At 37.7% G+C, this 144,179-nt stretch overlaps 3 protein-coding genes across 3 annotated transcripts; 2 read left to right on the forward strand and 1 right to left on the reverse strand.

Annotated features, from left to right (window-relative positions):
* Positions 1-12,958: 12,958 nt before the first annotated feature.
* On the forward strand, positions 12,959-72,678 carry DMBT1 (deleted in malignant brain tumors 1). Its single transcript, XM_072624731.1, has 27 exons — positions 12,959-13,066; positions 20,162-20,209; positions 22,971-22,997; positions 26,968-26,994; positions 28,003-28,065; positions 33,715-34,032; positions 35,445-35,474; positions 36,517-36,573; positions 38,759-39,076; positions 40,498-40,527; positions 41,546-41,602; positions 43,789-44,106; positions 45,719-45,748; positions 46,766-46,822; positions 47,430-47,459; positions 49,711-49,864; positions 51,514-51,713; positions 53,740-54,051; positions 55,576-55,605; positions 56,623-56,679; positions 57,278-57,307; positions 60,118-60,271; positions 62,015-62,223; positions 64,126-64,298; positions 67,076-67,473; positions 69,573-69,843; positions 72,075-72,678. Exons 1-26 carry the CDS (start codon positions 13,009-13,011, stop codon positions 69,820-69,822), a joined length of 3,435 nt encoding a protein of 1,144 aa, XP_072480832.1. The 5' UTR covers positions 12,959-13,008; the 3' UTR covers positions 69,823-69,843; positions 72,075-72,678.
* A 13,065-nt stretch (positions 72,679-85,743) lies between these two features.
* LOC140514417 (scavenger receptor cysteine-rich domain-containing protein DMBT1-like) lies at positions 85,744-118,252 on the forward strand. The gene is made up of 11 exons (XM_072624745.1): positions 85,744-86,003; positions 90,499-90,537; positions 91,942-92,089; positions 97,412-97,599; positions 101,300-101,326; positions 103,751-103,901; positions 106,970-107,187; positions 109,256-109,428; positions 111,817-112,205; positions 114,398-114,669; positions 117,933-118,252. Exons 1-11 carry the CDS (start codon positions 85,853-85,855, stop codon positions 118,025-118,027), a joined length of 1,851 nt encoding a protein of 616 aa, XP_072480846.1. The 5' UTR covers positions 85,744-85,852; the 3' UTR covers positions 118,028-118,252.
* Positions 118,253-120,561: 2,309 nt separating this feature from the next.
* Positions 120,562-122,438, reverse strand: C1H10orf120 (chromosome 1 C10orf120 homolog). The gene is made up of 3 exons (XM_072624770.1): positions 122,178-122,438; positions 121,826-121,901; positions 120,562-121,283 (listed from the first exon to the last, which is right to left on the reverse strand). Exons 1-3 carry the CDS (start codon positions 122,279-122,281, stop codon positions 120,585-120,587), a joined length of 879 nt encoding a protein of 292 aa, XP_072480871.1. The 5' UTR covers positions 122,282-122,438; the 3' UTR covers positions 120,562-120,584.
* Positions 122,439-144,179: the final 21,741 nt, after the last annotated feature.

Consider the following 144,179-nt stretch of genomic DNA (forward strand, 5'->3'; position numbering starts at 1 on the left):
AAGTCTTTCTAGGTTTTTCTGACATCATTCTATTTATCATTTCTTAAAGAGCAATAATATTTCATTGCAGTCATATACCAATTTGTTTATCCATTCCCCAATTGATGGGTGTCCCTTTGATTTCCATTTCTTAGCCACTACAAAAATAACTGCTATAAATATTTTTGTACAAATAGGTCCTTTTCCCTTTTTGGGGAGGTGGGAGTGGGAAAGTCGCATATAGACGTAACAATGATATTTAATGGTGGGTCAAAAGGCATGAACAGTTTTATAGCCCTTTGAACATAGTTCAAATTGTTCTCCAGAAAAGTTGGATCAGTTCACAATGCTACCAACAGTGTATTAGTGTTCCAGTTTTCCCACATCCCCTCCAACATCCAACATTTTTTACTTTTTGTCATATTACCACTTCTGATAAGTGTGAGGTGGTACCTTAGAGTTGCTTTAATTTGCATTTCAATATACTTAGAGTTCAAAATCATTTTGCTCATCTTCACCTTCTCCCTTATTATTTAAGAATTATTGAGTCTCTGCTTTGTGTCTGGCACAGTATTTTATACATGTTCAGTCAGTCAAAAAACATTTTAAGTGCCTGATATATGCCAGGCATTGTACTAAGCTCTAGGAATACAAAGAAGGTAAAAGGTACCTGTGGGTGACAGAATGAGGACAAATGTTCAACTCAGGGTTCAACTCAATTAAGCAATTCATAAGATCATATTACCTTCCCATACCTTTGCTTATGCTTTTTATCACACCTAAAGTCTTATTCCCATTCTTTCCCTCTCTGAATCCTATTCCCCTCTCAAAGCCCAACTCACATCCTGTCTCCACAGCATTCTCACATAATGCTCCATAATGACCTCTTCCTCCTCAGAGCTTCAACAACACTTACAGCCAGTACCACAGAAGTGTTTAATCAATGCTTTATTCATTCATTTTTGCACACTGACTCTTAAAATACCATTTCTGATGGCTGGATGCTAGGTTCTGGGTATTGGCTACAGAGATGTACTCAGGCATATTATTTCCCGCCTTCATTCTTTTCATGCTTCTCTTGATTCTCGTGTTTGAAAGTCAAATTTTCTATACAATTCTGGTCTTTTCATCAATATTAATGCTTCAAAGTCCTCTATGTTATTGAATGACCATTTATTCCCTTGAAGTATTATGCTCAGTTTTGCTGGGTAGGTGATTCTTGGTTGTAATCCCAGTTCCTTTGACTTCTGGAATATCCTATTCCAAGACTTCCAATCTTTTAATGTTGAAGCTGTCAGATCCTGTGTTATCAAGATTGTATTTCCACAATACTTGAATTGTTTCTTTCTAGCTGCTTGCAATATTTTCTCCTTGATCTGGGAACTCTGAAATTTGGCCACAATATTCCTAGGAGTTTCTCTCTTCTGATCTCTTTCAGGAGGTGATTGGTGGATTCTTTCATCTATTTTGCCCTCTGGTTCTAGAATATCAGGACAGTTTTCCTTGATAATTTCATGGAAGATAATGTCTAGGCTCCTTTTTTTGATCATGGCTTTCAGGTAGTCCCATAATTTTTAAATTGTTTCTCCTGGATCTATTTTCCAGGTCAGTTGTTTTTCCAATGAGATATTTCACATTATCTTCTATTTTTTCAAACTTTTGGTTTTGTTTTTTAACTGTTTGGTTTATCTCATAGTCATTCATTTCCCTGAACTCAATTCTCTCGTTCAGAGAACTATTTGTTCAGGGAGCTTTTGAACCTTCTTCTCCATTTGGCTAATTCTGCTTTTTAAAGCCTGATTCTCCTCATTGGCTTTTTGGACCTCTTTTTCCAATTTAGTTAGCCTCTTTTTAAAGGTGTTATTTTCCTCAGCATTTTTTTTTGGTTCTCCTTTAGCAAGCTGCTAAAGCCTTTCAAGCTCTTTTATTGCCTGAGCCCAATTTAAGTTCCCTTCAGAGGTCCTGGAGGCAGGAGCCTTGACTTCCTCTGACAATATGCCTTGTTATTCCTCATCTGAAAGGATGGGAGGAGACACCTGTTCACCAAGAAAGTAACCTTCTATGGTCTTATTTTTTTTCCCTTTTTGAGCATTTTCCCAGCCAGTTACTTGACTTCTGAGTTTCCTCTCCACAACCACTTTGCCTCCAGTTCCTCCAAGCCAGCACTGGGGGCCAAAATTTAGATGAACTGCTCCAATCCTTCAGGGGCTTTAGGTCGGGCAGGGCAGCTATTCAGTGTGAGATAAATATCAGCTGCTCAGATGGAGGCAGGGCTGCCACACAGGGCTCAGTTCCCTCAGGGGCTTTAAGATGAGGCATTCAACAATGGATGAGGGTTACTGCCTGCCTTGGGATCCCAGTCTTCTACTGCCTCCATTGCTGCTACCTGATGAGGTCCTAGTCATGGGGATACCCTGCTCTCTTCTTGGTCAGCTGAAACAACTGTCTCACTAACCTTTAGTGCCTGTAGATTGAGGGATCTGTGCTGCCAGTGGAGATTCTGTCCCTGATGCCTGCTTGGTCCTGCTCCTCCAGGTGCCTTGCAGCCAAGGCTGGGCTCTGCTCCATGTCTGGTACGACAAACCTTTCCCGTCGATCTTTCAGGTCACTCTGGGCTAGAAATCTCGTCCACTCTGTTGTTCTATGGCTCCTGCTGCTCTAGAATTTGTTGAGAGTCCTTCTTTACAGGCATTTTGTGAGCTATGGGGGAAGAGCTAGTGTATGTGCATCTTTCTACTCCACCATCGTGGCTCCCCTGAACTAGTTCAATAAATCCATAAATGTTTATGGAAGACCTACTGTGTATTCAGCACTGTTTGCCTAGCACTGTGCTTATTTGAGTCTCACAACAACCCTATGAGGTAGACTTTATTATTATGCCCATTTTACAATTGGGGAAACTAAATCAGACATCAAGTGACTTGTCTAAAGTCACACAGCTAGTAAGGTGTGGGCAAGTTAGAACTCAGACCCTTCTGACTCCAGGCCCAGCACTCTATCTACTGCATCATTTAGTTTCAACTAAAAGGATGCAATTATGCAGGCAATGTGGAAAGAGTGCTGAAATTGGAGTCATACAACCTGGGTTTGAATTCTCATTCTTCTGCTTACCTTTGGAAGATCACTTAATCTCTCAGGACCTCATTTCTGTCATCTTTGAAATGGGGATAATTTTTATACTGCCTATTGTAGAGGATTATTGTAAGGGCTAAAATAAATGAGCATATATGAAGAATATTTCAAAAATATAAATGCCTTATTATCATAGTAATAGTAGGGAAAGTATCTATCACATAGGGAAAACAGCTCTTTTGGGAGAACAGAGTTATCACTTATGTTCCTTCAAAATGCACATGAAAGGATTAAATAAATTCCCAGCTAAACACCTTGCTATCTAGAAAGAATTTTGATTTTGGCATCAACCCAAGAGTTACAGAAAAGGTTCACAAAAGAGGCCAAGGTAAGTATCAAACTGTGTTATGACTTGGGTGAGTTCCCAGGTGTGGCAATATCCCACCACTCCCTAATTTAATCACTGCAATGTGGGTTATCTCCCATATATCCTTGGACCAATGCCTGATTTCTGGTGCAGACGTAACTGGTGTTCCATTAATTGCAGATGGTTATATCTGAGGACATCCACCAGTGAAGGGTCCATTGAAGGAGGTCCTAAGGAGACATTTCAGGTCAAATCAATTGGGTACCTTATGTGGGTATAGGTGCAGAGTTGCATACATAGGTAGATTACTTGCCCTGAAATCTTTTTTGTTTTGTGTCAGGAATCAGGAAGAGGAAAGCATAGGACAATATATGTTTTACTCAAGAAACTGGTTTGAGTATTTGTACTCTGAACTTGTGGTTTCCCATCTATTTTGGTTTAATTCTTCACTGGTTGAATATAAGAGCTTCTTTGTAGTTAGACTAAGGATATTATTTAGGTTGCTCTTTAGCTTAGGCAGTTTTGAGTGGTTTTTTTATTTTCTTGCATTTACATTTTGGCTGGATGTGAAATGCCTCTATTGATCTGTGTGTATTCAAAAACCATCATTTGTTCCATTTCCTTAGAATCTTGGTATTTGTTGTGATTTGCAACACAAGTCAAACCTGAGACAAAGACACAGTTGGCTGGTCTAACTGTGGGATGAATGGCCTGATTTGGATGAAAGGATCAACTGGCCCGAATGCTTCCCTTAAACTCACCATGACCCAAGATTTCAGGCTACAGGGTGATTCCTTGTTCACCACATTACACCTGACTTCTGCCACCTATTCTGCTCTATAGCAAGGATTTGCTTAAAAGGATTCCAACTTTTGTAACAAGCTTCCTTTTGGGTAGACTATTTTATTTGCACTGTTAACTATTCTGTTCCCCCAAAATAACTTTTCATTATGGCTTGTTTGTGCCTCGAGTTCCATTATTGCACTTCTTTTACTTTTTTCTTCCTAGCTGAAACAAAAATACTCCTTTATAATTTTTTATATTGTCTTCACTGTCAGAATTAATCCAATTGAACAAAATATATTGTGTCTTGTAATGAAAAAAATGAAAAGAAAAGACAAGGGCAAGATGGTGACTGTGGGTTGACCTTGGATGAAAATCTTAGGAGAAACTGAGTTGGTCCAGGCCTAGAATTTTGACAAAACAGTCTTGAGACATTATTGAGATTCCTGCTCAGTATTTGGTCTATTGCTTGAGAATCTCTTGACAGTTTTCTTCTGTCATCATTTTTGATAGAATTTCAAACATTTCTAAGATTTTAATTCATAGATGCTTATAGGGGTTGGATGAATTCAATTTAAGGCATCAATGTGATATAGCTATCCAAAAGAAATCTACTTGACTCTTAAAATGATGTAATAGAAATATGGAGAATAAACCAGAGTAAGCATAGTTTGACCATGCTCTTTCATAGTTAGACCAGTTCCGAGTACTTCATTGTGAACATGATGCAAAGCATTGAGAGGAGGGTGACGATGATCACAGTTGTGTCCTGAGTTGTCTTAGAAGGACAAATGCTTTACCTCTTTTGCTGCTTTATGTTTGTTTTGTGGTGATGTTCTGTCTGGTTGTGAAGGAAATTTCAAAAGCCTGAAATTGTCTGATCTACACTGCCATCTTCTCAGAATTCCAGATCTATGTCATATGTGGATCAATTGAGAGAATGGAGCATACGTAGCCTGGCGAATTGAAGACTTATGGAGGAATTAAGAGGACTGTCATGTGAAAGAAGGATCAGGCTTATTTTATGTGCCTCCACAGGGCAGAATGAGAGCCAGTGGATCAAAATTACAGGGAATTTTTCATTTTATTGCAAGGAGGGGCTTTCCAGTAACTAACTAGAATTGTCCAACAACAGAATGTCCAAAGAAATAGTGAGTTCCTTGTCACTCAATGTTCTCCAACAAAGGAAGGGTGATGTCATAACAGAAGTGTTATAGATCGGATTCTTGCTTTGGATAGGGAATTGGAATAGATTACCTTCAAGGTCTCTTTCTAAGTAAGTTTCTAAGACTCTAGTATATGATTCTGGATATGGCTTCTTGCACAGATGGAGTAGGTTGCTGTCCATGTGGTAGATTCTTTGAGGGACTGAGAAGACCCTAGTATTGTCTCAGAATAGCTCTCCAATGGTTTGATTGTGCCTAAGATTCCATCAATGAAGTTTGATTCTTTTGCTTGGGTATTCTGTGCTCACTCCCACACTGGTTAAATACAACTATACACCATGTGTAAGTAACTCCAGGCCCAATACCAAGATTTTAGGCTTACATAGATCTGTTTTAATCTTGGAGGTGTTCTTTTTGACTCATGATCCCACCTAAGGTTTCTGCTGGGAACATCAGAATCTGACATTTCCTTCCACTCAGAGTTTTCCCTGACAATCAAAATATAGGTTACATCTTTCTCTACAGAAAGAGTAAAAGAAAGGGGCCCCTCTGCTCTCATGGAAGCACTCAGGTTAACAGGACATTGAATACAGAGGAAGCTTTATTTAACCCAATAAAGATTACAATAATAATTATAATTAACATTTATATAGCACTCTAAGGTCTGAAAAGTTCCTTAAAATATTACTGACTTGTTTGATTTTCACAACAGCTTTGTGAGGTAAGTGCTGGTGTCCACTCCATTTTGCAGATGAGGTAACTGGAACTGAGAGAGACGTTAAGCAATTTATTTAGAGTCACAGTTAGTAAATGTCTGAGGTAGAATATGAAACCTGTTTTTTCTGATTCCATTGCAGATAACCTACGTAAAATGCTTTCCAAACCTTATAGAGTTACATAAATGCTAGTTCTTATCCTTATACCATGCTACCTTTAAAATATGAAGTCCTTAACACAGGAAGGACTTGTACTCAAGCCCACAATATGAAAACAAGGTTCCTTCTCTTTCTAGTGGCCTCTACTCTCCCCAAGGACCTATATATATACTAGCAGAGCAGAGCACTGCTCTAGAATTAAAAGTTCCTTATGTGAAAAAATTGCTTGGGAATATGAGTGTTGACTTCTTTCCCCTAGATGTAGATGGTGTCTATAACTTGCAGCAGCTATAGAAAGCAAGACCCAGATCGGTTCTTCCATGTTTTGAATGCGGCAATGGCTGTTCCTTTGAGCTCTTGATTGGTCCTGAAACTCTACTACTTGGTTCAGGAGGTGTGTTCTCAGAATTTCCTTGCTTGTCTAGCAGCTCCTTACTAGCTCCATCCCTTCTTCTAGTCATGGTCAGCACTGGAGACATGTAGTCTCTTCCTCTCCTGGGGTTACAGAGCTTGCTGGAAGGGCTTTGGAGATGTCCAGAAACCACTCTTCTTCAGTGGGTATAGCCTTTCTCCTTCCTGCCTTGTCTATTGGCTCTGGTCCTCTCCTTGGTGCTCTTTGTCTGTCTGTCTTTATGTCTCTGTTTCTGTCTCTCTATGTGTCTGACTCTGTCTCTCTCTCTTTGTCCTTCTTAGTCTCTGTTTCTGCCTCTCTTTTTGTGTTTGTCTCTCAGTCTCTTCCTTAGCTTTCTATGTCTTCTATTTCTGTCTCTCAGACTCTGTCTCTTTTTGTCTCTGTCTCTATTTTTCTCTGCATCTATCTGTCTCCTCCTCTCTGCCATTTTCTCTATCTCTGTCTGTATCTTTTCCTTTCTAAAAGCCAAGCTCAGGTCTGTGACTAGCCTTGACTCTTACAATCATCAGCAAAAGTAGTCTTAACTGGACAATTTACATCTATTGTATGGATATGTTCAATGCCAGAATCAATGCCTCAAGTATGGGTGACAATGAAGACTGTTACACTTTGTTTTGTCCTTGATGGTGTCCTTATTAGTGGGTGGTAGCAAACTCCCAAGATAATGGTTGAGCACATTTTCCTATTTTTGAGAACTAAATGGTTAAAACTCCTCATTCATTTATGACACAATGTGTCAATGAGTTTGTTTGCTTCTTTCTTCAGAAATTGTTTTGACAGAAAAGAGAACTGAGAGAGAACATGAAGGTACTGGACTGCTGAGGTTGGGGGCAAGGGATTACAAAAAAGCAAAAACGGTGAGATTGATATCATTAAAGGCAAACCATCTATTTTACAATTTTGCTGTGAGATAGTCCTGGAATAGACACATATTTAGAAGTCATAGAATAGTTACCTTCCTGAGATCATGGGAAATGAGAATTGGATGTTGAACGAATAGAGCAAGAGTAGATTGGAGAAGAGAAAACTTATGGGAGAACATGAGAGTTGTGTATTTGAAATGTCTTCTGGTAGGCGGGGGTAGACTTGTTCTGCTTGGCCCCAGGAAGCAAAAGAAGAAGCCAGGTAGAAATGGCAGGGAGACAAATTTTGGTTTGATTGAAGAAAAAAATGATCAATAATCAAAGATCTCCCAAGGTAGTATGGACTACCATGGAAAGTAGGAGATTCCTCCTAATTGGAGTTCTTTAAGCAAAGGCCAGATAGCTACTTATTAGGTTTGCTCTCTCTCTCTCTCTCCCTCTCCCTCTCCCTCTCCCTCACCTTCTCCCTCTCTCCCTCTCCTTCTCCCTTTCTCCCTCTCTGCCTCTCCCTCTCTCTCTCTCTCCCTCTCTCCCTCTTCTTCTCCCTCTCCCCCCTCCCCTCCCTCTCTCTCTCTCTTTCTTTCTCTCTCTGTGTCTTTCTCTGTTTGTCTGTCTCTTGTTCTGTTTCTGTAATTTTTTGTCAGATATGTTTGAACTCTTTGGTTCCTGAGAGCTTTTTTAACCCTGAAATACTGAGATTCTATAAGCTGCAGCTATTACTCAGGTGAATAAGAGCTAATAGAAAATGTGTCATTTTAGGAAGCCTGGGGAAGGGTCTAGTCTACAATCTATTTCATGCATTTTGATGGTCTTTTTGCATCCTGGACCATTTTAAAAGTCATCAGCATCTTCATAATTATCATCATCCATTGCTGATCATTCTCTTACTCCCATGACTGTGTGACATTGGACAAGCAATTGCCCTTCTTGAGGCCTCAATTTCTCCTCCATCAAATAAAGGAATATAACTAATTGATCACAAATATCCCTTTCAACTCTAGTGTTTTATCATTCTATTGTTTTCTACTAAGAGCTTCCAAGGCACTATTTTAATTAATGAGACTATGTGGAGGTATTAGACACCATGATTAGCTTTGAGGGACTTATTGACTAGTGGGGAAATAGAACAGGGGGCATAAAAAACAAGATCTAGAAATAAGTGGTGTCAATGGCTAAATGGATGGTGCAAACATTAATGTGAAAAAATGAAGAAGATGGAGAAAGTTGAGTATGAATTAGCCTAAAAGAAGAGATTTTCTAGGGAAAAAAAGATTTGGTAGAAGGAACTTGAAGAAGTAATTGTACTTGATTTCTTGCTCTTGCTTACCATTGTCCAAATCCAGATAAAGCTTTCTATTTCTATCAAAATCCAGCTAATAATTGTCTCCCCTCTCCCATCCTATATCCCTGGTGATCTCTAGGGTCCTTATCTTCAGAAGTTCAAATGACTCCAAGTACTCAGAGCTTACGTACATGTATTTGCTCCCCCACAGGGCTCCAGATCAAAGTTCATCAGTTCAGAGACTTCTCACAACCTTCACCTAAAAGTTCTTGCCTATGGGTGTGATCCAAGGAATGGATAACTAGCCATAATGAAGTACACCATTCTTTCCCTTCAAATCCTTTATCTCTAAAAGTGAATTCTTGGTTAATTGAGCACAAACCTTCATAAGCCAAAAAAGGGGGGTTAGGAGGAGAAGTATGTTAAACAATGGTCACTGATCTATTTATTCCATTCTTGGTTCTGTGGCTAAGCAGTTCTATGTGATCCCGGATAAATTACTTTGTCTCTTTTAGCCTCAGTTTCTTCATATGTAAAATGAAGGGAGTAGTATACTGCTATTATGTCATTTGGGGACTGTCTCTTGCTCCATCAAGGACTGACTATTGGCCATTGACCTCCTTTGTGTAAGGTCCTATCTCTGCAGTCTGAGGATCATATACAATTGATAGTGATTTTTTCCCCATGATGTTATTCCCATTTTCTATTAGTTTTTTATTGGTAACTTGAACATTTGAAACACTGAGAATGCAAAAAAAGGAAAAATCACACAATTCTTACTCTTAAAGAACTTAACAATATAGTAGAGGATAGCATTTTAATACATCAATGAATTTATTATCTCATGGATGCTCATACATCCTACAGGGCAAGGGACTGCACACCATACACTACTTCTCACTCTGTGAGACTCTTGTCTATGTACTTCTATTAATTTTACACAGGGAGTCCCCCCAATATTTTGGGAACTTTAGGTCTTTAAGCATTGAATAGCTATGAATGTGGCATGTGGGCTGCCCATCCCTGTTATTTTTTTTTTTTAAAAAACTATTAATATTTTATTTTTCTTAATTGCATATAAAAACAATTTTAACATTCCTTTTTCCTCATATTTTGAGTTCCAAATTCTCTCCTTCCCTCTCTTTCCCCCTTTTTTGATAAGACAATCAATTTGACATAGCTTATACATGTATCACTTGTTATTTCTATGAGAGCAAACAGCCTCCCTTTCTCATCTTACATCTCCCGGTGGTGATCACAAATCATTGTTGACAATGCTATGCATCGATTTTCACCCATCATTTCTCCAATGCCCTTTGGGAGATCTTCAATAAGATTGCAGCGTTCCCTGACTTGGAGGCAGATAGCATCACCAGAGGAATATGGATATTCAAAAGTTGGGTTTTTATTTCAAATTATATAACTATGATACAAGTTAGAAGGAAGTAACTATGTAGAAGAAGTCAAACACAAGGGGGTGGATGATTTCAGCACAGGATTGTTGTTAGTTGGGGAAAATCAAGGAAGAATTCATAGAGGAATTGGAACTTTATCAATACCTTTAATAAGTTGAGATGTAGGAGGGAACCTGTTTCCAGTATGGAGGATGAATTAGGCAAATGCTGTCCACATAGGCAGGAGAGAGCAGGTAGGGGGCTATGCAAGGTCTTTGGCAAGGGGAGTAAAGTGGTTGGATCTGTGCTTTAGGACTCACTGTGAAGGATAGATTGGAATGAGGAAAGCTTGACTGGTCAGAAGAGGATGGATGTCTCTGAATTATGAGGAAGTTTCAGTGTTTCTTCATTTAATGAGATGTGACTCACAATTTCCAAGCCCCATGTCTAGGTGATTTATGAGATAAAGAAGAGTATTCACTATTGTATTTTCTACTCCATAATGTGCTATGCTTGCCATACTTGTTCTCTAATAAATCCGAGAGATCTATTGGGGCACGTTTTAGAGTGACCATGGGAGGATGGGAGAAAAAAAATAATACTTAAAAAAAGCAGGAAATAGGTCTTTGCTCTTGCAAATAGTTATAGGAATTAGGGACCAACAGTAAATGATGTCGGTGGGGGAAAATAAGCTCCAGGATTGAAGATGATGATGTACAAATTTCTGTTTTTTATAAAGAACCAAGATGACACAGTGGATAGAGTGTTGGACTTGACAGCAGAAAGATGAGTTTAAATCTTGCCTCAGACAATTATTAGATTGTGACCCTGGGCAAGTCACCCAACTTCTGTCTTCCTTAATTTCCTCATCTATGAAATAAAGTTATTTGCACCTATCTCCTAGGATTGTTGTGAGGATAAAATGACATATTTGTAAAGTACTTTGTAGACCCTTAAGTTCTGGGTATTATTATTATCAACAGCATCATCACTATTATTGTGTAAACCCAACCAGTCTGTCTCTTATAACTAATGGGTAATATATTTCTGGAGGGCAGTGTATAATTCTCCTGTCTTGACAGAATACTGAAGTAGAAAGAGAATTGCAAATATTCACCAAGGAAATAAAAATATCCTTCACTAGTGGACTACCAAGCATAGTGGAAAGAGCCAGGGATCTGGAATCAAAGGACTTGAATATTACAGCTCTATTGTTTCTTAGCTGTGAGACTGGGCAAATCACTTAAATTATCTGAGCTTCCATTTCTTTATATAAAACAGCAATGGTTTGAACTAGATTAAGTTTTCACGTAGTTAAAAAGATTGATCTTATGGTTCCAAGTCCTTACCGTGTCACTCAGTAACTATGTGTTTTGTCTCTAAGCCTCAGTTTCCTTATCCACAAAATGGAGCTATCTGCCTTGCCTGCCTCACGGCGTTGTGAAAAGCAAATAAGATGTTGAATTTGGAAGTCCCTGGCTAATTGTAAAGTCTTGCATAAATATAGGTGTGTGTGTGTGTGTGTGTGTGTGTGTGTGGACTAGTACCTTGGTGAATCCATGATCTCTATGATGTGAGAACTGCCTCCAATGAAAGCCATTCATATTTTCTCAGGCTCCATGATTTTTGTTCTTGTTCTCCTATAAATCATTTATCCATAGGCAATCCAAGCAATGTGCTGGAGACCTTTCTTTATCTTCAATCACATCTAATAGATGTACATTTATTGTCTACTACCAGCAAGGAATTGATATGGACAACCAGAACAACAATTCAGTGACAATTTTGAGAATGTGGAGAGGTTGGAAGCTTTCCCAAATCAGCGATCACTAGGAGTAGAGATGCTATTCAGTTTTGATAAATATCTCTTACCATTGTCTAAAAATAAAACCCTGAACAAGAGTCATAGGTCACCACAAATGGTCTCCCATTGGATTTGACAATGAGTAGTTGATACTTTTCATAGAAGTTGCCATCTTTTTGGTTGCTTGTAGCATTTTATGCTCATCCAGAAGGTGCGAGCTGGTGGTACTAAAAGGAATGCCAACATCTCCATGGCAAATAGAAAGAATGAAGAAGGAGAAATGCCAGGAGCACTTCTCTAAGCACCGTGAAATACCAGTGGCTACAACATAAGAGGAATTCAGTTGGGAAGGACTCAGAGGCTGAATGATTTGAGATCAAAACCTTTGTGATTTGGAATTAGGAACAGCACAAGGACTCTTGTTTGTATTTAAAACAAGGACTGTTTGGGGTTCACAATGAAGTAGTACATGTCAACCTTTCCTCTGTGTCATTACGTTAACTACCTCATAGGACAGCACCATGTCCTATCCTCCAGGTCAGCAGGAGGTATTCACGAAGCTATGAAGGGAGTATTCCTTAGGGCAAACCATCCCTGAGATATTCTTTTCCCCTTGGCTCACTCTTCACTATTTGCAGAGTAGCCCACATCCTGCTTTGCCTGGATTGTCTTAGAGTGTAGATTCCATTGGTAGATGTGGGCTCCTCTATGTCCCAGGAGCACTTAGAAGTCTTCTTGTTGGACGACAGAGAAGGAAGTGGCAAATTATATTATTGATTTCAAAGAAGTTTTGCAATTGGAATAATGCCAGATCTTTCAGGGGGCAATCAATCTGACACACCTCTTCTGTTCCCATAGATTAGTGAACTGCCTGTGAGTTAATTTACTTACTTCCTTTTAATAGATTTATTGCAGCAATAGCAAGAAACTGCACCCAAGATCACGCCTCCTCATACCTCGGCGCATATAAATTTCGAAGTGTCTTTATCAGATTGACAGGGACCCAGCAAAATGGGCATCACCAAATTCCTGGGGATATGGCTGTTATGGTGTCAACTTCTATATGCAGGTACTGTGTTACTAATTGTGATATTTGTGTATTTTCCTCCAAAGTCCTACCTAAGTAGGTAGACTTTTAATGTCTTACACCCTAATTATAGACTCTTCATTTCAGGAAGAATTTTGCTACAGATAAAAGCAGCTAGTAGACCTTGGTAATGATTATTTACAAAGTGTCTTCCACACAGCAATTTTTGAACAAGTTGGGGTTTTTTGTTGTTAAATCAGATGAAAGATACTTTTTTCCTCCTTGGAGAACTATAAGCACTTGGAACAAGAGCAGACTAATTGCAGTGTCACTGGATTCATTAAATCATTGTCAAACGATTGTTTGGTCTTGAAAACAACACAGCTGTTAGAAACTTAGGAGGTTGAGGGATATAATATTTTATCTAATGCTTTTTGCATTTGTGACTCAAATGGAAAGGGTCCAGAATTTTTGATCTGATTTAATCTCCATCATACAAGGATGGACAGGACAAATGCCCTTGCTAATTTAATGTTTCTTAAAGACTTGTAACTTGAATTCTGCCTGCAGATATGTCTGTCTTAAAAGTGCTTCATAATTAGAGTACGCATACATAGTTAAGCAGTTTAATGGTTGGAAAGGGAATTGGGAACTCACCCTTGTATCTGCTACACACTTTGCCAGATGGCCCAGAGCTACATTCTCACCTAAATCTGAGTGTCAGATGGAGTAGATGGCTACATTCCTGCAGAGCCAGAGGCAAGCCTGGAGAGTATTGCATTCTATGATTCTTTCCAAAGACAATTTTCACTGGGCTCGCTAACTGAACAAGTACTCAGTCATGTTCTCATTAAATGGGCATATTTTTTTTTGTCAGATTAAAATGTTTCACAAACTTGTATGTTTATAAAGTAAATAATCATTCTTAGTTATCTTCATCTTGAGAGAAAAGATTGTAGGAGGCCTTGGGGGTCATGTTTTACCTGGCAAATTAATTCCATTAAGATGCTAGAAGCAAACAACTTTCCCCACCTCCCACTCCCTAAAGACCAAGTGATAGTCAGTGTGTAACTCATGTGAATAGATAGTGATGCAGTTAAAAAAGGCAGGTATGGTGGATTGAGGCTTGAGAGACAGGTGAAAGTGTGGTTTTCAATATTTGTCATTTCTTCATTGTTGCTCTCCCTGACACATAAAAATCTTCAGCATCAGAAGGCAGCATAGGACCAAGATGCTTTGAGCTCAGGTGATTTGCAGACTCTGCTTTAGTGGTTCTTCACTAGAAGGCACTAGAGGGTCCTTTGCTGTGAATGGAAAACCCAGCAAAGACCAGTCCCTTAGAGAGAGAACTTTCACATGAAACTCTGAAATGAATTTAAGGCCCCAATATTCTTAGACTTGCCATCTAGGGACATTGGTGGTAGGTTGGATAGGCTGAGTATAGGGGAAGTGAAATAGTAAATTCTGAACTCTCCTAATTCTAGAAATTGTTAAACCATCAAAACTATTTGATAATTCATGAAAGCATGAATTCAGGCTTTCCATGATCAAAATAAATTAATTTAGGTATTTATTGATATGAAAGATTTTATGGGAACTCTGTCTATTATTAGCCAGGAGCGAAGTGGGAGTTCATGCCTCTAAGCCCTGTCCATCATCAACTGAACATAGCAGGACAGATTGATTCCTCATTCTTGGATTCAAGATCCTTCTGACTCTTCCAGGCAGCTTAACAATGTAGATTTTTTTTCTTCTTCTTCTTTTTTTTTTGACTACTTGAGTGATGCTGATTAAAGAGAATCTACTGCCTGATGTGTGTTTTTTTTAATCACAATTTTAGAGGCAGAATGACATTTTGGATAGATTACTAGCCTTAGCATTAAGAAAAAGGATTGCATATTGAATCTTCCCCTTAATAACTATATGACCTTGGAAAGGTTCATTTCCTTTTCCAGGTAACATAGAGTCATAAGTAAGATGGAAAGGATTTTAAAGAATATCGCTTTAAAAAAAACCCCAATAAAAATTAACCACACATTTGTCTATTTTTAAGATAAGGAAACTGAGACTTAAATAACAGGTGGCAGACAACAGAATCAAGTCCAGACCTTTTGGCTTCCAGCAAAATACCCTTTTTCACTGTGATACACTACTTTGTAACTTATCAGAAGATTATATTAGAGTTATAGATAATAGAGATGAACTAATGCGACAATCTCACTTAACTTTTTATAGTGACTCTAAACTTCCTAGTAAACCCTTAATAAACTTTAGTTGCTTTGAGTCGAATTTTATAGTTGAGGAAACTGAGGCCCAGAAAAGTAACTTGTCCAAGGTTATCATGATGTAATGGCAGAGGTAGGACTATAATATCGATCTTTTGGCTTCTAGGTCAGTGTCTTTTCTGCTGTCTCTCAATGATCTTGAAAATCCATTCCCATTCAGAGTTTGGAGATTTCTGGGATGAACCATATTCTTCCTTGATTATTTGTGTAGCTCTCTCTACCTCCTAAACCTCTGAAAAATCTTGTACCCCCAAATTTACAGTTTATTAGGGGACTGCACGATGAATGCACATAAGCATAATATAAGGTAAATATAGGCATAATGGATTCTTATGGGGGACAAAGTTAGTAGGGAAATGAGGGAAGACTTTACAACGGAGTTGGAACCTCAGGTAATCCCTGATGGAAGTCAGGTACTCTGAAAGATTGAGAGAGATGAGGAGGGAGAAGATATTCTGAGCAGAAGGGATAGCTCCTGACAGTGCACATGAGGATATCAGATATAATGTCAAGTTCAGAGATACAATAAAAGATCAGATAAAGATCACATATATACTTTTACATTATAACTTCTTAAATACAATCATCTCATGTTGGAAAGACTTTCCATAGCCAGTCTACATGTATAATGAGGGTCACTTCTGAATGTAGAATTTCTGAAACTCAGGGCCTCACATTTATTGTTTCATTGCCAAAAAAAATAGAAGCCCTGTGGCTGATCATCTACTCTGAGGGGGGGAGGTCTATATTTGTTTAATCAAAAGTAACAGTATTTACCATTTTTTGTAGGATATTGAAGGAAGAGAGAGGAGAACATGGATGACAATTTTGCTGTGTTCAAGTTATGTTTAGAGATGTGAATCAGTGGTACTCTCTGTATGTCCAATTAACTCAATGAGCAATTGAGTCAAAGCCATTCTCTTTAGTTCAGAAATCCTGATTTGAGAGGTTGGACCTTCAACAACCTCTAATCAATACAGGCAATTTTAGCTCTTAATAGCTTAATAAATTAACATTAAGACTTTTGGAATACCCTCTGTTTATTTATTTTTCTCCTTAGATAGAGCAAACCATCATCAAGTGCTTGCATCACAATTAGACTGCTGGACTTGAACTCAGGAAGACTCTGAGTTGGAATCTTTTCTTTCTTTTAAAAATTTATTTATTTACATTTAGTTTTCAACATTCATTTCCATAAGATTTTGAGATCCAAATTTTCTCCCCATCTCTCCCCTTTGCCCACGCCAAGATACCATGCATTCTGATTACCCCTTCCCTCAATCTGCCCTTTCTTCTATCACACCCTTCCTTTCTCTTATTCCCATCTTCTATCTTTTCTTGTAGGGCAAGATAGATTTCTCCACCTCATTACTTATATTTCTTATTTCCCAGTTGCATGCAAAAACAATTTTCAACATTCATTCCTAAATCTTTGAGTTCCAACTTCTTTCCTTTCCTCCCTCCCCACACATCCCCATTGTGAAGGCAAGCAATTCAATTAGGCTATACATGTGTAGTTATGCAAAAGACTTCCATAATAGTCATGTTGTGAAAGACTAATTATATTTCCCTCCATCTTATCCTGTCCCTCATTTATTCTATTGTCTCTATTGTCCTTGTCTTTCCCCAAAAGTGTTTACTTCTAATTACTCCCTCCTCCCATTTGCCCTCCCTTCTATCAACCCTCCTATAGCCCACTTATCCCCTTCTCATCTACTTTCCTGTAGTTTAAGATGGATTTTCATACCAAATTGAGTGTGTATGCTATTCCCTCCTTAAGCCAAATGTGAAGAGAGCAAGCTTCACTTTTCCCCTTTCACTTCTCCCTTTTCCCCCTCCATTGAAAAAACTTTTTCTTGCCTCTTTTATGAGACATAATTTGTCTCATTCCACTTTTCTCTTTCTCCTCTTAATATATTCTTCTCTCACCCTTAATTTTATTTTTCTAGATATCATCCTTTCCTATTCAACTCACTCTCTGCCCTCTGTTTATATGTATATAATCCCTCCAACTGCTCAAATACTGAGAAAAGTTTCAAGAGTTACAAATATGATCTTGTAGGAATGTAAACAGTTCAACTTTAGTAAGTACCTTATGATTTCTCTTTCCTACTTACCTTTTCATACTTCTCTTGATTCTTGTGTTTGAGAGTCAAATTTTCTATTCAGCTCTTGACTTTTCATCAACAATGCTTGAAAGTCCTCTATTTCATTGAATGACCACATTTTCCCCTGAAGTATTATACTAAGTTTTGCTGGATAAGTGATTTTTTGTTTTAATCCTAGTTCCTTTGACTTCTGGAATATCACATTCCAAGCCCTTCAATCCCTTAATGTAGAAGCTGCTAGATCTTGTGTTATCCTGATTGTGTTTCCACAATACTCAGATTGTTTCTTTCTGGCTGCTTACATGTTTTCTCCTTGACCTGGGAATGCTGGAATTTGGCTACAATATTCCTAGGAGTTTTTCTTTTCAGATCTCTTTCAGGAGGTGATCAGTGGATTCTTTCAATATTTATTTTACCCTCAGATTCTAGAATAACAGGGCAGTTTTCCTTGATAATTTCATGAAAGATGGTGCCTAGGCTCTTTTTTTCATCATGGCTTTCAGGTAGCCCCATAATTCTCAATTGTCTCTTCTGGATCTATTTTTCAGGTCAGTTATTTTTCCAATTATATAATTCACATTGTCTTCTATTTTTTCATTCTTTTGGTTTTCTTTGTAATTTCTTGGTTTCTCATGAAAGCACTAACTTCCATCTGTTCCATTCTAATTTTTAAAGAACTATTTTCTTCATTGAGCTTTTCCATTTGGAAAATTCTGCTTTTTAAAGCACTTTATCCTCATTGGCTTTTTGGACATCTTCTGCCATTTGGGTTACTCTATTTTTAAAGGTGTTATTTTCTTCAGAATTTTTGGGACTGCTTTAGCAAGCTGTTGACTCACTTTTCATGATTTTCTTACATCCCTCTCATTTCTCTTCTCAATTTTTCCTCCACATCTCTTACTTGATTTTTAAAATATCTTTTGAACTCTTCCATGGCCTGAGATCATTGCAAATTTATTTTGGAGATTTTGGATGAAGAAGCCTTAACTTTGATGTCTTCCTCTAATGGCATGCCTTGTTCTTCTTCATTCGAAAGGATAAAGGAAAACACCTGTTCTCCAAGAAAGTAACTTTCTATAGTCTTATTTTCCCCCCTTTTTGGACATTTTCCCAGTTAGTTACTTGACTTTTGAGTCCTTTGTCAAGTGGAGAGTATACTCTAGGGACCTGTAAGTTCTCAGTTCCTCCAAGGTGGCACAATCAAGGGAGAGAGGTTTACTCCTCTCCTGGCCTGCATTCCAATCTGGGAACAACCACAAACTTTTCTGCCCAGGATCTGCAAGTAGGGTTACCTCTCCACATCCACCTTAAGCTCCACCAAGGCACTATGTTCCTTTTCACCCCAGTGCTTCTACTCAGGGTTGAGATTCAGGTCAGTTGCTTGATTCCACCAGGGTCTTTATGCCGAAGGCTCCAAAAACTGGACACTGTAGTCACTAACCTTTGAAGCTGTATCTGATGTTTGTGGGTTGAGGAATCTGGGAACCACAGCTGCTACCTGGGATTCCGGACCCTGAAATCTGCTCTAGTCCTTTTGCTGCCATGCCTGGGCTGAGCACCATAGGCTGTGCTTCACTCTGAGTCTGGTGCCATGGACCTTTCCTGTCATTCTTCCAGGCTGCAAATCTCTTTCACTCTGTTGTTTTGTGGCTTCTGCTGTTCTAGAATTTGTTTAGTGTAATTTTTACAGGTATTTTATGGGCTTTGGCGGGGAGAGCTACAGCAGGTCCATCCTTCTACTCTGCCATCTTCTGGAATCCTTTCTTAGGCACTTATAGGCTATATGGGACCCAGATGAGGTCACTTGACTTTCTTAATCTCAGTTTTTTTATTTCTTCAGTGGAGATAATAAGATCATCAATCTGAAAGGGTTAAGTGAGTATCAAATGTGACATTCTATGCAAAACACTTTAAAAACTTTAAATTATTATATCACTAAGTATGTAACTATATCACACAAATTAATAATTCCCATTATTACACAAGGCCTCCTAAGGCTGTCACAGTAAGATCTGGACTGTTTTGTAAAAAGGAACCTGGCATTTGTTTCTGACAAGATAATTCCTACTTTAACGTGCTGAAAAATTGGCCTTGATTACCCCAAGGAGGAAAGATAAGAGTAAGGATGATAGTCCATAAACATCACAATTTTTTTCCTTCCTGGAATGGAGATCGCCAGAAAATCTGTCTTTTTGCCCTATGAGTAGGTTTAGAAAATGATATTAGAATGTAGGAGATTCACATGGATCTCAAGATGTTTAATACAATGTTATTTACATGGTCCAATATGCCCCATATCTCAGCTAAAACAGTAGAAGCTTTTGGGTCCAGAAAGCAGCCATTGGGATATCTACAAATTACTGCTTGTTCCAATACTTCAGTGTGCTGTGCTGTCTCAGAACTTGTTATCCATGTGACTGAGTTTGAACCATCTTAAAAAGATATCCCTGACCAAGCAGAAAGAGTAGGGAACAAGTTATTCCTATTCAATTTTCATACTTTCTAAATCCTCATTACTCTTAGAAGAAGTTTATTTCCAGTTAATTTGCAAGTTGTCCAATCCTCTCATTTTAAAGACAAACAGATCCACAGAAGAAAACAAAATGATGGTCACCAAAAAGACTGCGTAAGGAAGTGTTTATCATGCTTGTATTTGGGGGAAGTAGCGAGAAAAATGAGTAGTTACTTTGAGAAAATACCCTGTAATCCTAAGATGAGATTGAATTTAATATTTTCACTTCTAGAAACAAGGACCTTTGCAATTACCACAACCACAGCAACATATGGAACAGGTAATACTTCTTATCTTGCCTTTCCGTTTTTGTGAATCTCTGATGAGTTTTAGTCAAGGAAGAGTTAATATGAAGATGTGAGCATCTTTAAATAGCAATTCCATTTATTCCACACTCTATTATTAAGTGCATCAAATGTTCAAGGTATGTGTTGGCACTGTGGATAGATATATGAAAACAGATACACTCCTGTCTCCCCACATTTGCAGTTTGCTAGGATAGAGATAAGCATCAAATACGGCAAGTGGAGACACAGAACATTAAAGCTGAGGGGATGAGGGAAGATGTGAAGATAGAAATGGTATTTGGGGCAAGCCATGGTGAAAGTCAAGCATTGTAAAAGGAAGAGAAAGATGAAGAGGGAGTGCATTCCATGACAAAGGGACAAGTTACGTGAATGCATGAAGGTATGATATTAAAGTCTTGAGTTTAAGGTCTCGTATCCTTCCATCTACTCTTTTATCTAAGTTTTGAGATATGCTCTCTATATCCTCAATGATATCTGTGGAAAAATCAGGTTGTGAAGAAATTCATCCTCAATATCTCCTTAATTCATTGGGTTCATCTTGAAATCAAGACTTTTCACTTCTGAGTACCCTGATAAGGAGAGGGACCTTCAGTCACTACTACTTATAAACAGTGAAATATATTTACTTTTGCATTTATGTAACGTGCAGCCAGAGTTAGATCTCATACTTGGCATTATGGTGTATTTTGGAGAATATTTTGAGAGAGTCTTAGATTCCAAATTAAACCTTTTCCTCTACTCCAACCCATAGTATCCTTCATTTGTTGAAACTGGTGCTTCTGGATCCTGATATGGGAAGAACCCAGGGGATAAACCATGAGAGATTGAGGGTAGTCATATCAGAGGATTCACTGCCACCTCCTATCTCCCAGTAGGGACAGGTCTGTCTTGGGAAGGTCCTTGTTACATGAGGTCTTTATGCTCATATAGAATATGGGATGAGGGTGCAGAGTAGACTCTGTTGCCTGATGCTATGTGCTGCGGCAAGCACAATCCAGCAGGTCCAGGGTGGTTACAGGGCTCACAGAGCAAGGATGAAAAGACAGGTGGGACACAGCAGTCTGAACAAGGTGAGTTTGTTCTAGACACACTGAGCCAACAAATTAGGGGTTCGTGGTGCTTAAATAGTAAAAAACCATAGGGGTAGCAATTGAGGCATGAAACAGAAGAGATTGTGATAAGTAGAAAGGGAGGCCTCAAGGCCTCTTTATCAGAATGTTATCCTGTATAGCAGGGGCCCTGATTCCTGCCTGGAACTTCAACACCCGAATTCAAGGACATGCACCTGAGAACAATATAGCACTTAACTTCTCAAGTCAACTACTCTCCTTTGGAGGAGGGGAATTCTTGATAAGGGGCTCTTTCAAACGCCTCAAGGTTCTCTACAACTATATGCATAGATGTAGGAATGAATTCCCATGTATGAATGTGGGAGATATAATGGAAGGTGAAGATTCTTTTTTTTAAAACTAATTTATTTAACTTTTAACATTCATTTTCACAAAATTTTGGGTTCCAAATTTTCTCCCCATTTCTCCCCTCCCCCACCCCAAAACACCGAGCATTCTCATTGCCCCTATCACCAATCTGCCCTCTCTTCTATCATCCCTCCCTTCCCTTGTCCCCATCTTCTCTATTGTCCTGTAGGGCCAGATAACTTTCTATACCCCTTTACCTGTATTCCTTATTTCCTAGTAGCAAGAACAGTACTCGACAGTTGTTCCTAAAACTTTGAGTTCCAACTTCTCCTCATCCCTCCCTCCCCACCCATTCCCCATGGAAGGCAAACAATTCAATATAGGGCATATCTGTGTAGCTTTGCAAATGACTTCCATAATAGTCATGTTGTGTAAGGCTAACTATATTTCCCTCCATCCTATCCTGCCCCCCATTGCTTCTATTCTCTCTTTTGATCCTGTCCCTCCCCATGAGTGTTGACTTCAAATTGCTCCCTCTTCCCACTGCCCTCCCCTCCATCATCCCCCCACCCCTCCTCTCCCCTCCTCCCCCACTTTCCTGTATTGTAAGATAGGTTTTCATACCAAAATGAGTGTGCATTTTATTCCTTCCTTTAGCGGAATGTGATGAGAGTAAACTTCATGTTTTTCTCTCACCTCCCTTCTTTTTCCCTCCACTAAAAAAGTCTTTTGCTTACCTCTTTTATGAGAGATAATTTGCCCCATTCCATTTCTCCCTTTCTCCTCCCAATATATTTCTCTCACAGATTGTTTTCATTTTTTTAAGATATGATCCCATCCTGTTCAATTCACTCTGTGCTCTCTGTCTCTCTGTTTGGAAATCAAAATTCTGGTATTGTTGCCATAATGTTAAGTAGGATAAAGAAGTGAATTTTAAGATTGGCATTTCTACAGTCTATTGAGCTTCTGACTAGGAAAAGTAAATGGGAGTTCCAAGTAACTAAGGAAGGAGTAGTATCTTTTGTACATGGTAGAGTCATTATTATATCAGAAAAAATATATATATGTATATACACCTATATACATATATATACATATATAAGTGAAAATATCCTTATTTTTCTGTTCTTTTGCACTGAGCTATAACTAAAAGACAGTCCCTTCTCACCAATCTCAGTTCCTTCTGAGCTTTATGATTTATGCTATGTCTATCCCTCATCCCTTGGTGTCCTGGGAGAATTGAGTTCTTCTTCCTTCCTCTGACATGTGTCTATAAAATGGGACCACGTCTGATTTGATGTTTTCTGTTTTATAGAGGGATTTACAAGTCAATTCAACACTGGTAAGTCTCAGTTCTTTTTTTATCAATATCCCGGATTTCTATGTGAAAAATGTATTTTTTAGTGCTGTAGAGAGACGGGCCTTTTTTCTTCTGTAGTGCCATGTACGAGATGAACAGAGATACCATTAAGAAACTTTATTTTAATTTTATTCTCCAAATACTTTTTCCATCAGACTGACCCTTCCTGGGTGCTGTGATAGATCTGAGATTTTGTCCTATGGGTCAAGTTCCTTTATGGCTCCAATTATTCTGAATTAGCATTTACTCTTTTGATTTTTTTAACTTTAAAAGTAGTACCAAAGAAAGTGCTGCATATAAAAAGTGATCATGTCTGCTCTTTATTTTGAAACTGTCATGCCATAGCTAGATTGTTTTTTCTAGCCAATTATCTGAGACAAGATTAATCTCTCCTCTGCAGTTTACAATCCTAACCTCTATTGCCTTTGTCTCTTCTCATCTTCTGTTATCTCTTCCTCTCTTTTCTCCTCCCACTTCCTTCCTTTCTTTTGAATTTAAGAAATCTTGCATTACTTCCACTGTTTTGTTTTTTAAGCTATCATATTAATCTAATTGAATAGTCACAGTGGTTTCTGCCTGTTGTTCAAAATTTCTTACATGAATACATGCGTTTTTCAGGTACAGTCTTCTGTTTAAGGTTTCATATTCTTTCATCTATCCTTTTATCTCAGTTTTGAGATGTCTTCTCTATGTCCACAATGATGTTTGCGGATGAATCATCTTGCAAAGAGATTCTTCCTCAATATCTCCTTAATTCATAGGGTTTATTGTGAAATCCAGGATTTTCACTTCTGATAAGATGTTCACTAATGAATAGTGAGATATATTTACTTGTTGCATTTATGTAATATGTGGTCACCATTAAGCCTCATACTTAGCATGACAGGATATTTTGGAAACTATTTTGAGAGATTCTCAGTTTCCAAATTATCCTTTCCTCTATTCCAACCCAAGTTTTCCTTCATTTGTTGAAATTGGTGCTTCTGAACCCTGATGTGGGAAGAACCTAGGGGATAAAACATTAGAGATCTGAGGGCTCACTGTCATCTCCTATCTCTCAGTAGCCATGGTTCTCTTGAGAAGTTCCTTGTTGGGTCTTTCAGCTTATATAGTATATGTGATGATGGTGCAGAGAAGATTCTATTCCCTGATGCTATATGTGTGGATGTAGGTATGGATTCTCATATGAGAATGTGGGAGATGTAATGGAAGCTGAAGATTCTTCAACATAAAATCAACTACATCACACAAGAGTCCCCATGTTTCCTTACCTGCTGATGGGGCTTTTTTTCACTCCACAAAATCATCACTGGAACAACCACACACTGCCCCTTGTTCCATTTTCCCCAGTATCAGCCAATGTGTTATGTTCTAGAACCTGTTGTAGGACTGAATTTGGATCATTGTGCTAGTCTGAGCTTGGCCAAAAGGGCAAAATATGAACCAAAGAATCCTTTTGTACTTTTTCTACACTGAAAATTTCATAGTCCCTTGAGGTGGTAGATGAATTCTGTTATGAAACTAAGGTTGGGAATTATTCTGAATGTGGACAGGTCATAGCTATTGTATGCCAAAGAAACAGGAGGTCTAAACAATGTCCAAATTTTAAGCATCTTTCCAGAGAAAGCTGTTTCATTATTTTCAGGAGGACAGTAGTACTTTCTGCTTGCTCCTTCCTTCCTTTTTCTTTTTGCATTCGTTCCTTTCTGCCATCTTCCACTTATCTCTCTTTCCTTTGTTCCCTTTTATCCTTCCCTTCCTCCTGTTTTACACTCTTTTCTCCTTTCCCCTTTCCATTACTTTGCTTTGATATCTTCTCCATTCCTTTGTCCAAGAACATATTATTGAACCTTGCATGAGCTTAACTTTTTAAAGAAATACCTTTAATTCCAATTTATCTCCAACTTGTCCAATTCTCTCATTTTAAAAACAAACAGACCCACGGGAGGTGACAAAATGATGCTCCCCTAAAAGACTGTTTAAGAACACCTTCCTCATGCCCATATTTGTATTGTTTAGTGAGAATGTGCACAGGTGAAAGGCAAAGAAAGATGAAAATGGAGTAAATTCCATGAGAAAGGGACAACTCACATCAATGCATGCAGGTTTGAGATAAAATCTTGAGTTTTAGGTCTCATATTCTTTCATCTATCTTTTTACCTCAATTTGGAGATATGTTCTCTATGTTCACAATGATATCTCTGGATAAATCATGTTGTGAAGAAATTCTTCTGCAATATCTCCTTAATTCATAGAGTTTATCTTGAAACCAAGGCTTTTCACTTCTATGTACCCTGATAAGAGAGGCACCTTCAGTAAGTAATACTAATGAATAGTGAAATATATTTACTTTTTGCCTTTAAGCAATGTGCCATCACAGTTATATCTAGTACTTGGCATGATGGTATATTTTGGAGAATACTTTGAGAGACTCTCATTTTCCAAATTAAATCCTTTGCTCTACTCCAACCCAAACTTTCCTTCTTTTGCGAAACTGGTGCTTCTGCACCCTGATGTGGGAAGAGCCTAGGGAATAAAGCATTAGAGATCAGAGGCTTCACTGCCACCTCACATCTCTCAGTAGCTATGGCTGTCTTGACAAGGTCCTTATTATATGGGGTCTTTGAATTCATATAGAATAGGGGATGAGGGTACAGAGTAGCATCTGTTCCTTAATGCTATGTGTGTAGATCTAAGTATGAATTCTCATGTGTGAATGTGGCAGATGTAATGGAAGCTGAAGATTCTTCAACGCAATGTCAACTGCATGGCTCAAGATTTCCCATGTTTCCTTATCTGCTGATGAGACTTTTTTGACTCCAGAAAGGCATTGCTGGAATAATCACAAATTGCCCCTTGTTCCACTTTCCCTGGTATCAGCCATTGTATAATGTTCTAGAGCCTGTTGTAGGACTGAGTTTGCACCATGTTGTTAGTATGACCTTGGCCAAGGAGTCAGAGTGTGGACCAAGGAATCCTTTTGTATTTTTTCTACACTACAAATTTCATTGTCCCTGGATGTGGTGGATGAATTCTTTTATCATAGTAAGATTAAGAATTCTTCTGAATGTGGACAGGTCATTTCCATTTTATGCCAAAGAAACAAGAGGTCTAAATTACCTCCAAATGTTATGCATCTTTCAAGAGACAGCTATTTCATCATTTTCAGGAGGAAAATAGTACTTTCTACTTGCTCCTTCCTTCCCTTTTCTTTTTGCTTTCTTTCCTTTCTGCCATATTCCACTCCTCTCTCCTTCCTTTCTTCCCTTTTATCCTTCCCTTCCTCCTTTTTTACACTCTTTTTCCTTTTCCCCATTTTCCATTCTTCATATAGCTTCTTTACAGGCTAACCAGATAAATTCTTTAAAAAAGATTTGGTCATATCCATAAGTTGCAGTGCTGACAGCCCAAAGACATAACCCTGAACAAATGATCATTTTAGTAGTTGATTTTGTTATAGAAAAGAAATTCTTCTCATTACAGTGCTACAGGAGGCAGAGATGTGCAGAGAATGTTTGGCAATCAAAATTCTGGTATTGTCGCCATAATGTTAAGTAGGATAAAGAAGTGAATTTTAAGATTGGCATTTCTACAGTCTATTGAGCTTCTGACTAGGAAAAGTAAATGGGAGTTCCAAGTAACTAAGGAAGGAGTAGTATCTTTTGTACATGGTAGAGTCATTATTATATCAGAAAAAATATATATATGTATATACACATATATACATATATATATACAAGTGAAAATATCCTTATTTTTCTGTTCTTTTGCACTGAGCTATAACTAAAAGACAGTCCCTTCTCACCAATCTCATTTCCTTCTGAGCTTTATGATTTATGCTATGTCTATCCCTCATCCCTTGGTGTCCTGGGAGAATTGAGTTCTTCCTCCTACCTCTGACATGTGTCTATAAAATGGGACCACGTCTGATTTGATGTTTTCTCTTTTGTAGAGGGATTTACAAGTCAATTCAACACTGGTAAGTCTCAGTTCTTTTTTTATCAATATCCCGGATTTCTATGTGAAAAATGTATTTTTTAGTGCTGTAGAGAGACGGGCCTTTTTTCTTCTGTAGTGCCATGTACGAGATGAACAGAGATACCATTAAGAAACTTTATTTTAGTTTTATTCTCCAAATACTTTTTCCATCAGACTGACCCTTCCTGGGTGCTGTGATAGATCTGAGATTTTGTCCTATGGGTCAAGTTCCTTTATGGCTCCAATTGTTCTGAATTAGCATTTACTCTTTTGATTTTTTTAACTTTAAAAGTAGTACCAAAGAAAGTGCTGCATATAAAAAGTGATCATGTCTGCTCTTTATTTTGAAACTGTCATGCCATAGCTAGATTGTTTTTTCTAGCCAATTATCTGAGACAAGATTAATCTCTCCTCTGCAGTTTACAATCCTAACCTCTATTGCCTTTGTCTCTTCTCATCTTCTGTTATCTCTTCCTCTCTTTTCTCCTCCCACTTCCTTCCTTTCTTTTGAATTTAAGAAATCTTGCATTACTTCCACTGTTTTGTTTTTTAAGCTATCATATTAATCTGATTGAATAGTCACAGTGATTTCTGCCTGTTGTTCAAAATTTCTTATCTCATAATTTACAATAACAGATTCTTTTTAATTTCTTTCCTTTCCCTTGCCTTGTTCCTTTTTTTCCTTCCCTTCCTTTACCCCATTATTTCTTCCCTTTTCCCCTTCTTATTATTTTACTTTGTTATCTCTTCCATTCCTTTCCCTAAGAACATGTTACTGAACCTTGGTCTTAACTTATTAAATGCCTGAAATTCCAGTTTGTCTCCAGCTTGTCCAATCCTCTCATTTTAAAAACAGATGCACAGAAGGTGACAAAATGATGCTCTTCTAAAAGACTGTGTAAGGAAGTTTTCCTCATGCCCATATTTGTGTTATTTAGTGAAAAAATACACAAGTACTTTCAGGGAATATCGCCTAATCCAGAGATGTGATTGAGTTTGATCTTTTCAGCTCCAGGCACAACAGCCTTTGAAACCACTGAAGCACCTGGAACCACAGCAGCATTTGGGACAGGTAATGCTTCTTATCTTGCCTTTCCTTTTTTTTGAATCTCTGATGAGTGTTATTCGGATAAGAGTTGATATGAAGATGTGAGCATCTTTAAATAACAATTTCATTTTTTTCACTATTATTTTTTTAAAAAGTGTTCATTACACAAGTTGCTAGTGGGTAGGGTGAACAAATATAATAAAAATGACAATTCTACCTAAAATAATTTGCTTCTTTAGTGACATACCAATAAAACTACCAGAGAATTATTTTCCAGAGGTGAAAAAATAATATCAAAATTCATCTGGAAGATCCAAATGTCTAGAATATCAAAGGAACTAATGAAAAGAAATTCAAGGAAAGATGGCCTAGATCTACCATATCTGAAATTGTATTAAAAAGCAGCAATCATCAAAACTACTTGGTATTGACTAAAAAACAGAAGGGTAAAACAGTGAAATATGTGGGGTACTCAAAACACAATAGTTAAAGAATATAGCAATCTACTGTTTGATAAACCCAAGGACCCCAACTCGTGGGATAAGAAATCATTGTTTGAGAAAAACTGCTGGGAAAATTGGATAACAATGTGATGGAAACTGAGCACAGATCAATGTTGAACACTGTACACAGGAATAAAATCCAAATAGATACAAGATCTAGGTATAAAGAGTGATACTATCAACAAATTAGAAGAGCAAGGAGTAGCGTATTTGTCAGTTTTATGGAGAATTAGGAAAGTTATGACCAAACAAGAGATAGTGTACATTATGAAGTGTAAAATGAGTAATTTTGATTATGTTAAATTGACAAGTTTTTGATTAAACAAACCCCAGTGCAGCCAAGATTAGGACAGAAGCAGAAAACTGGGAAGGAATTTTTGCAATTAGTGTCAGTGATAAAGGTCTCATTTCTAAAATACACAAAAGACTTATTCAAATGTAGAATAATACAAGTCATTCCCCAATTGATAAGTGGTCAAAAAATATGAAAAGGGAGTTTTCAGAGGAAGAAATCAAAGTTATCTATAATCATATGAAAAAATATTCTAAGTCACTATTGATTAGAGAAATGCAAATCAAAACAGCTCTGAGGTACCACATCGCACCTATCAGATTGGCTAACTTGACAAAACAGAAAGATGATAAATGTTGGAGAAGATGTGGGAGAGTTGGAACCCTAATTCATTGTTGGTGGAACTGTGAACTGATCCAGCCATTCTGGAGGGCAATTTGGAACTATTCCCAAAGGGCTATAAAAATGTGCATACTCTTTTACCCAGCAATATCGCTTCTGGGACTGTATCCCAAGGAGATCATAGAAATGGGAAAGGGTCCCACATGAGTAAAAATATTTATAGGAGCTCTCTTTGTGGTGGCCAAAAACTGGACATCAAGGAGATGCCCATCAATTGGGGAATGGCTGAACAAGTTGTGGTATATGAATATAATTAATGGAACACTACTGTGTTATAAGAAACGATGAACAGGAAGACTTCAGAGAGACCTGGATTGACTTATATGAACTGATACTGAGTGAAAGGGGCAGAACCAGGAGAACTTTGTACACAGCAATAACCAAAGTGTGTGAGGAATTTTTTCTGGTAGACTCAATATTCCATTATAATGCATGGACTTAAAATATTTCCAGTGGACTCTTGAGGCAAAATACTTTCCACATACAGAGAGAAAACTATGGAATTGGATTGCAGATAGAAACAGACTGTTTTCTTTTGTATTATGTTTCTTTTTGTTTTACGGGTTGTCCCACTCATTTTACTTCTTCTATGCAACATGCATTTAATAGGAATGTACATGTAGAGCCTACACAATTGTACATCATCTCAGGGAGGAATTGGGGAGGGAACGTGAAGTGGGGAGGGAAGGTGGAGTGAGGGGGAGTTGAACACTGAAAACAAATAAAATAATTTAATTAAAGAAAAGAACTTGATTGCCAATAATAAAAAAAGAAGTCAAGTGACTTGCTGAGGGTCACACAGCTGGTAAATGTCTGAAGCCCAATTTGTACTTGGGTCTTCCTAACTCCAGACCTAAAGTTCTATCCATGTTACCACTGAGTTACCTCACAGAGGCATAAAGAATTAAAAGATAGCTTTCACTCTGAGTGAAGGAACAGAAAAGTAATTTTAAAAGTCTTGGATATGATCAACTAAAATAACTTAATCCAAAAGTTGTTTTACATGCATTTTAAAATGAATTGTATTGTGTTACACTTTGAATTTCAAAAAATAAAATGGCATTTTTTTTGTCAAAAAGAAATTTGTTTTCACTTTTCTACAATCACTTCCGTAAGTCTTAGTTCTTCTCTCCTTCTCTCCTTCCTCCTTCCCTGAGACAGAAAGCAGTCTTATATGGTTTTTATACATGTGTTCTTAGCAAGCACGTTTTCATATTAGTCATGTTGCATAGAGAAATTAAAATGAATGGAGGAAAGCATGAGAAAAAAGAAACTAAAACAAAACATAATACAAGAAAAAATATTTTGCTTCATTCTACATTCCAATTCCATAGTTTTTTGTCTGGATGTGGATGCCATTTTGCCTCAAGAGTACCTTGGGAATGTTTTATGTCCTTTCATTTCTGTGAAGGGCTAAGCGTAACAGAAAAATTTCTCACACACTGTGGTTGTTTTTGTGTACAATATTCTCCCGGTTCTGCTCATTTCACTAGAATCATTTCATATAAGTCTTTCCAGGCCTTCCTTTAGTCTTCCTGTTCATAATTTCTTAAAGAAAATAGTATTCCATTACATTCACATACCACAATCTGTTCAGCCATTTCCCAATTTATGGGCACCCCCTCAATTTCCAGTTCTTGGTCAACAAAAAGAGAACTCTATAAATATTTTTTTGCTCACGATACCCTTTCCCATTTTTATGATCTTTTTGGGATACAGTTGTAGAAGTGATATTGCTGGGTCAAAGTGTATGCACATTTTTGTAGTCCTTTGGGCATAGTTCCAAATTGCTCTTCACAATGGTTGGATTAGCTCACAGCTCCACCAACAATGAATTAGTGTTCCAACTCTCCCACATCTTCTCCAACATTTATCATCTCCCTGTTTTGTCATGCTAGCCAGTCTGATAGGTATGATGCGGTATCCACACTCAAAGTGCATCAAATATTCAAGGCATGTGCTAGTCACTGTGGATACACATATAAAAATGGATACATTCCTGCTTCCCCAAATTTGCAGTTTGCTAGAGTGCTGCATGATTTATGGAGATAAGCATCAAATAAATTAAGTAGAGGCACAGAGGATGAAAGCTGAGGGAATGAGGGAAGATGTCTTGATGAAGGTGGCCCTTGGAGCAAACCTTGGTGGAAGTCAGGCATTGTAAAAGGCAGAGAGACATAAAGGAGTACCTTCAATGAGAAAGATACAAGTTACATGAGTTCATGGAGTTATGAGATAGTCTTGAGTTTGAAGACTCATATTCTTTCATCTATCCTTTTGTCTCAGTTTTGAGATACACTCTTCATGTCCACAACAATATTTATGAACAAATCAGCTCCTCAAATAATTCATCCTGAACACCTCCTAAATTGATAGGCTTTGTCTTGAACCCAAGACTTTTCCCTTCTGTGTACCCTGATAAGAGGAGATGGACCTTCAGTCATCAACACTAAGGAACAGCCAAATATATTTAGCTTTTGCATTTATGTAGTGTACTGTCACCTTTTGTAATAGCCAGCACCCTAGTATAATCAGGATCGTCTGTTAATATAGGTTCTTTAATCTGCTTTTAAAGAAAATCAGCTTTAAAGGAGTGAAAAATCTTCATTAATTACATTCATGAGTTCAGGGAAAAAGTCAGCCTTGAATGGCAGAAAAAATAAAAGCAGACAAAATTGAAATAGAGAAAATATAAGCAGAGAAATGAGCATAAAGACAAACAGACAAGGCTCTTAACTGCCTGATCAAAGCTGTATTGCTATACACTTTACATGCTTCATTGGACTGAGAGCCTTTACATCTGAGTAATCGGGGGTGGGGGGGTGCAGGGAAGTGGGGTCTGAACACACAGCTACTCAGAGTCTCGACCAGGTAATCAAAAGATTCTTCTCATAAGTGAACCCCCAAAGCAAAACCTCACCTCGATGTATATATGCACTTGTCAGAGCAAGAAGGCATCACAACCCTCATGACACAACTCACCTTTTCAACTTAGTAACAAAAGGTGAGAAAGCTCCCTAAAATCAAATCTCTAGTAGGCAAGATTCCCTTTGTGGGATCCAAGTGAGGTCTATTAATGGGTGGGGAAGATCTTCTGATCCCATTAATATTATGCCATTATTTCTTGTATTTGATGGTATTATTTGAAGAATATTTTGAGAGTTGCTGGTTCTATACTAAATTCTTTCCTCTATTCCAACTGAATCTCTCCTTCATTGGTTGAAACTAGTGCTTCTGGACCCTGATGTGGGAAGGTCTTTGCCTATAAAGTGATGGCCCCACAACCTCTTTTAATCTTTCCTTTCATAAAGAGCCCAGGGGATGAACCATGAGGAATTTAGGGCAGTCAGATCGGTGGGTTCACTATCACATCATATTTCTCCATTGCCATGGCTCTCATGGGAAGGTCCTGATTGCAGAGGGTCTTTGTGCTCATATAGAATATGGAAGGAGATTTCAGAGTGGGCTCTGTTCTCTGATGCTACATGTGTGGATGAAGGTACAGATTCCAGTATGGGGATATGGGAGATCTAATGGAATTTGAAGATTCCTGAACATAGTGTTGGCTACATGACCCAAGATTCCCCATATTTCCTTGCCAGCCGATCAGGCTTTTTTGACTCTAGACAATCATCACCAGAACAACTACGTATTGCTCCTTGTTCCATGTTCCCAGGTGTCAGTCATTGTACTATGTCACAGAGGTCCTTGTAGGACCTAGTTTCAACCACAGTGGTAGTATGACCCTGGTTAAGGAGGAAGAGTGTGGACCAAGAAATTCTTGTATATATTTTCCTATGTTCAAATATTCATTGTCCCTTGATTTGGTAGATGCTTTCTGTCCTGAAACTAAGATTAGGAATTATTCTGAATGTGGATAAGTCATTGTCATGTTATACCAAAGTTACGGGAGGTTTAAATTAGCTCTCAGATTTTATGTGTTTTTCAAAAAAAAGGATTCCATCATGTTGAGGACAATAGTACTTCCTACTTGCTCCTCCAATCTTTTTTTTTTGTTTTCTCCCCTTTCTATCACTTTCCATTCTTTATCCTTCACTGCATTTTTCCTTCTCTTTGTCCTTTTTTTACCTACTTTTTCTCTTTCCCCCTTCCTCCTTCTTCAAATAACTTCTTCACAGGCTAACCAGGTGTTTTGGAAATACAAATTCCAGTGAGGTGTCCATAATGCAATGGAGGATAATTCAGGGAACTTGAAACTTGGTATGTGAACAGTCTGCTGAGATACTAACTCAAGAGGAAAAAAGGAAGGAGCCATATCTTTTGTGGACCATATAGCAATTTGGTATCCTTACGATTACGTTATTTTTGCCCTAAGACATGATTAAGGGGAGTTCCCACCTCAGCAATCTCAGTCCCTTCTGAACTTTGAGGGAAGTCCCTAACGTCTTGAGGTTTCTTTCCTGAGGAAGGGCACTGAAATGGAATTGTTTTCTCGCCCTCTCTGCTTTGGATTAGATTCTGGTCTAGACTTGACACTGGTGAATGGAGGAGACAGATGCCAGGGTCGAGTTGAGGTGCTGTACCAAGGATCCTGGGGCACCGTTTGTGATGATAACTGGGATTTCAATGATGCCAACGTGGTCTGCAGGCAGCTGGGTTGTGGATATGCTGTGTCAGCTCCAGCATATGCCTACTTTGGCCAGGGCACTGGCAAAATTGTCCTGGACGACGTGCGGTGTACTGGATCTGAATCCTATCTGTGGTCCTGTCCTCACAATGGGTGGCTGCTTCACAACTGTGGACACAGTGAGGATGCCAGTGTCATCTGTTCAGGTATTGTCTCTCTGGGAAACACCTGTTGCTTCTTTTCTGGAGTGAATTTTGTCAGGGGAACATTTTCTTCCTGGTTGAGACTCTTCTTGTCCTGAGCTTGTTGAGAGTTTCTTCCTGCTCAGAATTGTTGACAAGTTTCTCATAGACAGAGATTATTATACATGGTCACTCAGGATCAGAGACTGCTGGATGTAGCTTTCCATTTTCAAGAACAACTCACTGTCTTTTATTCCAGGGATTGTGATAGCACTTCAAAGTATGGATAGTTCAGAGAAAGGGCAAGACTGGAGTAACAGTGCGAGTTTGGGAGTCAGAGAGTTGGATTAAAAGTTTGACTCTTTCTTTCCTCAATTCTATGACTTTTGCAAGTTACTTATTCACTTTGGGGCTCAGTTTCCTTAGTGGAAGAGACCAGACTGCATATCGTCACATATCTCTTCTGACTCTAAATTTATATTCTTATCGTTCTGCTACTCATCCCATTTTATAACTCCAAGGAGTTTCAAAGGGATCAAAGGTGCCAAGTTTTCCTCGAAATGTTATGAATCCAATTCCCTTTTCCTCCAATAAGAGAATATGCTATTCACTTTGAGGAAGGTGAAGCCCTGTGGACAAAAAAAAGCATTCAGGTTGTGGTGACTTTTTACATGTTCTTTGTAGGGAGCAAGGACTAGTCTTTCAGGAAACATCTTCCATATACTTTAAGTTGAACGATTAGTTATGGTCCTTTCCCCCAGTGACACAGTTATTAAGCATGATATTGTTCTGATCACTCAGATGAGGAAAAACCTACTTTATTGTTGCCACTTAGTTTCTTGAGCAATCCTTCCCAATGTAAGCTTGTAAAACAAGAGGAAACTGAATCTGAGAGATGTTATTTGATTGGCCAAAAATCAGCTAGCTTGTAAGTGATAAAAGTGCTGAGACTCGAATTCAGCTTTCTCAAGTTTTTGGTCCAATCATCTTAGTTCTTAGTTCTTGAGCCTTAACGGAGTCTTATTGGACTTAACTCTGTGATGGCTCTCTCATGCAGGTTAGGAGTCAGTGGCAATACAGTTGATGGTTATATGAGTCATACTGGTCCAATTTCTTTGGCCCCATGGTCAGCCAGCATAGCTCAATGCCCTCCCTTGCACTCCCATACTGGAGTTCTTCAAGAACAGAGTGCATAACCACTAGCCAGGAGTGCTATAATGGAGATTCCTTTCAACATCTTATGGTCTAGCTTGCTGTTAGGATTCCACTGAAACTGAAAATTCTGTGGCTGTATGAATTTGTCCGTCATCTTTGTGATTTCTGCTATGTGCATCCCTCATTCCTTGGTGGGTTGGAAGTATTGCCTTTCTGTTCCTACCTGGGACATCTGTGTCTAAAGTGAGTCCATATTTGATTTGACTTTCTCTGTCTTGTAGAAGCCACTTCAGCATATCCCCCCTACTTTGGTAAGTCTGAGTTCTTTCTTATTCAACATCATGTGTTCCTATATTAGAAAACCCTGATTTATTATCTAGTACTTTAGAGAGTTTGTGCTTCTCTTCTCTGTAGAGTTAGGTGTGGCTTAGACAGAGATAACGTTAAGAAAGTTGATTTTAGTTTAAGTCCCCCAAAGACTTTTCCCATCAGACTGACTGTTCCTGGGTTCTGCAATGTGTTTTGTACTTTGGACTATTGGTCAAGTGCCTTTATAGCTCCAATTGTTCTTACTATTTGCTTTTTTGGTTCTTTTAGTTTTACAAATACTACCAAACAAAGTTTCCCATAGAGAAAGTAATACTGTCTACTCTTTCTTTTAAATTTTCATTTTTCTCCAGTTATATGAATGATTTTTAATCTCTCCTCTGCCGTTAATAAACCTTACTTCAACTGCTTTTGTCTATTCCCATTATCGGTTGTCTCTTCCCTCTTTTCACCTTTCCCTCTAATTTCTTTTTCTCTTCCCCCTTCCCTTTCTCTTCTTTTAGATTTGAATTAATTAATCATTTCATTATTTCCACTGTTTATTTCTTCAGGGTAATATTTTCAGATTATTGAATAGTCACTGGGTTTTATCTGCTCTCCACCATTTCTTATGTCTTATGTTTACAATAACAGATTCGTTTTCATTTATTTCCTGTCCCTTGTCCTCCTTTCTCTTTACTTCCCTTCCCCCATTATTTTTTCCTCCTTTCCCTTTCCATTGCTGTGCTTTGTTATTTCCTCCAATCCTAACTGCAAGAACATATTACTGAACTGTCCATGGTATTAACTTTTTAAAGAAATTCCTTTATTTCCAGTCTATTTGCAACTTGTCTAATCTTCTCATTTTAAACACAAATAAACCCATGGAAGGTGACAGTATGATATTTTTGTAAAAAAACAAAAACCCTTAGGAAGTGTTTCCCATGCCCTTATTTGTGGTAGTTAGTGAGAACTGAGGGGTCTTTTTCAGGGAATATTCTCCAACCTCGAGATGACATTTAAATGGATCTTTTCTCTTCTGTATAGAAACTACAGTTTATCCCACTACTGAGTCACCTTTATACACAACAACATTTGGAACAGGTAATCCTTCTTATTTTTGCCTTTCCATTATTTGCAATCTGTAATGAGTTTTAGAGGAGATGGTATAAGCTGCGTGCATCTTTAAATGGTCATTCAATTTGTTCCACCCTCTTTTATTAAGTGCATCAGATGCTCAAGGTATGTGCTAATCACTGTGGATACACATATGAAAGTGGATAAATTCTTGTGTTCCCAAGTTTTCTGATTTCTTGCAAACTATATGATCAAACTATATGATTTATTGAGCTAATCATAAAATAAGGTAAGTGGAGAAGAGGATTAAAGCTGAGGGGATGAGGAAAGATGTGACAAAGATGGCACCTGAGGGAAACCTTGGTGGAAGTCAGGTGTTGTAAAAGGCAGAGAGAGTGGGAAGGAGTGTATTCCATGAGAAAGGGACAACTTAGACGAATGCATGCAGGTGTGGGACAGTCTTGAGTTTGAGGTCTCCTATCATTTCCTTTAACATTATCTCAGTTTTGAGATATATTCTCTTTTATATCTGTGGATAAACCAGATTATGAATAAGTTCTTCTTCAGTATCTCCTTAATTCATAGGGCTTATCTTGAAGCCAACACTTTTACCTTCTGTGTGCCCTTACAAGAGGTGATAGACCTTCAGTTCCTACTACTAATGAAGAGCAAAATATATTTCCTCTTTGCATTATGTGGTTTGTGGTCACCATTAGATCTCATACTTGGCATGATCATGTATTTTGGAGCATATTTTGAGAGAGTTTCAGGTTCCAAACTAAATCCTTTCTTCCACTGCAACTCAAACTTTTCTTCCTTGGCTGAAACTGGTGCTTCTGGACCCTGATGTGAGAAGGTCGTTGCCTCTAAGGTGATGGTCCTGTGACCTTGTTTAATATATTTTTTCATGAACAGCCCAGGGCATACACCATGAGGCATTGAGTGCACTCAGATCAGAGGGTTTACTGGCATCACATATCTGTATGTAGCCACAGCTCTCTTGGAAACTTGCTCAGTGCTTGGGGTCTTTGTGCTAATTTGAAATGTGGGATGAGGGTCCAACATGGGCTTTGTTCCCTGATGCTGTATGTATAGGGGTAGGTACAGAATCTCATGCGGGAATGTGGGAGACTTAATGTGAGCTGAAGATTCTTGAATATAGTGTCAACTGCATGGACCAAGATTCCTCATGTTTCCTTACCAGATGATTTCACTCCAGAAAGTCATCACTGGAGCAAGTCTATATTGTGCTTTGTTCCATATTGACTACTGTCAACCATTGTACTATGAGATAGAACTTCTGGTAGGACTGAATTTGGCCCATTTTGCTAGTATGACCTTGGCCAGTGAGTCAGAGTATGGACCAAGGAATCCTTGTATGATTTTCCTACATTGCAATGTTCTTTGTCCCTTGAGTTGGTAAATGCTTTCTGTTCTGAAACTAAGGTTAGTGATTACTCTGAATATGGACAAGTCGTTGCCATTTTATGCCAAACAACCAAGAGGTCTAAATCAGCTCTGAGATTTTATGCCTCTTACCAGAGAAAAATGTTTCATCATTTTCAGGAGGAAAATAGTACTTCCTATTTGCTCCTCCAATCTTTTTTTTCCTTTCTTTCCTATCTGCCACCTTGTACTCTTCATCCTTCATTTCTTTTTTTCCTTTCCTTTGTCCTTTTCCAACCCTCTTTTTCCCTTCTTTCTCCTTCCAATAATTTCTTCAGAGGGTAGCCAGATGAATTTTTTTTTAAAGTTTTGGTCATATGCATATATTGGAGAGCACAAAGGCACCACCACAAAGCAGTGATAATCTCAATACCTGATTGGGTTATAGACAGGAAGTTCTGCCCATTAAGATGCTCCAGGAGTCATAGATGCACTTAGGAAATTTAGAAATACAAATTCTAGTGAGGTCTCCATAATGCTATGGAGGATAATTCAGGAAACTTTAAACTTGGTATGTGAACAGTCTGCTGAGATACTAACTCGAGAGGAAAAAAACAAGGAGCCATATCTTTTGTGGACCATATAGCAATTTGGTATCCTTACGATTACGTTATTTTTGCCCTAAGACATGATTAAGGGGAGTTCCCACCTCAGCAATCTCAGTCCCTTCTGAGCTTTGAGGGAAGTCCCTAACGTCTTGAGGTTTCTTTCCTGAGGAAGGGCACTGAAATGGAATTGTTTTCTCGCCCTCTCTGCCTTGGATTAGATTCTGGTCTAGACTTGACACTGGTGAATGGAGGAGACAGATGCCAGGGTCGAGTTGAGGTGCTGTACCAAGGATCCTGGGGCACCGTTTGTGATGATAACTGGGATCTGAATGATGCCAACGTGGTCTGCAGGCAACTGGGTTGTGGATATGCTGTGTCAGCTCCAGCATATGCCTACTTTGGCCAGGGCACTGGCAAAATTGTCCTGGACGACGTGTGGTGTTCTGGATCTGAATCCTATCTGTGGTCCTGTCGTCACAGTGGTTGGCTGGTCCACAACTGTGGACACAGTGAGGATGCCAGTGTCATCTGCTCAGGTATTGTCTCTCTGGTAAACACCTGCTACTTTTTTCTGGAGTGGATCCTGTCAGGGGAACATTTTCTTCTTGCCTCAGATTCCTCTTCTCCTGACCTCACTGAGTGTTTCTTTCTCCTTATAACTGTCCTCAGTTTCTCATAGTTAGAGATGATTATATGTGGTCACTCAGGATCAGTGACTGCTGGATTTACAGAGAGACCTTGCTTTCCATTTTCAAGAACAACTCATTGTCTTTTGTTACACGGATTGTGGTAGCACTTCAAAGTAGATAGTTCAGAGAAAGGGCAGAACTGGGGGAACAGTGCCAGTTTGTGAGTCAGAGACTTGGATTAAAAGTTTGACTCTTTCTTTTCTTCATATCTATGACTTTTGCAAGTTTCTTCCTCACTCTGGGCCTCAGTTTCCTTAGAGGAAGAGACCAGACTGTATGCCATCATATATCTCTTCCGGCTCTAAATTTATATTCTTGTCGTTCTGCTACTCATCCCATTTTGTAACTCCCAGACATTTCAAAGGATTCAAATGTGCCAGATTTTCCTCAGAACATTATGAATCCAATTCCTTTTTCCTCCAATAAGAGAATACTCTATTCAGTTTGAGGAAGGTGAAGCCCTGTGGACAAAACAAAACCTTTACGTGGTAGAGACTATTTGCATATACTTTGTAGGGAGCAAGGATTAGTCTTTCAGGAAACATCTTCCGTATACTTTAAGCTGAACGATTAGTTATGGTCCTTTCCCCCAGTGGCACAGTTATCAAGCATGATATTGTTCTGGTCACTCAGATGAGGAAAAACCTACTTTATTGTTGCCACTTAGTTTCTTGAGCAATCATTCCCAACGTAAGGTTGTAAAAGATGAGGAAACTGAATCTGAGAGATGTGATTGGATTGGCCAAAAATCATCTAAGTAGTAAGTAATAATAGTGCTGAGACTCAAACCCAGTTTTCTCACTTTTTTGGTCCAATGACCTTAACTCGTAGCTCTTGAGCCTTAATGGAGTCTCATTGGATTTGACTCTGTGATGGCTCTGTCATATTGGTTAGGAGTCAGTGGTAATACTGTTGATTGTTATATGACTAATACTGGCTCATTTTCTCTGGCCCCATAGTCACCCAGCGTAGCTCAGTGTCCTCCCTTGCATTCCCATCCTGGAATTCTTCAAGAACAGAGTGTACAAACTCTAGTCAGGAGTGCTATAATGGAGATTCCTTTCAGCATATTATGGCCTAGCTTGCTGTTAGGATTCCTGTGAAATTGAAAATTCTGCAGCTGTATGAGTTTGTTGTTGATCTTTGTGATTTCTGCTATGTGCATCCCTCATTCCTTAGTGGGTTTTAAGTATTGCCTTCCTGTTCATACCTGGGACATATGTTTCTAAAGTGAGTCCATATTTGATTTGACTTTCTCTGTCTTGTAGAAGCCACTTCAGCATATCCCCCCTACTTTGGTAAGTCTGAGTTCTTTCTTATTCAACATCATGTGTTCCTATATTAGAAAACCCTGATTTATTTTCTAGTACTTTAGAGAGTTTGTGCTTCTCTCCTCTGTAGAGATAGGTGTGGCTTAGACAGAGATAATGTTAAGAAAGTTTATTTTAGTTTGAGTCCCCCAAAGACTTTTCCCATCAGACTTACTGTTCCTGGGTGCTGCGATGTGTTTTGTATTTTGTCCTATTGGTCAAGTGCCTTTGTGGCTCCAATTATTCTTAGTTAGTATTTGCTTTTTGGTTCTTTTAGTTTTATGAATACTACCAAAGAAAGTTTCCCATAGAGAAAGTAATACTGTCTACTCTTTCTTTTAAATTTTCATTTTTCTCCAGTTATATGAATGATTTTTAATCTCTCCTCTGCCGTTAATAAACCTTACTTCAACTGCTTTTGTCTATTCCCATTATCGGTTGTCTCTTCCCTCTTTTCACCTTTCCCTCTAATCCTTTTTGTCTTCCCCCTTCCCTTTCTCTTCTTTTAGATTTGAATTAATTAATCATTTCATTATTTCCACTGTTTATTTCTTCAGGGTAATATTTTCAGATTATTGAATAGTCACTATGGGTTTTATCTGCTCTCCACCATTTCTTATGTCTTATGTTTACAATAACAGATTCATTTTCATTTATTTCCTGTCCCTTGCCCTCCTTTCTCTTTACTTCCCTTCCCATTGCTGTGCTTTATTATTTCCTCCAATCCTAACTGCAAGAACATATTACTGAACTGTCCATGGTATTAACTTTTTAAAGAAATTCCTTTATTTCCAGTCTATTTGCAACTTGTCTAATCTTCTCATTTTAAACACAAATAAACCCATGGAAGGTGACAGTATGATATTTTTGTAAAAAAACAAAAACCCTTAGGAAGTGTTTCCCATGCCCTTATTTGTGGTAGTTAGTGAGAACTGAGGGGTCTTTTTCAGGGAATATTCTCCAACCTCGAGATGACATTTAAATGGATCTTTTCTCTTCTGTATAGAAACTACAGTTTATCCCACTACTGAGTCACCTTTATACACAACAACATTTGGAACAGGTAATCCTTCTTATTTTTGCCTTTCCATTATTTGCAATCTGTAATGAGTTTTAGAGGAGATGGTATAAGCTGCGTGCATCTTTAAATGGTCATTCAATTTGTTCCACCCTCTTTTATTAAGTGCATCAGATGCTCAAGGTATGTGCTAATCACTGTGGATACACATATGAAAGTGGATAAATTCTTGTGTTCCCAAGTTTTCTGATTTCTTGCAAACTATATGATCAAACTATATGATTTATTGAGCTAATCATAAAATAAGGTAAGTGGAGAAGAGGATTAAAGCTGAGGGGATGAGGAAAGATGTGACAAAGATGGCACCTGAGGGAAACCTTGGTGGAAGTCAGGTGTTGTAAAAGGCAGAGAGAGTGGGAAGGAGTGTATTCCATGAGAAAGGGACAACTTAGACGAATGCATGCAGGTGTGGGACAGTCTTGAGTTTGAGGTCTCCTATCATTTCCTTTAACATTATCTCAGTTTTGAGACATATTCTCTTTTATATCTGTGGACAAACCAGATTATGAATAAGTTCTTCTTCAGTATCTCCTTAATTCATAGGGCTTATCTTGAAGCCAACACTTTTACCTTCTGTGTGCCCTTACAAGAGGTGATAGACCTTCAGTTCCTACTACTAATGAAGAGCAAAATATATTTCCTCTTTGCATTATGTGGTTTGTGGTCACCATTAGATCTCATACTTGGCATGATCATGTATTTTGGAGCATATTTTGAGAGAGTTTCAGGTTCCAAACTAAATCCTTTCTTCCACTGCAACTCAAACTTTTCTTCCTTGGCTGAAACTGGTGCTTCTGGACCCTGATGTGAGAAGGTCATTGCCTCTAAGGTGATGGTCCTGTGACCTTGTTTAATATATTTTTTCATGAACAGCCCAGGGCATACACCATGAGGCATTGAGTGCACTCAGATCAGAGGGTTTACTGGCATCACATATCTGTATGTAGCCACAGCTCTCTTGGAAACTTGCTCAGTGCTTGGGGTCTTTGTGCTAATTTGAAATGTGGGATGAGGGTCCAACATGGGCTTTGTTCCCTGATGCTGTATGTATAGGGGTAGGTACAGAATCTCATGCGGGAATGTGGGAGACTTAATGTGAGCTGAAGATTCTTGAATATAGTGTCAACTGCATGGACCAAGATCCCTCATGTTTCCTTACCAGATGATTTCACTCCAGAAAGTCATCACTGGAGCAAGTCTATATTGTGCTTTGTTCCATATTGACTACTGTCAACCATTGTACTATGAGATAGAACTTCTGGTAGGACTGAATTTGGCCCATTTTGCTAGTATGACCTTGGCCAGTGAGTCAGAGTATGGACCAAGGAATCCTTGTATGATTTTCCTACATTGCAATGTTCTTTGTCCCTTGAGTTGGTAAATGCTTTCTGTTCTGAAACTAAGGTTAGTAATTACTCTGAATATGGACAAGTCATTGCCATTTTATGCCAAACAACCAAGAGGTCTAAATCAGCTCTGAGATTTTATGCCTCTTACCAGAGAAAAATGTTTCATCATTTTCAGGAGGAAAATAGTACTTCCTATTTGCTCCTCCAATCTTTTTTTTTTCTTTCTTTCCTATCTGCCACCTTCTACTCTTCATCCTTCATTTCTTTTTTTCCTTTCCTTTGTCCTTTTCCAACCCTCTTTTTCCCTTCTTTCTCCTTCCAATAATTTCTTCAGAGGGTAGCCAGATGAATTTTTTTTAAAGTTTTGATCATATGCATATATTGGAGAGCACAAAGGCACCACCACAAAGCAGTGATAATCTCAATACCTGATTGGGTTATAGACAGGAAGTTCTGCCCATTAAGATGCTCCAGGAGTCATAGATGCACTTAGGAAATTTGGAAATACAAATTCTAGTGAGGTCTCCATAATGCTATGGAGGATAATTCAGGAAACTTTAAACTTGGTATGTGAACAGTCTGCTGAGATACTAACTCGAGAGGAAAAAAACAAGGAGCCATATCTTTTGTGGACCATATAGCAATTTGGTATCCTTACGATTACGTTATTTTTGCCCTAAGACATGATTAAGGGGAGTTCCCACCTCAGCAATCTCAGTCCCTTCTGAGCTTTGAGGGAAGTCCCTAACATCTTGAGGTTTCTTTTCCTGAGGAAGGGCACTGAAATGGAATTGTTTTCTCGCTCTCTCTGCCTTGGATTAGATTCTGGTCTAGACTTGACACTGGTGAATGGAGGAGACAGATGCCAGGGTCGAGTTGAGGTGCTGTACCAAGGATCCTGGGGCACCGTTTGTGATGATAACTGGGATCTGAATGATGCCAACGTGGTCTGCAGGCAACTGGGTTGTGGATATGCTGTGTCAGCTCCAGCATACGCCTACTTTGGCCAGGGCACTGGCAAAATTGTCCTGGACGACGTGTGGTGTTCTGGATCTGAATCCTATCTGTGGTCCTGTCGTCACAGTGGTTGGCTGGTCCACAACTGTGGACACAGTGAAGATGCCAGTGTCATCTGCTCAGGTATTGTCTCTCTGGGAAACACCTGCTGCTTTTTTTCTGGAGTGGACCCTGTCAGGGGAACATTTTCTTCCTGACTGAGATTCTTCTTGTCCTGAGCTTGTTGAAAGTTTCTTCCTGCTAAGAAATGTACAGTTTTCTCCGAGTTGCAGGTTACTGAGGATCAGTGACTGCTGGATATATACAAATACGTGTACATATATATATATACATATATATATATATGTACATATATATATATAGACACACACACACACGCACACATATATACACACATATATATACACACATGTATACACAAAGAGAGATAGACAGACAGACAGAGAGAGACAGAGAGAGACAGTGAGAGAGAGAGAGAGAGAGAGAGAGAGAGAGAGAGAGAGAGAGACAGAGAGAACTTGCTTTACTCATTTCAAGAAGAACTCACTGTCCTTTACTCCCGGGATGGTAATAGCACTTGAAAGTAGGATTGTTCAGGGAAAGGGCAGTGCTTGGGGAAGAGTGCTAGTTCGAGAGTTAGAAATTTCAATTAAGAGATTAACTTTTCCTCTTCTTATTTCTATGATCTTTGCAAGTTACTTAATCAATCTCGGCCTCAGTTTTCTTACAGGAAGAGGGCAGACTGAATATCTTCACCCATCTCTTTTGGCTCTAAATTTATTATCTTGTCATTCTGTTACTCATCCAGTTTTGTAATTTCCCAACATTTGAAAGGAATCATAGGTGTCAAGTTTTCCTCCAAATATTATGAATCGAATTCCTTTTTCCTCAAATAAGAGCATATTATGTTCAGTTTGAGGAAGATGAAACCCTGTGGATGAGACAAAATCTTTATCTAGTGGAGACTATTTGCATGTACTCTGTAGAGAGCAAGGACTAGTCTTTCTCCCTACACTTTAAGTTGAAACAGTCATTTATGGTCCTTTTCCCCAGTGGCGCATTCATCAAGCATGATGTTTTTCTCATCACTCGGATGAAGAATACACGCTTTAGTGATGGCACTTACTTTCTTGATGCTCCTCAAGGAAGGCTAGAGCTTGAGCAATCAAAGTTGTGAAAGATGAGAAAACTGAACCTAAGCTCTGTTAAGGGATTGGCCAACAATCATCTAGCTAGTGACAAACTTGTACCTAGATTTCTCCCTTTTTTGTCCAATGACCTTGGCTGTTACTTTTTACCCTTAATCGAATCTCATTGGGCTTGGCTCTGTGATGGCTATGTCATACTGTTTAGGAGCCAGCAGTAGTACTGTTACATGGCTAATTGTGACCTATTTTCTTTGACTCTGAGATCAGCTAGCATAGCTCAGTGCCCTCACTTAAAATGAGTTCCTTTTGTAGTATTCTGTGGAAGTCTTCAAGGAAAAAGTGCACAACCATCAGCCAGGAGCGCTGTAAGAAGGATGCCTTTTATCATATGTTGGCTTAGGTTGCTGTTGTGATTCCTTTCAAATCTGGAATCCTGTGACTATGTGAACTCATTGTTTGTCTTTGTGATTTATGCTATGTACATCCCTTATTCCTTGGTGAGCTGGGAATATTGCTTTCCTGTTTCTACCTGGGACATCTCTCTCTAATGTGGGTCCATGTCTGATTTAGCCTTCTTTGTCTTATAGAAGCCACTTCAGCAAGTCCTCCCAATTTTGGTAAGTCTGAGTTCTTACTTATACAAAATCATGGCTTTCTATACAAGAGAACCCAGATTCATCTTCTAGTGCTGTTGAGGCATAGTGCTTTTCTCCTATGTAGAGATATGTGTGAGATGAGCAGAGACTTTTGAAAGAAACATAATTTTAGTTGTAGCCCTCAAATACTTCTTCCATCAGACTCATTCTTCCTGGGTCCTGAGATAGTTCCTGACTGTCCTATTGGCCAAGTTTCCTTATGACTCCAAGTATTCTGAGTTAGCATTTTCTCCTATGATTCTTTTAGCTTTACAAATGCTACCAAAGAAAGATTTCCATGAAGAAAGTGATCATGTCTACTTTTTATTTTATAGCTTTCATGCCATAGCTAAATTGTCATTTCTAGCCAGTTATATGAATGGAGGTTAATCTCTCTCTTCAGTTTGCTTTTATCTATGCCCATCTCCTGTTTTCTCTTCCTTTCTTTTCATGCTCCCCTCTGATCTTCTATCTCTTCCTCGTCCTCTTCTCTTCTTTTAGTTTTGAATTTAATTTACCTTGTATTGGTTCCAGTGTTTAATTTTTCAAGCTGTTATTTTGAGATAACTCAATAGTCACTGTGGTTTCTACCTGTAATCTACAATTTTGTTTCCTTAAATTTACAATAACATACTCATGTCCTTTGCCTTTCTTCCTCTTCCCTTTCTCCTGTTGTTTCTTTCCCCTTTCCCCTTTTTGTTGCTTCGATTTACTATGTCCTCCATTTCTTTTCCCAAGAACATATTATTGAACCTTTCATGATCTTAGCTTTTTAAAGAAATGCCTTCAGTTTCAGGTTATTTGCAATTTGTCTAATCCTCTCATTTTAAAAACAATCAGATCCACTGAATTTGGCAATATAATGCTCTCCCACAAAAACATTTTAGGAAGTGTTTCTCAATCTTGTATTTGTGGTAGTTGGTGAGAAAATGAGCAGTCACTGTGAGGGAATACCCTCTAATCTTCAGGTAAGATTGAATTTGATCTTTTCCATTCTAGGCACAACAAACTTTGAAACTCCTGAAGCACCTACAATCGCACCAACATATGGACCAGGTAATGCTTCTTATCTTGTCTTTCCCTTTGTGTGAATCTCTGAAAAGTTTTAGTCAGAGAAGAGTTGATATGGAGATATGAACATCTTTAAATAGCAACTCAGCATACTCCTCACGCTTTATTAAGTGCATCAAGTGTTCAAGGTTTGTGCTGGTCACTGAGGATACACATGTAAGCAAAACTCTCCTGTCTCCCCAAATTTGCCATTTGAACTTTTCATATTTTTGGCCATAATTTTGCTCCAAAATTTCTATGTATGTGTAATTTCCGTATAAGAGTCCAGGTAAAATGTTTACTCCCAAAATGATACCCAATCACGATCAAGTATTTTCTTGATTTCTTACTGTTCCCCTGCTGAGGCATTTTTAAAGGATTTAACTAAATAGCACAAGTTTAGGTTATTTGATTTCTGTGTTGTATGGTTTTATATGCAAAGTTCTTAAATTGTTCTAGATTCTTATTAAATGTCCACTGTCTCACAACATAGAGGGCATGACTGCCTCTTGATTTCTCTGACTAGACTTTAGAAGGCTGAGTCCACTGGCAAAGACTGACAAATGTTCTCAGATCTCCTCAGCACTTTACTAAGACTTTTTTTCCCCTCCAGGTTGGTGGTATCCCACAAGCTCCCCTTCAGGTAAGCAACATTTTGTTTGTATCTGGTTCTGGTCTTTGTAGCTAGCATTGTTGCCATGCTCCAGTACCTCAGACTCTGATGCCATCTTTGCTTGTTTTCTCTGTGACTCTTGGTTTTCCTGTGTTTTGGAAGCCTGTAAAGGGCAGCTATAAAGGGAGCATTTCATAGGCACTCTGCATTCTCACACTTCAACAATTCAGCATTTATTAATTGCCTGCCCTGGGCATGTGAATCTATTTAATGGAGAGAGACTTCAGAGTCAGAAAGAACTGGGCTCAAGCAGTCTCTGACATGTATATATATATAGGATGAGTAACCTCAGACACTTAATCTCACAGTGACCCAGTGCAGACAACGTCTCAGAACAGTTGCCATCGAGGCAGTTAGATGATACAGTGGATAGAATACTGAGCCAGGAGTCAAGGAGACCTGAGTTTAACTCTAGCTTCCGACATTTACTAGCTATGTGACCCTAGGCAAGTCTTTTAACCTCTGTTTGCCTCAGTTTCCTCACCTGTAAAATGGGGATAACAATTGCACCTACTGCTCAAGGTTGTCATGAGGGTCCAAATGAGATAATATTTGTAAAGTGTTTAGCACAATGCCAGGAACATAGTAGGTTTGTTTCCTTCCCCCATCCTCAATAGTTGAGGTAATTTCCTCATCTAAAGTTCTCCATGAAAATGAAGTCATAGATGTGGACCAAGACAAAACCAAAAGAATGTACATAATTGTCCTTGATGCTATGGATACAAAGACAAAGCAGAAATAGCCTCACCCTTAGGAATTTATTTCATTTGTTCCCCAGCATTTGGCGTGGCTTAGTAGATAGAGTTGTGGAACTGAAGTCTAAAAGACCTGGGTTCTAATCCTACCTTAAACACTTATGACTAACTGTGTGACTGCAGGCATTTAACTTCTCCTTATGTCATATTCCTCAACTCTAAAACCTAGATAATAGCAACTGTAGAACCTTCCATATAGGTTTGTGAAGCAAGTGTTTTCTAAACTTTAAAGAGCTAGGGAAGGATCAGCTGTTATTGTGTTACCATCCAGGAAAGGATGAGAACTGATCTCTGGGCATCTGTGTGTGTCTGTATGTGTGGACATACATATACTGGGTCTATGCTGATGCCATCATGACTTTTAAAAATATCCATTTAGGGAGTTTAATGAATTTCTGTTCATCTCTATGGTGTTCTTTTTATCATTCCTTTGTCAGGGTAAATTGTAGCCATGAGGAGGAATCCACTCTACTGCCTGATTTTATACTACTAGGAGTTAAGAATGATTTTTATATTTTAAAATAAAATTTTATTGAATGAGACTAAGCAGCATCATCTTCTTCAAGAAAGAAAATTAAAATTACCACTGCAAGGGCTGCATGCTATGACCCACAGGCCAGATACAACTGGAAGATAAAATCATTTTTGCATTTTTAAAATTAAAAAAAATGTAAAAACCAGTTTTAGTTTGCATGCCAAAAAATGCAGGTGGTTGTCTGGATTTGTCCTTTGGGTTATAGTTTTAATCTGTCTTTCTCTTAAAAAATTATACTGCTTAATCTGGATCAATAAACTTTTTCCTTTTTTACATTTTATTTCCAGGGGTAATTTGGTCTGATCTACACCCATTCTCTTTCTCAGGCACTCTTTAGATTTCTATCACCCAAAGAGACTGGTAGTTGATTAGTGCTGTGCTCATTAGGGTTAGAAACTAGACCTATGATTTCATTGATATAGGGACCTTCTAGAGGCAGGGTGGTGTTATCTCTCCAATCTTAGAGATTTTCTTAGAACATGGAGAGGTGAAATGGCTTTTTTATATATATCGACATGCCAAAGTCTTCCCTGTTTTGTGGTCAACTCTCTATGCCATACATGACTTTCTCATGTTTACCTCAATGAGAGTATTTAATGCCATATAAATACTGCTTTTTGAATTTTTTTTTAAAATGATTAGTGTCAAAGAGTGACTGTGGTTTGATGGAAAGAACATTGAGTTTGGGGTCACAAGACCTGAGTTTGAATCCCACCTTCTTTAGTTCTTATCTGTGTCACTTTGGACCAGTCATTTCTCTGTGGGCCTCAGTTTTCTCGTGTAAAATGATAGCCTGGTGACCTCTCTGTTCTAAGGCATCTGCTAATTCTCCCTACAATAGAAAAGAAGACAAGGCTCCAATGAAGAGAAGCCCTACACAGGCACTGCAAAAGGAAATAAGTGCTTCCTACTCTTCCTTTCTCTCTTCCAGTGAGTCCTACCAATTGTGGTGGCTTCCTTTCCAGTGCCTCTGGGTCGTTTTCAAGTCCTTCGTATCCTTCATACTACCCAAACAACGTCACCTGCGTCTGGGAGATAGTAGTGAATTATTCATCCAGGATAAATCTGGGCTTCAATCAACTGCAGTAAGTAATACCACAGTGATCCACATGCAGTATAAAGTCCATTCAATACACACACAAACACACACACATACACACACACATATGTGTGTGCACAATTCAAGTCTCTGGCTGATGGCTTTGAATAAATTCATTTTATATTGTATTTATATTATATTATATGTACACACATATATATGCACGTATATGTGTGTCCATACACATATAACATGTACATGCATACATACTACAGCTAGTAAGTATCTGAGGTTGGATTTCTTTCTGATTCCTCACTGGCACTGTACCACTCAGCTGCTCAGTTTAGCAATCTCTTCATTGGCACAAATTATAACCACTTCCTGCCTTAGAAGATGTTTTTTCATGATTTCACAGGATTCATATTTAGGACATAAGGAGCACATACAGGTTATCTAGTTTAACCCCTTCGTTTTAATAGATGAATAAATGGTGGTCCAGAGACAAAGTGACACAAGTACTATCTGGAAGAGCTGGGATGTAAACCCAGGTTCTCTGGCTAAAACACAGTGCTCTTCCTTTGGCCTTAATCTCTGACTCAATCTAATACTTTACACAAAAATAGAATGGAACAAGAGGAAAAAATTAAGTAGAAGAAGAAATTCATGAAGTGGGGAAGGGGAATCTTTGAGTAAATACAGCATGCAATTGAAGAGTAAGCCTATATGATTCTAGGTTTAGAGGTGACGATCTTATAGGGATAATAGGAGCAGAGCCGGGGTCCTAAACAGAATCCTCTGGTAGACAGGAGTGAATGAGGAGGATTGGATAGAATTAAAGAATCAAGCATGGGTTATTTCCTAATATTTTGAAGGGTTGGATCACATGGGAATAATAGGATATTCTGGTGCTTATCCTTGAGCAACTCAAAGAGTTTTATAATACCACTGTCCATTTAACTAAAAATATCAAAGAATAATACTTAAGTCTAGAACTAAAGAGAGATAACAAGAACCGAGACGGTTGTCCAAATGTACATCCGTATCTTCTGGCTTGTCAGACTCTATCTGTCAGTAGTGGCAGACCAGAGATTCCCATACCTGAGTCAGAGCAGCTGAGAGCCAAATTTTATGCATCCTGTTGCAGAGGATAAGTGAAATAGCTGACCACTGTTTACACTCATTCTTATTGTCCTTAGAAAGTCTTCCAAAGGCTCCATTCATTCTGAAGGAGATTGTTACTGCTCACATCCACAGCAGCTTGAGAGATGGGGAGAGTATTTATTTAATGGGGTCACAGTTGCACCCTAGGAGGACTAGCAGAACAGAAACACCGATCTCCTTCTTCTCTCCAGTTTAGTATTTAAAAATCTGAGAAAAGGGATGTGCAGGTATATGAGCAAGGTGATGAGGAAATAAATGAATATGGTGCTATTTTAGAAAATAAGGTCTAGAACATGTAGTTTTGAGATGATGAAGAATCACTTATTTCCTCAATATGGCTCATGTTCTAGCGCACATGCAGCTGTTTATTAGGGAATAGTTTTGCAGATGACACTGTTTGTACTATGTTTGTACAATGAGCGGTACTGGAAGATGCTTTTCTCTCCATTTCCTTGATGTGGGGGCTCAAAGCTACTAAACAGTTCATCTAGAATTAAAATTCTGATAAGCTATGTTCCTACTGTTCATCTTCAGGTTGGAGGCACACAGTTCTTGCATATATGATTATATTGAAATCTTTGATGGATCACTGAACAGTCATTTAATGGGGAAACTTTGCAACCAAACCCAGAAAATATTCACCTCCTCCTCCAATCGATTGACTGTTCGCTTTGTCAGCGATAGCATTATCCCAGACATAGGATTTTCTGCTTGGTTTAACTCCTATCCAAGAGGTAAGAAGAACTGATGTTGTATATGGATCTTTGACAACCTCCCACTCCCACCCCTAACCCCACCCCCGGCAGTGTGCTGCCTCTTTTTTTTTTTTTTTTGGTAACACGGTCACTCCCAAGAGATCATTTTGGTGAAGGAATATCTTTTGAAGTCATACTTTTCTTTTTTCTGTGGTTAGAGTCAACTGACATAGTGGAGAGAGGGGCCAGGTAGAAGCATCACAGTAGAAATCATAACCCTGGGTGCTAGTACTGGTTCCAACATTAACTAGCTGTGTCACTTCACCTTTTAAGTTTTAGTTTTCTCATTGGCAAAATGAAGACATCAGATTAAATAACTGTTAAGATCCCTTCCAAACTCCGCATTCATGATCTTGATCTCAGAATGGTTGATTTTAAAATAGAGTTTAGCTTGTACATGAATTAGAGTCCTTGCACACATGTATTTTGTTTTTGGATTGGGATCCATGACTTCATTGGTATAGGGGTCTCCTATTGAGGAAAATCCACTACCAAAGTAAATGATGATGATGATGATAACTAACACTTATATAGTACTTACTATGTGTCAGACACCATGCTAAGTGCTTTACAATTCTCTCATTTGATCCTCACAACAGCATTGGGATGGGGGTAGTATTATTATTCCCATTTTACAGATGATGAAACTGTGGCTAGCAGTGGTTAAGTGACTTGCCCAGGATCACATAGCTAGTTAAGTGTTTGAGCTTGCGTTTGAATTCAGATCTTCCTGATTTCTGGTCCTCTTTCCACTTCACCACCTAGCTCCAATTAGATCAGCAACTTCAACCAATAGCCAGCTTCCTGGGACCCTGAGAAGTTGTGCCTTGCCTAGGATCACCCAGCCAGTATATGTCAGAGGCAAGAATTGAACCCAGATTTTTCTGTCTCTGAGGTCAACTCTATTCTTAGTGCCTTTATGCTTCTTATGAATAGTTTGAAGGATAATGGTGAAGATGTCCTTACATATCCAAATGACCCAGACTACTATTGGTCTTCAGTATGTTTTGATTGTGGTGGTTCTTGGTCATAGATAGATAGTTCTGGTTTTTCATACAATTGAACTCAATAGACATCTGTCTACTGTGTGTTGGGTGCTATGACAGGGCATCCAAAGACCAGTATGCAACAGCTCCAGCCTCCAAAAAGCTTATGTTCTGCTATATCCTAGAAGGGTTGAGACTTGTCCATTATAAGATGTATCATTCCCCAAGGAAAAGTTTCATTGACAAGAAGGCAGCTTATGTCACTTCCATGAGGTTCGTATGGGGTGCCTGAGCATATTTGCCAGAGAAGATTTATGATTAACTCATGTGTAGCCTTGGTTTCACTGGCTGGCAGATTCCTCACGTTCATGCTTGGTGATTCACATCTAAGAAGATGTTCGGAGAAGTCAGAACAAAGTCATAAATTCATCTCAATGTTTATGTTTAAGGGGAACAATGAGCTTAAACCTCACTGGGTTGGAAGTCAGAGCTGTGATTTCCTTTCGCATTTTACCAAGAATACCAAGGCACCAAGGCATGGTGGTAGTGTCACTAGATAGTACCACCTTGGTATCTATGCTGTTTTGGAGATTGACATCACATTTATTGATAGAACTGTATAATGAGCTTTTAGTCACAGGAGGTATGTAGAATCCACCATCTGAGCAAGAATGTGGAAAATCTCAGAGCTGGAATAACTTTTCATTCATAGATGTCATCTAGTAATAACTCTCACTATTTATAAACATTCCTGTAGAGCATATAATCATAGAATGTTAGGAGTGGAAGTCTCTTTAGAAATAATTTAGTATTGTCACATCATTTTATAGATGAGGAAACTGAAGACTGGAAGAGAAAAGACTTTTCCTGAGATGTTATTTTTATTCACTTGTCTCTAGGCATAAGGTGAATAAAAACACTTAATTAAAGAGCAATTAGAATTGTATATAATGTTAGATGATCTTTTTTGGACTAATAGCTACAGGCCAAAAGTATCATATGTTGAATGTCTCTTTCAGATGCAGCCTTAAGACTGACCAACTCACCCAGTTACTGCTCTGGTCGGGTTGAAGTTTATCACAATGGATTGTGGGGGACAGTTTGTGATGACAGCTGGAACTTACAGGATGCTCATGTGGTCTGCAGACAGTTGGGGTGTGGAACAGCCATTTTGGCCCCAGGAAGTGCCTACTTTGGTCAGGGTTCTGGACCCATCACCCTGGATGATGTGACGTGTAGAGGGAATGAATTAAATCTCTGGCAGTGTCGGAATAATGGTTGGTTCTCCCATAACTGCGGTCACCAGGAAGATGCTGGTGTCATCTGTTCAGGTATTTAATGATTCCTTAATCACCTCAGTAACTCATGTACTTCATTTATGCATTTCCTTCTCCCAAATAAAGGAGATGCAGGAAGTCACTAAATCAGGTGGGCTACTGAAGCAATGTTTGTGCATAGTGCATCAGGGAAGGAGAAGCTGTAAAAATGCAACTCCTTCATTTCTTTTCTATTGCACAGACTCCTTTGGCCCTTCATGTGCAAATGCTTAGCTTTCTGCTCCCTAAGGAGAGAGAGAGAGAGAGAGAGAGAGAGAGAGAGAGAGAGAGAGAGAGAGAGAGAGAGAGAGAGAACTTTCTTTATTCATTTCAAGAAGAACTCACTGTCTTTTATTCCCCTGATGGTAATAGCATTTGAAAGTAGGATTGTTCATGGAAAGGGCAATGCTGGAGGAAGAGTGCTAGTTTGGGAGTTAGAATGTTCAGTTAAAAGATTAACTTTTCCTCTACTTATTTCTATGATCTTTGCAAGTTACTTAATCAATCTGGGCCTCAGTTTTCTTACAGGAAGAGGGCAGACTGAATATCTTCACACATCTCTTTTGGCTCTAAATTTATTCTCTTGTCATTCTGTTACTCATCCAGTTTTGTAATTTCCCAACATTTGAAAGGAATCATAGGTGTCAAGTTTTCCTCCAAATATTATGAATCGAATTCCTTTTTCCTCAAATAAGAGAATATTATGTTCAGTTTGAGGAAGATGAAACCCTGTGGATGAGACAAAATCTTTATCTAGTGGAGACTATTTGCATGTACTCTGTAGAGAGCAAGGACTAGTCTTTCTCCCTACACTTTAAGTTGAAACAGTCAGTTATGGTCCTTTTGCCCAATGGCACAATTATCAAGCATGATGTTTTTGTCATCACTTGGATGAAGAACACGCTTTAGTGATGGCACTTACTTTCTTGATGCTCCTCAAGGAAGGCTAGAGCTTGAGCAATCAAAGTTGTAAAAGATGAGAAAACTGAACCTAAGCTCTGTTAAGGGATTGGCCAAAGATCATCTAGCTAGTGACAAACTTGTACCCAGATTTCTCCCTTTTTTGTCCAATGACCTTGGCTGTTACTTTTTACCCTTAATCGAATCTCATTGGGCTTGGCTCTGTGATGACTATGTCATACTGTTTAGGAGCCAGCAGTAGTACTGTTAATAGTTAGATGGCTAATTGTGACCTGTTTTCTTTGACTCTGAGATCAGCTAGCATAGCTCAGTGCCCTCACTTAAAATGAGTTCCTTTTGTAGTATTCTGTGGAAGTCTTCAAGGAAAAAGTGCACAACCACCAGCCAGGAGTGCTGTAAGAGGGATTCCTTTTTGTCATATGTTGGCTTAGGTTGCTGTTATGATTCCTTTCAAATCTGGAATCCTGTGACTATGTGAACTCATGGTTGATCTTTGTGATTTATGCTATGTACATCCCTTATTCCTTGGTGAGCTGGGAATATTGCCTTCCTGTTCCTACCTGGGACATCTTTCTCTAATGTGGGTCCATGTCTGATTTAACCTTCTTTGTCTTATAGAAGCCACTTCAGCAAGTCCTTCCACCTTAGGTAAGTCTGAGTTGTTACTTATACAAAATCATGGCTTTCTATACGAGAGAATCCAGGTTCACCTTCTAGTGCTGTTAAGACATAGTGTTTTTCTCCTTTGTAGTGATGTGTATGAGATGAGCAGAGACTTTTGAAAGAAACATTATTTTAGTTGTAGCCCTCAAATACTTCTTCCATCAGACTCATCTTTCCTGGGTCCTGTGATAGTTCCTGACTGTCCTATTGGCCAAGTTTCCTTATGACTCCAAATATTCTGAGTTAGCATTTTCTCTTTTGATTCTTTTAGCTTTACAAATGCTACCAAAGAAAAATTTCCATGAAGAAAGTGATCATGTCTACTTTTTATTTTATAGCTTTCATGCCATAGCTAAATTGTCATTTCTAGCCAGTTATATGAATGGAGGTTAATCTCTCTCTTCAGTTTGCTTTTATCTATTCCCATCTCCTGTTTTCTCTTCCTTTCTTTTCATGCTCCCTTCTGATCTTCTATCTCTTCCTCGTCCTCTTCTCTTCTTTTAGTTTTGAATTTAATTTACCTTGTATTGGTTCCAGTGTTTAATTTTTCAAGCTGTTATTTTGAGATAACTCAATAGTCACTGTGGTTTCTACCTATAATCTACAATTTTGTTTCCTTAAGTTTACAATAACATACTCATGTCCTTTGCCTTTCTTCCTCTTCCCTTTCTCCTGTTCTTTCTTTCCTCTTTCCCCTTTTAGTTGCTTTGCTTTACTATGTCCTCCATTCCTTTTCCCAAGAACATATTATTGAACCTTTCATGATCTTAGCTTTTTAAAGAAATGCCTTCAGTTTCAGGTTATTTGCAATTTGTCTAATCCTCTCATTTTAAAAACAATCAGATCCACTGAATTTGGCAATATAATGCTCTCCCACAAAAACATTTTAGGAAGTGTTTCTCAATCTTGTATTTGTGGTAGTTGGTGAGAAAATGAGCAGTCACTGTGAGGGAATACCCTCTAATCCTCAGGTGAGATTGAATTTGATCTTTTCCATTCTAGGCACAACAAACTTTGAAACTCCTGAAGCACCTACAATCGCACCAACATATGGACCAGGTAATGCTTCTTATCTTGTCTTTCCCTTTGTGTGAATCTCTGAAAAGTTTTAGTCAGAGAAGAGTTGATATGGAGATATGAACATCTTTAAATAGCAACTCAGCGTATTCCTCACTCTTTTATTAAGTGCATCAAGTGTTCAAGGTTTGTGCTGGTCACTGAGGATACACATATAAAAAGCAAAACTCTCCTGTCTCCCCAAATTTGCCATATTTTGTCCAGAATTTTGCTATAAAATTTATATGTATGTGTAATTTCCATATAAGAGTCTAGGTAAAATGTTTACTCCAAAAAATAATACCCAATCATGATCAAGTATTTTCTTGATTTCTTACTGTTCCCCTGCTGAGGTATTTTTAAAGGATTTAACTAAATCGTACAAGTTTAGGTTATTTGATTTCTGTGTTGTATGGTTTTATATGCAAAGTTCTTAAATTGTTCTAGATTCTTATTAAATGTCCACTGTCTTACAACATAGAGGGCAGGACTGCGTCTTGATTTCTCTGACTAGACTTTAGAAGGCTGAGTCCACTGGCAAAGGCTGACAAATGTTCTCATATTTCCTCAGAGGTTTACTAAGACTTTTTTTTCCCTCCAGGTTGGTGGTACCCAACAAGCTCCCCTTCAGGTAAGCATCATTTTGTTTGTATCTGGCTCTGGTCTTTGTGGCTAGCAGTGCTGCCATGCACCAGTACCTCAGACTCTGATGCCATCTTTGCTTGCTTTCTCTGTGACTGTTTGTTTTCCAAGCCTGTAAAGGGCAGCTATAAAGGGAGCATTTCATAGGCACTCTGCATTCTCACACTTCAACAATTCAGCATTTATTAATTCCCTGCTCTGGGCATGTGAATCTATTTAATGGAGAGAGACTTCAGAGTCAGAAAGAACTGGGCTCAAGTTCAGTCTCTAAACTTTGTAAGGTTGATCCTTGGGTAACAATTCCAATTGAAAAAAGCAGAATATTAAGAGTTTCACACTTAAATATATAACAAGTTTAGTAGGGCCTGGAAACATAGCTGAAATAACTAAGCCTCTAACTTTAAGCTTTCAGTAGCTAATCAAAATTTATGTCCTGTATGCCAGTGCTAGTATGTAACGCAAGGCAGCAAAGGATAGGAATGGTTTTTATTATATGACTAAATGAAATCAGGCCTCCCCACTTTTGAAAATTAAAAAAATTGCTTCCATCAATATCATAAAAATCTTTACAACTTTCATAGGGCCATTTTCCCTGCAAATTTCATTTGACAGTTTCACAGAGTTTTAATGACATCTTCATTTGTGTAGTGGTTTGCTTCATATTACAATAATACTTAAAGAAAACATAGCATATGCACAGGTAGGCTGAAGATTTTTCTGTCATCTGGGCCCATAAATGAAAATAGGTGATCTGTGGCTCTGATTTAAGTATCGTGGAAGTTGTGTTCATAGTGTTGTCAAATTAAGCAGTCAACCCAAGCAGAAATTTCCTTTCGTCTAAATGGGCACCTCTGACTCAAAAGCATTGTAATCTTCTTTTGTACTGAGGTTATTTCTTGGTTTCCTTCTGAATTCAACAGAAAGCCAGGTTTTGTGTGAGAAGAGAAATCTATCTTCTTCCTCAGGTCACTTGAGACACTTTCAAATACATGACTAACACCCATCCCTTGAGAAAACAATCTCTTATTTTTCATAAAGACTTTCCCTGAGTCTTTGTAATTTGTGACACCTCTACCTCATTCTGGAGTTCTGAAAGCAATGTGTAACTGGTTGTTGTGATCTAAAATCACAAATATATTTTGAATTTGTTTTTCCTATCTGCTAGAGGAAAAAACCTTTGCAATCTGAAGTAATTGTTTAGAATTTTCTAGAAACCTCTCAATAAATTAAATAAACCTTAGACGTTTTATAACCAGTCCTGGGCTTATAGGAAATCTCTATGCCAGACAATCATTCTAACTGGCATCGGTCAACAGACATTTATTAAGCATCTACTTTTTCAGACATTGAGGTTACAAAGTTAAAGAATGAAAAAAGATCCCTACTTGCAGGCAGCTTCCATTCTACTGGGGGAGATAGCAAATATACATAGAAAAACAGACAGAATTATACAGAGTTAAATATAGAAGAATTATTTGAGAGGAAAGGCACTAGATGTTGAGAGGATCAGGAAAGAAGAAGAGAGGAGGAGAATATTCGTGGAATAATAATAATACAAACTGTGACCATAAGAAGAAAATTTAACTTTATATGTATTTTCGGCTTTATAAAGGGCTTTCACAAAAAATATCTCCTTTGATCCTTCACTGAGAGGCAGCATTGCAAAGTGTAGGAGCTGACCTCAAAACCAATCAGAACAGTAATAATTAACATTTGTATTGCACTTTAAGGTTTGCAAAGTATGTTACAAATATTATCTCATTTTCTCTTTGCCACAATCCTGGGATGTAGGTGCTAATTTTATTCCCATTTTATAGATGAAGACAATGAGTCCAAGAGAGGTTTAGTGGCTTGCTCAGGGTGACACAGCTAGTAAATGTCTGAGGTCAGATTGGCTGACCAAGATTTCAAGTCAGATCTTTGGACATGTTGTCTAATATTCTTTCTGTTATGGTATGCTGTGCCTTACATTTATATGCACATAACGATTTGTGGTTATGAGGTACTGATATACATACATATGTATCTATACATGCACAGAAACACATGTATATATATACAAATATGTACATATATGTATATATACACACATATAATCTTTAAATTGAAATACCCTCAGAAGCCATCTTGTTCAAAAACTTTCCTGAAGCATGAATCTTCTCTAACATCTTTGAGGGGTCATTCAACCTTTGCTTGAATCCTTCTAGAGATGGAACAATCTACTCATTAAAGCTATCCATTCTGTTTTTAGATAGCTCTAATTGTTAGTAAATTTCCCCATTACTTTCGTTTTTTGATCCTTGTAACATCTTCCAGGATCAAGCAGCACTTGAGGAGGCAGGGCACAGATATAGAAAAATAATCTACCTTCCTACATGCCTGGGAATTTCTTTATCAAAGGATGGTGTGGTGCTGAAAAGTAGATTTATTTGACTGTTCTTAAGATGGAGACATTTTTCCTTGCTCTGTGGATGATAATTATGGTAGTGACTTCTTAGTTTTAGAAAGGGAATTCTTGGGGAGAGAAGGTGATTTGTTGGTCACCTACTTTCCATAGTCTCTATTTCCTAAGTGATATGATATTATTCCCCAAACAATTCCAATGACATTAAAGAATGCATGATTTTTCTAGTTGACCCCAAATGGAATAAGAATCTGATTTTAGTTTAAAAGGATTTTTTACATCTGTAATCTCATTTGATCCTTGACATGGCTCCATGAGACACATAGAGCAAAGATTATAATTCCTCCTTTATAGATCAAGAAAGTGAGACCTGAATTTTTGTTTTGTTTTTACAGCAAAGTTCTCTTGTGGAGAGAGAATTCTTTCCCAGTCCTCAGGAATCATTTCCAGTCCAAATTACCCTGGAAACTATCCAAACAATGTCAATTGTGTCTGGGATATTGAAGCCTCAAACAACCACCGCGTGACCATAGTATTTCAAGACGTACAGTAAGTAAAGAGCTTCTTAAAAGACAATCCAATCAAAATGCCAAGTATAAAAATGGTCAAAATCAGGTCCAGAAGCACAGATTTTCTACTACTGAGCATCTAGAAATAATTATGAGGCATGTCAGTTCATAAGGGGTGGTGACTTCTCCCCATCACACTGTCAATCAGCAACAAGCCACAATACTAATGATGGTTTTACTCAATAATCATAGCATACTGACCAGTCTTGGATGGTGATGGGCAAGTCCACCAGCTAGTGACATGAGATGTAAAAATCGAGGAGTTCACTAAGCTGCTGCTCCTTCTACTGGTCCCCAAATGCCACTATGCCTCAACATAAGAAGAAGGGAGCACAAGGAATGTCTGAGGATGCAGATTATGTTCAGTCACATCAGGGGCAACTGCAGAATCCTTGGACTGCTACCATATAGTGTTTCTTTCACAATTTCATAAGTAACTGAAGTGGAAGGGGAGACTTCCAGCAGGGTCTTGGGTGTTCCTGGGTCTTGTTCTGACACATATTGGTTGTGGAATATTGGGCAAGTAATGTAACTTCTCAGGGCTAAAGGCAACTTATACTACAAGTTCCATCTCCCCTATCAAAACTGGAACTTAGGTTTTCTGATTGCAATTTCAATGGTTTTTCAAATTGACCACAGTATCTCCCATCAGTGTACTTTCAAGTCATTTGTCCTCCACTATTTCTCCTTCCCCCTGTCATGTTATTTTAAGGTAGAGCTATAATTAGCATGAGGAAGCCATCATCCCTGAGTTTGGCCTGGAAGTGTGGGCCACACCAATTCCTATAGACCACATTCAGGTTTCCATCACTGTATTCTTTCTTCAAGGGGCTGTTTTATCCCTCTCCCCACCCTTAGGGGTGAAATTCTGGGATAAGGAGGCAGTTCTGGTTTGTTTCCACCTTCAATGGAAATGCTTGCCCTCTACCTTCTTTCCCTCCTTACCCAAGACTGCAGTACCCAGCATGAGACTGTCCTCTGTGCCCTAAAAGTGAATCTGCCCCAAGTGTGGACTTACTTTATTCTAGCATGGCTTTGTGGGCTGTAATCTTAAGACCCAGTGAGCCATATGCATATTAAGACTAAGGAGGGAATGATTTTTGCTGGTATCAGAAAAATTAGCTTAAAGTCAATTTGGTATAAGGAAAATTTGGAGTGCTTTGCTAGTCATTATTCGCTTTATTAGATAAATGACTGGTCTGCAGTGAAGGCAGTTCCCTATTTTGTGTGATTTGAGGCACCAGCTTATCTCAAATATCTTCCTAACTACCCTGAATTATGCTTCAATTTTCTAAATTAAGAATTATTATTTATATTATTATAACATATATGCCTTGTGGTTTCTTAATGCTCCATGCAATAGAATCTCTATGACAGATATTATAGAAATACATTATGTATTATAACATATCATATATAATTAAGAATTATTAATAATAATTATTCTTTTGTATCCTCCAGAACACAAATTTTTTAGTTAAGAGACGTAGCATCTTAAATCATTAGCACCCAGCAATGAAAATTAGGTTACTGGAAAAATTGGAGAGAGGAGTGACAAAATAGACACAAAATTTGGGATGGGAGGTAGGTTGGAATGAGAGGCCAGATAGTACAAGGGCACTAAGGAGAAGGAAGGGAAAAAGCAGTTGTGGGGGGACAGCAGGAGATGGGATTCCTTACATTTCAGACAGGATAAAGCTATCCTTTGTCTTTGACTCTTTAGGCTGGAAGGAGGCTGTAACTATGATTATATTCAAATCTATGATGGACCTTACCGGACATCCCCATTAATTGCACGAGTTTGCAATGGAGACAGAGTTTCCTTTACGTCAACATCAAACTTCATGTCCGTTAGATTCATCAGTGATGTTAGTGTCACCAGAAAAGGATTCCAGGCCCGGTACTACTCTACACTATATGATGATGGCACTTGTAAGTTTCATCTTCAGCAAAGTGATTCACTAGTTGAAGGACTGATTAAGATTTTTATGTTATCTCTGGCACTTCCTGATTGTAAGTTAGGAAGCTCTACCAGCCCCATCAGGCCACTGAATTCTCAATCAATGAATTTGCTTAGGTGAAATGGAGTCTAAGGGACCAGATATGAATGCCATTAGTCAAGTCATCATGGACTCTGATTGTGTTTTCCAGGTTTCTTTTCCTAGCATTTGAGGTATTAGATGGGAAGTTGGGATGAGGGGGTTAAAACAAAACCATTTAAAGTTGGATAACTTTTCTTCTAGTTCACCCTATGGTTTTATTTATTTAGATTTCATCTAATCTCAGTTCCTCATTTTAAAGAGGGAAAAGGAAAGTTCAGAGAGGAAAAGCAACTTGAAGAGGGTAACATAACTAGCTAAGAGCATCACTGGGAATAGATCTTAGTTTCCTTTATTGCCACTCTAGAAGTGTTTCCAAAACACTATGAAAAAATATTCACTTGATGGATCCATGCTTTCACTAGAGTGGATGTTTCTTTTATTATTTCAGATCTCATTCCATTCAGTGCTTTATTATTCAGTACAATTAACAAGAATTACTTATGTATGCCCTTCCATAAATCCTCTCAAGAAATCTCCCTTCTTCATCTCCATGGACTGAAGGTCTACTTATGATTCTGTTAATATTTCACAGATTCTAATACAGCCTTTGGAATGCATTGTAGTTAATCCCTCTCTTGGGTCACTTAGGCCAAAAAATTCCTCCTCTAGTGGCCAATAAGCTGGTGATGATCCTTGATGTACTTACGTTTGCTGGTCCTCAGAAAGCAGACACAGTCTATCTCTGGGACCATACTAGTCTTATTACATACCAGAGTTTGTGGTTTGGTCACATAGCCTTAAAGAATTCTAATCACATTGTGACATCACAGTAATTCTCTAGTGGAAGACAAAAAACAAAGAAATGGTAAAAAAAAAATTGTTGAGTGAAATAGAGCCAAATTCCCAAGGTACAATGTTTTTCCCTGGAAGTAAATGATGTTTCTTTGAAAGGTGCATTAACCCTTGCATACAGTCAAGGTACTGCCGTAGAACCTAATGTAGACATGGGAATCATCATCGTGATCCATCCTTGTGGTTTAGGCAGTCCAATAGTCTGTTTGCAATGGTGACTAGGGAAGTTTTTGTAGAGGCCATGGCTGTCCTCCATGATGTCAAGCCTATGCCTGGATGCCTTAATAAACCATGATAAATCTTGACATGGCACTCATTTCAGTAGAGACAAATTTGACTTGACATGTTCACCTTTACTGAACCAACAAGGTTTCATTTTAGATTCCCAAGGGTAGCATAGTAGTGAGTTTCAAGGATATGTATGGAATTGTACTTTTCTTTGCAATGGTGAATTATTTTTTTCCTCTTATGCATTCTTATGAAAATAGAGTTTGTTAATGTCCCATGCCCCCACTTGATATCATGAGTATTTTACTGATCAGATCATGACAAATATCTTGAGTCATGGCTGTGAAGTTTTGTGGCCATGGGGCCATATATTTGAAGACTCCCAAATGGGAGTTATATAAATGTACACCAGAGGGTGGTGCTGTGGTGTAGGGCTGTGCTTATATGGCTGTGCTCCTAATCTTATTACTCCTTCAGAAATCCCATGAGTCTAATTACCTTTTGATTTTTAGATAGGTTTTTGTCTATCATAGTTTTATAGCAATACATTTTGACTATGTTGAAAGCCTGCTTCTGCCTTGTTGGTTCTTAATGCTCCATGCAATAAAATCTCTATAACTGATGTTATAGACTGTCTCTCAGAAGAATAATTATTACCTGTTTCTTATACCCAAATACACTAACAGGGATTTTATCTTTTGTCCCCCATCAGCTCTAGTGTGCTTACCGGAACAAATGAGAGTCACCATCAGCAAAAACTATCTCCAGTCCCTGGGCTATAATTTACTGAATTTTCTCTTTTATAATTCACCCTGTCAGCCTTGGGAAAACTCAACATATTTTGTATTTAATATACCATATAATGGCTGTGGGACAACGAAAACCGTAAGTCTCCCATTTGCCTTTTGAAGTGCTTCTTCTAAGAGAAAATAATTATTTTTAAATTCTGAGATTCCCAGTTTGCTTTGCTCGGTCACTATCCATACCATTACCATAGTTGGTGGGGGCCTTGTTGATTTACTAAAATTAATACATTACATTAAATTTTCCATGTCTGCTATCTCATTTGATCCTCAGAATGACCTTGGAAGGTAGGTGCTGTTATTTTCCTCATCTGTAAAATGATGATTTTACAAATGAGGAAACTGAAACTGAGAGAAGTGACTTATCCAGAATCATGTAGTTGAGGCAGGATTTGAACTCTCTTATTTCTGATTCAAGTTCAATGCTCTAATCTCTATGCCAGCTAACATGGAATAGTGATAATTCACTCTGATATGGAACATCAGAGCTCATAAAATGCTTTCACATACTTTTCTTTATTTGATTTGCACAACAAACTTCCAAGGCAGGCTCTACAAATGATATTGTCCTCACTTTACAGATAAAGAATTGAAGACTCAGATAGATATAGTGGCATGATTACATAGAGCTAGTGAATGACTTGGAATTTGAAACTGGGTTACTCTGACTCCAAGTCTTAGGCTCTTTCTAATACAACATACTTCCTTCCATTTGCATTTTCAACTGTAATAAGAAAATTCCTTTTTTCACATACTCTCAGGATAAAAATTAGCTATTTTTTTGAATAGGCATCCCAGTAACATTAGTTCAGCATGGTAAGATAATAGGGATAGAGAGTTAGAGCTAAAAGAGACCCTAGAAGTCATTTAGTCCAACCCCCTCATTGAACAGATAAGGAAACTGAGACCCAGAGAGGTTAAGTCACATGACTAATAAGAGACAGAAGTTGAATTTGAACCCACAGCTTCTGACTCTAAATGCAAGTTCTCTTTCCTCTGAACCATATTGCAAAAAGAATTTATTCCTCCAAAATCAACTATGCTATATATAGTGGAATTTAGAAAATATGTACCACTTTTCATTGCCTTGAAATAACTCTTGGTAGAAGGTTTCTGAGTTAAAAGGCATTTGACACTTAGCACATGGCTTCTCCCATTCCTTGGACATATGTGACTTCTATAAATGATGTCAAATACAAGTACAAATTGAAAGGGAAGACCACCTTTAACTTTTACAGCCAATGGTCAATGTTAAGAGTGAATTTCATGAAGACAAAGTAAATTTACAGTGGTTTTCTTGGACTATATTGAATCAAGCAACCAACTGAAGTCCTTCTCAGATGGATCATCAAGGATCAAATGTGTCTCTGGACTCTTGAAGGCAATGCCAGCGCAGCTAAAGCTCTGTCTGGCCCTACTAAGTCAGAAAGTCTTTGACTATTGATCTAGTGACAGATTGTGCATCTGTCTGCTGTGAACATGCCTCCTTGAATTAAAAGAGGCTCATTCCTAGGAAGCTGGCTAAACCACTAGATAGTAAATTTCCTTTTTGAGCTACAACCATGATGAGGTATCTGAGAAGGTCTTTAATGGATGGTCTGATTCCAGATAGTTATAGACCAATATCAAGTATTTTCTTCACCAGTATGAGAATCACTCTTAAATTCATGAAGATTATCTCTTAAGACATTGACTAATTGTTTACACTTTGGTGGAAGGATTGTAGATCCTAACCTGGAATGAACCTGAGAGATAATACAGTTCTACCCCTTTACTTTATAGATAGGCAAACTGAGGCCCCAAAAGTTAAGTAGTTTGCTTAAGGATGTCAAGGACAATGGAGCTGAGATATCTTACTTTGGAACCCAGGATGCTACAGAGTAAAGCATTTAAATAGAACATTAACTCTAGCATGCTGATTTGGAGGCAGAGGACATAGGTTTAAAATCTTAGTTGTCACTTACTCTCTGCATGACCTTTAAATTAATTTCAACTTTCAAGACCTCATCTGTAAAATAAAGAATTTGGACTAGACGAGTTCTAAAGTTCCTTCTAACTTTATGTGACTGAGCTCCAATCTTAAAAAACAAAGAGCTATGGTAGGAAAAGTCCCTTCACTCCTTTTGTGTCACAGGGACAAGAGGTAGAAGATTGCTTATGATAAAATATACTCTTTTATTAAAATTGCTCTTTATCTTTGAAAAGTAAGCCTACTTTATATTTGTGTCAATATGGTAAGTTATTCATTGAAGTTACCCACAGAATTCTGGGGTAGGAAGACAAAGCCAGAAAGTATTCCTACTCTCAAGTACTTTACATTCTAGCCGGAAGACAAAACCGATCTCTTTACCTATCTGTTCAGGTGTGTGTCCCAAGGGAACAAAGGACAAAGAGATACACACTCACAAATAGTAATGCATTTGTGTTAAATCACTGTAGTTGAGCTTGGCTGAAGAATGAGGACAAAGTCTTGTTAGTCAGGTTTGACCAGCTTGTTAGCATCAGGGGTGATTTAGTCTGAGTTTCATGAACGTTCATTTGAATGTGTGAATCAAACCCATTCGGGCAGTGTTGCCCAGCAGGGAGAGCCCTAGGTTGAAAACAGAAAGCCTGGGTCCAGGTAATAGCTCTTCTATTAGCCATCTTTGAGAACTTGAGTGAATCACTTCTCTCTCGCTCTAAATTTCTTCATCTGTAAAATAGAGACAATCATGTTTTCACTCTCTGTCTCTCAGGACTGTTGCGAATAAAAACTCTTTGCTTGCTAACATATACACGAGACAGAGTGATGATTATTTTTGATGTGGTTATTTTTGCATCAACGTCTTTCTAACTGCATCCCTGCTTTTCCTCCCACAGGTAAACAATGATACAATCAGCTATAGCAACATCCTTACATCAAATCAACCTGTTCACCCAACTGGTGTCATCACAAGACAGAAAGGTCTCCACTTCCATGTGAGCTGCAAAATGCTCAGAAACAAATGGGTGGAAACTATGTTTATTACTAACGATACTGCTGAAATTGAAGACATCCAGTATAGCAGTTTCCTTGTGAATATGTCTTTTTACCAATCCTCTTCTTTCTTACTGCCTGTGTATAGTACACCATACGTTGTGCGCTTAAACCAGCAGTTGTATATCCAAGGAGAAATTCTCCACTCTGATTCCAACCTGGTATTGTTTGTGGACACCTGCGTAGCATCCCCAAATCCAAGTGATTTCACGACCTTGACTTATGATTTAATCAGGAATGGGTAAGAACTGTCTCTGCTGTTGCCTAAATTTAACTTCTCTTCATTAGAAAAGAAACTCAGTTTCCTGAAACACCCAAGGGGTGGATTTTCTTGATAATTAGTACTGAGAAACCATGAAGTTCTTATAATAATAGCAAGAAAAAAAAAACAATAACAACAGTATCTTAGTTTGGGGTAGTTGGCGTCTTTAAAAAATGGATTCTAAAGTTCATTTGCATCTAATAGTTCAAATGATCCTCAGCAATCTCACTGAGTAGACTCAGTACTCATACCCATATGACAGAGGAAGGAATTGAGGTTCAGAGAGATTTAGTGACATTTTTTGTCCCAAGTCATACAACAAGTGAGCCACTGAGTTCAGGTCTCAAAATTATGACTTCCAGCTAAACCTTATTGCTGAAGTTTTTCAAATATATTATTTCACTTTCCTGCTTAATAAGTACAAGTGAAAATAAGTGAATATTTCTTGGATGATAAAGATCTTGTGGCCCAAGCTCATATTTATGAACATCAAATTTGTACTTGCTAGGTGAATATATTATGCTTATGTATACTGAGTCTAGGTCAGCCTAATGGAGGTGAATTTTATTCCTAATAAATCACTGAAATTAGAGGTAATACGATATAGAAGGATGAAGTCTAGACAAGAATAGCAGGTCTTGAGTTTAAGTCCAAGCTATATGAACATGGCATATAACTTAGTTTCTCTGGGCTTCAGTTTTTCCATCTGTCAAATAAAGGAATTGAATGAGATGATTTCTAAAGCCCTCATCAACCTAAGCCCTTTCAAATGAATTTTTGCTTGTCCTCCTTGGCTCTTCTGTTTCTTGTTAGCCTTCCCCCCCCCCCCAGGAGATTGGAGGGGGTTCAGCCTCCAGCAGTATCTTGCACTCATCCTTTTTAGATATATTAGGTACTACTAGTCATTTCTTGTCCTTTTGCCTCTACTGATATAATTCCCTATATTTAGAGTATCCCCTTCCCCATCTTTGGCTACTGAATTCCATTCATTTTTTAAGATCCAACTCCAATACCACTTTTTCCGTGAAGATTTCCTTGATCTCTCCTTCCTCTGATCTCTTATGACTTTCAGTGCTTTTTTATGTTCATATTCATCATATTCTATTTTGTATCATGTTAATAAATGTACATGCCCCCCTCCCCTCGTTCCCACACACCTTCTTACTTATGAGAAAAAGTAAAGTGTAGTGAGAAGAACTTTGGACTTGGAAACAAGAGATCAGCATTCAAATCCTAGCTCTGACTCTTACTACTTATATGATCAGAGATAAGTTATTTAGACAAGGTCATTATCAGTTTCCATTTCTTTATGAACCTTAATATTCTATGTGGATATGAGTTCTTGTTATTATTACTCGACGGTAAGCTCCTAGAGATTAAACACCATCGTGCATTTCCCTTAACTTTTATGACAGGGTCTTTTACATAGTAGATAGTTAATAAATATTGACTGATTGAATAAATGTTTCTACAGAAAAATATATTCTGCATTTTAACACCTAGCTTATCTAGAAACTTTCAGAAATATTTATGCATGTAATATAATATATGTATTATATGTAATTCTATACCATACAAATGCATATGGTTATATACTCATATATACACATTTATTTATGTCTACTTTTCTATCTGTAATGGTATAGTAGAAACTACATTGGCTTTGGAATCAGGAGACATGGGTTCAAATCCTAGTCTCCCCGCTTAATTGCCAGTTAAATAAATTGCTTCACCTCCTCCAGTTTCTCATCTGTCAGTTGAGGGAGTTAGACAAGAGCTCTATGACTCCTCTCAACTCAAAAACCCTGAGTTCTGTTTCCTAATTGACTTACTGCTTCTTAAGTCACTGTTGACATTTTTCCTTTGCCAGAAATTTCTTTGACATCCAGAGTCAATAGACCATGTCTAATCCCAGCTTCAGAAAAATCCATTCTCCCTTAGGGTTACCAAAAGGGCTCCTTGCTTCTGAATGGGTGATAAGAACTGGGTCACTGTGTTTGAGGGACAATAGGGCAATATTGTATTCTGACTTTATGACCTATTGGTGAAAGCCATCAGTTGAATTTCTCTTTTTTCAGGTGCACAAGGGACAACACCTATGTAACATACTACTCACCATACCCACGCCAAGTTCGCTTTGGATTCAGATCCTTTGCCTTCCTGGAGAAATACTCATCTGTTTACATGAAGTGTAAATTTGTGGTGTGTCAGGCGTATGATTATACTTCACGATGCTACAGAGGATGTGTAACAAGAGCCAAAAGAGACACAAGTTCCTATCAAGAGAAAGTAGATGTTGTCTTGGGGCCATTCCAACTCCAGAAATGAGAAGCAAAAGACTGAAATCTGGTAAACTCAAAAAACTTGGTGATCTTGGATTACTCTAGGACCTAAGTGATTAGGCTAATTCAATGAGAAAATTAGCTAATGACTAGAATAACAATTCTAATATGACTAGATTTAATGTTGTCTCTTTGAACCAGTTGCTCTGTGTAAAAACATCATGCATTCCCCTTGAAAAAATGTGCTTGGTGCCAAAAGACTTCTTATAACACAAGCCAAAGTGATCCTAGGTCTAACTTAAATGTAGAAACCTAGGAAAAGAAATGAGAATTCAGCAAACATTTACTGAGAGGATAAAAAGCTCAGGTCATACATTAAGCCAAGGGGTACGTGTAGCAATAATCAAAAGTAATTTGACATATTTTCTTAGGTCATGATTTCTAATTCACATACAATGTAGCAATATACTGGTAAATGTTTAACAACTAGTTCTTCACAGGGAAAAATGAGTTGGATACAGTTTTGTTTTATCTGCATTGTTAATCTTTTATCCATCACTTTCTTAAGTATAGACAATCCACAAAATAATAACTCAAATGCCAATTTGTAGCATTTGCCAATTTCCAAGGTCATAGAGAAAATTTAAACATCTACTCTTGTGAGTCAATCAAGCTGGATCTAGCACACCCCTGAAATGGATCTCAGAAAGATACCCTGATGTGAACGGTATCAACTTTGGGATTTCCTTACATAAAAAGGGGTCCATATACATTAACCTCTTTTTTTTGACGAAGTATTATATATTTGCTAGTGTGCAGCAAGAAGAAAGTTGTACTTCTGTGATTTAGGGGAAAATTATAGAACTGGGATTCAGAAGGCTGACTTTAGGTCTTGGCTTTACCAGTGTTGGGGAAATCATGTCACCTCTCTGGATCTCAGTTATCTAATCAGAAAAATAGGGGTACTATAATTTGTACTACCTCCCTCATAGTTTTGTTGTGAAGAAAGTTTTATAAACCTTAAGTTAGTCAATTAAGAAAGATTTATTAAGTGTCTACTATATGCCATGTTCTATTCAAGGCACTAGGGATTACAAAAACAGAATTTAAGTGATTTGTCATGGGTCACATAGCTAGTAGGCCAGATTTATATTCAGATCTTCTTGACTCTGGACCCAAGACTCTCTCTACTAAGCTGGATAGCTACGTGGATCTGCATCTATATATCTATACCTAGATCTATTGATAGATCCATATCTATCTTTTTATAGAGATCTCTATATCTTTTACCTACATAGTGGTATAGAGATAATCTAAGAGATATAAAGATATAGACATGGATAAATAGACATAAAACTCATACAGATGGATATAGATATGGGTATACAAATATAGTCTATAAAGATGTAGATATGGACAGATAAAGTTCATATATAGGTATCTCTCCATATATACATATATGATCTATAGATAGATATAGATTTAGGCATAGAAATATAGATATGTATAGATATAGATCTATAGATAGGTATAGATAGACATAAATTATGTCTCTAGGTGATGCAGTAGATAGAGTGCTGGATCTGGAGTCAAGAAGGTCTGAGTTTAAATCTGGTCTCAGATACTTATTAGCTATAGATAACAACATAGACATAATCCCCAAAACAAATGTGATGCAATTTTGGTAGGGAGAGCAGTACTAGTTGGGAGGTAGGAGTGGATGAAGAACTGGAAAGGGTAGGAATTAGAAAAGGCTTCAAATAGAATATGGTACAATATAAGTGAGTTCTTATTGTGACTTTCACATTTAATTATATTCTATGATTTAAGAATCATAGAATGGTAGAACCGGAAGACATAGATTAGAGATTATTTGATATAACCTTCTTGTTTTATAGAAAAGGAAACTGAGAGACTATTAAAGGAAAATTACTTGCCCAAAGTCACACTGTGTTTTAGTATTTTTAGGTATTGTAGAGATTGTAGGGAAATATAAGGTAATACAAGTAAATTCTAAATAATTGCTCATTTTCAGATGTTTTTTCACTTAGGCAAAGAAGGGATGTTCTTAGCATTAAAACAAAAACCAAACTAAATATCACAAAATACCTTTTAAAATTAATTAGATGATACTTTAACATTTATGTATAATCAGTTGGGTCTTTCTGAGATACGGTTCATAAAGAACCTCCTCAAAAGCCTGTCTCTGGTTCTTTTTTAACTCCTGTGTCATGCTGTAGTCCCTGATATTAAATGATGAGGGCCAAAATTCAACCATATTTTCTCTCATCTTCTCAGATTGAGCGGTTACAGATGCTGATGGCTGAGTGAATCCCAGGAGAGCTCTAACGCCCTAGCCGTCTCCTTTGCCTTCTTTATGGTTGTGGTGTTTGCTGCCTCTGTGTTGAAGAAAAGAAAAGGTCTTTTCTGGAAAGGCTGCTTTTCCATAAGATGTGAACAGCAGAGTCCATCTGTCTCCTCCTTTGGCACAATGCCTTGGAAGCCATGTGGTCTGAGAAAAGTCACATTCAAGAAACCAGCATGAAGAATATGTCCTACGGATTGAGCTGCGATTTGGTTTACATTGAAATTATAGAGCTGGGGATAGGGATGTGGCAGGGTGGTTGTGAGTTCTCCATGTTGTTCAGTAGATTAGATTTGTATGAAATATTAAGTAGTTAATTCTTTTAGTTAATCACTTGCCAATGTAAAGAAACTTTGCATAAAAAGTGATTTGAAAAGTCCAATGAGAAGAAAAGTTCCTGCTACATAGGATTTCTAATATTTGGCTCTATATTTGGAAAAATATTAAAACTGTAAAATTTATGTGGATGCTATAGTGCAAATCATAACCTTATTTTGGAAGATTATGGACTGAATAAAACCTCTTTGTTAAAGCAAATGTTGGTATTATCAGTATTTTTTGAAAGGGCATGTGAACACTAAGATGTCCATCAGTTGTTGGAAAATATTCTTTCAAATTACCCCTTTGGTCTTGTAGAAAAAGATTTATGGTCTAATGGATGAGAAGTCAGGAGGTCTTGGTTTTGGTCTCTGCTCTACTTTGCCACTAAGTTATTGTGTGACCAGAGGCAAGTCACACAACTCTCCTCTTTAGGAATGTTTCATCATCTATAAAATATGGGGGTTGGATGACACTAGTGTTTGTCAAAGCAAAGTCAATACAATTGAGAAGCATTTACTAAGTGTCTACTATGTGCCAGGCACTATGCTAAGTACTAAGGATACAAAGAAGGTAAAAAACAACCAAATCAAACCAACATAACCCAAAACAGAACAGTTCCTGCTCTCCGTGTTCCCAAGGAGCTCACAATCTAATGGAGACAAGTTACAAAGAACCTTGCACAAACAAGATATATCCAGAATAAACTGAAGATCATCCCATAAGTTAGGCACTAATATTAAGGAGGATTGAGGGATGCTGGGATTTTAGCTAGGACTTGAAGGAAACCAGGAGAAAGAGATTAGGTGTGGGAGAAAATTCTAGGCATGAGGAGCAGTGATAATGCTCTGAGTCGGGAGGGTGGAGTTTAAGTGTTAGGAATAGAAAGGAGGTCAGTATCACTCTTGCGGTGACCAACTTGACCACCAGTGCCCAAAGGCCAGATATGTTTTATTTAATTTCTCCTCCAGGGTTCTCTGGAACTTTTATGGAGGTTTGGGAGGTGTCTACTTTGTCTGACATTGACTCAAGCCCCATTGATTGTGTTCCCCTAATTTTAGAAATATTCTGTACCTCAGTTCCATTTAACCATTTACCATCAGAGTATCAAAGGTATAGGAAAAACAAACATATAAACATTCTTCTCTTCTTAACATCTGGAAGGCGTAATCCCTCCTTACACCACTTCAGTTCTTGGGAAGGGGTGGGGGATTAGCCTCCTAGTTTAACCCAGTTCCCATACCGAATGTTTCCACTTACCAAATTCCTAGTTCAAAGAACCCCTTGGACTTGCACCCTGGCACCCAGACTTCCCAAAACTTCTTTGCATGGAGGAGTAACACATATCTCTTACACTACTGAACTGTCAGTATCTTCTGGTGATGTCAGTATTACTCATGATGCTCCTGTCCTTCACCAGTCTCAAGCACTATGCAGCTTCAGCTGAACCAGTAGTCTCTGCTGGATGTTCTTCCTCCTTTCTATTGCTTTAAAAAGGTCCACTAGTACTAACAGTTTACAAATGTATTCAGATAATAACGGCTGACCATATCTCCCCTGCCCCCCCCATTCCCATCCAATCTGCTCTGAGAATTACTGAATGTTACTATAATATCCACTGTGCAGCTAGGTAGCACTAGACTTGGAACCAGGAAGACATCTTCCTTGGGTCAAATCTGGTCTCAGAGACTTACTAGTTGTGTGACCCTGGGAAAGTCACTCAACTTTGTTTGCCTCAGTTTCCTCATCTGTAAAATGAGCCAGAGAAGAAAGTGGCAAACCACTCTAGTATCTCCACCAAGGAAACCTCAAATGGAGTCATGAAGAACTCTTGGAAATCTCAATACATTTGACTTTTGGGGGCTTCATTTTAATAGATGATAGATTTATATCTGGAAAGAATTTTAGACATCAACTTGTTTAGCCCTCTTAATATACATATGAGGAAATTGAGGTCCTTTGAGGTTAAGGGACTTGCCTAAGGTCACAAAGTAGTAAGTGGCAGAGACAGTATTTGAATGTAAGTCCTTTGACTCCAATTCAATACTCTTTCTACTGCACCTTGTGACCTTCCATTTTTAAAATGGGGGAATTGGACTAGATGATCTTTAAAATGCCTTCCAGCTCTAATTCTATGGGTCCTGTGATCTTTTAAATTACTTCCTTTCATCACTCATTGAAAAATGCAATACTTTCATATCTGTTATCTCATTTGATCCTCACAACAACTCTAAGAGGAAGACTAAAGAAGGATTAATATCTGTGTGGAATACATATGTGTGTATGTTTATATATATGCATATACACACACCTATATGTGTCTAATAGTATGCATCTCTAGGGTAGGAGGGGATAAAAAAAAGAATTTTAAGTGATAACTTTATTACATATTTAAAAGAAATAACAAGTTGTGTTTGGGGGTATTTGTGGTTTCATGTGTAATCATTTTTTTTGCTGTGCTATGTTGTAGAAGTGCTGGTTTTGTTCCATGAATTAAGAATGAAATATATTTAAAAAAAGAATTAACTCCTACTTAACAGGAGAATACTGATGCTCAGAGTCTGAATTACTTACTCATGGTCACACAGCTGTACAATGTAATCTCAGACAGATAAGCTCCTCCAACCTGACTACTTCTCCCTCCCTCAACATGCCTGGGACATTAGTGTCTGTAATAAACCAGTCGAGGGAGGCCCTGAGTGGGCACAAATGAAAAGTGAAGAGAGAGCTAAGAGTGAGCTTCCTTGAACAGGGTGGTGGCAGGGGACAGGTTGTAACAAAAATGCTTTTGTTTCTGGAGAAGAGAGAGAAAAAAATAAACAGTGAAATTCTTGGCTTTTTTGCGTACTTGTAGTTGCCTCACTTCAACCTGTTGTGAAACCACAGTATGAAAGGTCAAACTTTACCCCACCTGTCTCCCCTTTCATGCTGTGGTTTTTCATTCATTTTGCTCTCATCTGGCTCTTAAACTACTTAAAATCAGAGGGAGCCCAATTACCTGGTCTTTATAGTGTTGATTTATCCACATGACACCTCCTGAAATCCACTGGTCGCCTTCAGGGAAGCTTGTGTGTCCTTATAACAGATGCCAACTTGAAGGAACTGATATCCATACCTGAGAGCCCATTTCTGAAAGGCTGTCAATCCCTGCTCTGAATGGCATGATCCATTGGAGTCATGCTTTCTGAGGTCAGATATAGATAAATTACTCTAAGCAGAGTAGATTCACCACCCCTCTGGACCTCTTAAGTCAACAGAATACATAACAAAAATATTCCATGTGTATGCCACCTTCCAATAACAGCTTTTATTGTTTTCCTCCAACAGCAATGCCTTTTCCTTCCTGCTCAAAAAAACAAAAACAAAACCTCAAATGATTCAATTATCCTTGTTAGCATCATTCTATCTCTTTTCTCTTTCACAGCTAAATACCATGAGAAAACTATTTGTGACTGGGGTCTCCTCTCTGGGGCAGCTAGGTGGTACAGTGGATAAAGTCTCAGGAAGATGCAAATTCTTGATTGCAGTTCTGGTCTCAGATACTTACTGACTGTGTGACCCTGAGTAAGTCATTTAACCTGTTTGCTTCAATGACAAACACTCTAGTATCTTTGCCAGGAAAACTCCAAATAGGGTCACAAAGAGTCAGACACAATTGAAAATGACTGAATAACAACCACTACCACTTTCTTTATTTTCCTTATCTTTCAGATTCCCTGCAGTATGATTTCCAGTCTCATCATTCAACTGAAATTGCTGCCTCCAAAATTATCAATGATCTCTTAATTGCCAGATCAATTGAACCCCTCTTAATGCTCATCTTAGTTTTTCTGCAACTCTTTTGACAGCTTCAATAACCCTCGTCAGCTGAATAATATCTTCTTTTTAGGTTTCTATGACAACACTCTCCTGGTTTTCCTACCTGTTTGACTGCTCCTTCTCAAGTCTTCTTGGCTGGATCTTCATCCAGGCCACACAGTCTTTGACATCTTGATCACTTACTTCTCTTTGATCCTCTTTTTTCTTTCAGTTTTTGTGACACTGTTCTTTTCTTTCTGAGATTACTTTGTAGAGCAGGGTGACAAAAAGCAAGTAGTTTAAGCGCCCTCAGCATCAGTTTTCTCATTTGTTTAGTGGGCTAGTAATTCTTGTTTTACCTACCTTTTAGGGTTGTTTTGCGAATCAAGTGAGATAATGGATATGAAAGTATTCCATTGTTTTGGTGAGTGATGAAAAGGACTGATTAAGAAGATCACAAGACCATAGATTTAAAATGAGAAGGAATTTAAGAGGTCATCTAGTCTGATTTTTCTTATTTTAAAGATGAAAGACTGCAAAGTACAGTGGGAAAAGTGCTGAATTTGGAGTTAATGACCTAGTGTTTGGTAAATGTTTGTTGACTTGCTCCTTTGAAATCTGGTCATCGTGTAAAATTCAGTTCAGTCTTAGTATACTAGAAGGAGTTCTGAATTTAGAGCCAAGAGGTCAGGATTGAATTTCAACTCTCCTGCTGGTATGTTCACTCATCTTGACTTCAATTTCCTAATCAATGGAATAAAAGAGTTAGACTAAGAGACTGCCAAGTTCCTTATAGGTCTAAATCCCATGACATTTGAACTCTGAGGCATCTATTCTGGATGAGAATGATATCTCCTTTCTTCTGAATTCCCATACATTTTATTTATATGCTACTTTCTCTAGTATACTCTTTTAGTATATATACTGCTGATAATGTTCTAAGACATCATGAATATTTTGATTTTTACAAACAAAGCCTTAGTTTTTGAGACTGCTTTGTGTACCACACTGTTCTAGCACCTCAGTCTCATCCTGCTTTTCGTCTCAATGTTAATAGTGTATGGGGTGTTCACTACCACCTCTGGTGGCAGGGCTTGCCAAGCTATTGTCAGGACTGCTCATCCTTCTTTGGTGTCCACCTTCACCCAGCTCTTACCTGCAGCTCCAAGAAGCTGTTGCACATGCAGTGGTCACACTCTGGTTAAAACCATCTCAGAAAATGGGCCACACCAGGTTGAAGGTAACTGATAGATCTCAAAATCTTCAGTGTGTTAGCAAGTTGTCTGCCTCAAGCATGTGAAGACTACCCAGGCAGAATGGGAAAATGAGAACAATTTGTTCCAACAGGCAATAAGGTGCCTGAAGCAGGCACTGTGGAGTGCTAATAGCTTGATTAGACAGAAGAAGCCAAGGTCATCTACTGCATCCCAGTTGTTCTGACTTTTGTCTTGTCACTGGACTTCAATGACTCTAGAAGACAGAATGATGCTGAGGACTTTGTGCAACTTTGCCTCACTTAAATCCAATTCATAAGCAAGTCAAGACCTCATCCCATGATGTCATTACTTCTCTTTGAAAATGAAGGATAAACAAAGGAAACTTTAGTGCTCTCATTTTATATCTCAATTAATATGCCTTCTTTTTATGGACAAGGAAACTAGGGCACACATTGCATCAGTGACCAAGTCAGTGTAAGAAATCAACTAAAGACAGGAGTCTTTTCTCTGTACCAAGCTGCATTGCTTTAGGGTCTTTTGGAGACATTCACATTTTAGCTAAGTTAAGGGATGATGCTAAATTCTTACTTTGATACCTCATTGTGGGTAGGAAGGTGAAATAAAGCTCCTTGAATCTAATGTTAATAGAGGATAAACTCTAACATTCCTTAATACCTAGAAAAGCTTTGAGAATTTGTCCAGGAACAGATTTCATGCAGCTTGGTCAAGAACAAGTCTCATTAAGCTCATAGAAACTCATCACCAGAAGATTCACAGAACCACAGGATTCCAGAAATGAGTTCCAATATTATCTAGCTCAACCCATATCTGACCAAGAAGCCCGTCTCAAATCTCTCCAACAAGTAAATGTCTTTGCCTGGAGATCTCCAGTTAGGGGAAACCAATTGCCTTTTGATGGTGGTTCTTTCTACTCTATATTTTTCTACTTTATATTTCCTTATGTAAACTAAAATCTAACTCCCTGAAACTTTAACCCCTTGATCCCAATTTTGTCCTTTTGGGCTAAGTACGATGAGTATATTTGTGTTTCCACATGACAGTTCTTAAAGGCAGCTATCATACTCTTCTGATGTCTTCTCTTTCCCACAGTTCCTTCTTCCTAGTATGGCACGGTTTAAAAATTCTATTTGTCTTCCTCTGTACATGTCAGCTTGTGAATATCTTTCTTAGAACTAAGTATAATATTTTATTCTATTTTTATTTATTTATTTTAAGTTTTCAACATTCATTTCCACAAAATTCTAAGTTCCAGATTTTCTCCCCATCTCTCCCCTCCTCCCACCCCAAAGTGCTGAGCATTCTGATTACTCCTACCACTAACATGCCCTCCCTTCTGACATCCTTCCCTTCCTTTATCCCCATCTTCTCTTTTGTCCTGTAAGGCAAGATAAATTTCTATACCCCATTACCTGTATTTCTTATTTCCCAGTTGTATGCAAGAACAATACTCAACAGTTGTTCCTAAAAGTTTGAGTTCCAACTTCTCTTCCTTCCTCCCTCCCCATCCACCCCCACTGAGAAGGCAAGCAATTCAACATAGGCTATATATGTGTAGTTTTGCCAATGACTTCCATAATAGTGATGTTGTATAAGACTAACTATATTTTCCTCCTTCCTATACTGCCCCCCTATTTCTTCTTTTCTCTTTTGACCTTGTCCCTCCCCAAGAGTGTTTACTTCTAATTGCTCCCTCCTCCCATTTGCCCTCCCTTCCATCATCTCCTCCCCCACCCTGCTTATCCCCTTCTCCCCTACTTTACTGTATTGTAAGATAGGTTTTCATACCAAATTCAGTGTGCATTTTATTCCTTCCTTGAGTCAAATGTGATGAGAGTAAGCTTCACTTTTTCCCTCTTACCTCCCCCTTTTTCCCTCCATTGAAAAGGCTTTTTCTTGCCTCTTTTATGACAGATAATTTGCCCTATTCCATTTCTCCCTTTTTCCTTCCAATATATTCCTCTCTCACCCCTTAATTTTATTTTTTTAGATATGATCCCTTCCTATTCAACTCACGCTGTGTTCTCTCTCTCTCTCTCTCTCTCTCTCTCTCTGTGTGTGTGTGTGTGTGTGTGTGTCTGTGTGTGTGAGTGTATAATCCCTCCAACTACCCAGATGCTGAGAAAAGTTTCAAGAGTTACAAATATTGTCTTTTCATGTAGGAATCTAAACAATTCAACTTTAATAAGTCCCTTATGATTCCTCTTTCCTGTCTACCTTTTCATGCTTCTCTTGATTCTTGTGTTTGAAAGTCAATTTTTCTTTTCAGCTCTGGTCTTTTCATCAAGAATGCTTAAAAGTCCTCTATTTCCTTGAAAAACCATTTTCCCCCTGAAATACTCAGTTTTGCTGGGTAGGTGATTCTTAGTTTTAATCCTAGTTCCTTTGACTTCTGGAATATCATATTTCATGCCCTTTGATCCCTTAATGTAGAAGATGCTAGATCTTGTGTCATCCTGATTGTATGTCTACGATACCAAAACTGTTTCTTTCTAGATGCTTGCAGTATTTTCTCCTTGACGTGGGAACTCTGAAATTTGGCTACAATGTTCCTAGGAGTTTCTCTTTTTGGATATCTTTTACTAGGTAATGGTTGGATTCTTTCAACATTTATTTTGCCCTCTGGTTCCAGAATATCAGGGCAGTTATCCTTGATAACTTCATGAAAGATGATGTCTAGGCTCTTTTTTGATCATGGCTTTTAGGTAGTCCTATAATTTTTAAATTGTCTCTCTTGGATCTAATTTCCAGGTCAGTTTGCTTTTCCAATAAGATATTTCACATTTTTTACAGGTCCCTAGAGTATACCCTCTACTTGACAAAGGACTCCGTCAAGTAAGTGACTGGGAAAATGCCCCCAAAAAAGGGAATAATAAGACTATAGAAGGTTACTTTCTTGGTGAAAAGGTATTTTCTTTCATATTTTTGGATAAGGAAGAACAAACCATCAGAGGAAGACATCAAAGTCAAGGCTTCTACATCCAAAACCTCCAAAAATATGCAATGGTCTCAGATCATAGAATAGATCAAAAAGAATTTTGAAAATCAAGTAAGAGAGGTGGAGAAAAAATTGGGAAGAGAAATGAGAGCAATGCAAGAAAATCATGAAAAGCAAGTCAACAGTTTGCTAAAGCAAACCCAAAGAAATGCTGAAGAAATAACACCTTAAAAATAGATTAACCCAAATGAGAAAAGAGGTCCAAAAAGTTAATAAGGAGAAGAATGCTTTAAAAAGCATAATTGGTCAAATGAAAAAGGAGCTTCAAAAGCTCACTGAAGAAAATAGTTCTTTAAAAATTGGAATGAAGCAGATGGAAGATTATGACTTTTTGAGAAACAAAGAAATTATAAAAACAGAACCAAAAAAATAGAAGACAATGTGAATTATCTCATTGGATGAACAATTGGTCTAGAAAATAGATCCAGGAAAGATAATTTAAAAATTATTGGTCTACCTGAAAACCATGATCAAAAAAGAGCCTACACATCATCTTTCATGAAATTATCAAGGAAAACTGCTCTGATATTCTAGAATCAGAGGGTAAAATAGAAATGGAAAGAATGCACCAATCACCTCCTGAAAGAGACCCCAAAAGGAAATCTCCTAGGAATATTGTAGCCAAATTCCAGAGTTCCTATGTCAAAAAGAAAATATTACAAGCATCTAGAAACAATTCAAGTGCTATGGAAATACAATCAGGATAATACAGGATTTAGAAGCTTCTACACTAAGGGATGGAGGGGCTTGGAATACGATATTCAAGACATCAAAGGAGATAGGATTAAAACCAAGAATCACCTACCCAGCAAATCTGAGTGTAATACTTTAGGGGGGAAAATGGAATTTCAATGAAATAGAAGACTTCCAAGCATACTTATTGAAAAGACCAGAGCTGAATAGAAAATTTGACTTTCAAATACAGAATCAAGAGACATATGAAAAGGTAAACAGGAAAGAAAAGCCTCAAGGAACTCATTAAAGTTGAACTGTTTACATTCCTTATGTTATATAACTCATGAGATCTTTTTCAGTATTAGAGTAGTTAGAGGGAATATATATGTAGGCATGTATGGGTATGTATGTATACGTAAGTTATATATGTGCAGGTATGTATATATACATGGATGCATGTGTGTATAGACATATATATGATTGTATATATATTCATATACAAAGGGCACAGAGCTGAATGTGAAAGGAGAATATCTAAAAAAATAAAATTTACTGTTGAATGGAATGTACTAGTAGTAGGAGAAAGGGAGAGGTAGAATGTAGGAAATCATCTCACATGGAAGAGGGAGGAAGGAACTTTCACAAAGGAAGGGAAAAGGGAGGAGATGAAAGAAAATGAGTGAGCCTTGCTCTCATGGGATTTTGCTTAACGAGGAATAACACACACTCAATTGGATATAGAAATCTATTTTGCCCTGCAGAAAGGCAGGGGGGAAGGGGATAGGAGAGGGAAGATAATACAAGCGACAGCAAATTGGGGAGAGGGATAATTAGAAGCAAAAACTATTGTGGGAAAATAGGTCAGGGGACAGAATGGAATAGACTGAGGGCAGGATAGGACGGAGGGAAATGTGGTTAGTCTTTTACAACATGACTGTTATGGAAGTGCTTTGCACTGTTACACATATATGACCTACACTGAATTGCTTGTTTTCTCAATGGCAGTGGGGAGGGAGAGAGAGAGGATATGGAACCCAAAAAGATATATGGTCAATGGACTATAGAAATCTGTTCTGGCCTACAGGAAAATAGAGGGGAAGGCTGACGGAAAAAGGGTGGGTGGTGGAAGGGAGGACAGACTGGAGGAAGAGGTGGAAGAGGTGCTTGCTGTCCTGGGGTGGGGGGTGGGGAGAGATGAGGAGAAAATTTTGAATTCAAATTCTTGTGGAAGTGAATGTTGAGAACTGAAAAATAAATAAATTCTATGTTAAAAAATTACACTGAATTGTTCAGTTTGTATACATTTTTATTCATTTTTTTCTTTATGGTTTTAAAGAATTGCTTATTGTTTATTAGGAACTTGGCAGTCATCAACAAATAAGAACATTTCCATAAAAGGAAGGGCAGAAAATAGGATTGTGTATGGAACTGTGGATCTATTACATGCAGCTTATTTGTTTTTTTAAGTAAATTTAAGAGGGAAGCAATTGTCTGGATACCCTTCTGAGCTTCTTTCTCTCTTCTGTGTATTTTTAAATGTTTCATTGATAATCTTTTTTCTTTCCTTCTTTTTTGTATCATTATCACTACCTCTATTCCCTTCCCACAGTTCTTCCAAAGAAAAATCCAACATGGTAGGTGATTATTATGATGATAGTGATGATAGATGGCATTTGTACAGTGCTTTAAGGCTTGCAAAGCACTTTACACATATGTTTCATTTGATCCTCACAACAACCCTGTGAAGCAAATGCTATTATTATCCCCATTATACAGATGAAGAAATTGAAGGTGAAAGGTGAATTGACTTGACTTCTTGACTCTACCACTATGTATAGTAAGTCCAGCAAAATAAATTTGTGTTTCATTGATTGTTTTCTGAAAATGTATATCTCATTCTGCACCTAAAGGTCATCATCTCCTCATCAAGAGGTAGAGAGCAAGAATCAGCATCAGGTTTCTGGAATCCTGATTACTTCTTTATCATCATAGTTCTTTGGAGTCCTGATTGGTCATTGTTCATAGTTCTCAAAACATTTAAAATTATTTTTCTTTGCAATGTTGTAGTAATTTCATACATTGTTTTCCTTCTTCTGCTCATTTTCAGTTTAAGTATTCCAAGGCTTCTCTGTAATCTTGCTTTTTGTTTTTTTCTCTCTTTCTTTTTTTTATCTTTTTGAGACGGAGTCTTTTTCTCTTGCCTAGGCTGGAAGTGAAGTGTCCATTGCCAGCATGATCTCACTTGTGAGAGGCATAGAAGCTTTGACCTTTTCATTTCTGATCAGGATCAGTTATCTCTTCTTGGACATCTTGGTCCACCCTTCCCCCACCCAACCATAGGGGTATGCTGTCTTGGTACTAAACTTAATGCAGACACCTCTTCTTTGGTCCTAACACTGTTCAGAACCCCTGAGTTCAAGTGATCCACCAGCCTCAATCTCTTCAGTGCCAGGGATTGCTGCAGTGTGCCATAGCACCCAATCTCTCATAATTTCTTACACTATAACATAGTAATATTCTACTACATGTTATGCCACAATTTATTTATCCATTCTATAAATGATTTGTGCCTACTTTGTTTTGAGTTTTTCGATATGAGAGAAGTGCTTCTACAGAGCAGTAGAAATTTACAGTGCATGTCTAGTAGTAGCATTTCTGAATAAAGGAGTGTGCACAATTTAGTATCTTGTTTTTTTTAAAGAATAGTTATAAAATGTTTTCTAGAATGGATCAATTCAATAGTATTACACTTCGCCTCCTTCCAATAATTGCCAATTTCTCTTCTTGTCATTTTTGCCAATAAAGTGGGTGGGAGATGGAATCTTATAATTATTTAAACTTTTATTTCTTTTATTGTTATAAACTGGAGCATTTTCCATAAGGCTGTTGATAACTTGTATTTCTTCTTTTTGAATTGCTTTTTCATATCCTTTGATAAATTTATCTAACAGGAAATGGCTCCTTTTCTCATATGTTTGAATCATTTCCCTATTTCTTGCATATAAGCCCTTTATCAGAAAAAAAGTTTCTTCTGGAAAAGTTTTCCCCAGGTAACTGTTTCCCTTCATATTCCAAATGCCTAAATCTCCTAATTGAACTCTAACTAGAATGTCCTAATTCTAAGTGCATTGAATGTAAAATCAAAATTTATATAATTAAGATTGTGTGTCTCCTGTTAGAATCTCTACTCCTTGTTTTGTCAAGAACCTTTCCTTTATCCACAGTTGTGAAAGATAACTCCTTCCTTGCTCCTCTAATTTGTTTATGATATGATCTTTTGTAGTTGATTGTGTATCCATTTGGAATTCATTGTTGATATATCATGTGAGATGTTGGTCTAAACCTGATTTCTGCAATATTGCTTTCCAGTTTTCCAAGTAGTTCTGGTTGAAAAGTCAGTCTTTACCTTAGTAGTTGGATGTCTTTGAGCTTAATGAATACTATGCTATCATGTGTGGAGGTATGAAAAAAAAGATAGGTTCTCATCTCAAGCTTTCTCAATAGCTGCTTCTTAGTTTGGGAAGGATATTTTTGTTTTCCTTTATTGATCCCTTTCTTCCTCCTCCTCTCCCTCTCTCCTTCCTTCCTTTCTGTCTTCCTCCTTCCCTTCTAACCTTTTTTCTTCCTTCCTCTATCCTTCCATTCTTCCTTCTCTTCCTTCCTCCTCCCTTTCTTTCCATTCTCTCCTCTATCCCTCTCTTCTTCACCCCCTTTTTCCTCTTTCTCTTTCCTTCCTTTTTCTTTCCCTTCCCTTCTCTCCCTCTCTATATTTTCCTTCCCTTCTTGTCTTCCATCCCTTTTACGACTTGGAGAGAAACTCAGAGGTAACTTATGCTTCATTCTTTGAACGCACAGAAACACTTTTGCTTTAAACACTCTAGCTTTACCAGGAGTTTCAAAACACTTCAGTCATAATGATAAAGCAAACTCTAAGAAAGGTCTGCTTTGTTGCTTTTCTTATATTCCTTCAGGTGCTTTCACTGCCAGAATTCAATTTCCGTATGTTTGGTTTTCCCCACTCTGGTGAATCTTATCATTGTTCATCTCCCTTGCGTATTTGTCTCCTCTGTCTGCCTAGAATGTGTGCCACTTACCATGAGAAGATATTTAAGTTCCTAATCCAAAGTAGTTGTCAGATTTAATTAATGCTCACTTGCATATATGAGAATTTGTATGTTTGCATATCAACTAATAGTTTCCCAATGTGACTAATGAATTTTTATTCTGTATGATTAATAAATCAGTTTTTTTATTCTTGGAGGAAGACGTAGAAAAGTATGAGCTGTGTCTGCCAAGACACATTATTGCCAAACCTTAAAGATTTCAGTTCGTAGCCATCAGGAAATATAAATGTAACGGAAGCCCACATCCATGAGAGAAGTGTTCCTAATACTACCTCACAGGGCTCTAAATAGGCTCATGTGAAAGTCCTTTAACAAAAGCTATGCAAACAGATGTTATCAGCCTGGTTTCTCACTTTTCAGAAGTTTGCCTCTCCTCTTCCCTGACCACAGAAGGAGAAAAAGAGAAGGAAATGGTCCATTATTTCACAATCTAAGTGAAAAGATTCACTGATTATAAGATAAGGGATATAGAAGAGATACTGCTGTAACTGCCTTCATGAATACCATGGTAACTAAATGAACTCAAAGTCACTTTATGAGGAATTTATATTTCCTTTTCCTCAATGAAAAAGAAAAGATCATATTTCAGATCATGTCTCTATATAGCCCTCAGCATGCATACTCCAATGCTCACTCTTCAGGCTGGGCTGACAGGATCTCTATTTAGAATGGGGAAGTCATTGGGCTTCATCTGGACCCTCCTATTGAGTGCAGGTATGTTCTATCCCCATCTTATTTCTATTCTTTTAATCTCCTGGCTGACAGTTAGAAGATCTTGCCTATTGATGAAGAATACATGTAGGTCTTCTCTAGGCTGTTTCTAAGAGGCAGATGTAAGGTTAATGTAGATAAGAAATTCCCAACAGAACTCTCCAAAAGGGGAATGAGCTGGTTTGGTAGATAGTGGGATCCTCTTTAATGGAGATCCTTAAGTAAAGGCAAGATGATCCTTTGTTGGCAATACTGTAGAGTTTATTCTTGTTCAGGTATGGTTGGACTACATGGCCTCATGTCTTCCAGCTCTGAGATTCTGTGCTTCTGTCATCTGTTCCAACAAACAACATGGCTTTTTACACATATGCCAAAGATAAATTGAACATGGCAAATCATCTATAGAACTCAGAACAAACATTAAACATATTGTGGGATCTTCACTTACTCTATCTCATTTATGTCCTGCAGCAGTGATGTCAAACTAAAACTAAAATAGAAATGGTTCCCCACAGACTTAGAAAACCTTAAATTCATACAAACTCAGTTGTATTGCATATATTAGTTATTTCCTGTGTTAAACATTTCCCATTTACATTTTAATCTGGTTTGGTCTGCACTCAAGAGTTTTGCTGGGCCATGAGGTCTGTGGGCTGAGCTGTGAGTTTGACACTTCTGCTCCACAGGCATTTAGGAAGGGATGGAAGATGAGGGATCGGCCCTGGTTTTCAACCTGATGAAAGACAGGAAACTTTATCTCATGTGCAACAAACATTTGGTGTCATTGAGAAGGGCAGGAGGTTCTTGGTTTTTTCTCCAACCACTTAAGACTTTATTATAATAAAGCACATTTCTAAAGCATTTTCAAACATAAAACATTTTCAACACAGCAACTTCCTGTGAGGTAGTTAGTGCAAGTATTATTGTCATTATTTTACATGTGTGTTCGTCCTTCATTGCTGAAGAAGACCATGCCATCAGAGAAGTAATGACATGACTTGCACTTGACTTTGTTTTTGAGCGAGGGAGGGCTGTGCAGGTCACCAGCCTCACTTCTCCTCCAGAGCCATCTGGATCCAGTGACCAGATATTCATCAGGATGACTGGGGATGACCCAGGATGAGGCAATTGGGGTTAAGTGACTTGCCCAAGGTCACACAGCTAGTGAGTGTCAGGTGTCTGGGGTGAGATTTGAACTCAAGTCCTCCTGACTCCTGCACTGGTGCTCTATCCACTGCACCACCTAGTTGCCCCCATTATTTTACATATGAAAATACTGGAGTTTAGAAAGATTAAATACTTTGGTCTAGTTCACAAATGCCAGAGCTAGGATTTGAACACAGATCCACTGACCCCAAATCTGGAGCCCTTGTACTACATTCTTTTTAGTTTCTATATAAACTCAGAAGGTCCTGGAATATGCACTATGCTTATATGGTTGTCCAAACCCCCAATTAAATATCCAGAACTCATTTAGACTTGCAGTAAGATTCCTGTCCTTGGAGAAAGTTAATACATGACTCAAGGAACTCAAAGTTATATTCTGTATTCTGCACACCCCAGTTATATCACTAGAAAGACAGATCAGAAGAAGAAAGAAAACCAGTGTTCCCAAAAGACAGAGACAAAAAAAGAGGCAGATAGAGACACACAGAACACAAGAGAAGGCAGTCAAAGTCAAGCCAAATCTTTTCAAATCACTGAGTCTGTATGACATTAAAAGTGTTAGGTAGATTTCTGATGCTGATTGCATTGGTCTCTCATTATTCTGTACTGAATCTTTGTATTCCTTGAGTATGCTATAAGCATAATTGCTGGTGTCTAGAAATTCCATTTCTACAGGCTTCCACTTGAGAACTTTCAACAAAGGCATCTTATTTGGGGCCAGGGAGGTAGTGGGTTAGATAGAGCACCAGGCTTGGAGTCAGAAAGACCTGAGCTCAAATCCAGCCTCACATACTGTGTGACCCTGGGCAGGTCATTTAACCCTGTTTGCCTCAATTCCTCATCTATAAAAAGAGCTGGAGAAGGAAATGACAAATCAGTCTAGTGTCTTTGCCAAGAAAATCTCAAATGGGGTCACAAAGAGTTGGACATGACTGAAATGATTCAACAACATCTTCTTTGAGTCTCACAAGTTACTGTGAGGTTGGCAGAATAGGCACTATTATTCTTATTATGTATATAAAAGGAAAATGAGGAGAAGTGACTTACAGCACAAGTCTGGTTGTTCAGATCTGGCTACTGAACCACATCATGTGAAGAAACTGTCCTCTTTGTTCCAGTTATTCACTAATCCTATAATTTCTGCGCCCCTTCTCCCCTTGCCTCAAAGGTCACCAAATTCATTCCCAGAAGCCCATCACTAATTAAGACCATGAAGTCCCAATTAATGCAATCACTGCAATCTTGAACTTAGAGATAAAGGGAAATCTGAGAGTATTGCTGGAGGCATAAGTACATTTGACATTTCCTTGAATTTGTTATTTGGAGCATTTTTGTTGCTGTTGTTAAAAGGATAGCCAATATATATATTGAGTAAGGTGGAAACTAAAACATGACTTTTCTGTTTACCTTGTAGCCACTGGAGTAAAAAGAAAGTTGGCTCCTGAGCCCTAAAACAAAGAACTTAATATCAAATTTCCCTTGGTTATCATTCAATGATTTGAAAGTGCTTTGTATTTTATCATTCAGTGTACTTGCCTTTGTGAAGATGCATGAGATAACATACACAAAAGTAGGTTGCTAAGCCTAAACTATTATTATCTGTATTGACCCATGACAAGGTAAATCCAGTGATACCAAAAGTCAGTGCATTGTTAGTAAAAGGCCACAGTGTTGTTTCTTAAAGGGGAAATAGATCAATTTCTACTGTGCCTGCCTAGTTGGAGAAAGGAGTATGTTGTGCTTATGAAACTGAGTGCTGACAGCTTCTTGGAAAAGTGTATTCACACAATAAAAAATTTTCACACATTATTTCACTTGGTTCATATAACAAACCTGTCTAATTTGTATTTTGCTCCTGTTTTCTCATCCAAGGTGAATGGTAATGCACTGGGAAGGACAGGACAAAAATATCTAATATAAAAGTAAGGAGAAAGTAAGAAAGCTGCTCTGGATGGGGTGAAGTCCCCAGGCCCACTCAACTCTTCTGTGGTTGGACTATGGCAAGAGTAAAGAATTTTATTCTGGGAACCACATTTTGAGAAAGACAATGAGCTGGGTGTAGTGGCAGGTTCGTGTAATCCCTGCAGCAAGGGAGTCAAAGGCTGGCAAATCTCATTGATTTTAGAGGTCTGAACTGTACTGTAGTACAGTAGAACTGAACTGTAGTGGGCTAAAGGTGATTAGGCATCTGCATTGGCTGGCATTAACATGGTGACTCCTTAGGATATGGGGGCCACAAGAATGCTTAAAGAAGGGCAAACTGGCCTGGGTCAGGACAAAGCTCAAGTACTTATCAGTAGTGGGATGACTCTGTGAGTGGTCTCTTCACGTCCAACCTGGAAGATAGGAAGAGTTAGTCTAAAAAAAATGCACAGTGAGGGACCTCAAGCACATTTTATCTTAGGGTAGTTTAAAGGAGATGAAGGAATTATTTTTTGAAGAGAAGGGGTTTGATAGTTGTCTTCAAATACATAAAGAATATCTCATGGAAGAGAGATTTTTGTTCTCCTTGGCCCTAGAAGGCAGAACTCAGAGTAATGGAAAGAAATTGCAAAGTCCAATTCAGCTCAATGGAAAGAAAAACATCCTATTAGAGAGCTATCCAAAAGCTGCCTCTGAAGCTAATTGGTTTCCTCAACACCAACAAAGGTTGGATGATGACTTCTTGAGGACATCATTGAGGGGACTGTTTAAATGTGGGTTGTATTTGATGATGTCTCTAAAGTTCTTTCTAAGTCTGGGAGTTCTGTGGTCTCTGAAATAGGCATAATAGAACAGAAAATACTGGATCAAATTCTCAGGCACGACAATGCAAAGAACATGAGTTAGGAAAAATGTTGAGGTTAACACATAACTCTGATTCCCCAAAATCTTAGAGAGTAAGATACTAACCTATTTAAGTGGTTTTGACCTTTTCCCCTGAAAAAATGAGAAATAGAAAATAATTTTCCTTCAAATATTGTGTTCAGTTGTAGTTGAGTCACATCTGACTCTTTGTGACCCTACTTGGTGTCTTCTGGGCAAAGAGACTGGAGTGGTTTTCCATTTCCTTCTCCAGCTCATTTTACAGATCAGAAAATAGAGGCAAACAGAATTCTGTGACTTGCATAGAGTCACACGGCTAGTAGGTGTCTGAAGCTGGATTTGACCTCAGGTCTTCCTGACTCCAGACCCAGTGTTCTCTCTGTTGGCCACTTTGCTGCCCATTTCCTTCAGCGACTATAAAGGTGTGATTTCTTTCCATATAAATATGTAGTCTGGAATAAAGCTGGATTTCTAAAACATATAAATCATAGAGTGGTACCTAATTTCCATTTGTTTTCATCAACAGGCATTGTGTGGACTGTCTCATCAGAGATAACAAAGACTGGTGAGCATCATCTCAGCCCTTTTGGGAGCCATGTTCTTTTTAATATATTTCTTGTTTTCATGTCATATGCAATTTCTCTAATAAGAGAAATGAATATAGCTGAAATGTTTTTCCCAAGGAAATGTTTCTTTCTTGCTGGGTTTCTAGGTGTTGAAAACTAATATGAGATATTCCACATTAGGTGACTATGACCTCTCTTTACTTTCTGCCCAGTGTTGAACGCTTACCTGAATATAGATATTTACCTTTCTTGGCACTCTGTCAGAGAAACTAGGGATGAATCCTGCCCATTCCATGAAATCGTTCCTCTCTTACCTCATACTTGATTTTCTTAGGAGATACTACTTCTGGTCTTCAGTGTGAACTGTTCCTCGCACAGCCTCTTAAACTCTCTTGAAAAAGGTGCAAGGTATAATATATATATATATATGTACTCTTCAACTCTTTGGAATGTGGACTGTAGCTGTGTCCAGGAGAAGATCATGCTTCTAAAAGAGCTGCTAAAGAAAATCTCAGGGAAAAGTGATATTCATAATAATCTCAAATAAAATTAAATGAAATGAAAAGGAAACACAGATGAGAACAAGAAATAGATTAAATTTACAACCTGAGGGCTTTGGATCAGACATAAGGAAACCCTAGCTGATGACTATTGACTACTAATATAAGCAAATAAGGGTAATAGAACACTTTTGGGGGGGAGTGAAAAATAGAGATGGTTATCATTTGCCCAGTAGGTTAGTTCTTAGAGGGTCTAATATTTGCCATTTATCTTGAAAGAACCATCCATAGCTCAGCCACAGGCAGCTTCTCTGGGTGTCCCCCATGCTGGGAATAATCTCCATCCTCATCTCCATCATGACATCTCCAAGCCTTAAGTCCTAACTAAAATATAATCTTCTGTAGTAAAACTTTTTCAACCCCTCAAGTCAAGTGCCTTCTCTCTCTTAATAATTTCCTGTTTATCCTGCATGTGGATTTGTTTTTTTTAAATACATATTGTTTGTTGTCTCCTCCATGAAAGTGGTAGCTTCTTCTGGACAGGGACTATCTTCTTTTTGTACCCTCAGCACTTAACATAGAGCCTAATATACAATAAATGTTTAATAAAGCATTATGCACTGACTGATTTTGTTCCTTTTACCAATATGATGGGTATATGGGGGACCTCAGTCTTGTTTTAATTGAATTTGTAATTATTGGTCATCTGGAGCATTCTTCCACACAACTGACACATTCATATTCTCTGGATATGAAGCATTTTTAATCCCTTGTTTTGGAAAGACACCTGAATCTCTGAAGATATTCTGAACAATGTAGGGAAATGGAAAATATTTCCAATGTGTATCATGGTTGGAAAGCCCACCATTCCCTCACCTTCTAATCTTTTTGTTTTGTTTGTAGCATCACCTGACTGTGGTGGTATTCTCACAAAGCCTTCAGGGAAATTCTCCAGTCCCAAGGGACCTATACCCTCAGTGCCCTTCAGGTGTATCTGGTCCATCCAAATGGCATTCTCTCACAGAGTCTCACTGGCTTTTCCTCAACTCAAGTAAGTATTTCATTTTCCAGAAAGTCTGTTTCCAATGGGTAGAGATGCATTATTATATCTATCATAAGCTATTCTTATTGATCTTAGGTCTAGAACCCAATGTTTGTCTCTCCTATAAGCAGGACCAGGAGATATGCCAGGAATAAATAGCTGTCCGGACAGCACTAATTGAAGGAGCCCCACGGGTCCCTTGATCTGCTGCGGGGACTGAAATCCTTACTGTCTCCCAGAGGCACACGCATTTTGATTGAATTAAGGTGCTGCACAATTACACACAGCCTTAACGCTTCAATTTCCTCACAATAATCATACCAGGAAGTTGAAGAAAGTGTTATTAGTTCCATTTTATAGACACAGTAACTGAGACTCAAAGATTTGAAGTGACTTGTCTTTGGTCATCAAGATAGGATTGGAATCAGTCTCTTGACTCCAAGTACAGTTTTCTTTTCACGATAAATACCATACTGCCCTCACTTGGTTGAGGTAGTGCATCATCAGGAAATGGACTTGGGGAAAGAGGAGACAGAGTGATGGAGAGTTAATAGGAGGTAGCTGCAGATAATCCAGAGCATTGAAGGATGCTCAAGAGAGCACTGATGGAGGAAGGACAAGGTGAAACCAAGGTCTACTTCCCAGCATTGGCCTGTTTGTGTGCTGATGTCTAATAAATAATTTTTCTGAAATGTTTCTTCTTTGGCCTCATCTTCCCTTCAAAATAATGTTTATGACATACTTAGATTTGCAGAGCACCAGACTACCAGCCAGAATTCACCTGAAGTCTGGCCTTTCTTATGTCCTGCCTTTATTGTTTTATGGAGGAGATTTTGGCTTCTTGGAGAGAAAAAGATCTTAACATCTTTGCTATCCCAAACAAAGTGCGGTCTGTTTTGATAAGGGACAAATTCTCCATTTCTAAAAGTGCTCAGGCTGATGCTAGATGAATCCTAAGGTTAGGGATACAATAGGTTTCTCCTTTAGGCAAGGAATTGTTCTACATGGGCCAGAGCAGCGTTTCTACCTCTAAGAGTTCATGATTCTAGAGTCTCTGAAGCCCAGGACGAGACTCCTACCACTGTGCCTTATTTTGTCCATCAGAAAATGATCATGCTCATTTTCAAATTGTGATAGAAGTCAAGTAACTTAATCAACAATCATCTATTAAGTTTCTACTATGTACCAAACATTGTTCTAAAAATTCTGGGGATACATAGAAAGGAAAATGACAATCCTTGCTCTCAAGGAGATCACAGTCTAAAGGGAAGGAGAAAATATACGAAGAACTATGTACAAACATAGTATGCACAGAATAAATTGGAGTAGGTCTCAGAGGGAAGGGATTAGAATTAAGAGGCACTGGGAAGAACTTCTTAGAAGGTGGAACTTTTTTCTGAGACTTGAAAGAAGCCAGAGAACCCAAGGAGCAGAGGTGAGGAGGGAGGGCAGCTAATGAAAAGTTTAGAGACTTCAGAAGGTAAGAGTGTCGTGTTCGAGGAAAAGCAGAGTGCAATGTCATTGAATCATAGAGTATATGGGGGAGAAGACTGAAAGAGATAGAATACAAAAGGCTTTAAAAGGAAGAGACTCAACCTTGCACACAAATGAACACTGCTCTCTGGTTATCTTTTCAATCTCTCAATTGGGAAAGCAATCAATAGAATAATGAGGATCTCTGGGCAAGAATTTATATATATATATGTATGTATATATATATTTAAGTTAGATCAGTCTACATTACAGCCATCGCCTAAGGATTATTCTTAGCCATGATGTTTATGCCCCAGGTATAAGTGAGAAGAACATATATTCACTAAAATCTTCCTTGGATGCTTTATTGTGGCATAGAAGTCTTTCTCAGAATGCCAGTTGGCCAAGCAACATTTATAAAGCATTTATGTTTCGGGCACTGTACTAAGTACTAGAGTTAAGGAAAGAAAGAAAATGCAGTCTCTGTCTTCAATAAAGGTGGTGGGTTCTCCCTCATTGTAGAGCTTCAAGTCAACACTGGGAGACTCCCTGTTGGATATACTGTAGAGGTGATTCTTTTTCTGGTATGTTTAGGCTAAATTCAATGGTCACTGAGATGAACTAATCAATCAACCAATAAGAAGGCATTAAGCAACTACTATGTGCCAGGCACTGTGTTTTCTTTCAACTCTGAAATGTGAGGTTTTTGGAAGGCTGTTCCAGCTAAACACACACTTTGGCAGATCATGTGCATTTGGAAGAGATAATAGAATAAGCCAGTGACATACTTGGTCTTGGTTGTCCAAGGAGCACCCCAGCTGGGTACAGAAAGGTTCATTGCTAAAAGGCTGCCTGTCAGGTGATTCATTTTTCCCAGGCATGGTAGCTCATGCCATGAAGCCTAGGGAGTATGTAATCTGCACTGATGGAGCAAATGCTCATAGTGATGACACCAAAAATCTTAGAACTATTGAAGCAAGCTTTACTTTGTTTTGGACTAGACGTGATTTTCATTGGTCCATTTGGTCTTGGTGAGCAAACTCCCTCTGCTAAAGCAGATCTGGCAACTCTTTTGCTACTTATCATCTGAGAAAGTTGTCTGAGATGATGAGAGATTAAAGTAATTTACTTAGTCACACAGCTAGGATGTGTCACGGGCAGGAATTAAACCCAGGCTTCTTGACTTTAAGGTTGGCTCTCTATCTAGTACCCTGGCTGTTTAGTGCTTACTATGGTGCCTGGCGCAGAGTAGGAGTAGGAACTCAATAAATGCTAGCCAACTGACTCTGTTGAAATAGAAGACTAATATGATATACTTTGTTATATTTACAAAGTATAAAAATACTTGGTAAAGTGTTCTTCCCTTGGCAGAGGACTTTCACTTGCATTCTCATCAGAATCCCACAGCAACCTTATATAGCGGGCAGGGAAGGTATTATGAACTTCACTGAGTCTGGGTCTCGGTTTTGTTATCTGTCAAACTGTAATGATATTCCTTACTTCATTAGGGTGGTAGTGGAAAGCTAATGAGATAATTTTATATGAAAACTCATTGAAAATAATGGAAGCTCTAAATTAAGTGATGTAATATAATAATTTTAATAATATGTCTAGAGATGTGAAATGACTTGTTTAAGGCAGCACAGTGAATTAGGAGCAGATCTAAGATAAATACATAGACATTCAGGATCATAAGTATTCTTATCTCTTCCCCCCCTACTCCCATTAGAATATAAGCTCTTTATGAGTGTAGATTGTTATATATTTTGTGTTTATATTGCCATTACATAACACTGTCCCTGGAATGTAGTAGACACAATAAATATTGATTGATTATAGAGTTAGACATAGAAGAGACCTGAGAGGCCACCAATCTAATCCTCTTAATTTACAGCTGAGGAAAACTGAGGCACAGAGCTGTTAAGGGCTTTCCCTGGGGTCACTTAGTTGGTAAGTGTTTGAGACAGAATTTGCATTTGGGTCTCCCCAGCTCTTAAATCCAGTGCTCTATCCACTAAGCCACCTCACTGTTTTTGCATGCCTATCAACAGTTCACCAAGTTTCAGTCAATAACTCCTAGCAGGGGAGAGATTGAGATGGGATGCAAAAATTTGTAAGGGAAAAATGAGGCAGTTTGAAGACAATTATGGTCACAGGAAACTAGTAGGTGGACAGAATTAGGCAATGAAAGCTGATGTATTCCTCAAGAAGTTGTTTTAATTCTTGCTTCCTTTACTTAGTGAAACTTCCTTACTGAGGAAGTGTATTACAGCAGAGGGGAGATGGGAGACATGGGCTGTGATTAACTGATTAACTAATAAATACCTGGTTAGTTTTTGAAAGTTGGGAACATGAAAATTTCTCTGGGCCTTTGTTTTCTCATGTCAAATGTGAAAAATAGTCCTTACTACATAGGGTCATAGTGGGGAGTTAGTGGGATAATTTATGTGAAAATCTTTTGAAATTAATGGAAGCTCTAAACCTGTAAAAGATGATACTATGTTATCACTACTAAAAATTTATTATTGTTAATTTATATGGAGAGACAACGTGGTTTAATGAATAGAAGGGCTGGTCTTGGAATCAGAAAGACTTAGGTTGAAGTGCTGCTGCTGACACAGGTTCAAATCATAAATTCTCAGTGACCCCAAGCAACTCTCTAAGACCCCGAGTTACAGAAAATTAGTAGAGGGAATTTCCAATAAAGGAGTCCCTCACATCAAAGAAATAACAAATGTTAGATTGAGATACCTTCCTTCTACCTCCCCTATATATATGGTATGTGTATATGGTATGTATTCATGTTTATGTGTGCATGCATATATGGGCATTGTGCAATTTGTTTATGTGTGCATGTGTATGGGTAGATATATGTGTATGTTATCTTTGTATGTGGTATGTATGTGTGGTTATGTGTGTATGTGTATATGTGCATTGTGCAATGTGTGTATTTGTAATGTACATGCCTGTGGTAAATATGTATGTACATACATATGGTATGTTTGTGTATGTGTGATGTATTTAGCTAATTAACAGTGATTAGTCATTCTTAATTAATTATTAATTACTTAAATTAAATATAATTAATTAAGTAATTAATTATTCATTACATGGAAACAAAAATGGGGAAGTGGTTTCTCAGAACCTGGCTTCTAATCCTTACTTCTCTACGTATTAGTTTGTATGACTTCACGGCCTATTATCTAGCTAGCCTCTGGCTCTCTGATCAATGACAAGCTTGGACTGGCTGATTTCTTGGGGTATTGTTAGCTCCAAATAATGTGTTCCAGTGATGTATACTATAATGCTAGATAGAAATGATTTGGGGGTTATTCATTACACTGTTATCTCTGTAGTAATGTTAATAGTGGTTGAATAATGAGAGCATAGCTACAAATTGACTTGAGAATCAAAGTCCCTTCGAGTGAGCCTGCCTTTTGCAAGGGCAGGGACTGTATCTGAGTGGCATTTTTTTTTTCTGGCACCTAACACAGCACTTTGCACTCATAAAACCATATCCATTTTTGATATGGAACCACTTATTAGTGCCAAGACTGTTGGTGGCACAAAACTTCTTTTTTAGGTCATTGGTAGCTGAGACTGCTGGGGAAATGGGTTATTTCCAAGACTGGGGTAGTTTCCGAGTTGCATTTACACGGGAGTTGCTTCTTAGGATGATGGCAATAGGAGTTGGGCTAGAAGTTAGGCCTATAGTTTGGGGCATTGTCATTTCCAGGTTATTGGACTCATGGGGTTGAGTTAACCTCTCTTATGATCTTTTAGTAGACAGGAATATGTCTTGTCAAAGAGAACAACACGAGACAGACAATGTATTTTGTTTTTTACCTTCACATTCAGTTTAAGCTGTTCCACTGAATATGTTGAAGTATTTGATGGGACCCCAACTTCTCGTTCTTTGGGGAAAGTATGCAATGGACTCTACCTCACCTACCAGTCCTCTTCGAACATCATGACTGTTGTGTTCTCTAGAAATTCAAGCCAGTCTTCTGCTTGGTTTGATGGTTATTACTACTCTGAGTTCGAAGGTAAGTGTGAGTGAGCATCAAATGACTCCTATCACCTAGGACAACACTACTGCATGAGAAGCATGTTCAATTCTGTGTTGAGCAATTCAAAAAGATAGACCAATTGATGAATGTCCTGGATTAAGTTGGGAGACTCTTGGACCACCAACATGAGAAAAAGGAGAAGGGAAAAAGTATACTTCTATAGGATGATCAATATTCAAAAGTAAAATATTTAGCCCAATATTAAGGCATTTTAAATATCCAGGTGTTTGGTGTGACACCTTCTTAGGTGTCTTCTCACCCAAGTTTCATACTCTATTCAGATGTTTATACATACTCCTATAATTGCATTAAAGGGAACTGTCTAACCATATAATAAGCCCTTTGGAATCCATGAATATTATCTAAATATATACTATTATATATTATATGTATTATATAAATATGTATATATATACACACATGTGTTTATGTATATAAATACATGTACGTATATCAGATGCTATGGCTAAAAGTTACTTCTAAACTCCAAATCTGTCTTCTGAACCAGGAAACACATATTTATTAATTTCAAAAATATTTATCAAGTCCCTATGAGCTGCTAAGCAATGTAAGGGACACAGAAATAGCTTGATACCTGAAGCTGTCAATGAGAAGCTTATGGTGTAGTTGGGGAACTAAGGTATACATATGTATGGTGTTGCTATAAGCAAAGACTCACCAACAATTAGAACTTGAATGAGTTTCCTTGATTAGTAATAAGTTCTCATTGGCGAAAGTCCTGGAGTAGAGATCCACATGCTGGAGGTGTAATAGAGAGTATTGCTGTTTGAAGTGTATGTTAAACTACATTAGCTTTAAGTCCCTTAAAATGCTGAGATTCTAAGGATCTATGATCCTGAAGGATGATGGTCCAAGAATGTCCTAAGTCAGCATTGTGTATGTGTATATATTATATATGACACAATAATTCCTATTCCAAAAGGAAAAGAAAACCATGCAACAGGGAAGGCTTCATTGAGGAGGTAGCAATGGTGCTGATGTGAACGATAGATAGGCTTTAGACATTCATAGAAGTAGAAGGGAATTTTCAGAGAAGACAAATGATCAGAGGTGCCTATGGAATGTCTGGGCAGTACTGAGAGCAGAAAAAAAAGGTGGAGCCTCTTCCCTGGTTCTATATAGATTTTCCCAAGGATTAACTGTGGTTAGACCTATATATGGCAAATAGTATGGGATGGTTAAAAAAATGAATGCTGGATTGGGAGTGAGATGATGTGGGTTTAAATTCCAAGTTTACTCTTCTATGACATTGGAAAAATCTCTTAAATCATCTGTTTCCATTTTCTATAAGATTACTTCCAACTCTAAATCTCTCATTTTATATCTCTACTAACTAGTCCCATAACAGACCTATCTGAATTTTTTAAATTACTGGGTCAATGAGTTGTTGAATGGTCTCATCTAAGGTCCAACCATAACATGAGGACAATAGGCTGGATGTTAAATCATCTGAAAGAGATGTGGAGGTCTGAGCTCTCTCTATGTCTTCACAGAGTGACAGAACAGTCAGGGAATCAAATATAATCTCAGGATACAAGAAAAGACCCTGTGTGCAGGAATAAGGAAATGATGGTCCTGCTGTCCCCTGCCCCACTCAGACCCCATCTCTAGTACTGGGTTCAGTTTCATAGCCACATTTTAAGAAAGACATTGATAAACTGAAGAACATCCAGAGGAGGACAGTCAAGATGGTGAAAAGCTTTGAGATTATGATTGACAGGTGAAAGAATTGGTAATGTTTAACCTGAATAAAGAAAAGGGTTCAAAGGAGGAACGGCACCTTGAATTTTCAAGTATTTGAAGAATTATCCCATGGAAGAGGGGTTAGATTTTTTTTTTCTGCTTGACACCAAAGGGCAAAATGGAAGCACAGAACAGAAGTCATCAAGAAGGAAATTTAGGCTTGAGAAAAGCAACAATTTCCTAATGATTTGAGCAATTCAAAAAATGAAATGGACCATTTTAAGCAGATTGGGCCAAATGTTCCTGAGTTCCCTTCCAGCTCTGAAAATTCTGTTAAGTGGATTATTTGAATTGAAGTCTCACATAGACATAGCCTTTGTTCTGGGGGCAGAGTGGTTCTCTTTGTGCCAGCAGCCTCCTGGATGACCAGCTCTGACTCTCTGGGTTTCTCTGAGGGAGGAGTACAACAGAGAGATAAAAGAGATAGAAGACCTTCCCTCTCCTCATCCCCTCTGCTGTAGCAGAGAACCTGTGATCCTCATAAATTACTAAATGTCTCACCAATAACTGGGGGGCTCCACTCAGCTAGTGGGAAAAATATTCAAGGCAACAAACATTTATTAAGTATTGTGCATATTTTCAACATCTTGTACTTTACTCTAAGGGGCATAAAGATGTAAGATGATACAGTCTCTGCCTTTAGGGGACTTGCAAACAAGTAAATTTCTTCCATGTTTAAAAAGTTCATTGCATAAACTTCATGTTAATTACAATTTAATCAATGGACTCACACACTCAATCTTAGATACTGTCAGAGTAGATTTGAGGGTTTGCAATATTCTCCTCCTACCCAATTTTCCTTGGCATCTGAACCAAAATGTTTCATCTCTGTGAATTGAGGCACCAAAGATAGCCTGTTCAGAGTAAGAATTAAATAACTTTTTGTTGATGAGTTTGATTGACTGTCTTTACCTCCTTCCTGGTAGAAATAGAAATTTATCATGTAAATCCTAAAAAAATAAATTTTTGTTTGCCCCTGGCTTTCCATCTCCCACCTCAGTCCTAGGTGTTTGCCATTTTATACCATATTTTTGCAAATATCTGGTAAAAAGGTGTCAAATAAATAATAAATACATTATTAGTAATAATAATATATAATAAATTAAAGTATAAACTTAGGGATATTTACAAGCCTCTGAAATTATATTCAAATTTCAAATGAATGAGTTTTTTTTAACACTGGAATTACAGACAAAAGTAGTTGACACTTGAAGGCAATGGATCTTTACCTTATATTGATCCCCATATCATTCCACTCACCTAACTTACATAAGCTTTCATTCCAATGCAGGAGACAGAAGGCAAAGTTAAAACTCCTTGAAGGCAGAGACTTATATTCATTTTTGCATGCATGGTGCCTGGCACGTTGGGAGTGCCAAGTCAAAGTTTTTGAAATTGAACTGTGCCTACAGATTGGTAAGGGGATCTTCCTAGATACTCACTGGAAGAATCCAGTGTACAAATGGTACATAGAACTAGAAAGGAGCTGACTCTGACAAAGGAAGACTAAAGATCCAAGAAAGGTAGAACCAATCATGGCATTGCCTTGGGAAGTAGAATAGAAGAAATGGAAGGATTTTGGAATTAGTGAATGCATATAAATGCTTCTGGGCTAGAGCAAAATGAAGAGTAAGAAATATAGCAAAGAGAAAGGAATGAGACTCAAGGAGAGATAAAGTATGCCAGTGGGGAATTCTGGAATATAGAAAGTATGGCCTAGACAAAAACTTGGATATGGATAGCATTTGATTACATGAAGGGAAAGTGATCGTTGCCCATGTAAATCTTTCCTTATGCCAAGGCTACCACAGTTTGAGGCTTTAAAATCTTGTGTAAAGCTCATTGACATTTTTCATGAATAAGAATGATCTAAATCCCAGTATTGACTTTTCCTGTTGTGTTGATCTTCCAGCTTCTACATCAATCACAGTGCCAACAAGTAAGTAAGCCTTCTTTTTCTTCAGTCAAAACCATGCCACAACAGGGGAGTTGTTTGTGGATTTCTGGGGATTTTTGTGGATGAAGAAAAGAGGATTTCAGAAGGATACAATAATAGTGTCCATAATATCAGTTGTTTTATTTTCTAGCTGCAGTGTCTTGAGCTCAGTTCCTGCCTCCTTCCCCTCTTCCCAAGTTTAGAGCTAGCACTCAATGCTAGGGTAAGTAGGAGGCAGTGTGGTGCCACTCTTGGGATTCAAGGAACCCTGATTCTAGGAAGTCTTGCCATTAGTTACTTGTGTAGCTTTGATATTGTTTAGTCATTTTTCAGTCATATCTGACTCTTTGTGACTCCATTTGGGGTTTTTTTTGTGGCAAAGATACTGGAGTCATTTGCCATTTCCTTCTCTAGCTCATTTTACACATGAGGAAACTGAGGCAAACAGGAAGTGATTTTTCCAGAGCTACATAGCTAGTAAGTATCTGAGGCCAGATTTGAACTCAGAAAAAATGAGACCAGGCCCTGTATTCACTCCAATGTACCACCTAGTTATCCCTAGCTACATCTAGCTGTGTAGCCCTAGGCATATCATTAAAAATGACTAATAGAGTGATTAACTTGGAATCAATAAGTCCTGGGTTTAAATCTTGCTTCTGACATATATAAGCTGTGGTAAATTAACTTTTCTGAGAGACCCTTTTCTCATCCATAAAATGAGGATAGTAGGATCTGTAGTACCTCCTTTCCACGGCTTCTGTGAAAATCAAATGAGAAAATACATATAAAGTGTTAGAAAAAATCTCAAAACACTTTATAAATTGTTATTAACTTCTCTGGGATTATGTTTTCTCATCTATAAAGTGGGAATCATTATATCCATTTTGCAAGTTTATGTGGACAAGGCCTTTGACTTCATTTGTTAGGGAGATCCCAACACAAAAATTCTTTAACCAATACAGATTGGTGTTGTTCCAACTTAGAGTCCCAGAGTGGTCTATGAGTATTGGGAGGCTAAGTAACTTACTTAGGGTAACAAGCCATCATGCAAGCTGTGAATTTAGCTCTTCCAAGGAGAATTCTCTATCCACCATACCATATTGCTTGTCTACTAAACAGATATGGAAATTCTTTGGTAAGTATAAGTGATTGGCATCTGTCTATCTATCTATCTATCTATCTATCTATCTATCTATCTATCTATCTATCTATCTATCTATCTCTATCTAGCTATCATCTATCATCTCTCTATCGATACATATGTGTATGTATGTATGTGTATGTGTACATATGTATGTAGAAATATTTATGCACATATATTCTTGTTGTCATTTAGTCGCATCCAACTCTTTGTGATTCCGTTTGAGGTTTTCTTGGCAAAGATACTGCAGTTGTTTCTATTTCCTTCTCAAGCTCATTTTTTACAGACAAGAAACTGAGACAACAAGGTTAAGTGATTTGACTAGGGTCACACAGGTAGTTGGTTTCTGAGGCCATATTCTGGACTAAGGAAGATGAGTCTTCCTGACTCCAGACCTGGCACTCTATCCACTGTGCTACCTAGATGCCCCTTCCATAATATTTATATACATATATATACACACACACACACACACACACTCACATACATTTATGCATGTATATATGTACCTAATAAGGTAGTATCATTATATTATATATTGTACAGTACAGTATAATATATGATATAACACAACATAACATAACATAGCATAACATGAGACAGGATTATTTTAGAGACTACATAGTGTGATGGAAATTCCTTGGAGACAAGGGACCTGAATTCAATTCCCTAGCCTTCCTGTTTACTCTCTATGTGAGCTTAAATCTTAATCATTTCACTCCTCACTTTCCTTTTACATCACATGAGAGAGTTGGAATAGTTGGTACAAGATGGCCTTTAGCTTTAATATTCTATGATTTTGTGATTATTTGGACTAAATCATTCAGATTAACAGGGGTTAAATCCTGGCTCAACTTAAAATTAGACTCTGTAGATGCTACCCAAGAGGTCAATGGTAGAGGTAAAGTGTTCATCTGAAGATGTTAATAAACAACATTCCATAAGTTTATCCAAGCAACAAATTTCAAACAGAGTATTATTCTGGTCAAAATTATGCAAGAAAAAAGAAAAGAATAAGAGGGTATGGAGAAATTAGGAATAGAATTCCAAGCAAATGCATAGATCAGAGAATTTTACAACTACAAAGGATCTCTCCAACTCTCATTTTCCTTAATAAAAAAAATTTTATTGATGACAACTCTCACTGTATGTATGAGGAAAGCAGGGATCCTAGAGGTAACCTGTCTAAGGTCTCACAGGCAGTGATGCAGTCAGGCCTGAAGCCCATGTGCCTTGACTCTTTCAACTTGATCACATTACCAACTGGTCCTTTCCCCACTTTGTAGCTGCTGTACCTTGTGGAGGTCTACTTGTTCAGCCCAAAGGGACATTTTCTAGCCCATCATATCTGGAAAACTATCCACACAGCGTGAAATGTATCTGGGAGATTGAAGTGCCAAAGACCTACCAGATAAGCCTTACCTTGAAAACATTTGAGTAAGTAAGACAACTGGATTATTGATATTAAGAACATTCTCAGTCTATCTCTAACCAGGGAGGAGCTAAATTGCTTTGTTGGATGCTGATTTCTATCAGACTTGGAAAATTTCTTGTTGCATTTCATTGTCGTACCTACATTATTCATATGAAGCTTCAATCCCTTTATAGTGCTGGTAATGGAGGAATAAGACTAAAATTGGTCAAATGGGAAAATCAGATTTTAGTGGCTTTCTGCCATATGGAATCATAACCCTCAGCAAAACTGTGAAACTACATGAATTGCCCTTGGCATTCTGAAATTCCCTTTATGTACCTTTTCCTGCTTTCACTGATTAACAGAATGTTAGAGCTAAAAAGAAACCTTAGAGATCATCTAGTTCAATTTCATTTGAGGGGCAACATGGGAGAGTGCTGGATTTGGAGTTAGAAATCCCTGTTAAAATTCTGTTCTATTACATACAACCTATGACCTTGGGCAAATCATTTATTCTCTCTTGGTCTGATTCCTCCATTTTGAAGTGAAGGAATTGGGCCAAATGATGTCAGAAATTCTTTTTAGCTCTAACTCTACGGCCCTGTGATTTCTACTGGACAGAACCGATTTGCCCAAGGTTATGCAACCAGTTAGTGGATAGCTGGGATTAGAAAGCAGACTTAATGACTTCCAGCTTGTACTGTCTTCTATACTAATTTATCTCTCAGGATGTTGTGGCAAAATAATAATAATTGTACAGCTTGCATTTGTAAGTGAGTCAGATCATCAGAAGATATAGTTGATAACCCGGAAAACACAGAAACGTTTAGCTGTCAGATTTCTCAGAGAATAGAAGTTACTCCCACCCTTACCCCAACAGAGCTCAAAGAAATCTTTTGAACTCTAAAAAGTAAGAGTTTCTTTTTACATTAGCCTTGCTTGTGAGCTTATCTGCATTTCAGCCTTGCTACAAAACTTTATCATTGTTCAGCCTACAAGACTGTTCATTTATTAGCCTGGTAGCATGGACTGAGATGAAGAGGGTCTGAAGGAATAAGGGCAGAGAAGAGATTGTGACTCATCCTGGTTTCTCTTTGGCTTGTCCTAGAGAATGAGACCATTGTGATTGTATTATAGAGTTAAAACTGTCCTTCCCTACTCAGACTCTTGCTCTGATTCCTTCAAACCCATGCTACAATTTCAACCTCAAAACCATTCAACAGAGCAGAGATGAATGGTGAAGCCACACTTTCCCTGAGCTGACTACTCCAGTGGTCAGGACCCTTCTACTCTACCTCCAATAGGACCTTTAAGTTCCTAGGAATCTCATTCAATGTTCAAAATCCAAGGCCACACTCATTCTCTCTAAGGCAAAGGCTAACCTAATAACTGTTGAATATTTCTGAGGAAAGTTGGCTGGGACTCCCAGGGAAGGTTCCAAACTGGAGCCCTTGCCTTTGTAAGAATTATTATAACTTTGGTTATTGAACATTGAGTGAAATTCCTAGGAACTTTGAGGACCTGGAGGAGGTAGAGTGGAAGAATTCTGAACACCAGAGTATTGAGCTCAGGGAAAGCATGACATCACCATTCATCTCTGCTCTCCTGAACATTTTTGTAGTTTAAATAGTAGCATAGGTTTGAGGAAATCAGAGCATGATTCTGAGGAAGGTAGTAGGGTTTTAATTCTAACATAAAATCCCATAGGTCTCATTCTCTAGGGCAAACCTATGAGAGAAAAGATATCCATTGCTTTGCCTGTGTCCTATAACAAAGTTATCTGATGGTTTGTTTTCAAAGTAAAATTTTATTAATATACTTTGTTTTCATATAACTTACATTTCCCACTGTATTTATCTTCCACCCTTTCTAGAAAACCATCCCTTATAGTAAAAAAAAATAGGAATGAAAAAAAGTTCAGTAAAACTAATATATCAAAAAAACCCCTCATGCCATATTCAGTGTTCCATATGCATGGTACCCCACCTCTGTAAAGAATCAGGAGAGGTGTTTTCTTTTTTTTGAGGCTAGTTGCTAATCAGTATCAGTCACTTGTGTTACCATGATGCAAAAGAAACTTAATGGGTTACTACTACATTTTCAATTAGTTGTTTTGTTGACATCTTGATACAACCCCAATATCCCCATTTGCCTCTTTAAAGAGTATGACACCAGAATAAACATTTAGATTTTTTAAAAAGGCAAATCATTATTTTTAAGAACTGGATATCAAAGAACATAAATCTTTCTTTTGGGCAAAGGTTCTCAAAGTGTGGACTCCTGGAGGTTCCTAAGACCTTTCAGGGAAACCATTAGATAAAAACTACTTTCATTGTAAATACAAGTATTCCAATTTCTAATATTGAAAGTATGCAGAGATATAGCCCACTAAACAAAAACTTTTTAGGGTCCTCCATAATTTTTGATAACATAATGGAGTCCTGAGGCCAAAAAGTTTCATGCCTGTTGCTCTAGGGAATAGAGAAAAATTTCCCACTTCTCCATTGTAATGACCAGGGCTATGGGAGTCTCTGCAGTATAGTAGAAAGTTCATTGAATTTGGCATTTTCTATTCAAGTCTTCAGTTTGAATTCTGATTTTATCACTTATTAGCTATGTGACCTTGGGAAAGTCACTTGACTTCTCTGAAACTTAGGTTGTTCATCTATAAAATGGAGATGAGAATACCTATCTCTTAATACCTTGAAGGTTTGCTATTGAGGACTACATGAGAAATTATGTGGACTTTTTAAAAATGAAAAATTATATTTATAAGCATCAGACATTATTATGCAAAAAAACCCATAGTGACAAATCCAAAAGTACTTGGCACCTATGATATACCAGGCATTTTACCAACACCACCACCACTCTGCTTCCAGTTTGACACATGATAAGATTTAGCCTTATTGCAGTTCAGAACTCCTGAAATCAAGTAACCCACCAACTTTAGCTTCCCTCAGTAGCAAGAATTACAGGCATGTACCGCCATATTCCTTATCATTTCTCTTGAAAAAGTTAACCACTAATGTATGAATGTCTCAAATGCCTGAGCGATGATATAATCTCTATTTTAATTTCAACTTCACAGGGATGAACACTCCCTTAGCTGTTCTTTGAGTCGTGTTGACATCTTTGATGGATTCCAGAGCTCATCTGATCTTCTAGGGCGTTTCTGTGATGCTTCCAATGAGACATTTTTGTCTCCTTCCAACAAGATGAAAGTACAATTTTCTAGTGACTCATTTGTTACCAAATCTGGATTCCAGGCTTCTTATTTTGCTCTTCCACAAGATAATAATGATACAGGCAAGTGAAAAAAGAGATGTTTATACCTCTCCACCTCTACTCTTTCCTTCCCCCACTAATATCAGGTTACACAAATGCAAGGGGAAAAAAACAAACCAAAACAAAACCACTTCATTTATAATTCATGTTCATATCTAGCCTTTGTGTAGAGGAATGTTCACCAATCTGAGGCTCAGGCCAAATTGATATTGCATGTCTTCTTTTTTCTTGGCTTAGGAGATTTGGGTGATAGATGAAAAAGGAAACAAAAGAAAAGGAAAAAAAATTAAGTGGCCAACTTCAGAGAAGCAATATTCGGTTGAAATAACAGTAAAAACAGTTCATTTTTATACAACATTTTAAAGTTACTGAGTTCATTATATATATTATCTCATTTGATCCTTATAATGCTCCCATGAGATGGGTAGCATAAGTGTTATTATCCTCTTTTTACATATGATTGAATTTAGGCTGAAGAGCCAAAGTGATTTGCCCAGGATTATACAGCCAGCAAAGAGGGAGACCATCGAAACTCAGGTGATTTGAAACAATATTCAGAGCTCTTTCCATAATGCCACTTTTCCTCAGAATAAACCCTGTAGTGTTAGTAGCCATATTGCTGTTATGTAGTAGGGTCAGGAAGATCTGGGTTCATATCCTGATTCTGACACTTATTAGCTGTTTTGCTCTAAGTAAGTCTTCTGATCTTTGTGTGGTTTAGAGATGATAGCAATTCTCTAGAATTTATCTATTGAAGAATATATATGGGTTTAGATCTGATACAGGATAAGGAGCCCCTATATCTGGAATTATACATACCACTGAAATCACAGATGCGTCATGCGTTCATGGAACAAATTCATTTGTGGCCCTTGTTAATTCTTTCATAAACCTAGATGAGGACCTCAGGAAAATCCCAATAGAGGTGAGACTGACTAGGATAATGTGGCTAGACTGAGCAGGAGACTAGCACTTCGCAACTGAGAAACCCTACTGTTTCCTCAGTGCTATACCAGTAAAGTCATGGCAATCATCTGTTTCTGATTCCTCCTCACCATGGATCTCTGAGATAAGTGATTGTTGTTAGCTTTACAGACAAGATCCAGATTTGTAAAGTATTTGGTGTGATTTAGCAACTCATTTAGGACTATAAGACTGCAACCCAAAATTCTGTTCCATTGTTCAATACAAAAGAGCCATTCTTTGCCTCTGTAGAAATTTCCTTTCCCAACTAAGTGCCATTGACAGATCTAGAAGTAAAGTTTGTATTTCTCATTGGGGACAACATTTTCAGACTTGCTCGAATAAGAAAATTTGCCCATCTGAGATCCAGTGTTCCTGATTTGAGCAAACCACCTTTAACCACCTTTAAATCACTAAATCTGCCTCCAAACCACCATTCCCAGCAGGTGTCAGGCACTCTCTGTATTTTATCACATCTCACAGTGGATTTGCTTTTTTCTTATATTTCTATAACAACATATATCTTTTCAAAGATTGTTCAAATATATAGAAACCTAGATTTAAGAGCTATAAGAGGTCTTTAGGTAGATGAGTCTAATCTTCTCACTACACAAATGAGGAAACTGAGTCAAAGAGAGGTTAAATGACTTGTTCAGAGTCACTGAGTTAGTCGAGTATCGGAATCAGGATTTGAACTTGGACCTTTCATAACTCCAAGTCCAGTGCACTCTTCACTATTCATGCCTCTTCTGAGATCATCTGTTCCAAACCCTTTATTTGACAGATGAGGAAATGGAGACCCAGAGAGGTCATACAGTTTGTTTAAGGTCACATAAGTAGTAATTAGAAGAGCCAGGGCTCAAATTTTGTTCTTCTGACTCCAAATCCGGATCTATGTCCACTGTGCTGTGTTTCCTCTTGTAATAATCTCACATGACCCCAACTAATTCTCACAAAGATGCTATAGATCAGGTTCATGTTTCTGTTCCCATTTAACAAATTCAGTCATTGAAGCTCAGAGAGGTTAAATGATTTGGCAAAAACCACACAGATAGCAAGCAGCAGAGCTTAAACTGAAATTAAGGACTCTTGTGTAATCATACAATTTCCTCCCCTTCTCCACTAGCACTGTCATGCACAGAAGATCAGATGTATGCAGTAATCAGCAAGCAATATCTGCAGTCACTAGGTTATAATACTCAGAATATATCTTTGCACAACTCATCCTGTGAGCCTGAAGTCATCACAAACTACATAATATTCAGCATCCCATTTAATGGTTGTGGAACTATTATACAGGTAAGAAACCATGAATCTCAAGTACAATCAAACTTCAGTACAATCAAGTCACATTCTAGAATGAATTGGACAACATCAGGGGACATAGGGACTTCTGAGAATATGGGGTCCTACTTCATCACATGGGACTAAGTGAAGTGAACAATAAATGATAACTCACATTTATGGAGTACTAGAAGGTTTACAAAGCACTTTTCACACAACAATCTTGTGAGGTAAAATAGGCATTATCCACTTAACAGATGTGAGCTCTAAGTCTTGGAACAATTAAGCAACTTGCCTAATGTCATATATCTTGTAAGCATCCCTACCAAGATGCACCCTCAGGTTTTCTAACCCTAATTCCAATGTTCTTTCCACTACACCTCATTGTGCTGAAAGTCATAGGGCTAGCAAATGATGGAACTGGGTCAAAAACCTAGCTTTCCCCATTCAATATTCAATATTGTTTCCAATACACCCTTCTCAGCCCCTGTATGCTCTTATAATGGGTTGCCTCCGATTCATGAATGTTTCTCCACAAAATGCAAAAGTACAAACTAATTTAAACATTACCCTCAGAAGAATATAATTAGGAAGTAAAATTCAGTTGCAATATAAATAAATATATATGATATATGTACCTCTATACATATTTTCAAGGTCTTCTAAAAAGACTTGCATAATGATTAAATATGGGTGAAGGCAGTACAGAAAAAATGAACACCACACTTGAAAACCAAAATTGAGTGTTTCCTCTTTTATTTTGACTACAGCTCCACCTGTCATGAAATAAGGTTATGCTGGCTAGTACTATCCAACCTTAGTTATTTTCACTAATCTCTATAGATAGATGAAGGTAGAGTCTTAAAATAAATTATTTCAAATAGACATATGGCATGACTTTCATGCAAGCCAACCCAGGCCATCAATTTTCCATTGGTCTGATAAAGAATCAGACCAATGCCTTTGACTCCTAACAATACATACGTAGCAACCAAACCCTGGGTAAGGACTCCATTCCTCCAGATACACAGAAGGCACAACATCCCATCCTAGTTCAGCAGCAGCTGAACACAGAGTGAAATGCTCAGGATCATGGCATTGAGGTCATATGAAGTATCAGATCACTGGATACTGTCAGGGTACATTTCCTTAGAGCACTGAAACAACTTATTCTTACTCAAAATGATCTAGAGTTGTAAGCTTAGAGAACAACCTTTAAGATACTGAGGATGGGCCCAATAAAATAATCAACAAAGATTGAGTACTTATAGCCTGGGTCTACCTTTGCTACCTGTCTTCTGAAAAGGTAAGATTGCCTTTCCATCTTTACATTTTAAGTATGCCCACCATATAGACTTTGTTTAACTGTGTAGGCTTTAACTGCTGAAGTTGCATCTTTCAATATGTGACATAATAGTGTCTTGCACCTGACAGCCACTTAATAAATGCTTGACTGATTGATATTGATTAACATCATAATGAGAGTTTTGGTCTTTGGGCACAGAGTTAGCACCTTGGACAGCACTCAGTTCTTCAGCTGCTGAAAAAGATTCTTTCTATTCATGGCTGCCATTTTTTATTTGTCCCAGGATCTAAAAGAAGGCTACATTTTATAAAATTGTGGAATGTTATTGCTCTAAATATTAATTATATTGCCTACAACATAAATAGCCAAAGCTTAAAAGTATACAAGGATTTCTACAAGATCTGGTATCTATGACCTGTGATTATATAGCAATGAAGGTGATTTTTATGAGTGGGTCAGGGAAATGCTCTTACTATATAGTTTCACCTTGTACATTCCAAAATTATAGACAAGTCACATTTTGGATAGTCCTGCTCTCTTCCTTAGCATGAACAATGGAAAGCAAACCATATGTCACCGTCTCTCAACCTAGATGTTTTCCTTCCTGAATATTTTTCTTAAAAATCACTATACATAAAATATAAATATGTAAGGAAAACTGAATGAAGGGAAACAATCTTTTCTTCATTAGCTCTTCAAGGCAACTTCCAGCAAAGCCCACACTTTGAAGAGCCAGAGTTTGGTTTTTAAGAGTCAGGGAGACTACTCCCAGACTCAAAGGGTAAAAGCAGTGGGAAAGAAGAGGAGCTAGAAAGGTAAAGGGACAAAATGACATAGTGGAAAAGTTCTCTTTGTCACAAATAGATCAATTTGAGGCAACAGTGAACCATCACTGCTGTGATAGTCATCATAGAGGTTGGAGTGGACTGAAGGAGTTTAAGGTTCAAAGTTAGGATCTTGAATTTTCCAGGGAGAGTAGTTGCAGATTTTAAAGGGGGCCTGATTATGTATTGGATTGTTATAACTTCATGGTTTTAGCTCTTTGGTAGAATATAATTCCTAAAATATTGCTTTATTTTTGTCTTTGATTTGGTAAGGAAAAAGATGACACCATCATCTACTCCAATGTGATTTCTACGGACCAATCCAACAGAGTCATTTCCAGGCTCAAGAACTTCCACTTACATCTCTCCTGCAGAATGAATAAGAATGTCATGGTAGAAGTCAAATACTTAGCAAATGACTCCATTGATATTACCAGATATCAATATGGCCATTATGGACTGAAAGTCTCATTTTACAAATCTCCATTGTTTGAACATCCAGTGATTGAATCCCCATACTATGTACAACTCAACCAGGATGTTTTCTTTCAACTTATGCTGAGACAATTTGACCCAAATCTGGTACTTTCTGTAGATACTTGTGTGGCCTCTCCCTTTGCTGATGATTTTAAAACTGTGACCTATGATTTAATTCGACATGGGTAAGAGTTCTTTAATTTTAAAAAATTGTTAATTTCCTTTGGATTATGACAACCAGAAGTTCAGGATTAATCAAAGGGAATTCTATTTGTCTACTGTTTCCATACAATAAAGCCAATTTGAAAAAGATAAAATTTAGCCAACTTTATGCTTGCAAAAATTCTATAATTAGTAATAGTAGTAATGGCAGCAGCACACATTTAGATAGTATGTCCCATTTTACTAAGTTTTTTCCTCATAGCAAAACTGTGAGATAGGTAGTACAAATATTTTCCCCATTTTATAGATAAGGAAACTGAGGCTTTGAAACATGAAGTAATGAGCCTGAGGTCATATGGGTGAAGTGAAGACTAGGATACAAACTTTCTTACTTCATCAGGGCTCAATTCATTATTCACACTGCCTTTCATCAGTACTGAATAAATTTAAGCCAACTGAAATTCAATCTTTATCTGAATATCTGAATTCAAACTTTATTAGCGAAAAGAAAGGAAAGCGAGCACCAATACAACTATTTGAAATATATATATATAATTTTTAAAATAAAGTTTATTAAAACTAACTTTCACTAGAATTAACATTTCTCTAGCAGCAATGGGAAACCTTTAAAGAGTTTTAAATAAAGTAGCGACTCAGTGAAAGAAACTCAGATCTAGTAATAATGTACTGTGCAAATTTGAAGACAAAGACTGAAATCAGGATGATCAGCTAGAAAACTGGTACTATACTAAATGTAGGCATAAATTAATGAGGACTTAAAACAAGAAAGTGGTGGCTGTGGAAATTAAGAGAGAAAAAAGAGTGTGAAAGGCATTTAAAAAAAGAATTGCTAGGTTATGGAGATTGATTGGGTCCATGGAGACTGAGGGAAGATACATCATTTTCCTCTTCATTGATATTTTCTTGAGTGCCTATGGTGTCGGTAAAGAATACAAACAAGTATAAGACATGATCTCTGATCTTTAGGGAATTATGATCTTCACATAAAGGAGATAAGATGAATAAAATTTTTAAAAATAATTAATAGAAATATACACTGACCAATGGACCCAGCAAGGTCTTATCACAATTTTACAATAAAAACAATAGCTTGAGAAGTCAGGAAAATCTCCATGGAGAAGGTAGAATTTTATATGGATATTAAAGGATGAGTAGAGCTTAGTTATATAGGAAGTAGATGGTATTTCAGGCAATAGAAGAAGAATGAGAGAAGACATAAATATAACAATGTGTGTGACCTTTCCAGGTATAAGTGAATAGAGAAATTTGGATTGAGTGGAAACTAATGAAATATAAAGATGAGAGATTTGATTGTAGCCAGATTGTGGAAGACATTGAATACAAAGCTAAAAAGATTTGGACTTTATTTATTTCCAATGGGGAGTCATTGAAGTTTGTTGGGAGTTTTTTTGAGATATGAATAAAGGTATGTTTCAGAAAGATGACTGCAGTGGTGCCCTAGAATGGATTAGATGAGGCAGAGATCAGTTAGAAAGTAGCTGTAATAGTCCATGAGCAAAATGGTGAAGGCTAAATGAACTAGGATGGTGGTGATGGTAATGGAATGGAAGAGACAAAGTCCTAACATAACTTGGTGATAAGCTGTAGGTGAGTCACGCAGGAAGGGGCAGCAGATGATTCCAAGGTTTTCAGCTGGAGTTATTGAAAGAATGGTGGCATCATGAACCAAAACAAAATTCTCATGGAGGAGCTGAATTTCAGTGAAAGATTAGTTTAGCTTCATAAAAATTGAGTTTGAGGTTATGTTGTGATTTCCAAGTTGAGATATACAGGAGGTAGGTAGAAATGTGAGATAAGAGATTACAAGTGAGGTCAGTTAGAGAGAGTAACAGGAATCATCCACAGAGTTATAATACTTGAAAACATGAGAATAGATGACCTATCAGAGGGAGGGGTAAAATACCATAACTGCAAGGTTTCAAATATGCATAACCAGAACCATTTACAGGTTGGGATGGGGAGTTGAAGTGGAATATCTACCAACTCCTATTTGCATCCATCTTCCTTCATGTTTCCTCTTTAGTTAGAATTTATGTCTCTTGTTACAAACACAGATTTCCTTCTGCTAAATATCAAGCTACATTGTGCTCCAGTTTCATCTCAGATTTCCCCTGATTTCAAACCAATAGAAGAGATGTCTTATGTCTTATCTCACTTTAATTTTATTTTCCAGATGTGTGAGTGACCCCACCTATGCTGCTTATTCTTCTTCAAACCCAAATGTTGTCAAGTTCAAGTTTAATGCCTTCAGATTTCTTAAACAACATGATGCCGTTTATCTGAAATGCCAAATGGTCATATGCAGAGCAGATAATGCATCTTCTAAGTGTCTAAGAGGATGTACACTCAGATCAAAGCGAGAAACACACCCTGAGTGGGACAACTTGGATATTGTGGTGGGACCAGTTCGTCTACAGAGGGAAATATCTGTGGAAAAACAGACTGGTAATTGGAACTCACCTGTCACTGTGTAAACTCTTCATAACTCAGATCCTTCCCACCATTCTAATCTTCTTGAACATTCATCCTCTCCATGCACTCTGTGATTCGGAGACACTGACTTCCTTGCTGTCTCACCCATCTGAACCTCCTTCTGAATCCCTGCCCTCCCACTGGCTGCCTTCGTGTCTGGAGTGCTCTACCCCTCACATTCACCTTTTACTTTCTCTGGCTTCCAACAATCTTCAGCTCAAGTAATATCTTCTGTAAGAAGCTTTTCCTGGTGCCCTAAATTGCTAGTGACTCCTCTTCTTCTGTCTATTTATCTTCTATCTATCTATCTGTCTATATGTCTATCTGTCTGTCTATCTATCTTCTATCTATCTTCTATATCTCTCTCTATCATCTATCTTTCTATCTCTCATCTGTCTTTCCACCTATAATCTCTCTCTATATAAATGTATATGTAATGCATATGTTTAGCTGTTTGCATGTTGTCTCCCCCTTTAGAATGTATGGTGCTTCAGGACAGGGATGGGTTTTACCTTATTTTGTTAGGACATTAGCACAGTGCCTGATAAGTGCTTTATAAAAGCTTGTTAACTAACTGTATTTAAGTAATCTGCTTGTTTTTTCAACCATGAACCATCAACAATAGTTTCAAACTAGTTAATCAGGTATTTGTTACTGACATAAAATATTTATCTGATGTTAAGGTGTCTTCTACAACCTTTTAAAATCTTTAAATGAAAAGTGCAGGAGGTTTTATCCATGGGACATCAAACATCTGAACACTTGGAAACAACTAGATAATTGGCTTGTATCAAGCAGACATGAAATTCCACACAGGGCTACCTTTGTCTTTATTTTCGGATTTGATTTTTAAGTGTACCTAAACTTACCTGCACTAACAAGAATGTGGTGTGGTATAGTAGATAGAGTTTTGGACCTGGAATAATCAAATCCTGACTTAGATATTTATTAGCTGTGTGACCCTGGGCAAGTCACTTAACTTCTGAGCTTTAATGTCATCATCCATGAAATGGCAATGATAATGCCACTCTCCACCCCATCCCATCCCATGTTAATATAATGATCATATGAAATAAGGTATGTAAAATGCTTTTTAAATCTCAAAGATCTATATCAATGTGAACTGTTATTATTTGCAGGGCAACTAGGCAGTGCAGTGAATAGAGTGGTAGACCTAGACTCATCTTCCTGAGTTCAAATCTGGTTTCAGACACTTACTAGCTATGTGGTCCTCGGCAGGTCACTGAACCCCTATTTGCCTCAGTCTATTCATCTGTAAAATGAGTTGGAGAAGGAAATGGCAAACTACTCCAGTATGCCAAGAAAATCCTGAATGGGGTCATGAAGAGTCAGACATGACAACAAAATTATTATTTTTACAAAGTGTGGAAAAACTGCACTCATCCTTGTTATATTTTGTAGTAATTGCATGCTTTACTGCAGCAAATGCATATAGCTAGGGGAAAACAAATTCAATTTATCTGATTGGAAAGAATTTGTCTGAAACACTAGTTTTATATTCCATTGAAAGTCTCAGTAAATTATTATCTACAACTTAGATACATTAAACACCATCATTCCAGATATTCCATGCATCTGATTGGGATACCACATATAGTGGAGATAGAAAATGAATTTATGCCACTCTGAAGATTGATTTAATGTCATTATTGCTACCAATAATGATAATTCACATATCTAAAGTGAGTTATTTTATCTCTAAGTCATCAAAGACCTCCTGTTATCACTTTTCTCATCGGTGAAATCAGAATAATATTTATCATACTTATCTCCATCATTTTAGGAAAACCCTAGCCTCTCAGAAAGCTCCAGCTTCCTTTATACTTCCTACTGACAGCCTTGCCAACCAATTTACCACAGAAAGCATGCCCTTCCTTGTGTTACAACCTTTCATTTGGTACCATGATCAAATCAACTCTGCTGGGTTAGGTCTACAAACCTACCCATATATGGACCCTCTTACCATTCCTATAACATTCCTTACCAAAGTGTCCCTCTTTGGTCATCATATGTGTGGTCTTCCTCTATTAGAATATAAGTTCCCTGAGGGTAGGGACTATCTTTATTATTATATTTGTATCCCCAGAGCTTAGTATAATGGTTAGCATATGCTTTTTAATTTATTCATTCCTTCTTATAATATTTTAAATTGTTTCTTCACAAGCACCTTGATAGGCATGATAAACATTATTCTAATTTTACCAGTGAGAAAAGTGATAGTTAGAGATTTTCAATGACTTGTCTTCAAATAGGTGTCATTAATTCTAATCGTAAACCTAGAGCTCAAAATATTTGAGTTTATAACTCAAACCCACATGTTCCAACTCCAAATTCAATATTATTTCTATTTTCACACCTGATTTTACTGATTTCTTAGAACAACAACACAAGTAATAGAACAAATGGTTTAAAGAGCATTGATTTAAAATCAGATCAGATTTCAAATCCTAGCTCTCCTACTTACTACCCTGAGCATGTATCATAGATTCACAAAGTGGGTGATATCACCCTCACCCTTAGGGGTATTGGGACAATCCAGGGGCAGCCTTTGGCAAAATTGAGGGGCATTGGATAAAAAATAAGGGGGCAATGGAAGCATAAGAAAAGAAGGGAAGAAAATTTTGAAAAGCTTCACACATTTCATCTGTTGTACAACAGAATTAAAGTAGTAAAGAAGTTATTTTTCAAATAAACACACAAAATGCAAGTTGTAACTGATCAGTGGTCAAGTCTGCCAACAGGTCTCAATAAGCAAGTGTTGGCAGGCCAGTATGTGACCCATTGTTAGGAAGTCCAGCATGTACTGGCAGAAATATGTGTGTGTGTGTGTTAACTTGTTTACAATATGATATTATATGGTTATATGACTCAATATTTCATTATCAAAATTTTAATGCAGAAATTCCAAAACCTCAGAAATTTGCAATAGATTATTAAATTTCAGATGCATCATTTAAAAAATATTTTATATATTTTCTGAAATGACACAAATTTCAAAACAAAGTCAAAGGGTTAAAGAAGATTTCCAGGGGGTGCTGAGTAATCTTTAAAAAACAAGGCAGTAGGTCAAATAAGTTTTGGAATCTCTGATCTAAGCCTTGACTAAAAAAACAGTCCAGTAGGCAGAAAACAGTTAATGTCACTTAATTTTCATATAATAGTATCAACTGCTGCTGACACCCTTAAGTGAATGATATTTCTCTCTTGGTTTGCAGGCTTGATAAGTGGATCTCCTCATGAAAATGGAAGAACAAACAATTTCCTTCTTGGGATCACAGTGCTGCTGGGAATTAAAATGTGCTGCTTCTGAAAAAAAATCATTAAAAATGAGCTGGGGTGAAACATTAAGTGGAGCTGAGAGCAATAATTTCTCCTCACGAAATTGGAATTTATTTCTGAACAGTTAGTTTAGTTTCCATAATTTGCACAGTCATGTAGGAGAGAGAATAATTAGTCTGAAATAGGTAATGGTATCCTTTCAGAGGGTTTTTTGTGTGTCTTAAATAGTGACAATAAATTAATGTATTCCACATAATTGTTGAGTATTCTGGTATTGATTTTGGGTTGGATTTCTCACTTTAGGAAAATTTGTTATCTGTAGGTCTTTTGCTCCCAGGATTTTCCCTTTCACTGATTATTTTCCCTTTTTACCTACTGTTCTGGTTGCTGCATTCCAGACTAGCTTCCCTGAGGCAATTCCAGTGCTGCATTGGGTACATCTAATACTGATCTCTGATTGACTTTTCTAGCCAGGATCTGATACAGTGGGAAGAATGTTACACCTGGACCTGAGTTTGAATCCTGCTCTTCTCTTTACTATCCATATGGTATTAGACAAATCATTTAACCTCCTTTGGTCTTACTTTGCTCATCTGAAATGAAATGCTTGGGCTAGATAATGCCTAAGGCCCCTTCTAAGTCTAGAGTAATGATCCTATGATCACATGAATTCTAAGTCCAGAAGAAGTGATCACCCTCTGAAAGGGTTAAATCTCAGTAATGGTCAATGAGACAAATAGGTGAATGACCAATTTGCCTGCATGGATGGATGCTTAATGTGCTTCTACAACCTTAGAATACTATGTTGGAAGAGAACTTAGAAATGATTCATTCTGAAACTTTTTTAAACAGATGATAAATCTGAAGGTCAAGAATGTGGTGACCCAAAGTCAGACTTCTCTTTTGGCTTTTTGCATTCATTTTCTTAAGTCTATAAATGACTGCCTCATGATGTCTTGTTAATTCAAGTAAAACAATGGCAGTTTGGGAAATTCCCATGCATTTTTTTTGGACTGATAGAGTAGATTATGATAAAGTTAATACCCTTCTTTGTCAATTGATGATAAAATAATAGGAAAAGGGCACAAGCCAATGTTAAAGCTCAGATGTGCATGATAGCACAGAAAGAAGGCTAGATTAGGAGTGAAAGGTGAAATCAAATTCTGATTCTGACACTCACTGCCCTGTGTGACCTTGGGCAAATTACTTCACTCCTGTGGGTCTGTTTCCTCATCTATAAAATATGAATGGTTGGGCTAGCTGATCCCAAAGATTCTTCTGTATTTCCTGATGTGCTTAAAAATTACCAGGGAAGTTAGGTTTGGGGATAATAAAAAAGTTAAAAATTTAGTATATTGAAAACACAAAGGATTCGAAGCTCGTGGAGTAGAAATTCCCTCTGCAGATACAAATCACAACCTGTCTATGGTTTATTAGACTGGCAAAAGGAAGTAGCTTGAAGTACAGAGAGGGAAAAAAGAACTAGACTACCACTAGGGTCAAAGAACTCTTGTCAGGAGCAGATGTGAATACGTCTTCATAAGAAAAGGGAGGAGTGAGTTATAGTTTGGGTTGTACCACCTAATAGTTTTGTGATCTTGGTCGATTTAGTTCAACTTTTTGCACCTCAGTTTACACATATGTAAAATGAAAGGTTTGGATTAGATTATTTTAAGGTCCCTTCTCATCCTATTATGCCATAAATCCAATTATTTAAAATGCATCAGCTTCAAAGAAGGTTGGCATCAGTAGCCGAGAGGGGGCCAACACAATCAGGGTTCTGGTAACCTATCTATTATCCAATCTTTCATTAACATTCTGCTGCCATATTCAAGTTACTCTAGATCTTAGCACCCTAGTCATAGAATGTGAGACCTGGAAGGCAGAAGTCATTCAGTTTAATTCCCCAGTTTTGTGAGGGTGTGTATAATCCTTACTCCCTCTCCTGGAGTAGGGAAGCGGCTTGCTTAAACCACATTATTTATCAGTTTCCGGGGGAGGAGTAGAAGTTGGATCTTTTGATTTCTAGGTCAGTGAGCTTTCTATTATGCCATCTGAAACTGTGTGGTACAGAGGAGAAGAGGGGATGCTGAATTTGGAGTCAGAAGGCTTTGGTTTAAATCTCAGCATTGCCCCCTATTAGCTTCATGGCCTTGGACACATCACTTCAACTGTCTAAGGCAAATTTTTCTCATTTTCAAAGGAGAGGGTTGGGCCAATTATCTCCACTGACCCGCCTCATTCTATTTCTTACTACTTTTAAGTACAACATTTTTATTGCACAGGGTGGCTTTAGCCACTTGGGAAAGTAGCATCCCAAATGCCTGGTACCTTGGTGAAGGGAAGGGATGCACCAATTATTAAGATGGAATGTCTCATCTCAAATAGAACTGTGAACCAAAAGCTATTTAAAAGCAAGAGCTTCAGATTACAAATCCTGCTGAATGTATTGCACTGTGACGATTCTGAAGTCTCAAATAGGGAAGCCAGTATTCTCTCCAGAAGCATGTGGAAGAAAGGAAAGAAACCAGGGAACTGCAGAAATAAACACTCTTAACACAATGGTAAGCTGGGTAATATAGAGAGCTTTAAGAATGAGGACAATCTTCGAAAGGGTTTTGAAGACTATTTTTCCAACGGCCCTCTTTGTTCGAGAGGAATAACTTCATGTTGTGATTGAGATGGATTCTTGTGGACTTATAATTTTGATTTAAGAAAAGCAGATCACCAGGGAAATCCGTGGGTAGGAAACGTGTGCGATTTGTGTGTCCTGCTATCTTGCGTTCTAGTTTTGTCCTTACGTTGAATGGTTGCCTGTCATTTGGATAGCTTTTGATGGTCCCTTTGGGCTCATCTGCCTTGAAAATTACATTCATTTTTATTTCTGTCTTATTGGCTTTTGACCTTTCCTCCTCCTCATCTCTTACTTGACTTGCTGTTTTGGAGTCTGGAGTTACAGCTGGTAGAAATGAATTGCTTTGGGATTGTTTGGAATGTGCCCAGTCTTGCAATTCTCGACCCAATTTCATCCTTTCTACATGCTTATGGATAGTTTTCTCCTCTCTAGGTGGCACTTTAAGTTCTTCTCGTGGAATAATTATGCGAGCAGTCCATACTTTTTCCAAACTTTTCTTCCCTGTGTTTAGAAGGGGGTGCTCTTTTTTATATTCCATTGCTTTTTGGTAATCTGGTGATTTCTGTCTGAGTTCCTTCAGCATCTTCTCCTCCTCTCTTTGTTTCTGAGCCAGAAACCTTCTTGTGGCTATTGTGTGCACACCACCTAAACGCTGTTAAAGTGAAGTATATTACGTAAAACTACCTCTTCTCACACAGGACAACCACAGAAACAGTAGGCAGGGAGTTATATGCTTATGACAAGGAAAAGTCATCAGACAATAATGAGATAGCTAGTCTTCTGTCCTCCTAATTTCACCACTAAATGTGTCTACCATCCCTTACTAGACAACAGACCTACGACACTGCACTCTAAGAATGTGGAAGCTGATTGGATTCAGAGCTTTAAAGAAACAATAGCATTTTGGACACAAAAAGGTAGTTGGCACATTTTGCTAGTATAAAAGATACTCAAGTCTTGGCTCTGCTATCTGCTTCCTATGTGGAACATATCCTCTCCAAGCCTCAATTTTCTGACTTACAAAATAAAGGGATAGAACTATATTATTAGCAAGGATCCCTTTATTCACAGATACTATGATCATATTTGGGCATAATTATTCTAGCTGTTGGATTCTTCACTATTGTTTACTCTAATAGAGATTACACTTGCCTGGAGTGGGCCTCCCCCTGGAGGAAATCCTACTGGACTTACCATGATTTCTTTCTCCAAAGGAGAATATCTTCCAAGAGCAATGCGTGGGTCACTTCCATAGTATTTCATCCAGATGCTGGAAGAACAGAAAGACGAGGTGTATTAGAACCAAGAGAATGTTTTCAAAAGTTTTCACTCAGAGAGTTCTTTTTCAAGTTCTGTCAAAGAAGACTCCTTGAATATTAGCTAGATAAATAGGGAAACAAACACATTTGACTGATGGAAATTTATCCAGGAAAATCTTCTAATGAGTTCTTTACTTAATGACTTTATGATGTGGAAGAGATGAAGCATTCACATCTTCATAGTTTTTCTCTGGAATGAATGAAACAATGGTGCTAATTATAGTTACCTTAATAATGAGCTATGATTCAAATCGTCTAAGCATAATAGTGGATCTTTTTCTTGATCACAATTGTTTGAATTATTTAACACTGAATTTAGATGCTTCTCCATGTTAGTCTTCCCTTTGGCAATTTGCCCTTCTCAAACCCTCTGTTCTACAATTCTCTGCTCTCCAAATTTCCATTCTCCAATTATCTGTTGTTCATTCCCCAGGATGGAAAGATAGTTTCTTAAAGTTGTGGCTTTGGGTTTATTTATGAAGTAGGTTAATGGGAACTTAGATGAAGGTCACAAAGGGAAAGGTACATTCCTTGCATCATCAATGGCCTAGATTGAGGCAATTGTGAGGTCCAGTGACAGGACAGAACATGATCTCCTGGGGGTGAAATGAGTACCACCAGCAGTTTCCCTTCTCTCCTTTCCCTCTTCCTTCTCCATACCTGTTATTCTCTGTGAGATACTTTTTGAGCTAAATTGAAAGGCTTCATCATAGATTATAGGTGAACAGTTTACTTTTTCTTAGGGATAAACAATTAATTGAGAGACAACATGAGATAAAAGAGAGGATGCTAAACTTGGAATCAGGAGACTAGGGTTTGATCCCTGACTGATAGTCCCTAGCTGTGTGACCCTAGACAAACGGATAAAACATAATGTACCCCAGTTTTATAATCTATCAATTAGGGATAATGATACTTCATTATTTTCTTCACAAGGAAAGAGCCTTACAAACCTGAAAGTATTACAGAAATAGGCTATTAATTGATCCTAGTCACCATAAACTACAGGATTCGTAGGAATGTTTACCCAAAGAAGTTACCTTTCATCTCCCAAAATATAATGTTTGGCATAAGTCTAAAAGCTCTGATACTCAAAAGCCTTGCCATCTCACAGAAGAGGGCCCTAACTGGGAAGAAACCAATCAAAGTTTCCCTTTGCTCTTCTGGAACTGCAAATATTAGCACCTCATTTTCAGACAAGATTAAGGCTCAGAGTATTTAAATGAATTATTCTTGATCTTATGACCAATAAATGTATTGGAGCAGGGACAGGAACCCCAGTTTCTTGACTCTCATTTAAGAACTCTTTCCACTATCTTTCACTTAAAAGTGGCATTTAAAAAGTAGCTTTAAAAGTGGCATAGACTATCCTAGAAGGGGATCGTAGAATTAGAGGTGGAAAGAGAGTGTTAGGAATTTTCAGATCCAGTCTCATAATTTTGGAGATAATTAACTCAGGTCCAAAGATTCATACGAGTAGTAAATAATCCAGCCAGATTCAAATTATGATCCATTTACTTCCAATGATTCTAAATTTATCATTCTTTCCACTACACTTAGGTTGCCTCTTAAACAGAATCTGACCATGCACTCCAAGATTGCTGGGAGCCAGAAAGGGACCTTAGAAATTGTCTAGTGAAACCACCTCATGTTGTGACAATACCCTCTAGCCATTTCTTGAAAAGCAATTCAATCTTCCTATTTTCATTTTCCAGTAAGAATAACATCCTGTAATTGGGGGGAAAACCCCAAAACCAAACAACCAAATAGTTGGCAGTTGAAAATAATCATTTTTCTGGTCCCTGCTTTTGGAAGATCCTGTATTTGAGAACATTGGGGAAAGTAGTTTCAGTTAAGTGGTGTGTCAGATTAAAAGGGGTTAAAGCAGTCATCTTTCCAAAAAAGTAGCAGTGAAAGGGAGAAGAGACATATAGGATGAAAATTCCTAACACCCCCTTTTCCATTTCTAATTCTATGATCCCCTAAAACTTCACTAAGAAAAAGGGGGGAAAAGCCATATTATCAAGCTCTCTTCATAGTTCACCTGCTTGGCCCTTCCTGCAAAGGAAAGATAAAAACATGATTGTACTGAGTCCCATCCACAAATAATCTGCCGTTCTGTCACACACTACGCCTTACCTGAGCCCACATTCACATGGGTGCCTCACCCCCTTCCAGCTATATACACTGTTGCCTAATGTTCTGAAATGACTCCACCCTCTAACTAAACTAAGGATGTGATAATAACACACCTAAACTCATTCCTTAAAGATGAACAAGCTCCTCTTCCATTATACACTTCCTACCCAAAGGATTTTTAACCTCCAGCTGTTATTATTCAGTCCCCACTCTATGGTCCCCACCAGAATAAAATGGATTTATAACTGAATTTTATTAAATATTCAAAGAACAGTTAATTCCAATATTACAGAAACTGTTTGCAAAAATAACAAGTGAAGGCACCCTTCCAAACCTTTATGTTACAAATATGGTCCATTTTACTTTATACCCACAGACTGGCAACGATAACCCAAGAAGAAAATGATAGAAACTTTCTGCAAAGTGTTTCAGAATTGTTCCCAAAATTTTACTAAATTTTGCATACCTTTTGATCCAACTATACCAGTACCAGTCCTATACATGGAAAAGATCAAAGAAAGAGGCAAAAGATCTATTTGTACAAAAAAAATATTTTGGCAGGTCTTTTTTGTAGTATTTCCAAAATGGAAACTAAAGCAATGCCTATCTATTGGGGAATGGCGAAAATTTGGTATATGTATGCAAAAGAATATAAGAAATGACAAAATGGGGAGTTTCAGAGAAAACTCAGGAAGATCTTTATGAACTGATGGAAAGTGAAATGAAGGATTAAAACAATTTATACAGCGATGAGAACATTCTGGAGCGAAACATCTTTGAAAGACTGTGTAGAGCTCTGATGCAAAGATAAACCAGGGATCCAGAACACTAAAGATTAAATATAGGACTAACTCTTGTAGAGAGGTCATGGACTTAGAATCCTGAATGAGACATACATTTTTAACAGTAATATGAGGAATTATTTCTAGACTACTAATATTGGTTATATGAGTATTTTTTTATTTTTTAAATATTTAATAGGGAGAGGCAGCAAGTGGGGAAGATGATGCTTGTAAAAATAAACACATAAAAGAAATTTGAATTGTTGATTCATTTTTACAGTTTCTTAAAAGGGTTACATTTTTGAATCTTTATTTAGGAAATGAATCAGCAGTCTGGCTGGAGAGGATTGTGACTGACTGGGTAGGTATTAGAAGTGCCACATTCCTTTCCATTGTTTCTCATGACATGTTTGAAAGGGAAACCACTCCTTTAGCTAGGAGAAAGGCAAAAAAAGTGAATGAAGAGAAAAGCCATACCTAAGGAGAGGGACCAAAGGAATGGCTAGAAGAATTCAGTCGACACATACAAGCTTAGTGAAGAATAATTTAAAAAATGACAGCCTTGTTAACCAGCACAGCATAGCACTGTAACACCATTTAGCAGTGTTGGACAAATAAAGCTGCATGTTGTAGAGGGAATTCTTGGTAAGATGTGGTTCCAGCCCTAGAGGGTGTCTGAGATATCCTTTTTCATTTTTGACATCCTGTGATTCTGAAAACAAAATTCATTCAATTCTACAAGCATTATTTAGCACCTTTATGCTTTCCTAAAATTGGAATTCTTTTCATCTCCTTGTCATCCTTTCCTAAACATGCAACATCCTTCCTAAAATCAAGCATTCAGAATTGAATGCACTAGTCCAAAAATGGCTTGATGAAATATATTTAGATAGGATTCTAGATTTTACAGCTCATAGTGTCTTTGGAGATTATCTACCACAAACCCCTTACTTTGTCAATAAAGAAACTGATGCCCAGAGAGATTGTGGCTTTTTAGAGTTACACAAGTAGTATTAAAATTAGGATTTGAACCCATTTTCTCTGGCTTAAAATCTAGGGCTTTTTCATTATATATATCACATTAGCTTCTAAGTCAGGTACATAATTGCACTAATATATATTGACCTCTAATATATATTGACAACTGATATATATTGAATTCTCAATCTACTAAGACCACTCAACTATTTTTTTTGTTTTTTTAAAATATGGTTTAATGTCTGGACATGTTAACATCATTGTACAAAGAAAAATAACAAGAACAAGAACAATTCAGTGATTTGGAAAATTCACTCATCCGTGCCATTTTATATAGGATCAATGACACATACTTGTATCATAATATTATCTTCAAGTTCTCTATCTGCTATCCTAACTGAGAATCTCTTCCTTTGTTGTCCAAATTTCCACTAGTACTTTCTTTTATCTCAGGTGCACTCTGTCCTGTTTAAAACTTCCTTTGTGATTTTTTTTCTTCTTTCTTCCTTTTTGTGTTAAACATGAATATTACCCTTTCCCTGAACAATTTATGTCTTCCCCTTTCTCTGTTATGCAATCAATTCCTGTTGCTTTATCCAAAAGTATTCTCCACTGTCATGGAAGGATGTCCTCCACTGAGTCTACATCAAAGAGGGGTTCCAGATAGGTGCAAGATTGACTAGATATTTCTGTATGAGGATAATATTATACTAATTGTATCAAGTTCCTCCCCCAATTGTAAAGCCTTTTTTAGGAGATTCCTAATAACTCTAAAGAATTCAGGCTAATGATCCACAAAGGAAGAGGAAAAAAACCCCCAGAAGTGAATGAAGAATTATTTTCGAGGTGGATATGCAGGTCGAGGGAAAATAGAAAAAGAAAAGAAGCTCAGAGAGGGAAAGTAATTAGAACAAAACCTAAAGAGGGTGATTCAATAACTAGCTCATAACTAGAAATCTAGTCCCCTAATAGGAGTTTCTGAGCTCTTTTTCTCTGCTACACTGTTTTTCATCCTTTGCTTTTGAAGAGGACCAGGGACATGATGAGGTGATATCTTGATCTGAGAGTGAATTGGATTTAGGTGAGGCAGTGTTTCAAGAAGTTATAGCCTCACTCTTTATTCCAGGTCATCAAATTCCAATAGCAAGAAAAAAGTCACGACAACTGGCAACGACCCAGGATGCAGCAGATAACCTTGATGTCTTCAATGTCTGACTGAGTCTTAGAGTTTCAGCTGCTTTCATTGCCACTGGAACAAATTATTCTCATCTGCCCATTTTGCCAGGGGAATTCTTTACATGCTTGGGCTGGACACTCCTCTAATTCACAAATAGTTTTGGTACCTGTCAGTTACCATCAACCTGGATTAACCTGTCTACTGAGATGAGCATGAGGTGTGACCACTGCACATGCTACAACTTCTTGGAACCACAGCTGAGAGTTGAGTGACAGGTGAACAGCAAAGGTGGATAAGCAGCACCAGAGGTGCTAATTCTCCTTCAACTAGGTAAGCACCCACGGACTAAAATGCTTGAGGGGAAATCAGGCCAGGAGGGATGGCAGTTGCTCCAGAATTAAATTCTGAAGTCAAAAAGAAGCTGGGGGAGCAATGATAATATGGAGGGAAAATGGGATTTGTCTGGAGAAACCAATATGGTTTCACAAGGAGTGCATCAATCTTTAGCACATGATTGCTAAGAGAAGATGTGACATGTCATTGGATATTGAAATTGGAAAGGATCTTAGAGATTATGCTAGCTAAGTTCCAGTTTGAAGGAACAGAATATATATATATGTATATATATATATATATATATAATATAAAATATATAGTAATATTATATATAATAATGTGTTGACATAAAAATATATAACACAACATATATACCACATTACATATAATAACATAGTATACAATGATGTGATGCATCTATATGTATAATATAATATGATATATTCCATATATAATAATATATAATGCATTCTATAATAAATAAAACTGATATTAAGTTATTCTAACAGGGTTTATTTATAACACAAAAATCATTTGTGGGACACTTGCTCATGCAAGAAAGATACACGTCCCTGCCTTCTCTATGCCATTCTAGTCCCTGCTTCAGGCTGGTATGAGTAAATGAAACAACCTAAGCAGTTGTGTGCTGATAAATTTTAACCACTGGCTTTCTGAAAACATTTAACAATTTTATTTGCATTAATTTTAACTTGTATTATCAAGTTTAATTTCTTATCAACCTTTCTCCATCACTTTCTTTTCTAGAGAGACAATCAACAAAAGAACAAATAAAGCCCTGATTTATAGCATTTGCTGATTTCCAAGGCGGATCAATTCATAACATTTTGGACCTGGACTTGGGAAGACCTGAGTTCAAATCTAGCCTCAGACACTAAGTAGTTGGGGAGACTCTGGGCATGCCCCTTCACCTTTCTCTGGCTGAGTTACCTCACCTGAAGAACAGACACAAAAGTAGCATCTATCTCTCAGGGTAGTTGTGAAAACTAAGTGAGATAATGTTTGTAAAGTGCTCTTTAAACCTTAAAGAGCTTCTTATTCCTAATCTCCAAAGGAAGGATAGTGACGAACTACTCACATAACTAACTCTCTCAGTAGTGGTGAAAAAAATGAAACAATGGACATGAAAACTCCCTGAGTAGGAAACTACCACCAGAGATGCTGGATGTAGTGTTGGACTCAGCTTCAAAAAATTGTTCTAAGATTTATCATAGCCGGATAAAGTAGGACACAAGGGAGGAAAAATAGACTATCCAAACAAAAAAATTAAAAATCTACTAACTTAATTTGTGATCGTTAAATATGCAAATACATTCCAATACCTGAACAGAGTTCATTGACATAACTTTTGACACAAGGATGATGTCATAGTTCCTGTGCTGTGATTTAACATACTCCATCTCATTCTCATAGAATTCTGGGTAAAAGACACAAGAATGGTACTAACTGGTCTCATTCTGGTCTCTCTCTTACTTCTCTCTTGTGGTATTGTTGGGGGCTGCAATTATTTTAAAGACAAAATATTTTCTTTTTTTCTAGTTATCTCCTCCTATTGTTCTTTTGCCAAAAAAATAGCTCTCCATTTTTTTTTCTCCAACTAAATAGTCAGTAACAAACTGTTTAATTTGGGGCTTAGGGACTGTTTTCTCTTCTTCATAATTTCCAAGTGAGTGTATGGATTCTGAAGCCATATTACCAGTTGAGTTGAATAGAATGGCTTGGTTCTGAGAAACTTGACCAGAGGAGGAATGAGAATGAAGTTTGGCTGAATTATGGGAAGGAGAATTTTAAAAAAAGAAAGATTTTCCCTTATGAAATTGATGTTCTTTTCTTATAACATTAAATGACTTTTCAAAAAAGCCTCATTTCTGTTTACATTCTCATCTACTGAGTAGCTATCATCAAGTGTACAAAAGCTTTAGAAATTCTCTGATTCTGTCAATGAATATAAAAGTAAAAAAAATTTTCCCCAGCGCATTCCTTCTACTTATTAACATCCTTCTACTTGTTATTTTGGTCATCTACTCTTTGTTTCCTTTTTTGTTTCTAGAGGTGATCAGGAAAGACAAAATATATAATTTTGATTACATAAAATTAAAAATCTTTTGGACAAACAAAATCAATACAGCCAGAATAAGAATAGAAAATGTTGAGTGGGGGAATGTTAGTATAAAATATTTATTATAAAAGTTTGTTATCCAAAATATATAAGAAATAGAAACAGGTGAGACCAAGAGTCAGTCATTCCATAATAGATTAGCACATATTGTTTTCTTTTCTTTTAACAAATTGTTTTCAAAAAATGAATTGCAAACTATGAATGACTATAGGAAAGCAAGCTCCAAATTACTAATGGGTTTGAGAAAATACTAATAATAATAGTTAATGATGAAAGCTAACATTTGTAATCCACTTACTATGTGTGGTGACTGAGCTAAGCATATTATAATTATCTCATTTGAACTTTACAACAACTCTGAGAGACAGGGGCTATTATAATCTCTATTTTGCAGATGAAGAAACTGAGGCAAATGAAGGTGAGGTGACTTGTTCAGGGTCACACAGTAAGTTGCTGATGCCAGATTTGAACTCAAGTCTTGCTGACTCCAGGCCCAGAATGAACAACTATGATGCTCTATCTTAACATATTGCAGCCATATATAATAAAATTGTAATAGACAATATTGGAAAGGATGAGGGAAGATAATCAATCATAAACATTTATTAAACACCTACTACTTTCCAGGCACTGTGCTAAGTACTAGTGATGCAAAAAAGAGACAAAAGACAGTCCTTGACCTCAAGGATCCCCTAATCTAATGGAGGAGCCAATAAAGAAATATGTACAAACAAGTCACATACAATATAAAAAGTAGATAATTAAAAGAGGGGAAAGCTCTAGAATTAAGAGCGGTTGGGAAAGACTTTTTGTGGAAGATGGGATTTTAGTCAGAACTTAGAGGAAGCCAGGGAGATGAGCAGAGGAAGAACTATTCAGGCATGGGGGGGCAGCCGGAGAAAATACCCAGAGCCAGAGGCGGAATATCTTGTGTGTGGTCCAGTCAGGAGGCCAGTGTCATTGAACTAATGAGTCCATGAAAGGTGGCAGGGGAGGGCTAACTTATTTTAGGATTTTTGAATATCAAAAGAGAATTCTGCATTTGCTCCTGGAGGCATTTAAGTTTTATAAACTGGAGTTTATTGAATAGGTGATGGCATGGTCATACCTACACTTTAAGAAGATTATGTTAGTGACTGAATGGAAGGTAGATTAAATGGGGGGAGACTTGAGACAGGCAGACCCACCAGCATGCCATTGCAATAATTCAGGTGTGAGATGATGAGGGTCTGCACAACAGTGATGGCAGTATCAGGGGAGAGAAGGTGGTACACTTGAGAGATGGTGCAAAGGTAAAATTGACAGGCCTTGGCAAAAACTTGGAGATGGGGGCGAGATATAGTGAGGAATCCAGAATGACTCCTAGGTTGAGAGCCTGAGGGATTGGGAGGGTATTGTTGCTCTCTAAAATAATAGAAAAGTTAAGAGGGGGAGATAGATACTGAGTTACATTTTGGACATGTTGAGCTTAACATGTCTACTACACCATCCAGTTCGAGATGTCTGAAAGGTAACTAGAGATGAGAAGGTGGAGGTCAGCAGAGTTCACTTTCTGACGTCTTCTGTTAATCCTGTCTTCACCTTACTCACATACATTCCCTTCTCTCACATGACTATCGTCTTACTTCAGACCTTCTCCACCTGTAGCCTGGTCTATTGCAATAGTTTCCCTATTCTTTCCCTGTTTCCAATTTCTCCCTTAGAGCATTCATCCTCCACAGAGCTGCCAAAATGAGAGATCTAAAGCACCAATCTGAACACATCACATCCTCTGCTCAAGGTCTAGAGACTCCTCTCAGATCAAATGTTCCTTTATTTGACATTAAAGGACATGGTAACATTTTTGCAACTTACATTCCCAGAATTATTATATATTACTTCCTTTTACACATTCTGGTCCACCTAAAGTGACCTTTGCATCATGTACACTATGTCTCCTGTCTTTGTCTGTGTACAGACAACAGCACATATGATATTTCTATATGCACATAATGTTTCCCTGACTGTCCCTTTTTGTCTTTGGCTCTCCATTGCCTAGGATATGTTTAATAAATGCTTAATTACTTATTACATAATTGTACCAGATTCAGGAACAGTGATTAGGTCTTAAATGGAATTTTGGGAAAATCTGTTTAGAGATCCTAGGACATAAACAGTATAGGATTGACCCAAAATGAATTATTAGTGAATTCTTTAAAAAATCCAAAACTTTTGAGTCTTTTTGGCATAGGAGTAATAAATAGTTTATAGGACAAATGGTGAATCCATTGCAACTCTTCTTGGGGGAGAACAATTTTCAAATATTAATGGGAAATTCATTCCAACAAAGATATGAATGTTGATGTACTATAAAATATAGCTTACGTACTATAAAAATTCAGCTTGTTTGAAAGCAGTTGTAACTAACCATTTTACTCAGCAAGAGCTATCATCTCAATTTCAACCTTTGTCTTTTCTCCTCTCCAGAATGAACAAATGAAAGAATAGAAATGCTCAAACTTCTTATAAACTCTTAGATTACAAAACTCCATTTTGATGATTCTCTTTTAATTATAAGGAAATTAAATCTTAGATTTGTACCCAATTACTCTTTAGTCTTCACATTTCAGCTCTTTGGGAGATTTATCATTGACCAATAGACCACAAAAAAATTACACAAAGCATTTATGTATCACCTAAAGCTATCAATGCAAGTGAAAAGTCTACCTATCCTTTCGACCCAAAAAACAATCATTTATGTAACAGGCTACGATATTCTTGGTGAAAGACACCCTCGTAACATGGAAAAGAGCTCCATATAAACTCCTATGAAGCTTGTGACATTGCTTTTTAGCATACTCATTTCTAATATGTTCTGGTATATTCTTTTTTGTTACTTTTGTTAGCTATTATTTAACCACTATTTTTTCCTAGCATATATATTGAAGCCCTTTTAAAATGTATCTGAATTTTCAATACTGGATAGTAAAGATTGTTCCCATTAATGGCCTATCTTCCCTTTCCTACACTTGATGGATATATTATAAAATATTGCTCAAATACTTTTAAGATTAAAAACATACTCAACCAATGTTACTTTCCTTTAAGATAGCTATACTTTATCACTGATGTTTGAGAGTGGGAACACTGGATATATGATCTAAAGGGCAAGGGCCTGTTTGGATGAATTTCTCTACTAACTAGACATCACTGGACCAAGTTATCTGGAAGCAGATACCTGATGTCAAGGTCAAAGGTCCTGCTCAGTAAAGGTCACAGTGAACTAAGTAGTGGGCTTATGAACTGCTTTGTACATAACTGTAAGACTAATATATATTTCAAAGTCCCCCTGGCTTTGAAAACCCAGATGTTGGCACTTCTCTCTCAGGTAACTATGTTTGTATGGTCAGACAGCTGGATCTGTCCATTGTTCTGTGATGTATGCATGCTTATGGTCAGACAGCTGGAAACCCTGTCTGTTGGTCTTTATTTCTCTGTATTTTCTCTGAAGTTCAGGGTGCTGATTTTCTCCCCTGAACTAAGTTAATGATGTATGTGCTTGATTAAAGTAGATTGTTGACCCCTCAAAAGTTGCTTTCCTTTTAGAAAGGCAAATCTAAGAACCAGTATAGCATGCCCTCCTGCGTATGCCAGGGTCCTTGCTGCTACAATTAGCCGATGAAACAATGATCAAAGGACAAAGAGAAAATATAAGTTATTAATAACCATGTGAAAATATTTCTCTCATAATCAGCAAAATGTAAAGCAGAGCAAATTTAAGATGTCAACTAACAGCCAACCAGAAACCAAATTTCCCAATCAGAATTTCCCTGAATCAAAAATAGCCCAACAGTATTAACTTCATGTTGATTAACATGCAAGAAAGTAGATTAAAAGGTAATTGTAAAATCATCATCAATTCTCACATATAATATCTGTGACATTCCTTAAGCTACGAGGTGAGAAATAGGCTATGGAAATATATTTTGCTGCTTCTATTTTTAAGTTACCACAATTAATGTCTAGATTCACTTTTAACCATTTTACCTTCAGTAGCACTGGAACTGGAGTCGGGAAGACTTGAGGTCAAATCTGGCCTCAAAGTCGTGTGACCCTTCATAGGTCACTTAACCCTTATTTACCTCTGTTCTTCAACTGGACTATGAAGATGTACTATGAAAGAAAATGACAGATCACATCAGTATCTAAAAAAAATCCCAGGGATAAGTCCATGGGTCACAAAGAATTAGACATGATTAAACAATGGAACCCCAAGAAGAATGTTGAAAGATTGGATGACACATATATAATGAGGATTTGTAATGGTTGAAATTCCCTAAATACAAACCTAAAGAATGACTACTATTTAACATGCTGCCAAACAGCTCTTCTCAAAACAGAACCAAACATGATGATGTTGCATAAGGGTGCTTGCCTCAGGACTCCTACAAACTTCCTGTTGTCTACAACTGGTTACAGAGCTAGCCTTGTATCCTGCTGCCATCCAGTGCTCTGAGGAGTGAACACTGAGCCCTGTCCCCTTGGGCAATGACTTATTGGAACTGACAGTGTCTCTTCTACTCTATCAGACCAGGACTAAGATCCCATTGGCTTCAGATTCTAATTATTGTTCTCTGAGAACCTCCACAGAACTCAACTGCTGGAGATTCAGGCTAACCCCTTTGTCCCTATGATCCCAGGCTTCTGACCATTTTATTATGCTGGGCATAGGACTGGGTAAAGAAGGTTCCTTTTGTTTCTCTTTGGTGCTCTTGGTCACTGTTTTATCCTTTTTTTTTAGATCTTTGGTGGGGTGTATGTGGGAGGATTAACTTCCTCCATGACCTTTCATGTTGCCATCTTAATCGTAAGACTCCAAACTTTTGTTATTACTATTTCTATTCATTTTAGTTTTGCTTTTCACAGTTGAACCTGTGATTCACTGGCATAGAAAACTCCTGACGAGGAAACTATCTCAACAAGGGAGATCAGTATATGCTCTGCAACTTGGCCTTGAACAATTTTCTAGAAACATTGAGAGGTTAAGTGACTTGCCCAAGGTCACATTGCCAATGTGTATAAGTAGCTAATTTTTGATACTTTACAGGGGTGGGGAACTTGTGACCTCATTCCAACTTGGATCCAGTCAAAGGGATGCACCTGAGGACCTAGAGGGCTACATGTGACCTTGAAGCCACAGGTTCCCCACCCCCGTGTCTACTCCATGATTCCTCTCAAGCCTATAACATTAAGTATTCCTAGGAGGTCTCCTATTCAAGTACAACTTAGGCTCAACTTTGTTCAATATTAAATGTGATGAAGTACATTTGTGTGTGTTTGTCCTTCGTTGCCAAAGAATGCCATGCCATCAGAGAAATGATGACACAACTTGCGCTTGACTTTGTTTTGAGTGAGGGAGAGCTGTGCAGGTCAGTAGCACCTCTCCTGCAGAACCATCTGAATCCAGTCACCAGATATTCATCAGGATGACTGGAGATGATCCAGGATGAGGCAATTGAGGTTAAGTGACTTGCCCAAGGTCACATAGCTAGTGAATGTCAAGTGTCTGAGGTGAGATTAGAACTCAGGTCCTCCTGACTCCTGCACTGGTGCTCTATTCACTGCACCACCTAGTTGCCCTCAAGTACATTTAGAGAGTTTATGAACATAGAAATGGGTCATTATTACCATTAAACTTAAAACTTCTCCATTAAAATCCCATTCTGTTTTCTTCTCATGGAGATAACCTTGGTTTCTTAAAGGTCATATGAGTAAATCTCAGGCTCTAGCAGGAAACCCAATGATAGAGTGATATGTCCATTAAGTAAATTTGTCCATTAGCTAAATTTGAAGGCTCACCACCAACCTGGATGCAGATGGCTTCTGTTTTTTCTTGAGAAAGGCTGTTCTTTATTAAACTGTAGATAAGCTATAATCTATTTGTGGACAAAAACTGTCAGGTACCTTAGAGAGCTTGTAAGTTAGTCCTTTAATTTTTACCAGTCATGAAGCTGATAGAGAGGACATATGGCTTGCTCAAGATTACACAGCTTGTTCGTGGCAGAGAGACAAGAAGCTAAGTCTCTCTCCTCCCAGTCTAACACTCTTTTAACTGTAACATGTCTACAGGAAATGGATTTGCAGAAAATTCTTCTAAGTTTTGTCATTTCACTTCATTATACTAGAAGAGTTTTTTTATGATCAATGTTAAAAATGAAACACATTTCTACAAGAAGGCAGATGACCCAGGTACTATGTTTTTTGATAATTTGGTTTCATTTCATTGGCATATATCAAATATAGAGTAACTCAATTATTCTCATATGGATTCAAATGTTTTATAACTGAAGTCAATCTTATGCACACACATCAGAAAATCACAAACATAAGATTGTATCATTTTTTGTATGCTCCTTTTTTCAACTACAAATGTGTCCCCCAAACTAAACCCTAAAACAAATAGCCACTTTAACATAACATAAACTTCTCCGACAGGATCAAGGAGTATGTTTCATGACTTGCAGGTACAATTATCTTCCAGAATGACCATATACCAGTTTGGAAAACAAGCAAAAAGGGGCAGCTAGGTGGTACAGTGAGTAGAGCACTGGTCCTGAAGTCAGGAGGACCTGAGTTCAAATTTGGCCTCAGAGAGTTGACACATTTGCTATCTGTATGACCTTGGGCAAATCACTTAACCCCATTGCCATGCTTTCCCCTCTCCAAAAAGAAACACAGTAAAAAATCTTTCCTATTATTATACAAAAGAATGATTTAGCCACCACAGAATGATCATATATTGATAGATGTAGAGCCATGAAGTACCTTAATAAGTTATCTAATTAAACTCTTCTCATTTTACAGTTAAGAAAACCAAGTTCTAGAGAGGCTGTAATGTATCCAAAGTCACACAGATGACTATGGCAAAGTCATAGAGACAGGGTGGTGCAGTGGAAAGAGGAGGAGTCTTGGAAATGCACAGCCTCAGTTCGCATCTTAGGTCTGCCACTTACAAACTACCTAACCATGGGCAAGTCTTTGAACCCCCTAGTTCCTCAATTCTTCATTTCTGAAATGAAGTAATTGGCCTACATGACAAGGTCCCTTCTAGCTTTAAGTCTATGTTCTTATGAATCTGGGTCATCTAACTTCAAGGGTAGTGCTCTTGACACAAAACTATTGAAGCTCAAGATAGATTCAACCAATCTGGTCCAACCAAGATGGCAATTGGTACTAACATATAGTTGGTAAACCTATTTATTTACACTTTTGTCTTCCCCATTAGGATGTAAATTTCTTGGAAGGTATGAGTGACTTTTTTTTCATTTCCATGACACTTAGCAAAGTGTCTGGTGCATAGTAAGTACTTAATAAATACTTGTTGATTGATTGATCAGTGGGTTGAAAGGTCACAGTTACTAGAATAAGACTTTGAATTTCTATGGCCCATTCCTTTGAAAATGTTCATAATACTGTTCAAATATTATATCTCCAGTCTTTGCAATATCCTGCTGATCTAGGTAGGCTTAAAGATTTCATGTGATGATCAACATTTTTATTTTTATCACCTCAAATTATTGTAGTTGGAAAGTTATTATAATGGAAAGAAGGATCAGAAAAAAAGGGAGGAGGTAGGCTAGAGAGGTAAGTAAAAGTTAATTGTTTGGTTATTGGCCCCACACTGCAGAGTAATCTATTTCAAATCTCTCTTCTGGAATGTAATAAAAATCCCCAATTATACTTCGAAGTCAGAGGGCTGATGAAGTCAAATCCTAGCCAATTGTTTTCCATCTTTATTAATTATCAACCATGAGCCAACTGGCTTTAAGCAAATTGGAAATATTAGATGACAATAATAACAGCTTTCATCTGTGAGGACCTTTACTGCTCATGAAGTTCTTTCAATTTTATAACCTTATTTGACTTCACAAGATGTGTGTGAGGCAAATGTCCTAGATTTAGCATACGGGGGACCTATATTCAAATCCTCAGACTCAGGCTAGTTGTATGGCCCAGGGCAAGTTCCTTAAACTCTTTCAATTTGTTCTCTGATTTGCAAGATAAGATTAATGAGACCACTTACCTTAGTGGTAGAGTGAGGATCAAACGAGATCACTCATGTAAGTGTTTTGTCAAGCCCAAAAGGCTAGGTAAATTGAGTTATTATTTTGGAGTTCAAATATCATTCTCATTTTGCAGATAAGAACACAGAGCCACATAGCTGGAAGTTACTAGACCAACACTTGAACTCAGATCTTCTAAGGCCAAAGCTTTTTGAAACATACTGATCTATAATTATTCTGATTTTGCTTAATCAATGGTACCAATGCTGTCCAGTTATGAGCATATGAGTGTATGTGTTTGTATGTATTTAGGGGTAGAGTAGTTGAGTGTATGTTATTGTGTAACCACAGAGAGAAAGTCAAAGACAGAACAATCGAGAACATTGGGTAGCAGCGTAATAGTGGAGAAGGAAGCCTAGGTCTGGTTTCAGGATTTTTACTTATCCCAAGAATCATCTGAGACATCTCCAGTTGGTCCCACTGGGAATCAACATGATTTGCCTCTGGTTGTGCCAACATCTATAAGAAATTAGAACAAATGAAGCTCTCAACATCATATGAAGTGCTTACCATATATGATCAATGTCAATTATTCCAAAGAAACAAAGGACATCACCCCTAAAGAACTGATCCATTAGCAGAATTAACTTCCTTTGTAATTTAATCATAAAATAATAATTACAGGTTTATATAGGTCCAGGACCTTTGGCCTTGGTGAAATTAGATCAACTTCCTGCGGTCTCAGCTTCTCCTCAGACTTTGTCTTTGTTGTTTTCTTTAATTATCACTAGCTTAGATTTTTAATGATATGTTTTATTGATACTTTTAGATTTCTGTTGCCTTCCTTTTCAAATATATACCTATCCCAATACCTACACAGGGAACCAGTCTCAGTAGCAAAGAATATTATACTACTTTCTAAACCTTGTTTGATCTGTAATCTTTGGATTGAAATGAAAAACCCTCACCCTTCTTAGACAGCTTGGATTTCTGATACATCAGAATCTTTTGTTCCTTGTTCCCTTTATTTTGTTTCTTCCATCTGTTAGATTGTAAGCTCCTTGAGGGTACGGACTTTTTGCCTCTTTTTGCATCCCCAGCACTTGGCACAATGCCTGGCACATAGAAGGCACTTAATAAATATTGATTGGATGCATGCCCAGTTCTGATATCTATTCCTGCTATCCCTTACTACATGTAATATATCTTGGATTCGAGCAAGGACATTCATTTCTAGGTAAAAATAATATTAATATTAATTCATAATATTAATTCCTAAATACTCTACCAGGGTTAGGTAATTAGAAGTGTTCATAGTGGGGGAACTGGGGAGGAAAGCAAACTACCCAGTCCAATAATGACTGATACTTAAAATTTTTAACCTAATCTTAAATGAAAGTTCTCTGGACCTATTTGGGCTCTCATGATCATCTCCTACCCACCTCCTACCCACAATAATGGCAAGTTTTCTTTTTTTGTCTTCCCAAGATGTCAATGTCCTCTACAATTCTTTCATGTTGATTTTGGTTTTGTCCACCTGAGCACTCTGGACTGAGCTTTTCTCCATAATTCTAGGCTCACTAATCAACTAATCAAGAAACTTCCCAGTCCCTGTTGACTCTGGGAAATTCCCTGAAATCTCTCTATCATCATCAGTTGCCATCCTGTCCCTTGCCTCCTACCATAAATCAAGTAAATAATCAAGCAGAACAATTCAACTTCACACATAGTTCACTCCATTACAGAGATGTAGCTGGAAGAAACCTTCTTCCCAAACCCTTATGTCTTTAGTAATTTTGGCTGGGAAAAAATCCCCTGTTTTGGCAAGAATAGCTAGAGCTGTCCCTCCTCACCCCCAGCTGATAGTTCCTCCGTGCAAATGTCTGCTTCTAGATTTCCCCTAGTCTATAGAGTTCCACATAATGTTACTTCTTTCTTGACCTTATCTTGCGTTTTCCTAAAGTGAGGGAGCCAGTCATCTTGTTCTGCCCCGCTCCCCCCTCAGCCACATCATCTGCCAAAATTTTGCTAAATTTTTGTAATTATTTTCTTTCAGTTTAAGGAAAAGTCCCTAAGATTTGAGCTCTTAGAAAAGCCCCTAAATATCACTGGTGTTTTGTTTGTCCCAAACCTGTCAGATCAATGACTAAGGAGCTGGAGGGAGTAAAATGACTACTTTATCTTGGCTTTTTCTATTTTTTCCTTGGCTTCTATTAAAGAAATTCAAAATTAAATAAAAAAGAAAAATTTCTGTAGACAGAAATTTGAGTAGAGTGGAGGAATTAAAAGGATATTGATCTTTCCATACATATAGGGAGAGAGAGAGATCTCTATTCTCTCTATATATTAATATCAATATCTCTCTGTATATATCTATCTGTATATACCTATCTGTATCTATCTATCTATCTAGTTCTATCTGTTATATATATTACATTATATATTACATTATATATATATATATATATAATATATAATGTAATATATATAATAGATAGAACTAGATAGATAGATAGATACAGATAGGTTGGGGAAAAGTCATGGGGGTGGACCAGGGCTATTAATGCCCTGTCCTAGCATGGCCAGACTAATGCCTTGCCCTCTATCTAATTTACTCCCTTTGCTATCCTCCTATATAGAGATCTTGTGATGAGACCTTTCCTCATTTTTCTATAAGTTTCTTTGATCCTTTCCAATATCAATTCCTTATTCTTAATATAAATGATACAAATAACTTTCCCTCTCTTATGTGTACATTTTAGTTACTGAAAGGAGCAGAGAAAGAACATTTTGTATGAAACAGATGGAAATCAGCTAGAGGAAAAACACAAAGAGTTCTTAGAGAACCTGAGAGGAAAGCAGCTGCTCAGATAAAAATCCTTGAGGAAAGACATAAAGTTCAGAGAGGAGCAAAAGAAGAGCCCTTCAGAGGAAAATGTACTGACTAATCTTCAACCATGTTGTTTCCCAGTAGTTAACTTATATATGACTGTTTTGAGGACTTTGGAGTTTATTGCTAAGAAACTCTGAATGATAGGATTATTTTTAGACTATGAGACTTTGTCCTTCAATCATTTCAGAAGTTTTGTGACCCCATTAGGGTTTTCTTGGCAAAGATATTGGAGTGGTTTGCCATTTCTTTCTCCAGCTCATTTTACAGATGAGGAAACTGAGGCAAACAGAATTAAATGACTTTCCTAGGGTGACACTGCTAGTAAGTGTCTGAGACCAGATTTGAACTCAGGAAGATGTGTCTTTCTAACTTCAGACCCAGCACTCTATCTACTGGGCCACTTAGCTGGTGGAAATGTGAATTCGAGTTTCTCAAACAAAATTGCATATGGCTTACTACACATGAAGATAGATTTGAGCTACTAAAATTCAACTGAGAAGTCTAGAAGAGAAGCTGCTTACAAAACAAAATAGAGCTGAATAGAACACACAACTGATGGAGATTAAAAGATAAAGTGGGAGTGGATAACAGAATTTAACAGAGCTGGGAATCCAATAGGATCCGAGGATAGCTGAGAACTAGTAATTAGACAGGCAGACTCTGTAGATGGTGTAAGGAGCTGACCAGACTGAAGGAAAGTTTTGGTGACTTTGTTCCTGGAAGCTGCATGAAGAGCTGACTAGAAAGGAAGGGGGAAAAGTAGGAAGCATTTATTAAGCACCTACTATGTGCCAGACTAAATACTTCACAATTATTAGTTTATTTGATCTCACAACGATCCTGGGAGGTAGGTACTACTATTATCTTCATTTCACAGTTGAAGAAATTGAGGTAGACAAAAGTTAACTGACTTACCCAATGTCATACAGCTAATGTCTGAGGCTAGATTTGATCTCAGATTTTCCTAACTCTGGGTCCAGTGTTATTCACCGTGCCACTGAACTGTCAATATTCTTTGGGAAAATGCTGCTTTGACATCTAGTATGATCCACATCTTGAGAGTCCTCTGTGGCTTGAAGAAACAAAGAAAAGACCTGAATAACTTTGCATAGCCCAGGATTAAAGGGCACTATTTTTTTTTAAGTTAAAGAGTGTTGCTCTCTCAGTGCCTAGGCAAGAGAGCAGACCTGAGAAGCTCTACAGACCCCAGGCTTAAGGTTACTATTAGCTGAAAAACTTTAACACTGTAGTAATGATCAAATAAGATCATTTCCAAATGTGAAATGCTTTGCAAACCTTAGCTATATAAGTATCTGCTATTATTGTTGTTAATGGTTCAAAAGTAGTAGAGAAGTACATTTATCCAGTAGGAAAAGCTCTCAGTTTAGAAGAGGGACAGGTGATACATATTGTAGATTGTCCCTTAAAGAGACAACTAGGAATATGCTGGTAAACATTTAACTACCAGCTTCTTTGGGGGAAGGGAATACAAATGACACTTTTTTTGGTTCAGTCTGCTTTATCAACATTTCCCCATCATTTTCTTAAATCTAGAAAGCAACAAAATGATAAATCCAGGCTGATTTGTAGCATTTCAGTGTTTACACTGAAAATTTATCAAACAGATCTTGGGAGCCTGTTCAAGATGACTCCATAACACTTCTGGCAGACAACAGATATTCAGGCTGAAATTTCAGAGTTGTAAAATTGCCCCGGACCTATGAATTTCACTTTTAATGTGCCTTACTATTACATTTCTATAAGTTTGTGCCTACTCTGCTCCTCCATTGACATTCTGTGCATTGGTGGAAAAGTATCACCCAGGTTTATTGATGGATGGCTATGCTGTGGTTTCATGATATGTTGCAGTGGAACCATATCAAAGAATTCAGATTCTAATACCTGTAATCCTGGTATAGCTATTTATTGAGATTGTTGCTTGTCATGAAATGAGCTAAGTTCCAAGAAGAATCAGCAACTTCAGAGAAAGCAAAATGGACTTTTATCGGATAAAGATGTAATTACATAACAGAAATTATGAATGTTAAAAAGGCAGGTGGGGTTTGTTAAGGGATTAGGTAATAGGGGAGGATCCCAGTCACAGTGGAACTGCATATGGGATTACCCACAATGCATACAGAAAAAAGCCCATTTGGAGGGGTATGTATGTATGATAATGATATTATAATAAGCCTCTCTACATCATAAATTCACTTTAGGTCAGTTCTTTACTGTTACTGCCCAGGTGCCTACTTAGGGAAATTCCCCTCTATTGTTTTGGGGTCCACATCTTGCTTGGGCATCCTGGTGGTGCTGCTTTCTGATTCGCTGAGTATTGTGGTCCTTTCTACGATTAGATGGATGCATCTGTGGTTGAGTGCATGGACACACCTGCTGTTTCTGTGGGAAATATGAGGAATGGGTCTGGGAGCAGTGGCTAGCTAGAAGCAGTGGCTGGGATTCCATCACATGGACATGCCTATTGGTCTGTGGGAAATATGACTTCATGGACACACCTGTTGTTCTAGTGAGCGCAAGGCTCACTAGAAGTTAGATATTGTTAAATGGAAGTTAGAATATTGGTGGGCAGGGGGTGGGACTGGATAAGTAGAGGCAATGGACCTGCTGTTCAGTGGGGCCTATAAGGAAGTTGGAATATTGGGGCTGGGGCAACTTTATCAGGATTCCATCAGTTATGTTTTGATTATAGTTGAATTTTTATTCTACTGAGTAAATTATAGCTAGCATTTATTTAGCACCTTATGGTTTCCTAAACACTTTACAAATCCTCATAACTCTGTAATCATCCCTATTTTATAGACAAGAAACAGGCAAACAGAGGTTAAGTCATTTATACAGAGTTATACAGCTAGTATGTTTCTGAGGTCACATCTGCACTCAGATCTTCCTGCCTCCAGGTCCAGTACTCGATCCATTGTGCCACCTGGCTCCATGTCTTCTTGGTTAATAAATGTTCATGATTAGAAATTAATGGTGTTATTGAATCTGTTTTGTTGAAATGGGAAGCAGCTTGTGATGACATTTAATTTCTCAGTGCATTGGGCTACTCTCTGGATCTAAGGCTTTGGCCTGCTTTAGTAGGAGGATTTTCCTCTTCTTTGAGTTCCCTATGCCAGTGAAATAAATCATAAGTCTAGTCTCAATCTCCATCCTATCATTCCGTGGCTGAATAACTTATTACTGAATAATTAAGACTGAAAGGGTCAGTCAACTTTGTGCTTTCTTTAGACAATAGGAGTATTCATAATATAATTTTTGTTGAGCAAAACATCTTTTAAGCAAAGCAAATATTCTAATTCTTCCTGAAGGAAATAAATAACAGAGCCTTCTATAAGACAGGCTCTGAAATCTCAGGATCACTAAAAGAGAGAGGGAGCCTGGATTTTTGCATATCACAAGAGAGTTTCATAGTTGTCTTTGGGTGGGAGTGACCAGAAAAGTACTTAATAAATGTTTGGTGAATTATTGAAATGAATTGAGGGCAGTATTTATAGCAGTTCTCTAAAACTACATCTTTTAGGGAAGTATGTTTCATGAAGGGAGAGCATGAAAAGTAGGTCAACACCTTGATAAAGGAGACCCAAAAAAATGCTGAAGAAAATAACACCTTGAAAAATAGGCTAACTCAAATGGCAAAAGAGGCTCAAAAAGCCAATGAGGAGAAGAATGCTTTAAAAAGCAGAATTAGCCAAATGGAAAAGGAGGTCCAAAAGCTCACTGAAGA

The sequence above is a fragment of the Notamacropus eugenii genome, chromosome 1, assembly GCF_028372415.1.
Source record: "Notamacropus eugenii isolate mMacEug1 chromosome 1, mMacEug1.pri_v2, whole genome shotgun sequence".
Taxonomy (NCBI): domain Eukaryota; kingdom Metazoa; phylum Chordata; class Mammalia; order Diprotodontia; family Macropodidae; genus Notamacropus; species Notamacropus eugenii.

Coding starts and splice junctions, on each gene's coding strand:
- DMBT1 (XM_072624731.1), top strand. CDS start 13,009: ATGGGCATCACCAAATTCCTGGGGATATGGCTGTTATGGTGTCAACTT. Junction 22,998..26,967: donor TACAAGTCAATTCAACACTG/GTAAGTCTCAGT, acceptor TCTCTTTTGTAG/AGGGATTTACAAGTCAATTC. Junction 28,066..33,714: donor CACAGCAGCATTTGGGACAG/GTAATGCTTCTT, acceptor GCTTTGGATTAG/ATTCTGGTCTAGACTTGACA.
- LOC140514417 (XM_072624745.1), top strand. CDS start 85,853: ATGAAAAAGAAAAGATCATATTTCAGATCATGTCTCTATATAGCCCTC. Junction 90,538..91,941: donor ATCAGAGATAACAAAGACTG/GTGAGCATCATC, acceptor TTTTGTTTGTAG/CATCACCTGACTGTGGTGGT. Junction 112,206..114,397: donor TATGATTTAATTCGACATGG/GTAAGAGTTCTT, acceptor TTTATTTTCCAG/ATGTGTGAGTGACCCCACCT.
- C1H10orf120 (XM_072624770.1), bottom strand. CDS start 122,281: ATGGAGAAGCATCTAAATTCAGTGTTAAATAATTCAAACAATTGTGAT. Junction 121,902..122,177: donor AATCATAGCTCATTATTAAG/GTAACTATAATT, acceptor CTGTTCTTCCAG/CATCTGGATGAAATACTATG. Junction 121,284..121,825: donor CTTTGGAGAAAGAAATCATG/GTAAGTCCAGTA, acceptor TCACTTTAACAG/CGTTTAGGTGGTGTGCACAC.